General features: G+C 33.5%; 5 protein-coding genes and 1 long non-coding RNA gene across 6 annotated transcripts; all 6 read left to right on the top strand.

The window, feature by feature from the left end:
* The first annotated feature begins 13301 nt into the window (after nt 1–13301).
* Nucleotides 13302–16439, top strand: LOC123524158 (uncharacterized). Its single transcript, XM_045302128.2, has 2 exons — nt 13302–14641; nt 15860–16439. The coding sequence occupies exons 1-2, from the start codon at nt 13499–13501 to the stop codon at nt 16214–16216; spliced, it is 1500 nt and encodes a 499-aa protein (XP_045158063.2). The 5' UTR covers nt 13302–13498; the 3' UTR covers nt 16217–16439.
* Nucleotides 16440–21768: 5329 nt separating this feature from the next.
* LOC123524159 (putative ferric-chelate reductase 1) lies at nt 21769–32486 on the top strand. The gene is made up of 12 exons (XM_053539978.1): nt 21769–22039; nt 23190–23378; nt 24071–24175; nt 24649–24802; nt 25331–25450; nt 25867–25982; nt 26509–26595; nt 28021–28095; nt 28447–28546; nt 29791–29931; nt 30599–30672; nt 31304–32486. The coding sequence occupies exons 1-12, from the start codon at nt 21902–21904 to the stop codon at nt 31391–31393; spliced, it is 1389 nt and encodes a 462-aa protein (XP_053395953.1). The 5' UTR covers nt 21769–21901; the 3' UTR covers nt 31394–32486.
* Nucleotides 32487–43795: 11309 nt separating this feature from the next.
* Nucleotides 43796–67688, top strand: LOC128555959 (receptor-type tyrosine-protein phosphatase T-like). Its single transcript, XM_053539811.1, has 21 exons — nt 43796–43898; nt 44502–44750; nt 46663–47649; nt 52801–52927; nt 53514–53656; nt 53969–54228; nt 55719–55806; nt 56641–56714; nt 57345–57381; nt 57494–57591; nt 57964–58086; nt 61215–61372; nt 62031–62166; nt 62747–62896; nt 63470–63569; nt 63903–63979; nt 64168–64299; nt 64867–64995; nt 65293–65438; nt 66039–66174; nt 66846–67688. The coding sequence occupies exons 1-21, from the start codon at nt 43796–43798 to the stop codon at nt 66921–66923; spliced, it is 3531 nt and encodes a 1176-aa protein (XP_053395786.1). The 3' UTR covers nt 66924–67688.
* A 14425-nt stretch (nt 67689–82113) lies between these two features.
* Nucleotides 82114–89610, top strand: LOC123524162 (uncharacterized). The gene is made up of 3 exons (XR_008370338.1): nt 82114–82277; nt 82528–82629; nt 89471–89610. It is a non-coding gene; the product is annotated as an uncharacterized LOC123524162 (long non-coding RNA).
* Nucleotides 89611–98893: 9283 nt separating this feature from the next.
* Nucleotides 98894–100863, top strand: LOC128555958 (sushi, von Willebrand factor type A, EGF and pentraxin domain-containing protein 1-like). The gene is made up of 3 exons (XM_053539810.1): nt 98894–99476; nt 100234–100348; nt 100668–100863. Exons 1-3 carry the CDS (start codon nt 98948–98950, stop codon nt 100861–100863), a joined length of 840 nt encoding a protein of 279 aa, XP_053395785.1. The 5' UTR covers nt 98894–98947.
* Nucleotides 100864–102334: 1471 nt separating this feature from the next.
* Nucleotides 102335–110559, top strand: LOC123524160 (receptor-type tyrosine-protein phosphatase kappa-like). The gene is made up of 16 exons (XM_053539164.1): nt 102335–102594; nt 102744–102831; nt 103196–103269; nt 103794–103830; nt 103959–104056; nt 104280–104402; nt 104919–105076; nt 105438–105573; nt 105831–105980; nt 106416–106515; nt 106813–106889; nt 107081–107212; nt 107985–108113; nt 108416–108561; nt 109243–109378; nt 109632–110559. The coding sequence occupies exons 1-16, from the start codon at nt 102400–102402 to the stop codon at nt 109710–109712; spliced, it is 1860 nt and encodes a 619-aa protein (XP_053395139.1). The 5' UTR covers nt 102335–102399; the 3' UTR covers nt 109713–110559.
* The last annotated feature ends 2159 nt before the right edge of the window (nt 110560–112718 follow it).

The following is a 112718-nucleotide window of genomic DNA, read 5'->3' as shown; positions in this document are numbered from 1 at the left end:
AAATGTTTATCTACAATTTTGTGAATGGCAAATAACAATGAATGTTACAATTTTGCATAAAACTTCATACCGAATCAAATTATTTCCTCATATGAAATTAAAATACACAAATGAAACCCTTTTTCGCGACATTGTTTACAATATTATTACAAGTTCGGATAGTACGTTTTTGGATACCGTTTTAGGCCAGACACCACTATTTATTTTCCAGTCGGCATTAGGATTTTCCGTATCGTGTATCACAAGATGTCTAATGGAAAAAGTGTGCATATTTCTATGATTGGCGTATAATTGTGTCGGTGTGACGTTAAACCCAACCAGAACATATAACAAATATACTAAGAGTCACTTGAAAGGCAGTGTTTACTCCGTTCTTGGCCTCTGTAGCAGATGATGCTAAATATTTTTGTACCGCTATATATCTATCTCTGTAGGATACCTAAATGATAATTTACGGAGCTCCGTAACAGCCTATGGGACTTTTTTTCTCGAATTTCGGCTTAATTCTTAAAACATAAAGGAATGATGATAGGGAATATTTTTGAATTCTAAATCTCCCCACCATGGCCCATGTGTAAAATTTTAGTCAACGATTGTTTAAATTTGTTTAGGTAGTGGGAATGTATGTGATTTAGTACTACAGTCTTGTCTTTTAAATACGTTCAAACATGAATCCTAAAACAATTAAATGTTTTAGTTATAAATTCAGTGATCAGGTAAATATATTATATCCCATCAGATAATTTGACAATAAGAGCCCATGATATGCGAAGGTACGATTCTGTAGTATGTTATGTGTCTAGGCAAAAACAAAAAATCACAAAAACATAAAACTATCAAAAAATGTCTGTCTGGACCCAGTCGCCAAATTTAATAAGACATGCGAAAGAAAAATATTCAAAAAGCTGGAATTTACCCTTTAAAACAAATTCTAGCAACCCAAGATTCTACTGAAAATAGTTAAACTATTAGTAAAACAATTAAAGCAAATGTAACTTATTTCTCCCCTCAAAATAAGTCAACTACAGTCATACCGCTAAATAAAAGAGGTAACAGAAATGCAACCTACAGTTACATACCTAATTCTCTGACTAATTTTGTTGGGAAATACAGAATGAGATTTTTTAAACACATTTTTACTACCACACGAACTAAGTAGCTGGGTTTCTTACCAGGTCACATAAATCTACCGTGTTGCAATTATTAGATATTTACCACCAAATGTATCTTTCTGTCGTTAATGAAACACCTACAGTTATGGTTTACTGCGATATAACGTACGAAGGCATTAGGTGGAATATGGCATGAGGTTCCTATTTTTAAACTAAAATTAAACGGAATCGGCGGAAGACCAAAAGTTATCTCACTAATTTCAATAAAAATGTTTGACGAGTAGTCCTTTTTTTCTCATCCAAAATCTATATATGACGGTGCTCTCATTTATTCTTATTAATATGCGTTTATGATATTACTGAACAAACCGCCTCTTCGCTGAAATAGCTGTCCCAATTCATGCAACATGTCTGAAATACCGATCTTCGAAAATAAGTGATTGCGCGGTCTCGACAATGGCTTGTCGAAGTTAATCCTAATGAAACAGAACAGTATTTTTACATTAGGACCAGAACGTAAACTTGCACTGATAGCAAGTAATTTAAGTCCCGACTTTGTCGAAAGTCACAAAATCTTAATGGTGACATTTAGATTTGGTGGAAATGAGACGGTCATATTGATAATGATATTTCATCCTGGATCAGTAAGTCCATTTAGTTAAAGTTTAAAATCTGTCATAATTTACATACGAGTATTACACTTTACACCTTATTTCTAGAATACGAATGTGTTGTATGGGACCCATGTACCGAATACGAGAAACACAGTACGAAGCTGCACGTACTGTGACATGTCTCAATCGAACAATTTATGAAGAAAAAAGGTTGGGTTTCACTATATGACAGGCATACTATTAAAACTTGTAACCGTTTACAAAGCGAGACAAGGGAAATTGCCCGATTATCCAGCGTTTGTATTTCCTAGAACTGTTTCTGAATCTACACCAACCCTTTTTGTAATAACTATTAGCTCATACTCAGATATCTTTTATCCCATCAGTCATTTTTTTGGAATAATCTTGAAATTGACATTAGAAGCTGGGCATTGATAAATATACCTAAATCAAAATTGATAACATTATCATTGTACAGGTGAATACAATTCTTAGTATCTTATGCATGCATGCATAAGTTGCAGTAATCTAAAAGGCGATATTTTTCATAGCCATTTTCAAAACAACCCCATGTGCAAACATGTTCATTACAACGAAGTCTTTGGATATTTTTCTTTATATGTAAATATTTTTAAGCTCAGATAATTAAATTATTTTGCGAAGCGCTTATTTTTCATCCTCTTTATGTATAAATTTTGGTCAACCTTTTATACGTTCAAAAATACACTAAACAGACCGGAAGATTCAAATAATTAAGGTACGTAAAAAGTCGAGAATATAAATATGTAAAGGAACACACACACACACACACACACAAACACACACGCACACACACACACACTCTCTCTCTCCCTCTCTCTCTCTCCACTACGTATTTTTCGGCGACGCCGTCTAAATTCGTTTTCGTTACCTATGCCACGTGACTTCAGTTTGCAAATCAAACTACTTGACAACGCATTATAGATAATTTATCAAAATGGACGATTTATGCAACACTCTGCCTGATTTGACGACAGTGTCAATTTCTTTCACTCTGTTGATTGTGTTACGCTGAGTGAAATGTAGACAAAGTGTTTATCCATCCTAAACGGCGTTGTTCACAGTTTTAAAGCTAACTTTGGCTCAGTATATTTAGCAAGGATATTGATATATCTCAAAATGATAAGTAAGTTTAATAAATATGATAAAAACCTGTGCAAATACCAACATATATCAAATTAAAGAAAGAGCTGAATACGGTCTGCGTATCACATGAATAAGGGTATGTTAAGCTTTAAGAGCCTTTTATGTAGAGAAGTGCTTTTTAAAAGATTTTCCTTGCTACAATTGTCGTCTGTATATGAAAAGGTTTCTTGCTTTTGTGACTTATTCAGATTGCATACTAAAATGAGTACTTGTTTGCTTTGATATATTTGTTATAAATTATTTAACTGATTTATTATATATGAATATTTTTCTTTAGTATGGTATGCAAATATTGAACTCAGTTGAAATCTGTTTCATTATATATATGCTATATAATGACTGAATCTCATTACACTGAAATGAAGGTACGCTGCATACAGTTTATCTATGTAATATGACTACGGTCAAACTTTGCTTATGAAACAGAAATATTGAAATATTTACAATTGTATGTTTAACTTGACCTTCACTTTTTTATAGGTTTGACGTCATTGTCCAAAGATTCATAAATAGCAATGCATTTGTTAAAGCGGGATCAGTTGGCCTATTTTAGAAATAAATAAAAATAATAAATAAAAAAAATCCTTTAATTGATTTTTTCTCATGTATTCTAATCAAACTTGATTTGTAGCATCTTTATTAGGCCCGCAGTCAACTTTGTTCAGCTGGGACATTTGACCCCTTTTAGGGGCTGCTAGGGCTAAAACTAGAAATGCTTTATACAGCGTCTCGTGAACAGCTTGGTGGATCTTTGTCATACTTGGTCTGGAGCATCATTATAAGGTCCACTTCCAAATTTATTTATATAGGAACTTGGGCCCTATTAGAAACCACTATAGCTAAAAGTAGATATGCCTTTCTTCGCATTAACCACTAAAATGTAATGGATTTTTATCAAACTCGATGTGTAACAATATCGTAGGTCTCCTGCTATTTGTTACAAATGGGGATAGGGACCAATTTAGCTAAAAATATCAACACGTTTAATGACCTCTTCTCATGAACCGCTTCGTGAATCTTCATCAAACTACTGCTGTAATTATTCGTCTAAGGATAAACGAAACAAAATTGCAACCCTACGAAATCTTTGCGAAAAATTAAAAGAGAACCATTTAAATTGTTAAAGTGCGGTGTTTAGTTTTGCAATTTGAAAAATGTTAGATGAATGTTAGATGAAAAATTCATAAACTTCTTTCCTTATTACATCGCCGACCATCATTTTTAAAGATATTTCTTGTTCGTATTACACTTAGTGTAATAGGGTGTTGACGTAGACTTCGTTAGATCTTGATCGGGTTGCTTTACCTATAATGGGTTAAGAAAGAAGAAATTTTGCTGCTTCAGAACGACGTCTAAAACAACAGAAACAAGCACTCGCCCCTTAGATATAAAACTATTTGTCCCGATATTCAATAAATAAATAAATAAATAAATAAGTATGAGTCTGCAAATGGCAGACTTATTTACATCTGTTGAAATTGCATATTTTGTTTCTGCTAAGCAAAAAACATAAATGTAATGGTATACAATCAATATAACTGACATGCGCAAATAAAGGTCTTGATGATAAACGTAAGGGTTGTACGGAGATAGTCTCTTAATGTTGCTTTCGTAGCTCTTTTCCAGTAGCGCAATTTGAGACGTGTTAAATTGTTTTTGTCATACTGCAGTTTTCTCTTTTGTTTGAACATCGTGACTTGACAGTGCAAGTAAAATGCCATGTAGTAATAATTAAGCATATAACAAAAATGTACGCGCAATTCTATCACTAATACCGCAATTTAAGATGTGAGTACACTGTGATCTAGTTCAGCCATGCCTTTTCTGTATACGTAGGGGAAACGCGATATTAAGTAAGATGTTGCACAAAATGATGATTTAATTGCTATATTTTCCTTTGGAAACGAAAGGACAACAATAAAAGAATATTTATGTACAAGACTGAGATATCACTGGACATTATTGAGGCCAGTAGGCCTGCAGAATTGTCATCGCAGAGTGGAGAAATGATGTAAGTAAATTTAATACTCTTAACCTATCGGTTCCATATCAGTTATAACCTAAGTTATAACATTAACAGAGATTTCCCTTCCTTGGTTCTTCTTCTTCTTCATAATTACAATCATAGTCGCGCTATAAACTATTTAGATAGATGAAGGAAGGTCAGATTTAAATTGGTTAAACTTGCGTCCATGGTAACTAGTGAGCCCCGATGCAAGTATTAAAGCAATTAACTGACGGCGCTCAGACTTCGCAGTGGAAGAAAGGTTGAAATGAGTGTGGTAGACGTGAATAGTGATGCTTTGTAAGCATTGACAGCAGTGTACGGACAAGGACGTATTGTCAGAACATTTGATCGGACTTAACATAGCAGTTGATGTATCAGTCGGTTGATAGATGGCTATGTATATAGCATGGTGGCTTTACACTGTTTTCTGTCTACATGGAGTTCGTTCCTCACACCTTAACGGTCAAATTCTTACAGCTTCAAGTATAGCCGTAGTCAGGGTAGAATCTAGCAGATGATACTGGTCTTGGTTATCGGGTCCCAGACGGCGGCTGCATACTCCACTTGTTGTAGGAAGTTGCCTTAATATAATCATTTCGCGGGAAGACGGTTTGTGATGCTCATGTACTTACATTGTCTGAGTCGAAAGCCATTTTCAGACCCTCTCTCATTCCTATGTGTTGTCTAGGCGACAACTGAGGACATGAAGTTGACGAGAACCAGGAAAATGTCGAGTCTCTGGACCTTTATACGAATCTGTCTTGACAGACAAGGGCGTACCCAGGGCGATATGAATTATACGCACGAGAAAGGGTGTAGGAGTGGGGTGACGCCCTCCCGCCGGTGGGGGTACGAGGGACATCCCCCGGAAATGGTTTGGAATATTGACTTCATTTGGTGCAGTCTGGCTGCTTCTTAGGGTGGTACTTTGACAAAAAATTATACGCACGTGCGTATTGTGCGTAACGGTAATTAATTTAAAGGATACTGATGACATATTCCTATCATGGACAACTTCCCTCGAATTATCAAACTCCGTACTAGAGTCAAGCGAGATGACGTTATTAAAGCCTGTTGCCGGGGCATAGACTGTATCGATGAGTTTATGGCAAACGTCACTCTATATTTGGTTGCTTTTTGGGTAGCACATGATATGCACATACGAAATTTAGGGAGGCTGGGAACTTATTCCAGTCATAATTCTTGAAAAGTGGCATAACGCGTGCCATGAACTTTTCCCTGTCATTTGAAGTCCTGGGAACATGTTACTTTGTGTTTCTTGTTAAAATTCTTCACACTAACAGCTCTATAGAAAATTAATGTTTTCTAATTAGTGGAGGGAAGTTGAGGGATAAAGTCGGGGAACTATATCCGTTGTAGCTCTACCGATCACGTCACAACTGTTCCTTCTGATATTTCCCTACTTTGTTTTAGTGTACACAAGACAGCTGGTGTAAACATATATGTCAAAATTTTTACTGATGTGCATTTTGCCCTGACGTTGTTATTTATATACCCTATAACTATAAATTTTATACGATCTGGTGCAGCACCAAGAGCACGAGAAATCAATTGTTACGACTTTGTGAAAACAATGAAGATTACACGTTATTTATAAACATATTGCCTACATTCTTGTATATTACAACTGTAATATCTGTATTTGATTAACAAGGAAACACTTCCAACAACGCAGTCATCCACACAATACTCCACATGTCATGGAAACAGTGGTAAGTGTAAAGTTCGTTCCAACGTTAAAATATGCATACTAGATTTCTTGAGATACTGAAGAACGTTGACAAATACCACAAACAAATATCTTAGAAGAAGCACAATCGTCTTATATTACAATGAATTCCTGCTAAGTTTATTTCCCTTTCATACGTAGTTTTTGTTTCTTGGCTAGCTTAGTAAACAAGCAAAGAAATAAGCCTCTTTCACTTTTTATTATTACACATTGTTTTAAAGTTATGTACCCACAGTTTGGGAGATTTTTTTTTCAAAATGCTCGTTTCCACCAAGTCTGGCATAGAATGTTTATGTGACACTGAAAAATGATAAAGTTGGTGAAAATAAAAGTTAGATATTGGTAAAAATGCAAGAAATATGTAAATTTTCTGCTTTATTTCAAAAGCGTTGCAACGGATTTCTACCTTCTGCAAAATAGTTTTGGTTATTTATAAGAATATCTTGCAAAATTCATATGTCAATAAGTTAATATCACTTGTCACTTTCATAGTACTCACATTTTATGGATTTTTGAAAGAAATTATTTTCGCCTAAAATGTGTGAGTTAGTCCCTTTAAACCTAGAAAATCTAAGTCATTGATATTTAACTTCAAACTAAATGTATAAACTAAATGTGTATACTGAAGATTTAGCCGTTTGTTAACACGCTTAGCAGTATGTTTAATTCTTATTGAGTCTTAATTATATTTATTTGCAGTAGACAAGAGCAATATCAAATTGAAGGTGAAAGTATGCTGGTAAATATGTCAGTTTAAATCCATCTGACGGATTGCATCTTAAGAAAACATTTTTTTAACAAATAGATGATTTGATGATCAGACAATTACCAAAAAAAAAAAAAAAAAAAAAAACAAGAGCTGTCGGAGGACAGCAACGCTCGACTATTCAACAGCCTTGTCAATTGAATTAATACAAAAGTTGAAAAAGGGGCATAATTTTGTAAAATGCAAAGTCATATCATGACAGTGAACAAGTGTGTGAAGTTTCGATCCTTTCCAATTTGTGGATACTGAGATACCAGCTTACATACAAAACCTTAACCAAAAACTAATAAGTCAAAAAAGGGACATAATTTAAAAAAAAAAGAGTAGAGTTATGGGACTTGCTTAGTGCATGTCAGATCATGACAGTGAACAAGTATGTGAAGTTTCAATCCATTCCCATTATTAAGTACTGAGATACCAGCTTACATACAAAACCTTAACCAAAAATTTCTAAGTCGAAAAAGGGGCATAATTTTGTAAAAAAGTAAAATAGAGTTATGGAACCTGTGCAATGTAGGTCAGTTTATCACAGTGAATAAGTGTGTGAAGTTTCAATCCATTCCCACAAGTGGTTACTGAGATACCAGCTTACATACAAAACCTTAACTAAAAATTTCTAAGTCGAAAAAGGAGCATAATTTTGAAAAAAAAGAGCAGAGTTATGGGACTTGCTTAGTGCATGTCAGATCATGACAGTGAACAAGATGTGAAGTTTCAATCCATTCCCATTAGTAAGTACTGAGATACCAGCTTACATACAAAACCTTAACCAAAAATTTCTAAGACGAAAAAGGGGCATAATTTTGTAAAAAAGCAAAATAGAGTTATGGAACCTGTGCAGTGTAGGTCAGTTTATCACAGTGAATAAGTGTGTGAAGTTTCAATCCATTCCCACAAGTGGTTATTGAGATACCAGCTTATATACAAAACCTTAACCAAATCGGGACGCGGACGCCGACGCGGACGCGGACGCCGACGCATGGGCGAGTCCAATAGCTCTACTATTCTATGAATAGTCGAGCTAAAAAAAAAATACAGAAAAAAACTGTAAAATAATCAGTTGGGTTAGACAGTACACCAGCTACACACCTGTCAAGTTGATATATGATGCATGTTTGTAATTGTTTATTATATCAAACCCACACGTTTTATACGTCAAATTGTCAGACAGTACATATGTATTACGTTACAGAACGACTATATAATGATGTCTAAGATATCTCGAGGGAGAAGGGTCTAGAAGAGACCAGGTGCATGAGACCTAGGAAATGGGTCTCGTAGATATTAAGATTAAGTTAGGCTTTAGATATGACATTTGTTAAGACTTAAGAAGTTACAAAATGAATCATGAAAGTTATGTACGAAATATTCTACTGTGTAAATAAACATCAAAAATGTATAGACTCGTGTCGTGTTTGTGTTTGTGTACGCTACACAACCTCTATATAAATTTTTGGTGCCGTGACCAGGATGTCGAATTTCAAGATGGGTTGTTGCAACATTACCAAGCGAAGTACTACTGCCAACGACGACACGCTGCCAAGACGAATGAAGAGAAACTGTAAGTTACCATCTTACCTATCTTCTTGTATAATTTTGCAAGCTAGTCTTTTCTTTTATTAAATTTTTGTTTCTATTTTTGAACAAAATTTCAAGGTAAATTTATTTTGATTGATTGTTAGACACCAAAAGAAATGTAAATTTATAAAATGATAAAACCTAACTCATAATATACAAAATTCTTAAAAAAAAAGTAAAATAATAGAAAAAAAAAACAACGTAAAAACAATAAGAAACAATGCATTGAGGAAAATACTCAAGAGACTGAATTAAGAAATACAAATGTGAAAATATTTGTTTTTCGAAAATTTTACTTGTCATATTATGTTTATTTTACTGGTTCCATATGATATTCGTTTCCCTTATGGCCACATTTCAACAGTTTTGAGCATTCCTGCATTGACAAATTGTTTAAATGAAGGAAAATAGATTGTCCTATGAAACTTGCGTTATAGTCATAGATATGCGCCAAATGAGTTGTAAATAGTTTCTGTTGAGGTTATGGGTAATATTACATCACGAATATATGTGAAAATACAAGGAACGGCTGAAAACTAGTTGGATATGTGAAATTCATGTTCAAGATGATTCATGCATGAAAGTGCATGGCTGGGTTATGTTTACATTGTTATTTTTCAAAAATATGGTTACTTCGGGTCTCATTAAATTAAAGGTTGGTCTGGTCTGTTGTGCTGGAAATATTTTGAAGCCTGATATGGCACAAGAATATGTTTATAATGTAAAAATGACTTGATATTGTCGCTGGAACATGTTGATTCCATATGAATTTATATATATTGTGAGATACTAAGAGTTACTTAATATTGTCTTTGTGAGACTGGAAGTTGAGATCCCAGTTGTTTTGTAAGATGTATACTATTATACAGACACAGATTCTGTCTTCCGAAATCTTAAATCGGAGTCTTACTATCATGGCGTGAAATCGATGCATATATTGCATTATGAGGTACATGTGTGTACCGGATATTTTAAGCGCAATAGCTTTTTGTTTTATGAGACCTGATGTAGTATTTTGTCAAAGAGTTGCAAAAACAGTCGAATGTGCTGTTACTTTTAGGTTACCTTTCATGGTTTTTAAGCAGGGTATTTTGCCGGAAAATTTATATTTTTCTCGCGGACGACATAATATTTCTGTTGAATCATCTAGAAAGGTTACATTGTGTAAATATAATTATGGAAGAAATCATTATCAGTTATTCTGTTATATATTGGTGTTGGTTTTGTATGTATGTCTGTTTGTATTTGGAAATGACTAAATGCTTTATTTTGTAGAATTTTATAGCTATCTTATACATTTTTAAAAAAGTATATTTTTATGTTGAGAACATGTTTTGCTTTTTGTTAGAAACATATTTTGGCTGATATCTTTATTTTTCGAATAATGTAAAACGTAGGACATAGCTTGTAAAAAAGTACAAAGAAGTAAGGTTTTCGGTAACATAACGGTTTATTCGAAGTACAGATACCACTTATGAAAAGAAAGTACGAACGAACTGTCTTGAATAAAATACGAACTGTCCGAAATAAAATACCGACAAACTGTCAAATTAACATGGGAAAAAGTGTATTCCAAGTCAACATTATAAGTCTTGTCATATTGTGGACTGTCATTATATAATAGCCAAAGGGAGACTCATTAAATGTAACGGTTACATATTGGGAAGTACCTGTCAAAGCAAAATGATGACATTAGCATTGTGTATTATGACAATTTGTATACATGCAGTTTTGATTTTATCTGTCATTTATGACAAATGGGAACAACTTAATAACATAAAGTATTTTCGGTGGTCATCTGAAATATTGGACATTACGTTAATGAAACAGTAATATTATAACTTGGAGAACTCTAGATAATTTCAGAAGTTAGCAAATGAAATTAGATGGATGAACATCATAAACTTGGAGAGTGCGGTACAACGTTACGGCCTATGACAGGAGATTCTTAGCTACAGAGATTGATGATGCGCTACGCTGTAGAAGAATGTTGGAACCAAGGGACAAATGTGTAGAAGGATCGATTGTGACACCAAGCGACAATGGCGAAAGTGGACTGCAAGCTGTGAGCCTGTGAAGTTTGGCGAAGAAAATGGTCCAGCTGGAGAATTGCATAACACTTGAAAAACAACTAATTATTTTTTCTTTCTTTCTACTTATCAGTACATAATCCATATATTTTGGTCATTACATATCGATTTTACAATCTATTCAGATCTATAGTCAAATATCAAAATATTCAAAAGTAAGATAAATATGCTGATTAAAATCTTTGTATAAATAAGTGAAATTTAAATATCATGATAAATTTCTATACACGCGACAATAATTACAGGCAATTTATCAATGTTATTAAACGAAATTGTTATCTTTTTCCTAACTCTTATATAGCATATATTCTAAAAGATACTCACCTGTGTTTTGCTTTATTTTACAGATATTGGTTTTGTGAAATATGAATGTAACACGGGTTAAAGAAAAAGTCTTGGAGGAAGAAAGGAGAAGTGCCACTACAAAGGCCGATATAAAATATAAAGAAAGACTTTCTATGAATTGTGAAAATTGTTTAGTTTAAAATTCTATTCTCCTTTGTTCTTGTTTACATTAATTGCATAAATGACTTAAGATTTTTTCTTTAACGCTGTTTCTTTAATATCATTCTTCAGATTGTATTCTAATGTTCTTGATCATATTAAATATCATTCTACATGTCATATCGTAAGGCGAGAGATAGTACTTCAAGTCCGAAAAAATTAAATTATAGTACTTCAAGTCTAAAAATTTAAATTTGCAATTCAAATTTTTTCTTTCGGTGGGTAACGAGTGTAAAATAATCAGTTGGGTTAGACAGTACACCAGCTACACACCTGTCAAGTTGATATATGATGCATGTTTGTAATTGTTTATTATATCAAACCCACACGTTTTATACGTCAAATTGTCAGACAGTACATATGTATTACGTTACAGAACGACTATATAATGATGTCTAAGATATCTCGAGGGAGAAGGGTCTAGAAGAGACCAGGTGCATGAGACCTAGGAAATGGGTCTCGTAGATATTAAGATTAAGTTAGGCTTTAGATATGACATTTGTTAAGACTTAAGAAGTTACAAAATGAATCATGAAAGTTATGTACGAAATATTCTACTGTGTAAATAAACATCAAAAATGTATAGACTCGTGTCGTGTTTGTGTTTGTGTACGCTACAAAACATTACATTGGCATCTCACCACAAATGTGTCATGATGTACAAGTATAGACATATGCACTTTGCACAGCTAAGGAGAGCGGATTGAGATTGATTTATCTTGGACTCTTGTCAAAACTTGAAGTGGATAAAACTCCGCGTTAATGAAAACGTTTTGAAAATAGAAAAGCAAATAAAATTGTAAAAGGAAATTGTTGAATGACAAACTGCAGAAGTGTTGTAAAATCTCTGCTTACTTAATTAGTGTTATTCATATATATATTTCATACAGTTGTATGATAAGAATATTTCATACAGTTGTATGATAAGTAAAGCCAATCTAAATTTCTGACTACCCGTTTAAAATAAATTCGTCTAACTGTCAGGCGCATGGGTCAGTGACGAACTATAGTATTCAACCCTTATACTGATACACGATACTGTTTATACACAAAGTAGTTTAAATTATGTTTATGGTAATTGTTACTATTTTCAAAAATGAAATAAAATTGGACGTCATGTCTCTGAGATATACGTTACATGTTGATAACTAGTTAGTATTGTAGGTTTGGAGTTGTGTTTAGAGAACAGATTTATACCAAATTAGTTGTATAATATTACTTTGATGTCATTGCAGATTCAGCCCTTGTATGCGTATTTAGAACAGTAAAACTACAGTAAAACTGTTTGATAAACGATTATTTGTTTTGTTTTACCACAACTGAAATCTATAGCATTATTACACTAACAAATATTTTTACATTTTATAATACTATTTGTATTGACTAAATATAGCTTCAAATATATTTCATATACATCGCACATACTGTAATTAAATTGAATATTATATGACATTTCGTAATACGTACGGTGTATTGACGTGATGCACTTAATGACATACATATCATTTATTGCATTTTACTTAACTTCACGCAATTTCCAACAATATTCATTATGAATTGTATATTAAACTAGTTATTATTTATGTGCTGCCTATAAACTTCACATTCTTTACATTATGAATAAGGTCAATCGATATTCTACTATTAATCGTGTCTTATTAAAACTTGTCCATTTAGTATGCCTATCAGTTGAATTATTTTATCTCATTTCAAAGATTATGAAACGTATACCTTAACATATTTTCTCATGACTCAGTTACGTACGAAATATTGAGATCGTGGTTCGGTCTGCGTGTAATTTATTTCCTGCCTGGATGTGAAGCGTATAAATAATTCAGTTGTTTACGCTGCATACGCATTGTAATAATAAAAAGTTTAAGTGTATAGCAATATGGTGGTTAGACATAAGGATATTTTCTTCGCAAATATTGCAGGCGTTGACCACGGAGAATGTCATTTGGATTTGTATCTTCCTGATAAATTGCAGGATCGTGATATCAGATACTCAGACCAGGATTTGAATGAGGAAAAGGCAACTGAGGATGATAAATACGATAGTATTAAGGAAGTTTTAAATGCTCAAGATGACAGAAGTAATGTTTCAGTGGATAGCGAGGGGATTTACAATCAGGAAAAACTCTTGACGGGTGACGGGACAAGAGATAAAAATGTTGACACATTTTATTTAGACAGTGGGAGGAGTAAAGATACGGATTCAGGTAGCTCCGGTGTGCCTTTCGTTTTATTTATTCACGGAGGCGGCTGGCGACGCGGAGGACGTGCGGCATGGAAGCACTTCCTTTATTTCGATGTTAACTTCCTTGTTGCTTTTTTACAGTTTTTTGTAGGCACTTACGGCAACATAGGCGAGGTCCTTGCCGAGAACAACATAGCGTGTGCCGTGGTTTCTTATCCTCTTACAGAGGCGGGGCCAGTGGTATTGTTAGTAGAAATGCTCCTTTCGTACATACAGTCCGCTTTCTTTGTGTTTGTCAGTTCTTTACCAATATTTGGAATATTATTACTCTATAGAACAATATTCCACAGTAGTCACAACAACACATACGAGCTTATTTTCAAGGAAAATGACACATTCAGTGTTTTCAGGGCGTGTGTTCTTCTTGCTTCGCTTATTACGAACATCGCAACGTCACTGCTCTTTTTCTTAAGTAGGAGACAATTCAACATTTCATTTAAGCAGATAAGATGTTTAAGTGTAGCCCTGGGCGTGTCTTTAGTAATAGCTTACAACTCAAGTTCTCCAGTGCACCATCTTGTGATTTTAACATTAGTTTTGAACCAGATCATGATATTTTACCAAAGAATTAGACGACACGGATCAACGTATGAAGAACAGGTCAAGGCGGTGGCTCAAGCGGTAAAATGGGCTAAATGTTTCAGTGAAGAGACTGGAAAGACGGATGTAAATCGTTTATACTTGATGGGTCATTCTGCAGGCGGTCACTTGGTAACCCTGTCGGCTCTGGACGAGTCTATTCTGGCCTCGGTTGCATGTTCCACAAATGATTTAAAGGTGAACGCATATTTTTGGCATATTGTAGTACTTGTTTGTTTGTTTTGGGTTTAACGCCGTTTTCAACAGTATTTCAGTTATGTAACGGCGGGCAGTTAACCTAACCAGTGTTCCTGGATTCTGTACTATCACTAACCTGTTGTCCGCAAGTAACTGCCAGCTTCCCCACATGAGTCAGAGGTGGAGGACGAATGATTTCAGACACATTATATTTTATCAAATCGTCCCGGAGAAAATACGCCTTGCCCGGGGATCGAACTCGCGACCCCGCGATCCATAGATCTGCGCTCTACCTATTGAATAGTACTTTAAGTATAATAGTACTTTAAATTTAATGGTGTCCGTCAGAAAGCGAACTCCTATGTTCAAAGTCACGATTAAAGTAATTGTATGAACTCCTCTTGGGTAAAATAAATAATTCAATATTATCTAAAAAGGTGAGTAATTACGTGTTATTTAATTTTAGTAGTTTTAAGCATGTTATTAGTATTGCGTTTCTTATTTGTTTGTCTTTCTTTCATTCTGAATCATTTTCGTGTGGATCAGACACATGAAAAGTACATATTACAGGTGAAATAGCATGACCAATGTTTAGTTTCTGAAGAAAAGAGATTTCTAAGAAGAAGAATTATCAAATTCATCCATCATCAATTACTAAGAAATTACGCCGCAAAATTATGAGATGTCCGGTTTGTAGTATCACCAGACCTGACACGGAAACCTACATTCCCCCTCATGTGATGTAGATAGGTTATCATTGAGTGCACAGGAACAAAAAATGTCGGTTATTATATCAGTTTTATCAATAATTGAGGTAATGTTGAACTTGACCCAGATGCACTGAACGACTGACTAAAATGTTAGATAGACGAATACACGAAAATATACGTACCTTTATAGCAGATAGCACCAAAGATAACGATATAATTTTGTTTCGTTTTATTGTGCAACAAGTATATATAAAGTATATATAAACATTAATGATAGCACTTTATCAATTGCTTTCACAGCAGTTGAGTGCTAAAATGTGACATATACATCAAAATACATCTCAAATAGATGAAATGCGTTACCTTTCGTATATATATTCCATAGCATAATGGTTAATGATGAATTCGCAAAATATCTACAATTGCCTAGTTCTGTTACTAGCCGACATTTCCAGTACATGTTTTATTTGTTGTAAACATACTGATTTCCATATGTTATATTTTCCAGGGTGTTATTTCCATATCCGGCGTGTATGACCTTCTCTGCTTAAACAAACATTGGCTACGTCACGTATACCTGGAGCCGACATTTGGCAGGAGCCCGAACAAGTGGCTTGATGCATCACCAGCGCATTTAGCAAAGAGGACCAAAAGTTCAAATATTATGCCAAAATTTCTTTTGATGTTAGCCGAAAAGGACTTATTTTTAAAATCACAGTCTTTCAAATTCGCAAGGACATTAGACGAGCTGCAGGTTGAATGTAAGCATGTCGAAATAAGAAAATCAAACCATTTTAATATTGTAACAAACACAAGTACCAGGGAAGGGTCAACCCTGTCTCATGTTTTAGACTTTGTTAAATAGTTGGTAATTTTGAATAACAAGTTAGAATGAATTGTTTAGATAATTATTTTTATCTGTCGAACGCAACCACCAGTAAAGGGTAAAGTTATGAAAGTTTGATAGCAAACCTTTTAATTATTGTATTAAAAAAAAGAAAGAAATTAAACAAAAACGGTGAAGGAGTAGCCCTATTATATATAATAGACTTTGTTATGTTTGCAAGAATAAATACATATAAAATCTATATTTTTCTGTATGATTTTAGATATCAGTCCACATGAAGATGTAGTTTTATCTTATGATGATGTAGAAATATTGTACGAGCAATGTGTTAAAGATATTTGATGCGCATCTTTCACTGAATGAGTTTATAACACAATGTAGAAAGTCCTCGCCAAATGCAACTTCAGTAAATATATAAACTCAATTTGTTTGTAGAGCTACATTCACAATTAAAATGTCATATACATTTATAATAGCAATCTTTGTTTTAGTGGAAATGCAATTTCCTCAGCTATATACATGTATTGGGTATGCACTGTTTTAAACCAAACAGTAGCAGTACCTTTTATACACGTATTTAAATTTTATGTTTACATACATGTAGATACCATGAAGTTATTGTAACAGTTTACATTGACAAAAAAAATTAATAAGAATTTGGGTTAAATATATCTTTAAACGTATGATTTGACGGATTCAATTCAAGTTATAGATACATGTAGTAGTTAATCACGTATAACATTAGATAATTTTACTTTCCAATGATACACTACTCGAAAATGTCATACATACGTTCACTCAAAGTTGTAGCTGGCTTTTAGTAACTCAACAATTTCCTTTTTGCCTAACTGTAATTTGCATACATAGTTCAGGACATTTTTGAAACTACCATCTACTATTTAGTTATTTTCAAATATTTTGTATTTCATGTATTTGAAGCAGTTAGTATTTCATTGCGGCAGCTGAGCACACTGGAACCAGACCAAAACGAACACATGTCATACTCTACCCCTGTATACAGTATAGAGACATGATCTTGTATGGAAATACTAGCCAATTTCAATCGTTCATTTCTTATTTAAAACGTGGACTTCATCAAATGAGTGCTAGGCATATTAAATTATTTATTGCTTATTATCAGTCTTGTGCAAATCACTTTTTGACAATAGGCTTACCCAATAAGTCACAGAAATCTGAGTTTTAAGTGGGAAATGGGCTAGTAGTTTTCCCCTTCACGATCATGTCTCTGTATTATACATAGGGCTAGGGCATGACATGTACACAGAGCCATACGTGCTGATATGGTACTGATATTGTTCCTGTTCTAACAATCTTAACGTTTAAATGCGCATCATCTGATAATAAGCAACGGATACATTAATATGCTTAGCACCCATTTGACGAACTCCGCGTGTTAAATAAGAAAGGATCTATGCACTATTATGCTGAATTTTAAATCCGCTCTTCTAGTCTACCACGTAATCATGATTATGTATGAGAACTTAGAACAGATACACCCAATGAAAACTCCAGCGATTTCCCCCGTTTTCTATGGTACTAAATTCATATTGAATATGATGCATATCATTTGAGTGAACATGTATAGTCTATTGTATGTAATGTTTGAATATCACCGTTGATTTGACGTTCATTTTCTATTTTTTCATGCCAGACAGGATTTTCCACTGTTTCAGCTGGTGCTGGAAAAAATGAAATTATGAACAAATGAGTAAACTAATATGCTGCTACAAAAATAGTGCCTAACTGAAAAGACTTCAATTTATTTTATTTCTTCTTTCAAGCGTGAAAGTCGGCATGCATGAAAAGAAATCTGTCATTAGTTGAAAGCGCGGAGCCTCGTTACCGTCTAAACAGTTACCCTCGATCCAGATATTTCCATGCACACCTTCAGTCAGTGAAAGATTCTGAAATTATAACTAATCACATAAGTTTGTGAAATGGAATATAAGATGTACATTTACCACTCAATCTTTTTCTTTTAAATTATTTGATACAAACTGTTACAAATCCTAAACCGGTCTATAATACGCCCCTTTTGCATGAGGCGTCTTCGCTTTCAAAATATATTTTAAATGATTGCTCTTTACATTAAAATGAAAGGCAGAAAAGGAGTATTTTTTTTTCAAAAAGATGCCCTTAGCTTCTTCAATAACCACAAGACCCTAAATATGATGTTCTATATAATTTGAACTAAAATATGAAGATTTCTTGAAAGCAGAAAGCATAACCAAGCAAAAGTAATAGCAAAATCGGTTTTGAATGTGTCTGCTTGTGAAATGAAATGAAATCTACAACACCCCTCACACCCATTAGCATTGGTTTGGGCAGAACTCAACATCAACTGCGCGCCAATATCCCTGAATACCAGAATAATAATATCAAAGGGTTCAAGTAAAGGAAGACGGTTAACGGCCGTCACACGACACTATCATACTGAGGAAAGAGGAAATAAATTCTGTTAAAAAGTTCTTAAGAAACCAAGCAAAATGATAGCAGACTCGGTATAAATGCGCATGTTCATGAAAGGAAATTAATTGTGCAACGTCTAGCAGGCCCTATATCACACGCTTAAACGGAATTGTCTAACAAAATTAATGGATTTCATGGTCCAATACTATTAGAAATAATAAAAGACTGATGCTAAGTACGGGGCGGCTCTTTATGGCCTCCACTGGACACTAATCCCTAATATCAATTACTTTTTTTAAAGGTACAGATGACATAATATACTTAAAAAACACTTAACTTGAACATATGTACCAGTTGGAAATAGAGACACCGTAACGCTCTTTGAACGATATTGCACGTTTCGGATCAGACTTAATCAAATCGAGTCTGCTAATATTTGGCTTGGTTGCGGTTTATGCTTATATCGTATAAATTTACTATCACAACAATAAAGCGCCATCTGCCGGTGTAACATCAAATATTGAACCCGTTGAAAATTAACCCCATTGATCGAAATTTAATATTGAAATGATGGCGGGGTCAATTTTCAATGTTGAAAAAGGATATTTTGATCAAAACTTAATGTTGAAATGTTGGCAATTCTCGACGTTGAAAAAAGACCCATATGGGATCTAATTTCAACGGGGTCATGTTACACGGACAGTTCAAGTCTTCTTTGTTAAATTGTTATATTTTCTAGTCCTCAGGGGCTTACGGAGTACACTGTATATTCAATGTTTCGTATAATAGAGTTCCACTTTAAACGGTGCATTAGGCTTGAGGGGCATTTCTCAATTCATTACTCTTTTGAACAAACTCGGTCAAACAGAGCCTGTTATTATTCAGGTTGATCGCGTTCTATGTTTCAAAAACAGCATCTTAAAGATCAATTTTCATATACAAATGCGACATCACAAATGATATTCACCATTATGTTATCTAGATTGTCATAAGGTCTTGGAAACCGTATAAATGTATAAAAAGTCCTCTCAGATGGTTTTCAGTGTATTTTATTTCATGCACGCCTGGGTTCTGTATTTGCATAAAAATTGCCCAGAAAAAAAGCACCAACCGGATAATAATGTACAGATAGATGCTTCAGTTACAGTATATTGTTATTTTATTACTCAAACCAAGCTCGTATAAAAGACAAATATATTTGCCTTAAAAGAGGTGCATAGCAACCTTCCGTTTGGATGCTACTAACTTCACACCTGCTTTATTGCCAAGCAGATAAACATACTATAACAGGAAGCTGGGAACTTAGCATACCTGTTTGCAGATACATATTTACCAGTAGGAAAAATTACATGTTTTTCATTGAATTATAAAAAAATAAAAGTTACCCATTCACTGCAGCGGTATTCTCTGTTACAGTTACTAGCCTTTCTTTGATTTGATAGTGTTGCAACTTGTATACTCTGAAGTTGATAGGTAATATTATCTATCTAAACTGTGTCTCAATTTCAGTATAAAACAGTCTGTCAGCAAGCGTTATATAAATAATTTACAACTTGAGATTAACATATTAGCTGTTACACCAACATATCTAAATGCGCCATTGATATGACCGTAATCAATGGTAAATCACAACAATAAAACAATTTATGGAGTTTAGTAACGTGTGCAATAGTATGATCCAAATCAATAGATAGAAGCTTAATGGGTTTTGACAAGCTGTAACCATTTTGCAAAAGAAATATTTTCAGTATGGATAAATAGTACTTCAACAGATGTTTCCTAGACTTTCGAGTTGGAATCAATTTTATTTTAGATAAAATGTAAACAATAACGCAGACAAAATGCATATTGATTTATCTAGTTTGAGGTGACAGATTGTCACGTGTAATGTTTGGATCGAATAGTTGAGTAACCTTTCTTAGATAAGGAAATTTAAGTAGTGTTCATTGAAAAGTACTGTTTTTATTGGAAAGAATTTCAAAAAGATCCTGCACAACTCTCCATAGGGACAGAGGACATGCCTCGTCTGCCATTAACGGAAATTTGGAAATCAAAAAGCTGGCAAGCTCACTTTTTTAGGAAAAAGTATCTTATTAATAAAATATTCTACTTTAAGGTATTGGACCCCTAATAGTAATGTTTAAAAATGACTTTTGCTTGGTATATTCTTAAAGTTGACCATGTTTCGCACTGTGTTGTAAATTTTAAACAACTTTTACCGTGCCGTTTTTTGTAAATTTTGTATAATTTATGGTATTTCCTCAAGCTCAAGTAGAAATGTGATGGCCACTATCTAAAACGTTTGTAGAGAATTCATTACAGCATTAATTTTGATAAAAGAAACATCAAACTATTGGCAAACAATTATTAAACACAAAATAAAACTGTAAATATATTTTTTTCTAGAGTTCCTCAAGTAAACAGATTTAATGAGACAAAATTCTAGCTCCAACATTGAAACATTAAGGTTTAATCCAGTGGGTCCGTTTTGAATTTTGCTCACTTCATTCAAAAATAACCTTGGGGCAGAAGTAAAACCTACCTAAATTTCTTCCACAATAAGTAATCTAAAGAATGAAGGCAAAATAGAGAACTTTTACCGCATGTAACTCAGTATTTTTTAAGATGTCTAACTCTACCTCTCCTGATTCAGAGGTAAATTCACTTTGAACAGCAAGAAATCGCTCATAAAATGAAATTTTTCCACTTTTGTACAATACATCCATAATTAGTCATAAAAGAAGTAAAAACTTACTAGAAGAAAAGGAAAATATGGAAAAAAAATTGCTCCCAGTGGGGCTTGAACCTACGCCCCCTGAAAATTGCAGTCAAAGTAGGTTTATGGTAGGAATTGAATACTCGTCAAAGAGGAGGTACTCCATTACGGATCCAATACCTTAAAACACCCAATTCATTATGTCTACAAGGTAGCCAAGAGTGCATAGTTCTAAATTGGTGTTTAATGAAAGGACTGTTGCATGTACTCTATAGAAAGGGCATGACCCTGAACTGAGAGTGTCATTCACATTTTATTTCTCTCCGATGGCATGCATTCTTTAAAACAAGTATCAAGATATGTTTAACTAAGTTTCAATTAAATGTAAACTTATTGGGTTGTCTACAAAATCGCATCACAAATGTTCAGATTCCCCACCCATCTTATAATACACATGTTGCCTGGTTTCAAAGCAATATGATGATGTTTTGTAACATATGGACAATTCACTCTATATTGATTCCGTATAACAAAATCTTACACAGAAAAGTGTTGTTATGAAGTATTTGTACATCTTAGTCATTTACGGATTTATATTTCTCTTAACAGCCTTACAAATGCAGTATACTATAATAAAAGGATTATTATGGAGTTTATTTTTCTTTTGGCTAATACGACCTGTACTAACTGGTATTGTATGTATCATCATTTTTCTTATAAACCACTATATAATCTGAATTCATAATTAGGCATTCTCGTTTTAGTAATTATAATTTTCATTTCATCTTCAGAAATGCTATTGGAAGTAACTTGAATGTTTTGTTGTAATCTTTTCATGCTGTATTATATAAAGCTCATAACATTTCTTAATAAATGGTTATATAGAGAAAACCAGTAACATTTTCACCCGAGTCATGCAAAACCTTAAATAATCTTTGCTTCTCTCATGTTAACTGTATCTGAGATTGAACTTTGAAGTATAACATTGATGTTAAGTTTATCAAATGTAAAATAACCCCTTAAATATTGTACAACCAATCGAAGGGTTGGCCTGGTCTTGTAATATGATTACATAAGTAGACAAGCTGTTGTACTTTGTCCATGTTAATTGATTTCCTGAAAAAAAAAACAACAACAAATAAAGCTTGACATACAAGATCGAAATGAGTAATAGTGTTTTGTAAGAAAAGCAAATGTGTGTTAAAGGCATTGCTAAGGTCAATGTTAAAACATTTCTATTTACTTTGTTGTAAATTGCAAATAGATGAATTCAATTACATGTCCACAATAAAGGGTTAAATAGCTTGTACGAGAACACGTGTGATATATCCATGCCTTACGAACACTTGTTTTGTTTATCAAACAAACATTTGAAAAGTTAGTAATTCTTATTAATTGAACAATGAAAATTACATTTGGCAATAATTGTATATGGTCGTAATATTTCCAATTTAAAATGCTTAACAGCCTATTGGTATTGGTAATAGATATCTTTTCATATTTTCTCAGTACTGTTGAACACTGATAATAGTATGGTCATATTACTAAGCTTGACTGTAATGAAAAGCATTACTAATTTGCTACTTTTTTGTTGCTGTAGATGTTATTGTACCATGCTGAACACGATTGGTTCTGCCTTTGCTTCCAGTGTAGATCATGATCAGCCTGCACGTCCGCGCAGTCTGATCATGATCTGCACTGTTCGCTATTCAGTCAGTATCTTTTTGGTAAACACCCCTTTTAACAGTTAATGGTACTGTCCAAATTGGAAGATGGACAAGTTCATTATAGAAATTTAGCAGGGTAAGGGTTAAACATAAATATTTATGTTCAATGTTGCTTCAGACACTCGACAACTCTTGTGGTATAACTAGAGGATGTTATCATGACTGTACCTCAAGCGGTTGTAGTTTTCTCATCATGTGGTTTTACAGACCGGAAATAAAAGCCATAGAGTTTACTATGAAGAAAAGCTTCAGCGATATATATAGACAACAATGGTTTGCTATGGGTTTCTCGCATGATGAACGCATGGTAATGAGATTTATTTTCTTTCAAACAAATATAGATTTACTCAGAATTTATTTTCCACAGTCTAATTGCCAAGGGCTTAGTGCGAAACGGTTTGAACTTATATGAAGTAAAAATACACATCAGTTTCGCACTTAGCCCTAAATTATACATTCTGACAAAGGTAAATGTTTTGCAATTATAACCGGATGTTGCATGATTTGAGGAATTAGATATTTAAAGAACGGACGAATTTCCTACCGATCCTGAGTGTGGACAAAATCTCTCTTCTAAAATGTTTTATTATACAAAAACTTCATTTCGAAAATTGACATAACATTGTGTGTTCAGCGGAAACAAATATTTTTTTAATTCCTATTTTCCATTAAACAAAATTTGAGGACAATTTTGTCCATCCTGATTATATTGGAAAGTGTAGATATTGTCTGTCGAGTAATAATATTATTAATGATAGTAGTAGTAATGATGATGATGATGATGATGATGATGATGATGATGATGATGATAATAATAATAGTAACAATAAAAACAACAATACCTCATTGTAAAATTGTCCTTTCTTCGTTATCTTAAAAGAAATTATAAAAGAATGCATACAAATTGAATATTTTTATGTTTGAATGTATTGTTATTTGTGAATCTTTTAACGTCATTATATCGAGCGGCCGAATTGATTTAAACACGTTATTTTCTAGGGAGATGACAGTGTTATTGAATGTGTCAGTGATCCTGATGTACGTATTTGGGCAGATGCCAGGCACTCGTACAATGACAATCACTACAATGTGGAGATCAGTCATGTAAGTTTCTAATTCATTTTAATACTCATTTAACTGTTCTAAGCTAAATTATATTACACCTAATAAGATGCAATTAATATATAAAACAAGAAATGAAGATCTCTGAAGACATCCATATCATACATGAATAAAGGCAAGATAACATTTACCGCCTGATAAAACAGTGTGTACTAACAAAAAGATCTGATTCATTAACGAATTTTTATGTATCCCATTCAGTGTTCTAAGCAAACAAACAACATACACCATTTTTAATGAGCTTTTAGAAACATGCAAGAACCATTTTGGTCAAATTTAACTTTCTGGTCACGGTCCAATGCAGGAAAGCTTGATATATATTAGTACGAAATCTAAATGACAATTAGCTGTAAATCAACAAATATTTCGAAACCGGTATAATAAATATAACTTGTAATAAATAAGTATATGCATTATTTGATACGAAGTTTGTAGACTATTCTGGAACATTTTAGCCAAAGATCGGATTACGTGAAATGTCAGGATCTATGCGTGATGGGATAATAACCTGTAACTTTACAAGACTGGTCCGTGTGGAGGATATAGATAGCATATTTAATCTGGATAAACCTTGGTATCTACTCGTCACTAATGGATATATGGATAATGGTAACGAATATTCATTATATCAAGGCTATAACATACTGTTTCAATACTTAAGTAACTTTGAATTGAAAGTGTAACATTTTTTTCTCGTCGCTTATGACTACAGATTACAGATTGACTGTATATATTAATTATGTAGTCTTTGCAGAGAATAACAACTTTTGTAAAACGTTGCAATATTTACCTTGGTCACACCTGTATTGAATTAAATTGTTTTTGTTCTTTTCAATGTCATACAATAAAATATAAATCAAATTAAGAAAAGAAAATAGTTTGGTACAATACAAATCATCAGTTTATTTAATACAAATGAAAGGATAGAAATAAATGTATAAGACTGGTTGTATTCTTCGTTTTTTTAAGCGTCATTGTCGACTTAACTATTAAGTTTATATTTAAGATTACAAACAAATTTTTAGTAGACTTCATGTAAACAAAAGATGTGAGCAAATACAGTAACATTCTTGTTACATGAAGCAGTCTTTTATGAAAAGTTTCTATATTCATAATATTTTCAATATGTTTGTACAGGTTCGAAGTTAAAGCACGAGTTGTACCCAAATGAACCGTTTATTTCACCTTATAAAGTAGACTTTCAGAAACATGATGATGTAACAGGCCGGAAAATACACTACTTGGTCAGAGTACACGGTAACTTGACATTATTTTGTTTTATTCCACCATCATTACAATAGCTAACACCTAAGCTTTAAATATTTCCAAAGACATCGATAGATTATAAAGATCAATGATATATAGTCTCCTACTAGTAACATATTTGTGAAAATGGAGGTTTCTTGTATTAAAGCATCAGATGCATTTTGTATTTCAAAAGTGATGTGGAACCACACAAGGCTTTTTTTCCAAATTCTTGTGCACGGACAAGCAATTGTCACGTTTTTGAAATACAGTACTGTTATAAGAACTGATCTGCGGGGTCTTAAAATTGGTGAGACTTAAACGGTTTGCTCTCTTTACAGTAAATTGGTACAATTTAATAAAATTTTGCTGGATAACATGTAGTTTAAGTTAAAACTGAATTAAAGGTTCAAAATATTGTGATGTAGGTTGTTTGATGGTATTTGCCTGGATGATATTGGCAAGTGCCTCAATAATTTTGGCTCGATATTACAAACACCAATGGCCTGAAGGCCGGGCGTGTGGTCGCAGAATATGGTACCAGGTATATTTCTAACTTTACTTACCTTTTATATTCACAACTAAGTACGTATTATCATCAGCCCGCCCGCTTAGCTCAGTAGGTAAGAGCGTTGGTCTACGGATCGCGGGGGTCGCGAGTTCGATCCTCGGGCGGGGCGTATGTTCTCCATGACTATTTGATAAACGACATTGTGTCTGAAATCATTAGTCCTCCACCTCTGGTAATTCATGTGGGGAAGTTGGCAGTTACTTGCGGAGAACAGGTTTGTACTGGTACAGAACACAGGAACACTGGTTAGGTTAACTGCCCGCCGTTACATGACTGAAATACTGTTGAAAAACGGCGTTAAACCCAAAACAAACAAACAAACGTATTATCATCATATATTGTTTTACTGTAATAGGTTTAAAGTGTGCAGGTAGCGTAAAATATTGTTATATATGCTTAAAATTTCTGAATATAGTAATATCACTCTTTTCGTCACTGACTATTCTTGTACTATTCATGTTTTATGTCTGTACTGATGTTCCTTCCAATTTTGCTTTAGGTACACAAGGTTATAATGCTGTCAGTATTGATATGTGTAACTGCATCATTTATTGTTATTTGGATTCATACAAAGGGATATGCAAAGGTATATTATTAAGTCACCAATTAAGTTTCATTATTAATTAATCAAAACATTAAAAAAAACCCGACTTCATTTGATTTAAGGTATTAGGTCACTAATAGAGAACCTCCTTTTTGAAGAGTATTCAATTCCTACGATAAACCCACTTTTACTGCAATTCTTAGGGGGCGTAGGTTCGAGCCCTACTGGGACCAATTTTTTTCCCTTATTTTCCTTTTTTACTACTAAGTTTTTACTTCTTTCAAGACTTATTATTGATGTTTTGTACAAAAATGGAAAAATATGAATCTTATAAGCAATTTCTTGGTGTTCAAAGAGAATTTTCTACTAAAACAGAAGGGGTAGAGTTACAAATCTTTAAAAATATTGAGTTACGCACAGTGAAAGTTCTCTATTTTGCTTTCACTCTTAGATTATATATTGTGGAAGAAATTTAGGTAGGTTTTACATCTTTCCTAAGGTTATTTTTAAATGGAGTAAGCAAAATTCAAAACAGAAACACATCATTCGACCTTATTTTTTCAATGTTGAAGTATGAATTCTGTCTCATTAAATCCGTTTACTTGAGGCACCATAGAGAAAATGATATTGACATTTTTATATTGTGTTTAATAATTGTTTACCAATAGTTTGATGTTTCTTCTATTGAAATTAATGGTAAAATGAGTTCTCTGAAAACATTTTGGATAGTGGCTATCACTTTGAAATTTGTCTCGACTTGAGCTTGAGGAGATACCATAAGTTATTCAATTTTTTTTAAAACGGCATGGTAAAAGTTGTTTAAAATTTGCAAAATAGTGCAAAACACAGTTACCTGTCAGAATATTCCAAGCAAAGGCCATTTTGTAAACATTACTATTAGTGACCTAATACCTTAAGAGTAAACACTCCAGAAATCTAGAAAGGACTCTTGTTTGGAAGAAATTTTTAGTGAAAAGTAAAAGCAATATAGTTAAGTAAATAAAAGGATAATAGGCAGTATGTATTAATTTAAAACAGGCTGGGCATGCATAGCATGTAGAAAAATCTTCTGTTTAGGTAACACAATAAAATGTATTTAAACTGACTCCTTATATATAAAAATGTAAAAAGGCAGTTATTGAATGGCTTGCTATCAAGTAAAAAAAACATTAACTCATCGGGCGAGTTTTGACTATTGGCCGGTAAACCATTCAATAGGTGTGTTTGTTTTCTATCTGCTTTACAATTTTTGATAGTGTGATATAAATTTGAACATGTGTCTCTTCAAAAATCAACTTCATAATGAATTCATTTAAACATGATTTTTAAAAAAATAAAGACGAGACGTAACATGCGTTTATGTTAAGGAACAGTTCATACACATATATATTAATACTTTATATAATTCTATACAAAATATGTGTGATATGTACGCAGTTCTTCAACCTTAATTTGTTTTGCTTTCAGTTAAAAGGAGCCAATGTTATTCAGAAAGCACACCCAACGCTTGGTATAATAGTTATGGGACTAACAGTTATAAATGTACACATTTTAGTTAATTTGATTGGCAAAATGCTTTGAAATGTATCTTTAAATAGTCAAACTAAAGTGTAACATTTCTGTATTATCAAGTATTACATTATTTGATGTCATCTGATATCTCTGTAATAAATATAGCATAGTAAAATTGATGCAGTTTTAAACAAGCAGCTATGCCTTGTTGTACGCATTGTCAGCAGCATAAATGAAACAAGATTAAGAAACTAATTAGTTCATTAAAAATAGTGACATATCGCTTAAATGTATGTTAATTTGACACTGCGTTTTTAGTTTTATCACTGAGTGAATTATTGTTTAAATGAATTTACTTTTCTTACTTGTATTTTATTTCAGCCTTTAATGGCATTTATACGTCCAAAATCAGACACAGCTACTCGCCCAATATTCAAATATGTACATGGATTTTTAGGGACGACTGTTTACGTAATTGCAAGTATGCTTTACTTATATTCTTTGTATAATCACATTATAATATAAAAAATATTTTCGAGAACAAATAGAATTTTATTGGGGAATTAGGAGCGGAAATACACTAGTGAAAGAAAGTTTTGACTTGCCGTGTGAAAATAATTTCTTTCTTCTTACTTCTTTCTTTTCAACGATTTAGAACCATTTTGAAACCACGCAGTCCCATGACGCCACATTTCTAAATGTTGAAATAACATTTAAATAATTTGGGGCATATTTAGTAACGCCATTGCAATACATGTTGTATGGTTGAACTGTACGAAACAGAACTGTCTGTACAAAGGTGTTAGTATTCTTATACGCTTCTCATGTCTTTCAGTCAATTACTGAAATTTTAGAGTAAAATATATCTGATAAAATCACAGTGAAAATATCAAATATATATTCCGTGGATTGATCGTGAAACTATATACATAAAGAACAAGATACGATAGTTTCGCGCTCAGCCCTCGACTGGATGGGTAAAATGTTATTAAAACCATTGAGAAGAAAGGAAATAAACCAAAATAATGTTTGAAAGTATCTATCACTCGCGACAATACTTCAGCAGGTCTTCACCGAAATAAACAAATACCTTCTACGTACATTCGTATATATATATAAAAAATTCGTAGGAACAATAGTACTAAACAGGTAATCATGCAGCACTTCCGGGCTTGTCGGATAATAGCGGAAAGAAATAATTCTCATTTTTTCCCAGTTAAAGTGGCATTTTCATGTTTTATGTAATATAAGCCAGTTCCTGTTTTTATTTCATTGTGGACCTATACTTGATATTTTGGTAGCATTCTCAAGGAGATGTTTTGCATTTATAGAAATGAAAACAAACCTTGTTACTCATGTGTCCATACCCACATTTTAGCTGCCAGAAGATATTCCATAATGTTGACATATCAGACAAGAAATCTCTCTTAAAAGACACACGACCTCTACCTTTTTTTCGTGGATTATAGGTCATTTAAGAACATGAGGCTAGTAATTGTATTTTTAAATGGGCCTGGCTATGTTAAAACTCTCAGAAGATTGTTAATTATATATAGAACAGAGCAGCAAATTTATTTACTACTGTACAGCCTATAATCCAAGCATAATATTTGTTATCTTATATTATGACAAATCTATTCACAGAACATGGAGATGTAGCCGTTATAAGAAGAATGACATATGTTTCCTTAAACGAATAATTTATTTGCTCATACTGTTTTTCAGTACTGAACTGTATTCTCGGTGTTACCTTACCGAATACATTTGTTCCCTGGTATACAATGTGGATCATTATAGCATTCGCTATCTATCAACTAGTTTTTGAAATTATGATGGAATCTTATGAATGCTTTTTAATTAAAACAGGTAGGATAATTTCATGGGATTTTCCGCCAATTAAAATTAGCCGGCTAAATTCATTAACAGGATTTGATCTATCTCTTCTGTATGTATATACCTGGAAATAGTCTGCCAAATATTTTTACTTTTTAAGAAGAGTTAAAGGGTTACTCAGACGCTCGAATTAAATTTGGCTTTGGTAGTCTGGATATTACTGTATAGGAAATGGCAAAAACATATGTTAATTTGTCCAATTAATAATCTGACTATCAAAGTCTGATTATTTTATCTTGTCCGTGGTAAAATGAGTATTGAAAAAAGGAAAAAGTGACACTTTATAGCAATTGTACGCGCTATCAAAATCTGGCATACACAGGCATGAAAAATCGTGTACCCAAATAGTCAAAAGTAAGAAAATATATATCTATTTTAAGTTAGTATGTCATTAAAATGTGAGAAATATCGTTTCTGCATGTACAATGTTTTCTTTTAGGATTTTAATCTTTTGTCCACAATTTACCTTTGTATCCATTTAACTTGCATTAAGGTTGCTATATATAAAAACAAACCATTTGTAGTTGTTACAACAGTGTCAAAAATCAAGTCGTATTTTTAATGAATCTAGATTGCGTTTGTCAAACATTGAAACACTTTTTGGAAGGGTTGTTTTCTCGTTTTTATCTTTATATTGAAGGTCGAAAATCAGATTACGAGATCAGAGAAATGTCTGCCATTAGGAACTCAATCACCAAGATTCCAGCACCTCCGGTAATTATAATATTTATTATCTTTATTTTAGACGAGCATAATAAATCTTCGAGGACGTTGTAAAATTCCCTTTGCAATAGATTTAAACATGTTTAGATGATTCCACGAATGTTAGAATAGAAAGTTCCAGCACATCTCAAACGTCAAAATAGAATTCACCATATTATGTTGTTGTATTTTTGTTGTGATTCGAAGACCTCCCTCAAACAAGGATCGACATATGACAAGACCAGATGATATCTCTGATTTACATATCAACATTATTTTTTTTTCCTCTAGATTTATTTTTGGTCTTTCTTAGCAGAGATACGCAAGTGAAATGGATGTTATTGATGTAAACAGAACCACTAAAAATAAAATATAAAGTTTAAATGTCATTATGGAGCGATAATCAAAACCAACCTGCAAAATACGTTGGATTTATGTTATAATAGGTCTTTGCAAGGTCATAATTAGGGACAAGGTGCGAGTGACTTTGCTTTATTTGAACATGATTCATCATTTAGACTACAAATACATGTAAACACATAAAATTAATTCAATTAGGTATATTGTTTAAAGTCTTATACTATTATTTTTAACGGAGAATTCTGAAGAATTGAAGTATGTTAGTGAAATTATGTATTTTCAGGGATCTTTGCTGAAGAACATTTTAATCGGTTTCCATGTTTTAGTGTTATTTGGATTTGGAATAACGAGCATAGTTACGATTGCTTTGTGAAAGCATAAACACTTAAAATGTTCTACAATTGAAAAGGACAACGGGAACGGGAACGGAAGAACTGCTGGTCATTGATTTTACGTTAAAACCCTCCGCTTGAAGCGAACAGTACAGATATTCACACCGACGTTGTATGCTACTCCGAAGTGGCAAACAAACTTGAGAATACAAGTTATTATAAACCTAATGCCAAACAAATATACTATATAGATAAAGATAATGTCAGGTTCATGGACCAAATAAAATAATATGGATACTTAAATACAACATTTACAACGTTACAAACGCTTTGAAGTAAAATCATATCCATACATGCCACAGGCAATAGATGTGCTCTTCTGTGTTACACTATGATCATGCTTAGGCACTACTGACGATATGTCCAAGTTACTAAGCTCCAAGCTAATCAGTCTTTTAAGTGTTCACTCCAGCATTGAAATTAGTAAGGACGATATATCTTTTTATTTAGAAGACTTATCATATGTAATCTTCCTGACTTTATAGAGGATCCTGATCATGTGCTAATGTTATTTCTTCCTAGCTGCAGTAGGTTTGTTCTCCAAAATATCCGATCTATTTTTGTACCAGTGTTAAGTGTACATAGAGGATTTTTGTAATTTTGCGGTGGTAATTCTGCAAGATGTCATGGTACTAATACCTGCACATTTTTAGTTTATATACCAAAACATTGGGTTGAAAATTAGCCTCTGTGTTTGATTATTCTATCTGTCAACCTCAGATTAAATTTTGTTATACATGTATTTGAAATCTTGGAGGTTCTATTCTCAATAAAATTATATAGCTTTTAACGTTTTGTCTGTTAGTGTACGGGCAAAGGCGAAGATTCTGCTTTCAATTTAAAGCTCATTTGTTGCTTGCAGTAGGGTATTATATACCGTAAGTTTCAATTCTCTTTCTTTCGCTTAAAACACATTGAAGGTAATATCTACTTTTTGCTTACCTGAAAGGAATGTTAAGGGAGAGCTATAAGAATAGTTTACTCCTGAAGATCCCGCAAACGGGTGAAACCGGTCGAGTTACATTATTTTATACTACTTAATTGGATTGGAATTATTAAATATGTAAAAAATATAGGCATGACATAAAAAATAGAAAAAAAAAACCTTTACACATCTTTTTCGATAATGTCCAAAATATATACCGGTTCACATGCTTTACCTAACAGTATGTACGATGATTAAACAACACCTGTGAATCGGTAATAACACGCAAGCCTAGTCATTATATTTATATGAGCCGTAATAATAATTTTTTTTTTTTTTTTTTTTTTGTAATAATAATTTTTCAACACGTTACGTACATGAGTTTTTACTTCAATATCAGTGGTCTTTCCATACTATTGGCACTGATAAAAGAACGGGGTATACGAAGCATTGTAATCTAACATAAACCTATGATTAAATGCATATTAATTGATTATCTTCTAGTTGTTTTGCTTGCCCTTCTTAAAGAGTTTTGTCTGGCCGTGTAACATTAAAGGGCTCCATTGAAAGCCTTACAGCATTTTGATATGTTACTTCTCAGTACGCATTGTTTGGAAATAAACACAAGGTCACAAAAGTAATTCTGGTTCCATCAACTTTGCAGTTCCTATGTTACCAGGAAAGAATATTACTAGCATCCTTCTAAATTCCATCTTGATTACTTTTATCTTTCCTATTATTGTTTCTAAATGCTACTTATGTTTTGAAGTTTGCTAGTTCAAATGTATGATATAAAATACAGAGAACTATTACATGTATATTTGCAATTGATACACATGCAAATCAAAAGTCGACAAATGCAGGGAAAAAGTTCGCATATGAGTTAATGTAAAAAAATTGTAATTATCGAGTTGCAATATATAATGTTAGAAACTGGCATTTGCGTATATGCAGACTCAAAGTTCTGCAACAGTCGAGAAATGGAAGTTGGAAGTTGTATTCTGAGTGAAAAGAATTTGTAATGACCAATTATACCAATTACAATAACAATACCTATAGTCTGAAGGTTTTCCATTTTTAGCTATGACTGTCCATGTGTGTAGTCTTGGAGAATATGGAAAAAGACTGATCATAAAATATGTCTACGAATTTCCGTCAATTTCCATTAACTGGTTTCAGAAATGTCTTTTGAAGAAAATATGAACGGACTACGGACGGACAAAAAAACTTACGAAATGGGTTCTTGTGTTCCTAAGAGAACAAAACCTAATTGAAAATTTATATTTGTGACTGACAAATCAATAAGATAGTCATGTGGAACCTAATAAGTGCCTTTGGACGGACACTTGACGCCGGACGAAGAGTTGTGAAAACACCTAACTTTCTTCTATGACAAAATTCTCCGTTTTGGATCCTGATATTCTACATACAAGACACATACAAGACACCAAATGTTTTTATACGTGAAAATAACCATATAAGAATAATACTTACCTTATCATATGTTTTACTTAAGCGGAACTACTAGAAACGAATTTTTACACACAATAAGCATTTAACATTCATTGTAATCACAGTTATCACTCAGGCCATATTAACAAGATATTTAGTCAGGATTCTTTTATCTCCAACAGTGAGCAGCGCATACTTAAAACTGATATATGAGTGGCGTGTTTGATTGTTTACCCGGCCACAAAGATAACACCAGGAAGTTTAGCCCTGGCTTTTAGGGTTTCAATATTTGTCAAGATAGGAGATATGTTGAGGAATATATTATTTAAATCATTATGTGAACTGGTAAGTGTTATTCTTTGACTGATTAACATTATAAAATCCGACAATTCGATATATTACTTAATAATGTATATTGTCTACTAATGGCTTTGCAACATTTTTGAGTTTTTGAATATTTCATGTAGTTTATGTTTTCCTTTGACTGAAAGTCAATCATTAAATTCACCCCTAAGGTAGAAAAAAAACCTTTAACATTGGTAACATATGAACATGTCTGAAGTAAATCCCAAACCATGATTTTACCATAGCAGGCACATCAATTAAACCTACTGCAATGACTGACGTCCACAAAAATCACGTGCCAATGAATGTAAAATGAACGTTGCAAAAGAAATTAATATTGTTTTCTTATTTTCGATTTTTGTCTTTGATCCACATTAGCATAAAACGTCTAGTAAATTCTCAAAAGAATTTCTGTAACTAATGATGAAACAACAATCTTGATAAGAATGCTTGACCTTGTTAAGTGAAAACTGTACGGATTTGAGCGAAATCTCTTATTCTATAGCATTCAAGTAGGCTTCTTAACAGTAGTCTTTAATTGCCATACTATTTTGATGAAATACTCTTAAACTGTATGGAGATAAACACACAGAGTATAAATTACAAAATTTCGTTATCAATGAAAAAATTAAATTAGTCCAACAATAATATTTTAGCACTATATAATTAGTTTTGTTAAGTAAGGTAGTTCTGCAAAAAAAACAAAGACAAATATCAAACAGGGAATGCCACGTACCAAAAATGCAGCCTCCCCAAAATGAAACCCACAGCAAGCAGACGCGCACACCACAAACACACACATACACGCGCGCACACACACAAAGCCCACACATAAGGACAAAACGAACAAACAAAGGAACACAGTGGGGCACCGCCTTGGAACGGTCAGTGGCAAAAACACCACTGGGGAGCTTAAACCGGTTTATGGTGCGCACCCAACCTCACTCTTACCCCCACCATGTTCCAAAGACACGGGGCAGTATAAATAAAAGAAATCCCCTTCAGGTGAATCTCTAACAAACGTAATGAAAACAAAAAGGCATGGCATGTAAAACACAATAATGCTCGTGTATAAATATATAAAAAGCAAACCGTAAGAACCAAAAACGTATGTACTCAATGCCTTTTCAGAAGACAGAGCAACAAGAGAATCACCCTTAAGGGCCCGACGAAACAGGCCAGAAGACAAATATCAAAACAGTTCAGTCCTGGTAGGATTTAAAAACTGCTTATCATAGAGTCCTCCCCCTCTTCAGACACAATCAAAGAGGGAAGCGTAGTGTCCAACTGTAAACGGGTTGAACACTAAACATGCGTAGTCGTGTTCAAAATGTTTCATTTCATTAAATTCCGATTCTTCAAAATGCCACGATATTATAAAAATTTTGGTCAATAGTATCATGTTCCCGATTGACACAATGCTTCCCAGCCACCAGCCCTTTGTTGCATTAAATAGACATTTTGCTTGCGTTCAACAAACTATAAAGCTGTATTTCTGTGTTACAACGAATGTATTGGATAGATTATCCGCTAAAGTCTTTTGTCAATCTTACTTATTTAATCATGCTAAATCACTTTTGGTTGAAAACACTTCAAGTGTTCACCCTTTTTTTAGTTAGAAAAATTTTGCATGAAATTTACAGTCGAGGTTTGTGTAAAGACTACATATATTGAATGGATTGAAGCAGAAGTACTTACATAACAAACCTAGAGAAATTAGTTTTGACATATTGTCCCACGATTGAAAGGAAGCGAGTCAGACACCTCGTACCTTACACTTAGTCAACTCGCAGAGTAAGTTTTGCCAACTTGTAACCCAAAAATTCAGCTTGTATCTTTTGTTATCAAATTTTGCTATTTGATTAGTATTTTGTAATATTTAGGAACATTACAGTTAAGATAAATTATTCTTTTTATTGTTCTATTATTGAAGGTGTAAAGTTCAGGTATTTGAAAGTTGTTACTGTTTATTCTAGATTTTGTTATACTGATAAATGTCATTTCAAATTCCGGTATACCAAACACGCAGTCCCGATTTATCTTGAATAGTGTTATCATTTCATACGATTTATAACTCTTGTGTGCAGTTTAATGTTTGCTTTGGTATCAAGTTAAAGATCTTCTAACATATTTAGTGTTCATAATTACAAAGAAAATGTGACACCATTCAGCAAGGTAAAAGTATTTGATCGTAAAAATATCTGCAATGGTCCATCTGTATGCTTTCAAGCTTCTGTACAATTTCAGTTAGTGATGCCATCTTGACTTAAATATACCAGAAGCGCTAGCACTTTGTTTCCAAGTACATTGTAGTGCAAAGAACTGTGGCTGTAAAGTTATGTCATGAGTATAAATTGAACTAGATATAATTAACACGAAACGTCGTCAAAATTCAATTGTAAACTTGAATGTTTTATTCATAATTGTTCTCTAGAAGAAACTGATTTAAACATCAGTAGGGGAAACTTCCCGTTCGGGAAGTCAACCACTGTTTTTTTCCCTACTTCCTTAACGGGAAACTTGATACTAAATATAGTAATTTGCGTCTTGTTCGGGAAGTAAAATCACCCTTTTTTGACTTGTTTCATTCAAAAGGCCCGGTGCATAAGAATATAATGCCATCATTAAATTGTCTTTCATATAGTACTAAAGTTACACAAATAATACTAATAAAGCACTTTCAACATTGCCCTGCTTGATCACTGCTAAAACAAATAAAAATTTCCAAATGCTTCAACACTATCTATTTTTGTGACAGATAGGCAGTTTATACTCGTACACACGCAGTTCTTGTTTTAAATGTTATGTTGCTTAAACTTATACTGGCCCAAAATGACTTTATGCATTAGTATGCATCATTAAAAGACCCATTTGTAAAAAAACCTGAAACAAAAGATGAATTTATGACAGGATGCAATTCAATGTAAATATACATATATGTGTTTCCCGATTGGGAAGTAATGTGTCCTGTTCGGGAAACTTTGAAAAGTTAACTAAAAATTGCTAAGACATTTAAAAAAAGTCTGAACGGTAGAAATTTAGATAACGATCTAAGTTTAACTTGGCACATTTCATTTAATGACACCATGTATACTCTTATGCATCAGACCTTTTTTGCTTTCCGAACGGGGAACAAGTTACAATATTAGTAACAAGTTTCCCGTTCGGGAAGTAGGACAAAACACGAATTGATTTTCCGAACGGGAAGTTTCTCCTACTAAACATAGAAAACGAAGATAATAATATATACGTATTAAGTATTACAATTTTCAATATCATGTTCAGCAGGAAACAAAATCTGAGTAAAGACCTATTTCTTCACTTAAACTGGATTTGTGGGACACACGGACTTTTGGTCGGTATTAAGACGTCTGGCCATTTTTTGCGTTTGTAATGGTTATATCTCATTTCTAATACTAGAACAGGAGAACAGGATACACAGCAAGAAGAGAGATTCGTGAACGCAAACAGGTGGGTTTTATGGTACAGATATGGTACAGATATATTTCCGTACTTCCTAGCATTATTTTCAGTACGTACTATCTTTTACATAATTCTTAAATAATACGCCGAAAGCTTTATCTTTATTACTATGCTGGCCTTTGCAGTTAGAACTTAAACATTTCAAATAATATTTCTTGAAATAAAATTTAGTACGCGTTAAAATAGTCTTTCTATACCCATGTATCATAAATACGGAGGCACTGTTTACATATTTATATATGTATGGAAAGAGCAAGTTGGTTGACTTTGGCGGTGTTATAATTATTTTTGATATGAAATGAAAAAAAAAAACAAAAACAAAAACAAAAAAAAAAAAAAAAAAAAAACTGATTTACCTCTCGATGTTTACTCCAGCATCGATAATTGTTGAACAACCTAATAAAAACCATATGTATCTGAGAAAATGACTGTGTTTCAGTTAACTAATGTTATTCAAAGACGTGTGTCGTATATTCTGACAACAAGGACAAAGTCCAATCAGACAAAACCACGTTCAATAAACGCATTTAACTAACAGTCAATTCCTACGGCAATGTATGAATGGAATGTACACAAAACTTATTCACAAAGTAAAACAAACAACAACAGGCAAAACTAACATAGAAAACACAGCGAACAGTTAGTAGCAAAACACCACTTGGGAGGGAGTTAATAGTGATTAAATACTTAGTACCCTCAAAGCTAACCAAACTAGGCAACCTCTAAAAACAATAGTATCAGAAATAAATATGGATCACGCATCAAGTATTTAACAATTATTATTATGACTTAAGTCAGAGGAGACAGCGCGTTCACATATTTCGATGCTGGATATATTTGACAAGTATTTTGAATTTAAATAAAATTTGTTTGGTAATAATAGAGAAACGTTGAAAATACAACGTAACTTTAAACTGAAACTCTAAGTAAAGAGGGTTTCTAAACATATAAAATTGGTGACAAGTTATGGACTCTGTGTCATATGATGTGGGTGATGACGTAGAACAACTTTTTCACTATGTAAATCAATTCAGTAATAATGGAGATATTGTGAAACTGCACAAAAATTAACATGAAATGCTAAGTGAAATAGGGACATATTTCATGAAATATTGTTGCCAGAGTTATGGTGGCCCTTGTCTTATGATGTGAGTGATGATGTGAAACAACTATTTTAAGTTTAAATCAAATCATTTTAGAAATAACAGCGATAGATTGAAAGTGCATCAAAACTGTAACCGGAACTTTAACCTAAGTAAAAATCGAGTATAATTCATGAAATACTGGGGCAACAGTTATTGCGGCCCTTGTGACATATGATGTCATATGATGTGGGTGATGATGAGGAATTACTATTTTATGTTTGGAGCAAATCACAGATATAATAACTATCTGATTTTAACCCAGTGTTTGATTAAGTTTTACAATTTATGCTTATTTATTTTCACTGATCTTTTACATCATAGATTTTCACTTGCAGTATTTTAAAATCTCGTTGCTCTAATAAGAAATAGTTTGTTTAGGATAAGATCAGATTTGAAAAGCATACTTAGCTGAAGGACTGGTATGAAAAAGGAAACACCGTTTTTAAATCTTTTAAAGATTTACATTGACAATTATATATCTAGCAGACATTCATTAGAAATTACAGCATGTAAAAATATTATATTATTATCCCCCTTTTGCCCATCTTAGTTGCGTAACCAAGGTCGGTTAAAATGAAACAATTCTAAAGCTACAAGAAGTTTCAAAACTATTTATTTAATATATTGAAATATCCAAATATCAAATGCAAAGATGAAATTGGAAGCTGTATTCTAATCAAGAGAAATACCCAACATTGAAAGTAATTGCATGTATAAGGGAGATTATTACATAATTTCACACATGACAATTATATATATAAGTCTGCTGCTGTTTATTCCTTACAAATTGAACTTATATATATATATATATATATATATATATAGTAGAGAGAATTTATACGAACTAAATCACCACCACAATATACCAGAGCGCCTAGCAGTACAAACGAACTCGCACATGCCACAGCAAGTCCACTAACCCAATAAGATCAGTTTCGGTGCTGCTTTATATACGAGCCCGAATTATACTACACATTCGTACTGTTTCAATAATTGCATATATATACTCAGATCTCTGTTTTCATGTCTCACAAATCAGTAGTGACATTTTAGTCTTTTTAACTGATTGGGACCAGAGAAGCTATATTTTCTCTCTCTGAAATATATATATATATATATATATATATATATATATATATATATATATATATCTAACAGGGTTCTTACTCTATGTAATGGACCTTTTTCGTCCCTTGAATGAATCTTTATCAGAATTTACGAAAAATGAAAAATGTCAACAAACGAGATCGACAACAAGATTGACAATCTATTAGAGAGGTATGAACGTCAACACACAATATCTACAAAAATACAAAAAGTTAATTATGATATATAAAAATATGTTCTAGAAAAACCTGAAGACTGGAACTCTGACGTTATTATTAAAACAACCGCCGTTTGTACGTGACAATTATTCACTCCTATAACGTCATAATTTGGTAATGAAAATGAAACTACTATTTCGTGGATTTCGTTCCGGACGTAAATCATAATCATTGATATGATGTTAGATGTTAGAATCTAACTACTATCTCAGAGCTTTAGTGGCTGATCTGTGTAATTCCTTATTTTTCGTCCAGCGACCCCACGAACACAAGATTTAAGAAGTTTAAATGGCAGAGGCGCGAAGAGGGAACTCACTAAACAACGAGAGCTAGGGGCAAGAAGTCAATATTTTAGCAACTAAAGGGCGGAGTCTAGGGGCGAAAAGTCGACGCAAACAGTGCGCTCATTAGTGTATTTTCGTTCAGCAACCCAACCATTATGTCTCTTAAATCCCGTATTTTTGCTTCCCTTCCGCTAATTAGCGTGTTTTCGCCCCGCGCCCCCGCTTTTCTCGAGGTTTCGCCCCGAGCCATTTTATTCCATAAATCTCCACTTTCACCCCGCACACCCGCCATTCATGCATCTTAAATCTCAGTCTGCGACCCGCCGAGTGAAAACACGTCAACTGAATAGTCTAAATGGCGGAATTGCAATACTATGAAAATATAATAATTAGCGGGCCTGCGGCGAATTCTAGTTAAGATTCTTGTACAGTATTTTGAATTTCAATACCTCACCATTAGTATTCATAATAAGAACAAATCTGTTCTCCAATAATATGAGGTTATTTAACAGTGTTGAGTACACAGCAGTAATAACCTATATTTGGACGAGGCGAATGCTGCCGTGTACGAGTACAATGGAATTCAGTATTGTACTATCTCCTTATTCCACACCATAAAAGGAAGACGTAAAAAAGTCACGCATTTTAACTGCAAAGAACAACGCACATTTTAAAATGCGTTTTTCTCTGATAATATGCACATTGACTCCAAGTGCTAAAATAATCAAAATCAACTGTTCATGAAATTTTGCACCCATACTTATCAGATAGGAAATGATCTAACTCAGAAATTGAGTACTTACACTTACATGTTTTGGTCAAAATTAAGAAAGTTATCGAATTTTTTTTTATAAATATATACAATGGAAGTAATTCCAAAATGACTCTTTATAAGGAAACGGAAGAGTTTTCCCGCCCAATATGAAAAAATGTAAAACTAAAGAAAAATGTAAACGCATTTTAAATAACACAGTACAATACTGGTTTCTATTGTATTTTCACGTGATAGAAAGAAAAGCTTCCAACTGGTTGAAAATAAATAGGCGTAAAATAAACGTTGTTGCCTTATCTTAATGTAGTTAATGTAGGATTCTACTGCATATTATATTCGTTTGAATAATTTTATCTTACTGAATTAATGTTAAACTCCTTCGTTTAATAATTCATGCACCAGCAAAACTATCAAGCAATGAGCTTGACAATATATATTGTTTCGTCTGTATAAGATGTCATAAATTAAACCTTTTTCTATAGGAGATAACGCCGATTACTTTCTCCAAACGATAAAAATACTAAGCTGCATTCAGTATATTCGAAATGAAACGTCATCATCAAATAATAAAACTCATTATCTGAATAATTAACTTAGACGAAATAAAAGACGGCGAATTCGCTGTGCGAAAACTCGATAAACAGCGGGGGGCAGGGTCGCGGGGGTCGGGGACAAGACATTTAAGATGTTTGGATGGCGAGGTCGCGGGGAGAAATCAAGAATGGAATAAAACTAGCGGGGTGTGGGGGCGAAAACTCGCTAAATAGCTGGTTGCAAGACAATCTCCCTCCCGCTAAATTAGCGGCAGAGCAGGACAAAAAGACGAGATTAAGAGACATAATTGCGGCACTTGAGTTCTAAAATCTAGACTTCTTGCCCGAGCCCCGGCTGTTTAGCGGGTTTTCGTCTCGCGCCCTCGCTGTAAAGCGATTTTTCACCCGTGTCCCCGAAATTCAAACTTCTTAAATCTCGCGTTTCCGCTTGGCGGGATCAGGTGGCGAAAATTTCGAATGACATAAATCAGCCATCATACAAAGCACTGTTTTTTCTTGAATAAGACTATTGTTTGGGTTCAAAATATTAATAAGAATTATGTCATAGTGGCATAGAGATATAGTATTTCTAAAACATACAGGTGTACAAAATAAGACAATCATGAACCGAATTCTAAAATTATTGAAGGCATCAGACAACACATGATAAAATTGTAAATCAGTAATGGTTAACTTTCTTAATCCTTTTGAAATCAATACTTAAACTTGATTTAATCATTAATTCAAGCCATCACTATTTGCATCCCTGTTTTTGTTTTATTTCTAATTGAATTGTTTTAACACTTTTGGATGCAAATGATTATATGCAAATGGTAAACATGTTGATTTATAGAAATGTAAATTGTGCAGTTATCAAGGAATTTTCCAAGAATTAAGACTGTCTTACAGTTTCAAGTTAGTGTCTGATAAAACAATACTGCCTTAATGACATTGTTTTATCCTTTTCAGAACAAACAAAAATGAGCAGCTACATTACAACAGTTTTTCTACTTTCAATAGCCTTTTACCGTGATGTTACTTGCACGGATCCAGACGACTGGTATTTCAAGGGTACAGTGTTTATAAACAATGTTTTAATACAATACAGAGGCCGCATAGAGTTAAGAGGGGATGAAAATGCGCTGTACAATAAATGTTCACTTCTTTCATCATTTGAAAGTTTAAAAAAGTAAAACAATTATTTTCAAAATGTAAGCAGCAAGTATCTTTGCACAAGTTTATTAAATATAGTAATAATTTCTGTCTAACGAAATTATTTTTTTACATTGATAACACCTTAATAATCTTTTAGAAAAGTGATAAATTTGATTTCCATGCGTCAGACATTGTTATTGGAAGTTATGCTCTTCGTCAATGTAAATACATATTTCATATTTTTTTGCACAAGATTTGTTTTCTGTTCTTATAAAATTAGGTTTAAGTTGAGCTGTTTGATGACAAAGATCGAAACAAAAATTGTAAACGTACACAGTTATTATTGAAACGCACCTGTATTATGTGATCTGTTCCAGTTGACCATGCTGGCCTATGAATCAACAGCTTAGTAGTATAATCTTTTTTGCTTTAAGTATCAGTAACACACACACAAATCATCATGCTTGACTATTCATCGTAAAGCAATTAAAACAAATACGAAACATCCTGTATTTTCTGAAAAAGGTAACCAGTGAGAATTAGTCACTGGTCCATGACGGTAGTAAAACATTTGTCACAGATTCTCGTCAGATAAAGCATACTTTATGAAAACAGTGTTAAGATAAAACTTAAATTACTTGAATAATCTACATTGAAATTTGCAGGACCAAATATTGCCTTGCATAAAACCGCTAATCAGAAACCTGGTACATTGGGGGATTATTCTGCAAGTCTAGCAGTTGACGGGAACGACGATAGCGATTTTTCCAAAGGAAGCTGTAGTTATACTATCGGCAGCTCATATTATAGTGACCAACATGTCGCTCAATGGGTTGTTGATCTTAAAGGAAGTTTTCCTGTCACCGGTATCATAATTGTCAATAGAGAAGGTAAATTTTAAACTACCTTTTGTCGTTTTTGCTTAAGTGCTATGTAAAATTGTATCGTCGAACCAACACGAAAAATGCACAACGTGCTAGTGGAAAAACATGAACAATTACGGTACAGGTTTTCGGTACCATATGTCGCTCAAGTTTCTCCAAATGAGATATTCTCCAATCGTGGATGTATGTAAGTGTGCATGAACTGAGCGGTATTTTTCTAACGAAATAGTAAAAATGATCTTGGGAAATTTTTAGACGTTTTATAACAACAGGAGAAGAAAAACACGGAATTATGACATAAGAAATCATGGCTTGAGTCTGTCAAAATTAAATGAAGATTCAGATAGACTTTCTGCACTTATCTAATAACGATATAGTTAATTGAACTGTGAAAGAGGTATACAGTAAACCCTGCCTTAGTGGTCACCTGTATTGAACAGCTACATGCCTTAAGTATCTAAACACACATATATATATGATGGAATAATACAGAATAAATGAATTTAATTTTTTAAGCTCATGTTCTGCCACAACCTATGAAAACAGCATCGAAATAGGTAATAGGTAGTGTGAGCGTTTGATAAGCAATCTTGAACTGATGGTTCATTTGACGCTCTTACATGTATGTACTTTCTTTTTAAACTTTACTTGCATGTAAACGAGCTGCAGCTCATGGTCCGTTAATTGAAACTTACAGCATTGATTTGTTTGAAATAAATGATTTCGTTATGATCATTAATTGAAATAAAACCAAATTTACCAAAATTTCTATTTATGAATTTTCAGGCCGAGAGTATCGTCTACGAAATTTTCTTATATTTGGTTATAACAAAGCGTTATGCCGAAAAGCAGACGAATATTGGTGTGAGATCTACGACGACCGTGGTTTGGATGTTTATAAAAATGACGTGATAAGGATTAAAGTCGACACAAACCTAACGTATTCAAAAATAGCTGTCAATGTACCAAAACAAAGAACTGTTCAAGACAAAGAGTTTACTTATCTAACACTTTGTGAAGTAAAGATATTTGCGGGTATGTTTTTTTTTTAAAAAAAATTCTGTGAATTTCAATCGATAAACTTTTATTTAATGACTGCCCTCTTTAAAACACAAGCCTTATATTTTCCTCATTATTGCCTTTTTATTATTCAGTGGATTCTGTTAAAAGTTTAAGCCCATAGTTTAAAATGCCTGTATATCATTATTTTGAATCAAATCTACATCTCTAGTATGAAACCAAGAGCGAGTCTGTTTATAAGAGGCTATGGAAGTTGTACATCTTTAACACCGACAGCAGCGAAACTCTTTTTTGAATTAATATTTCTCGCACTCAGTTATTCAAAAGGACTAGAACTGAAGGTGTTGTTTTTTTTCAACACCACGCCCAGCTTGTGCTGAAATTTGACAAAATAAAAATTTTCAATGGTACTGGTTTAATAGTAAACGGACATTACGTGTATACAGTTTGGACATTTATTCAAGTTTCCTGCAAAGAAGGCTTCCTGATGGAAGATTCAAGTATCATTGAATGTTTACCAGGTGGACGTTTTACAACCACCCCTGATTGCAAAGGTGCTTAACCAAAAAACGTTTCGCAAAAAAATGGAATAAGTGAAGACAATGATTCGAATTTCAAAAGATCAGCGTATTCTGAATGATGTGAACATCACATCTGCAGATATGAGTTAAAACACATTATACGTGTTTGGCAAGTAGAAATTCGAATGTATTTTTATTTCTTTTTTTTTTTATACAAATGCATTTTAGGTGGATTATTTAGCAAGTTCTACAAATTATATTAATCACTCGCCTCCATCGCCACAAGGGTATGAGAGAAGAGAAGGCAGCTACTGGTACCGTTTTTCACGTCTTTGGTTTGACGCGGAAGGGGATGGAACCCAGAACCCATAAAATCCCGCTCTCGAAGCGGACGCTCTATCATTAGGCTATCGAGGCGGTTTAAATGTATTTTAAGGTGTTCTTAAGCTTCAGTAATTTTGATTTACATGAACATTAAATAAGTTTAATTCCAGTTTCAATAAACTTTATTTTTTTACATCTTTTTTCAGTTGAATATGTGTTTAATATATTTCACTGTGAAAATACCAGATTTAATTTATGCGAAGTCGCCAGAAGGAATACCGCAAATTACTCGAGAATAATAAATCCCATTATAAGCACTCACGTGTATGATTACAGTTGGTGTAACTGGGAATATCTGATTCAAATGCAACTGCTTTAGTGGTTACTAGGCTGGGCACAGTTACCGCGAAACACTTTACCGCGAAACACTACTTGATAGTCGGATATTTTAGCTCTTAGGTGACCAGCACAGCATAGACACTCTCCTGTCCGGTATTTCTTTACTATTACAACATCGATCATTGTACATACAATTGTATATACTGAATGTGTCTGCGGTATAATCTATTTTAAATGCAACTCCAAATTTGCTCTTATTTTAAGCAAATGTGTTTTCAGTATCAATTCTTAGCCTTATTTGTTCTTATGTTCTGTCTTATTTCAGAGAATAAGAGCATACTTATAAGCTCTGTCAATCAGATCCATTACAAAAATACTAAAACTCATTTGCATTTATTGTCATGTTAATTCTTTAAAAATCATCTACGGCGAATACCGTGATAAACGTCTTTCCCAGCGTTAAAATGATACAGTGAATATACATCAAACAATAATAAAAGTGTTGCTGTCGGTCGGTTCCATGTTTAAATGGATAAGAATAATGATCTGTTGTTACTCATTTGTTACGGTCTCTGTGTCATTGTGTAAACAGTTGACATTTAGTTGTTGAAATCTCAAGATAATGTAATTACTTCTGAGTGTTGCAGTCTATCGCATTTATTACTGCTTGCAATTTTGTGAAAAAAAAAATTAAAACTGTTATATAAACTTTTAAGCATCATATACATCATTTTCTGTTACAGATGCTTGTGAATATAAGAGGATTATCAACGGTTATATGAATCCCAATAAAACCGTATTTGCTGTAAACGAAAAGGCTACGATTGTTTGCATAGACGGGTTTCAACCAGATATTCAAGAGATTACCTGTATGAACAATAGATATTGGGATGGTAATGCCCAATGTAGCCAAGTTACATGTGAACACCCTGGAAATCCAAAAAATGGACTTTATATTATAGGCAAAATTTTAGAAGGCAACATATTTGCTTCATTCTCTTCATTGCCTTTTGAAAGTGTTATAACGGTAAAGTGTGATAATGGATATGACAGCAAAGGAAATGAGGTCAGACACTGCCAAAGTAACAGAGACTGGAGTGGTATCCAACCGGTATGCAGGAAAAAGCAATGTCCACATCCAGGAAATATATCCAATGGTGTATTTAAGTTTAAAAATGAAAGTGTATACAGTTTAGGCCCTTCATTTTACAACACAACCATATTTGTCGAGTGTATAAAAGGGTATAACCTTAACGGTAGCAAACAACTCACTTGCGGTGCAGACGAAACGTGGGGAGAAAACCCGTTTTGCAATATAGTTACATGTGATTTTCCAGAAAATCCTAAAAATGGTTCGTATGTGACCAAAGACCATAATGGTAAAATAACACCTTATACTAAACTAAGTGGACACTCTAACTATAACGATATAATATATATAGCTTGTTATGAAGGACATCGTTTTAATTCAACCTCTAAAATTCGAAAGTGTTTAGAAACTAAAGAATGGAGTGGAGAGTCAGGAGGATGTGTTTTAGTTACATGTAAAAAACTTGAACAGTTAGAAGGTGGGTTTTTTAATTATACAAATACTGCTTTGTCAGACAGATTTCCATACAATACAGTCGTTACAGTACACTGCTATCAACAATTTAAGCTTTCAAATGCTCAAAACAGAACCCGACGTTGCACTGAGGAAGGATACTGGGACAGTGAACCGGCTTTATGCAGTAAGTTAATGTTATGCTTAACTAGTTTTGAAAATACCAGTACTGTGAAATCATTCGGTTTCGTAAGGAGAAAATTTCGTGGTTTTAGCTTAAAAAGCCTTAAATGGTTCATTTATTTAAAGATATTAAGTGTGGGAGTCTGACGTTTGACTGTAAAATGAATAGTAGTTTTACTACTTTGTTGTGACAAAATTTCGGGAATGGACTCAAGAACGAAATCTACTAAAATTAGTTTTCTCTGAAAAATGATGATTTCACAGTGATTTAATTTGACGATGACCATTAAATTAAACGGTGTTTCCCAATCAATGATTTTAGTTTCGGTTAACATGTTTATCACCTAGCATTTAGTTGTATTTTAAGCCGTATGGTCAAAGTTATGTTGCAGTTACGAGATATAGAAGACTATATTGAAACGAAATTTTTCTAAAACATGGCTAAAATGTAAAATTGTAATTCATATAGTGCAAAAAAGATCAAGGTTGAGTCAACTCGGATAGGACAAATTTTAATTTTTGTTTTTGTTAAGCAATTTAGATGGAACTGAGCTTGGTAGGGACAGTTGAGTAAACACCAAGGTCGTAGTCACTAACTTAAGACAAATAAAATCAGTGGTAGCTTAATAACTAGTTTACACATTAGACAGTCTCCTTTCAATAGCTTGAATCAACATTTTATTACATAACTTGATTTAATGTAGGCTTATAGGAAGAATTAGCTTATGCGCGCCTTTTAGTCGCTTAGATTAATATGAATGGCGCTGTTACTAAAACTAGAAATATGATTTCAATACAAAAAGCTACTTCGGAATGATATTGTACGACAATTCTTGGTTAATGGTTGGAATGATAGGGAAAAATAGTTGTTATTGCATTTGCAACCACTATTGCCAAATCATAGCCAGGAAACTGCTATTAAACGAAGAAAAATAGTGATCATTTACGTACGAGTGGATTGACATATTGTTATAAAATGTTGTGTACAGCAAGCTCAAATAAAAATGTTTAGTTGTTGAAATCCCAGGTATTGGATAAATTTACGGTCTCTTAGAATCAGGTCGCTATAATTAAAAAATCGTCCACTAGAAATGAGATATTGAAATGAAAGATAGTACGTATGTGGCTTATATAGTGCACTGGATTGCATTTTGGGACATTTGGTTAAGGTCAAGTTCACTATGTTACTAAATTTTAAAAGTCAATACTACCCGTTAAGAAGATCTTTCCCGTTTGACAATTTTCCCGCGTTTCACTTTGAACAACTTCAAACAAAAAAATGATAGTTTGATGTCACGCAGTACATACGTCACAGTCGCCAGCTGTCGTTTACTCTCACAATGACAAGCGTGTAGGCCAATAAAAAATTAGTTGTTTGTTTTATCTATTGGTTTCTTTTGTTTGTTTGTTTTGGGGTTAACGCCGTTTTTCAACAGTATTTCAGTCATGTAACGGCGGGCAGTTAACCTAACCAGTATTCCTGGATTCTGTACCAGTACAAACCTGTTCTCCGCAAGTAACTGCCAACTTCCCCACATGAATCAGAGGTGGAGGACTAATGATTTCAGACACAATGTCGTTTATCAAATAGTCACGGAGAACATACGCCCCGCCCGAGGATCGAACTCGCGACCCCGAGGTCCGTAGACAAACGCTCCTACTATTGGTTTCTAATTTAAGGTAACTGTTCAAATGCAGTATGAAAGTTCAGCATTTCTATTTACACGAAAATGTAACGTCAACATATGCACATCATGGAAGGCACGTTCAACTGTCCCGCCAAAACACGTATAAACTAGCTCTTGTTTTACGAGACATTCAGAAAGTGTGTCGTTCTTAATAATAACAAGAGGGCCAAGATGGCCCTAGGTCGCTCACCTGAAAAACACACCATAACACACCATAACAGTGTAAACATGTTTGACCTAGTGATTTCATGGAAAAAATATTCTGACCAATTATTATTAAAATAGGAGCAAAAACCTTGAGTATAAACAAGTATTTTCTTTGATTTGACCTAGTGACGTAGTTTTTGATCCAAGATGATCCATATTCGAACTTGACATATATTTTATCAAGGCTATCATTCTGACTTAATTTCATGAAGATCAATTGAAAAATACAGTCTCTATCGCATACACAAGATTTTTCTTTGATTTGACCTAGTGACCTAGTTTTTGACCCTAGACAACCCATATTCAAACTTGACCTAGATCAAGGCAACCATTCTGACTACATTTCATGAAAATCCAGTGTAAAATGCAGCCCCTATTGCATACACAAGGTCGAATTTGACCTAGATTTTATCAAGGTTATCATTCTGACAAAATTTTATGAAGATCAGTTGAAAAATACAGCCTCTATCACACACACGAGGTTTTTCTTTGATTTAACCTAGTGACCTACTTTTTGACCCCAGATCCAGATGAAACATAATCAAACTCAACCTAGATTTCATCAAGGCAATCATTCTAACCAAATTTCATGAAGATCAATTGAAAAATACAGCCTCTATCACATACACAAAGTTTTCCTTTAATTTAACCTAGTGACCTACTTTTTGACCCCAGATCCAGATGAAACATATTCAAACTTAACCTAGATTTCATCAAGGCAATCATTCTGACTTAATTTCATGAAAATCAATTGAAAAATATAGCCTCTATCGCATACACAAAGTTTTTATTTGATTTGACCTAATGACCTATTTTTTGATCCCAGATAACCCATATTCAAATTTGGCCAAGATTTTATTAATGCAATTATTCTTACCAAATTTCATGAAGAAATATTAAAAAATACAGCTTCTATCGCATATACAAGGTTTTTCTTTGATTTGACCTAGTGACCTATTTTTTGACTCCAGATAATCCATTTTCAAACTCGACCTAGATTTCATCAAGATAATTATTCTGACCAAAATTCGTGAAGATAAATTGAAAAATACAGTCTCTATCGCATACACAAGGTTTTTCTTTGACTTGACCTAATGACCTAGTTTTTGACCCCAGATGACCCATTTTTAAACTCGGCCTGGATTTCATCAAGGTTATCATTCTGACAAAATTTCATGAAGATCAGTTAAAAATATACAGCCTCTATCGCATACACAAGCTGTTGACAGACAGACAACGGACGCCGGACATTGAGCGATCACAAAAACTCACATGAGCATTGCTCAGGTGAGCTAAAAAGCAGAATGACGTTATTGTAGATAATGTATAAGACACTGTTTCAACAAAATACAATTTTGAAAAATTATTTTCGGTCAAGGGCATCTTGACTTTAAAAAGTACATGTATGTTTGACGCCGAAAAGACTGGCGATTCTTCGAACAATAGTCCCGATTCATTCTTAAATGTCAAGCAGTTCCATAACACTAAGGATAAGGATGTCATGAGGTGCATGTCTCGGCAGAATAGGTTTTAAAAACACTTTTATTAAATATGGGTATAACGCGAAATTTACCACTGTGTGATATATGCTGGACATACGATTTTTAATATTAACGATTGTTATGAATAATAAGACAGAAACTGTTCAGAAAAAGCGTATGAAATATTAATTTTCAACGTTTAAAAAAGTCTTACTTGTTTTTTGAGTAAAGTATAAATCGAATTTTTGACAAAAGTCGCACACTGATCTTGTCAAAAGTATTTCGAATGCGGAAAAAAGGATATCACTGCAAGCATTTACCCACCATTAGCTTTAAATAAGCTCACCATTATGACATGTTTAGCAACCTAAAAAAGCTGTCTGAGATGCAAACTGGCTTTGGCGATGGGAAGATTCGACTGAAAATTAGGTACAACTCCCAGCGCACAACAGTTAATCCAATGTGTTCGTAACGTCTTTGCAGAGAAAACATGTGACGTGTAAAAATTGCAGTTAAGGGTTTTTTAACGTTGAATCACATATTTGTGAACACAGTCTTCATAAAACATGTTTCGCTATGTATGTGACACTTCCATGAATCAGACACTGATACCTTTCTCTCAATGTCGTAACAAATGACATATTACCGGTAACAAATATATGTTTAAAAACATATGTTTTCCTCGTTTATTATAGAATGCGCCACCCCTCATTTTTCAACGGTCTGTTATAAAATTTTCACAGATTAAAATTGGCGATATTTCCGACAGTGTTTTTTTTCTCCATTTCGCTGCCATGACCACTAACGTTGTCATTTCAATACAGCGCAAAATGACATACTTGATTTACATTAATTCGAATTTAGTTTTTGTTTCTGTTGCTGGATATAATGAAATAAAATCATAATAATAATAAAAGTAGATGTTATTTCACGGCATTGTGCTCTCATATACATGGTAAACGCACGTTTATTGTACACGAGTGCGCATATCCAAGTCAAATAAACGAACTTAGTCGACTATTACATTAGTGCATGACACAGTAAAACAAACCATTCACACAATTCTATTACATCTTTTATTCCAGAAATTGTATTGAGAAAACAGAAGCCACGTAAAACTTTTACCGAATAAGGGCACTCTATGAATTTTAAAGCAATAGCAAGACTACAAATTCGACAGGCTGATACAGAAATATTTTAATGAACAGAAAAAAAACCAAATAAAGCGAAAACAAACAAAATTTTGATTTGGACCTAACCGAGTGTTTGCATCGTGCCTATCGATAAACTCCGTCCATACTGAAATGTACACGCGCAACTCTCGATGACATGTCGGGTAAGCTTCAAAGACATGTACCGAGGTCAGGGAGGGCAAACAGGTGTTCGAGTGATTCACAAGTAAACGACTGCAAACTGGCAAACGGGAAACGTCTTCTTAATGGGTAGTAAGAAACTTAATGCATATCAAGCATATAAGGAGACCTAGCTGAGGGGTACTTTTGTCAATGTCAAGGTCAAGGTCGCTGTAACTGAAAAATTATTTAACCAACAACTGTAGTTTGGATTGTATTTTAGACCGGTAGTCTTTAATTATACAAAGTTTGTATAACATATAATAACAATTGGAAACATAATTCATTTTATCCTGTGTATTTTTGTTTTCTTCAATTATAAACCAAAAGTCTGTTTTCGTCACTTAACCGTTTTTACACTGACAACTGAGGAATCTTTGTTCCAATTTTTTAAAAGTGATATTAGTTTTTGTTTGTTTATTTTCAGTCTTAACAGATACTGATACTGATACTAATGTTGTTGAGAGAAGCAATGCTGCTATAATTGGTGGTGCATCTGCATCTGCAATCGTTTTAATATGTGTTGCACTGGTTATTTTCTTTTTGTATCACAGGTAAATATCAAAACTAGCTTAAGAAAAATTGAATTATATGCATAGACGACTGTTCGCTTATCCCTCAAGACCTAAGTATACAAACTATTCAAATTTGTATGTGGGAAGATTTCTTTCAGTATTTTCTTTTGCCCATTTTATCATAGATGTTAAGCCCGTCTTGTCTTAATCTATTTTTATTTCCTGAAGAAAGTGTAACGTAAGATTTTGAGTTTTATACACAGACTGTTTCATTACAATTGCAGCAGATTTAAAGTGTACTGTGTTTTCTTTTTATATTACAAGACGGCACCTTTAAATGATAAGCAACTACATGCCAATCCCTTGTATCAATAGACGAGTCTGTAACATTCCAATAAATGGCACCGGTCCTGAAAACTGACGTAAGGGCGGGTGAAAACCCGATAATTTTCATAAATCAAAATGCTTTAAGGTATTGGCTCACAGTTGGCACAGACGCAGAAAGAGGCTTAGGTTGGGTCCTGACTCCATGTGTCTATGTTTTATATAGCCAAAGCAAGATATCAATTGATTCTCGCAGGTATGAACCAACCTTCATTTCAGTTGTCTGTATCTGAATTAACAGGCGAAAGAAACATGATAACAAAGGTGATAAGCCGAGACGTTATGCAAATTTTGTAAGAAAGAACAACGCCTCAAACGAACTTGCAGACATAAGGGAAGGCGAATATGCTGAGATTCAAGAAGCAAGCTATTCCTCACCAGCTGGTATATATCGTTTATAATTTCACTTATAGATTAATATGTCGAACAATCATGATATTTTTTATTCTTGACCAATGTATGAAACACAAGATCATCAATATGGTGTCTTCTTTAAGTCACTAGTAATACATTAGAAAAAGATTTTTGAACATTGACTTGTGTTATTTGGTGAATTGACTCACAAACGAAATAAATCAACGAAAATACCCCACCCTCTCAAATATTATTAATTTATATTGACTAGTAAATAAAAATGTTTAAATCAAAAGTAGAAATAAGCAAACAATTAGTTATGTGTTTTACTTGACATATTAGATAATACGACGTCACATGTTAGCATAAAGAGTGGAAGCCAGTCTGCCGATACAATGTATAGTACGGCGTATAGTTTGTCAGAACATGAAGAGCATATGAAACCTTCTATGGCCAGTTCAGCTTCACTTCAATCTCGACAAGCTTACTACAGCTTTACAAATTTAAACAAAGTTCCAAAGTCTGCAATACCTGTTAAAGATCTTCCAGATCTAGTTCTAACTGGAGATGTTGCAAAACTCAAATTTGAAAAAGAATTTCAGGTAAATCCATTCACTTTACATTTTGTCTGTAAAGGAAAAAAGAAAGATGTGTTATTATTTATATGAAAAAGGTGTATTACATTAAAAAAAATATCCGTTTAAAAGTTTAACTACATAGCGATTTGTCTCAACTTTTCGCATACCCCTATATCTGTTAGATCAGGATCACACTGAAACGCATGTATAAGATTTTTTTGCAAAAAAAAAAAAAAAAAAAAAAAAAAAAAATAATAAACACGATTTTGGTATTAACCAAACATTCCAAAACCTTATTTCTCGTTTTTTTTTGTGTGCAAATTTAATTTTCTGATCAATATTTAAATATGTATGGAAAAAACAGATTATTGTTCTTGAAGATCAAACTAGTTTTACCTATAGTCCGTTTAATTTGACCTGGCGGGGGGAGTTAATCTCTGACATATGCAAATAATGGTAATCTCAAAAAACGAGAAAAATAGGTAGAGCAATATAATTGTTTGATTCCGTAATCTTCGATAACCAACGACTAAAATTCAACACTACATTGGTTACATGTACTACATACCCTGCACAAAAATGTAATGGACCGTCGCGAAACCACGCCCCGCTAGGTCAAATAAAATGCACTTGTTCAGTGATCAGTGCACTTGGTTTACATTAGCACTGCGTAAGTCGCAAGCAAAACGAGTTACATTATTCTTCCTGCCGTTTAAAGTTTATGTATTTTGGTTTCGAATTGAGGATCAATAAATTATGTGAAATATTGTCCATTTTTAAATGTTTTATCACTTTAACTCATCTAATGAAATCGCTTAACAAATTCATGTTTGTTTTGCAAAAATTTCATTTGCGTTTCAGCCTGATACTGATTTAACCGACAAAAATATGAAACAAATAGATATATAGTAAAAACTGGAGACGTATCTGTAAATTACTGCTTATTCTGAAATGACTTGTACAAATGTATTTCTTTAAATTAGTTTTATTTTTGTAAGGTTTAACGTCACACTGACTCAGTTATAGGTCATGTGGCGACTTTCCAGTTTTGACGGTGGAAAAGGCTCCAGGTGCCCCTCCTGGCGTTATTTCAACAAGGGTCTATGTATGTGTAAAACTAGCATCGACCTTCCGTAAGCCTGCTATATTTGATCACATGTCTATTATGAAATATTTCAACATCCGTCCCAAGCGAGGTTTCGAACCCACAGCGCCCGCCCGCCTAGAAGAATATGGAGAGCACCGATCTACGGATCGCGGGGTTGTGAGTTCGATCCCCGGGCGTGGCGTTTGTTCTACATTACAATTTGATAAAAGACATTGTGTCTGAAATTTTTTGTCCTTCATCCCTGATTCATGTGAGAAAGTTGGCAGTTTCTTGCGGAGAACAGGAACAGGAGCATTGGTTAGGTTAACCAAAAACAAACAAACTTGAACCCACAGTGGTGAGGGCGCAAGTGATTCCAATTCAGCGATCTTATAAATATATTAATAAAAAGTTATTGTTTCATTAGAATCTCCCTCAAGGCATGGTAGAAGAACACAACGAGGCACGGAAGAAACAGAATATTACAAAGAATCGATATAGGAATCTATATGCATGTAAGTATATAGTATATGTGAGAAGAATGAATGACACTTTTAAATATTACGGAAGACTTGGCTATTTGTCTTATCTGAAATATAAAAAAAGACTTTTTTCTAATGTTATATATCTAGAGCCAATAAATAATGTTTAAGCGCCACAGGGGCGAGTTTTGCAACGGCGTTATCTATCGTTTTTCTTTTCCATGTTTGTTCGTGTCATTTGTTACAATAGTACATTAATAAAGTTCGTAACACATGTGTTGTCCATATGTTTGCAAGGTGATTGGCCGTAAAATGTGTATAAAAATGCTTTTCTCTGTTAAAACACTTTTACGCTAGAATGAAGTCACGTTAACGTGCGGTGACGTCAATGTTTTTGTTGCGACCGAGAAAGAGCGCTTCTATATTTTATTTACTGTTTTAGATTAAGGGCATATTAGAATCGAAATAATTTACACAAAAACCGTATTTTAACACTGTTTATACACTCGGGCGGTAATACGTCGTACAAGTAATTTGACTCGGGCTGCGCCCTCGTGAAATTATTACGCCCGACGAATAACCGCCCATCGTGCATAAATGAGTGTTAAGACACTCTTTTGCTATAAACTATTTCTTAAATAGTCTGTTAATTAGACTAACATTTAACGTTGCAGTAACTCAGTAAAATGCATTTGAGTTGTCATGATGTTCTTTTAACTTTATGTATATAATGTAAGATGAAAACGTCTAAGAAAATCCGCTTATTCCTTTTTAAATCGTTTGCAATAGAATCAATGATGCGTTTTACGATTACAAAGTAAAATATACCATCTTAAAAAATAAATTTGCTCTTTGTCTTTAATCTAGATGATGACACTCGAGTTGTGTTGGCTACAGACGACAAATCGCAATCTGATTACATCAATGCATGTTATGTGCATGTAAGTGTATGAGAAACCAGTTCACTTATTCTCAACAGAAATATTTGCAAAGGATCATAATATTAGCAACAGTTGTGAAGACAAGCTTGACACAGTTGCAGTTAGATTATTTTTATGACTTGTCTTCCATCCTTACTTTATCTAGATATTATTTAATATGCATACTTGTATCTTTTTCCGGAAATAAATTGTTACCTTCCACTACACTTTGATTTGCAAACGGTCAAATAATGTACTTGGTTTGAAATTCTATATTATGTTTAATGATCATTGTAAAACAAGACCATTTCTAAAAGCACATGTTGGTTCAAAAGCTGTCTTTGAGTGTAGAATTCTATAACATCATATGATGAAGTCATCTAGCTGGCTTACAAAAGTTTGGTTATTCTACTCAGCTACAGCCGAAATAATAATTGTATTGCACCTTGCGTCTCCCTCCACCGTCCAAGCCTGGCTGGAAATTACACCATATGATCCGAACTTTAAAGATCACGGTGGTTCTGTAAAAATACATTCTTTCAAGCAAAAAATACTATTATGGAACAATTAAAGTATTTAATGCACAACTAGTGCTATTCTGCTCAGCAGCTGTACGTATTCACGTATAATAAATATCATTTTTTATTTCAGGGATTCAAGAAAGCTAAAGAGTACATAGCATCCCAAGGTTTGTTTTTTTATTTATAAGTAGATTAAAGATAATGAAAATATGCTTGGAATTGAATGAATATACATTTCATATACAGTTTGATTAAGATATATTCATTTTATTGTTTTAGGACCAACAAAAGAAATATTGACAGACTTTTGGAGGATGATATGGCAGACAGAGTGTAGCAAGGTTGTTATGCTGACTAATGTAATAGAGGAGGGAAAGGTATTTTTTTAATGCAGTATACAAAAAAACTGCATGTAGGATGAGTCATATTTATTTTAAATGTATTATGCTGACAGACGTTTCGAAAAGTAAATATGCTGAACTTATCCTAATTTTGTTTGCTCTGGATATCTGTCTTTGTCTTTAAAGTTTACTTTTTCTACTTACTTTATATACGACGGGAACATTAACAAAATGGTATAATAGATATGAACTTCTGACTAAAGTAACAAATAAATAATTTAAATTACATTGATATCTAAAAATGTAGCGTGTATCTACCAGTTTATGTATTTTAATAACTATGCACAGTCTGCTACATGTATTTATGAAAACAAACAAATGTATGGCGAATATTTTGTTCTATTCCAGACAAAATGTGAACAATATTGGCCGGAAGAAGGAAGTAGTAGTACATTTGGCAGCGTGACAGTTTTTACGGAGAATACTGAGAGTTTCTCACAGTTTGTGATACGAAAATTGAAAATACGAAATGTAAAAGTTCATTTATCTTTTAGTTAAGAAACTAACCGTTTTACTCAAAGCTTCTAATTTGGGTATGTAGTAAGATATTAAGTAAGTAAGTAAGTAGGAAAGTAGAAAGGTAATTAAGTGAATTAATTGTTTATTTGAGAAACAAATGTTAATGTAAATTGCAAATACATAATACATCATAAGACACCCGGCCCAATGCTCAACAAACAATGCACAGGCTCTACAATCTTGCCAAACTTTTACGCAATGTAGATTTTTTATCGTAACATTTTTGCTACTGCCTGTCGTGTACTACGGAATTATTGCAAAAATATAGTAACGGTAGTCCAATATTCACAAAAACCTATGGCTTTTTTGTATATCTCTGATAACTTGATAAGGCATGATATACTTACAAAATATCCCATTCATGATTTTCAACAGAAACAAATGACAAAATGTGTTAAATTAACATGCATCAGGTATATGTTTATTCTATATGAACATATATTGATACTCTATGAAAATTGATATTCTTTTATTCTCTTACGGCTTTTTTGTTCTTCTGTAAACACATACATGTATTTACTAATTAGATGTCACGAAGACGTGGCTGACCTTGGTCGGGATGAGTACTTTGATTAAAAAATGAACCCGTGCGTAAGAAGGAAATATAATACCATATAATTGTTTCAGATCTGATACATGTGTAGCGGATTCAATTTTATTCAAAATGATACAAATTCAATACGTATTTGTTGACTAAGTTTGAAGAAATTTTAAGAGTTCAAGTATTTTGGAATGACACTCGTATAAGAGTTCACGTATTTTGGAATATGGAATAACCATCGTGTAAGAGTTCACGTATTTTGGAATATGGAATAACCATCGTGTAAGAGTTCACGTATTTTGGAATGATCCTCGTGTAAGTGTTCAAGTATTTTGGAAATATCCCTCGTATAAGGCTCCACAGTAAAACATATCAAATAAGCCTAGTACAAGAGTGAAAATAAAAACTGAAAAGGAGATCAATCCGATGTACAGCTCTGTAGTGTACTTATGCCCACAAATGACAGTACTATTCATCCGAATCGCTTTTCGGTTGGAAAAATGACACATGCAGACGGCATATCAATAATCACACGATTTATTAACTATTGACAACTAATATTCTATTATATATCTTATTTGTCCTATATTTTTACATGAATAGTATCTTTTACCGAGAAGACATACTCTGTCTTGATGTTCCCATGAAATTTAGATCAACTAAATTCAAAACATGTACTACAATTTTACCGTCTTTTCTAATTTTATGCGTTTCATAAAGTGAGAAATGAATGTATTCATTGATTCAAGAATGCCATTTCTAAGGTCACAATTATACTTTGTTCATCTGCATACACTAATACGAGCCAGTTTAAACAGCCCAATGAACCAAGTCCATCTTTTGTATAGCTGTTTTGCTGTTGTCCTTAATGCATGATTCTCCCTTACAGTTTTGTTATGAGGTAACTTCTTCAAAATCATACAAGTTTTTCGTTACCGATATGGAGCTCTTCCATAAACATATTTATATGTAAGTCTATCCCTGTCATTCAGTTCCTAAACACAATCACTTTATCGTTAATGACACGACTGCTTATTTTGAGCAATGCAACTGGGTAATAGTTCACGTTACAACGGTAATAAATACATTTGAAGAAATGTTTTGCCTTAAAGCTAAAAGTATTTACTCTGCTATAATAATTTAATCACCTCATTCATTGTATATTACTCCACTCTCACGCCGTTGTTGATCAGTAGACACATGTTACAAATCACTCTCAGTCTGACGTTTGATAATCGTCTTTCCATTTTGGCCAATTCAAAATTGCATAGCCTGAACAGTTTTCGTCACCTGTTTAAGCCAATTGCTGTCCCGGGCGACAACCATTCACAACATGTCACTCAATACTGATAATTTCTATATATCCAGTTCAGCTTCTAGAATCAAGTCCAGCTTGGGTTTTAATTTTTCTTGTTTTAAGGATGAGAAGGAGTTAGAATCCTAGTAGTGTAATTGTAAGAAATAATAAAATCTTTAAAAAGATCCTTTGGAAGCAAAGAATGCAATCAAGAAGAATAATAGCAAAGTCGGTTTGATTTAGTCTGTTCATGAGAGGTAATGAAATGTGCAACACATCTCACGCCCCTAGCACCGGCTTAGCGGAACTCTATTATACATATTTTGAATGGACTCCTGAAAGGACCAGAAAATATAACAAATTTTGAATCCAAGTACGTGGAGACTTTTTACAGCCGCCACCTGGCACCCATAATTTGCTGTTGTGATAGTTAATAAGATCTGTAAAAAGTTCCTTTGGAAGCACAGAATTCAACCATGAAGAATGATAGTAGACTCGGTTTGATTGAGTGTGTTCATGAGATGTAATGAAAGGTGCAACACCTCTTACCCCCCTAGCACCGGCTTATTATAATAATAAGCGGAACTCTATGATACATATATAAGAAGCCATGTTTTAGTATGCGAGTCTTTAATATGTTTATTGCAAGTTATCTTGTTTTCAGTACCAATCGGACCAGGTTTGGAATCAAATGAGAGAGCATGTGCCTCGTATCATTTTCACTTATGTTCAAAGTATCTGTTTTGCCTTCTGATGAGCTTTATTTCTCTTTTCTTTTTTTAAATATTAATTATGTCTGCAGAATCGCTCGTACTATTCCTTTATGCATTTCTCTTGTCATAGTCTTATCATAGCACAGTACATAGTCATATTGCAAATAAATTTCCTACGTAAAAGGTCTTTTATATGCAAATTTGTAATTTTAAGAGCTTATCAATCACGATCACATGACGTATATATACACTTGAGTCGACTGTTGGAACAACTAATGTTCCAACATCGAGTAACAACAGCCCGTTGAACGTCCCGTAAAGTGCATATATCTCATATGATGTTAAATCGTTTGTAAACAGTTAATAGAGCGTTTAGATCTCGGATTTGATTGAATTGCTGCATAAAAATGTATCATAGGAAACGCATTCGAACCCTGATACTGATTATGACTAGCACTATCATCAGAAGGATCGTCTTTATTTTATTTGTTTGCGAACCTTATAAAAATATTTTGTTAAATCATTGCAGGAAACTTCAAAAGAGAAATCGAAAACGATTACACAGTTCCATTTCACAGCGTGGCCTGACAGGGGAGTTCCGAAATATGCTTCGTCTCTTGTTCATTTCCTAAACAAAGTTAAATATGCTCCAGTGCATGGGAAAGGGCCAATAGTAGTGCACTGCAGGTTATAATTTCAGTTGATTTTTTCGTTAGTAGACGACAAACATTTGTACTTCAAAGAATGTTTTCACAATATTCATTTATTCTTAATATTTATATTGCATATGTTAGATTGCTGGGTTTAACGTCGCACCGGCACAATTAGAGACCATATGGCGACTTTTCGACTTTGATGGGTTGGGGATGAAGACCTCAGATGCCACTCCGTGCATTATATCATCACGAGTGTGCACCTAGATAGAATCACCAACCTTCCGTAAGTCAGCTGGATGACTTCCTCACATAAAATATTCAACGCCCCGAGTGAGGATCGAACACATTGGTGAGGGGCAAATGATTTGAAGTAAGCGGTCTTAACCACTCGGCAACGGATGCCCCTATAAATCAGGCTGCTACCCTGTAATGAACACACACTGACGTGACATGTATAATAGCTTTTTAATTTGAGACTACACTGACTGTACATTTACTTTACATTTGTTCCACATTTCGTTATTATGGTCATTTTACATTTGCATAACATGAAGTACATTTTGTACATCTGTTTATTGCCATCAACATTAATTAATCTGTTAAGCGTTCTTGACTATTTTATAATTGCATTTTCTGATATATATTCATTGAATATTTAATTATTATAAAAAATTATATTTCCACGACAGTGCTGGTGTAGGAAGAACCGGTACATTTATTGCTCTAGATTATCTGACCGAGCAAGGCAAAGCGATGGGTTTTGTAGACGTTGTAGGCACATTAACATCCATGAGAAGACAAAGAGTTAGTCTAGTACAAACACTGGTAAGAAATTTGATTCTTATTTTATATCCATTATTATCACATGTTTGACGACGCAGGAGTGTAATAAAGCCATTACATAAAAATGATAATACACTAGTGTAATAAACCTTTGACGTCGACGTCGTTTAAAGTATAGGAGACGTTGGTCAAATTGACTTGTTTTAATTGCTAAAGAAAAAAGAATTTTTGATGATTCGGTAGGGAAAACTAACATGTGATAAAAAGAATATAATAATTATATTTGTGACTTTCCGCATTGAATCTATTAAACTCGTTGAATAAAATTGATAAAATGCTCGGCAGAGCCTCGCATTTTTTATTTATTTTATTCATCTTGTTTAACAAATTCAATAGGAAAAGACACTCATGTAATATTCTCTACCTATACTTCATAATAACATTAATATCGACGGCAAGTATTAGTTATAAAGCCACTACAACTAATGCGAACAGAAAATTCCTTAAAAAATGACGAAAGAAATGATCTCCTTTACATTTGATTTTAGCATTTGGATAATAAGATTAAGAATTAAGTTTTTGCTTCCAGTATATCTGCAGGTATATTTAATTTGGATTATAGGAGCAGTACATATTTGTACATCATGCATTGGTAGAATCTTTGATGTTGTCACCATCAGCACTGTCTGCCCAAGTCTTCCCAGAGGCGTACCAGGAGTTACTCCTGATGGACCCTGAGAAGAAGCAACGGAAAATATTCGTAGAATTTGAGGTACTTAACGTACATGTTATGCAGTTGTATTATTGAAACACTACTATAGTATCCAAATAATGTCATTATTATTAATATTTAACACCACAGTCATATCCTTAATATCAAACAAAAGAAATGTGCGTTCCAGATATCGTGTATATATATTTAGAATCGTTGCCAAACGTTATTTTCTTCAGATTTGCAGTATGAACACTTAACGACAATAATAATCTAAAACAGGCGCTACATGTCTGTAGAACTTAACGTCAAATCGATGTTCTAGAAAGACAAGGTCGTTCATTGTTACACGTGACCTATTATGGTCTATACATTTTCGGAAACTTCATTCATAACTAGAACATAAAGTAGTATATAGATTTGTATGTGACTGCCTATTAAACCAAAACTCAAAATCCGTTAAAAATAAAGTTCATTGCTGTTAGGTAAATCCAATTTTGGTTAGTTTGAGGAACATCTGCTATAGAGAAAGAAAGATAGTTTTATCTCTCGGACGTCGAAATGTTCATACTTATAGAAGAGAAATAATTGAATTTTTATCATATATGCAGTCTATATTTAATATCTAAACAGACGTTGAAAAGGGTGTCACCGGTGGCAGATGAAAACGAATATGTAACATCAAAGCTTGTCAGAAATAGACGAAAGAACAGATATTCCAATGTACTTCCGGGTAATATATACATATATATTTCAAAATTGTTCAAACTTTAATGTTAACCTTCTAGAATACAACGAAGGTTGTAATACGCCAGGCAAATTCATATTTGGTAATAAGACGGTAAACTTTACACCTTTAGACATTACGTGTCGCAAGTTAGATAGGAAACACTTTATTTATATTTCTTATCTTTAAACAAATATCATCAATGGTTTATGCTTAGTACATCCAGTATTTCACAATCGGTAGATTCTCAAAATAACACTGTAGATTCTCAAAATAACACGGCAATTACTTTCTTTTAAAGGTATATATCAACCAAAGAATGCTAATCTTGTATTGCAGTGGAAGAGTTTATGCCCTCATTGATGTCAAACAGTGATAATGGAGAAAGTCGTTACATCAATGCTGTCTTCCTACCGGTAAATTTAATTTTCAAATTAAATATAAAAAAAGGTCTAAACAGAAACTATATTGACATTTAACTACATCTTTTTAATTTTAAATTTATAAAAGAAATGTACATCAGTACATCAAATATTAGAAAACTATAATTGTTATGAACTGAAGAATATTGTAATATTGTACAGAATTCATTCGTTTAATTTAGAGTTATAAAAATCGGAAGGCATTCATCATAACGCAAACACCACTTGAATCAACAAAAGAGGACTTCTGGGGTCTTGTCTGGGAACATGATGTTCACACTATAGTCATGATGAACGACATTACAGAAACTACGGTACGCTATCAATTATTTATCAATATTTGATTGCTTAAATATGTTTATAAAAGCTCCAATATATATTAACGTTTATTTACGACAGTTAACCAATCCAGTGCATCTGTTCTATTGCAACATGGTGCACCTTGTGAACATGTATCATCGAAGTATATCAGGAATAGACGGAAGGACAGATATTAAAATATACTTTCGGCCACTATATATATAAAGCAGAAATGCGTTATGCACTACGACGAGTGATCTGTTTGTTGTGATTAGTCTGTAGTGTCCATACGTGTCTGGTTTATTACTCTGTTCATTCAGATTTTCTTTGTTTGTGTATTATAAATAAATAATTCGTAGATTCATGGTTTCCTTGTAAAATTTAAACCATCTCAGGTCTTGTTTTGCTTTTATTATAATTTGCGTTTTTCTTTGGGCTGGGGCTTTGTCTAATGTTCAATGGCTCCAACTTTCTTTTTTTTCATTAAAACATACAAAATGGCAGCACACATCAAAATGGAAGATTGGTATTGATGAAAAATTGTTACTGTAAAACAGAAAAAATCTATGAATACACTCCAGGAGTCTGAGAGGTACTGGCCAGAAAATGATGAAACAGCTGCATTTGCAAACATTGAAATCACCAACAATGGTAATGAGGAAATTAACCATCATCAAGTGGTATCGCTGTCAGTAAAGAAATATAAAGTGGTAAGACGATGAACTGTAAACATGGTTGCTATAGATTTCTAGTGTTTAGAATTTAAAAGTTTCGGCGATTAATAATGTGTTTGACAGGATTAAGTCAAATTGTAAGATTTTTATCAGGAGCGTTTCAAGACGGAACCAATATCAAAGAATCATGCATGATAATGTATTTCAATGGCTGAATTCAGTGTTACGTAAAACTTTGAATTAGGTGAGCAGAGCATTTTGAAATTGACATAGACAAAGGAAAATATCGTTTTATGTATATTATCATTATAAGTATTCTCTCAACTGATACAGAAAAGAAAGGTCAAACAAATCAGATGTGGAAGATGGCCGCAAAAGAATAATTTGCCAGACTCACCAGAAGTTATACTAAATCTTATGGAACTTGTTCAAGCCTCGCAACAACAGTCACAGAACCATACAGTTCTTGTACATTGCATGTAGGCTTTTATATTCCATTGTGCTTTACATGATATAATGACAAAAGTCGGTATTAAATAAAATTGCAGGCCATTTATGCGGTTTTAAAAATTCATAAACCGCTATATCGGTTGCCCCATTTCGGGTGCATATATTGTTTTTGCAAGCACATTTCATTTGAAGAATATGCACATTGGAAATGAACAAAAATAGAATTCATATTATCATAGTAATGATATTGTACCAGATTAGTTCTTGAAGATATATAAATACTTTCTTGGACGCCGTGCGTGCACGATGTTTGTGATTTTATTATCATGTCTTACATAGGTTAGGCTAGTATCTAAAGTTTTTCTTTATTTCAACTATACTTGTTTTCACCACAACAATGAAAAGTAGCTAGAGTTTGATCACCAGATTCTTGATTAAACTGTTTTTTCACATAATATTGCAACTTAAGATGAAGAGTGACGGTTATAGTTAGAATTAATTCGATTAATAGTCATTTCTTTTTCCTTAAATTGTTGACGTAGGATAGATAAGTGTAGATAAATCATGTATCTATTTCATGAAAACATATTTGAATATTCCTTCAAATACAAATGAACTTGATATTTCAGGAATGGCGCAGACAAAAGTGGACTGTATTGTGTGATTTCAGCAGTAATAGAACGCTTGAAGATTGAACAAGATGTTGCAATCGCACAGGTAATTGAGGAAATGAGGAACGCAAGGGAACAGATTATACCTTCTGTTGTAAGTATTATATGGTGTCTAAATCAAAATGAACTGCAACTGAAAGACACATGATTATTTATTATATTGAAGTATAATATAAGGAAATAATTCTACTAATACTGTTTCCAATAGTGAATCTAGAGAGACAGAAAGAGACTGTTTTATCAAATTAAATTTCGCTATGATAATTTGTGAAATAGCGTTGAACTCTCTCACTGGATAACGTCACTATAAAATTTACTTAGTGAAAATGAGTCTCATTAAAAATAAAATTAGAATATTAAGATATACCGCTTCATGTGCTTTGTTAACCTGGCATACATACTGCTGTAGTTGGGGTTAGCCACATCAGGTAAATTACACAAGCATATCGTCAAACTAAGCATATCAGTAAATTTTCCGAGGTATCGATCGTACACTAGTAGAGATGATTGAGTTTTTGTCTACTGTTTCATGAGTATACGTTCAAAGACAAAGACATATTAATATATAAGGATTAAAATAATTAAACACGAGTTCTTTTGCCAATTATTTCGAATTTTGTCCACATACTGTAACTTTTGTCTGGACAAATGTGTGTTTAGCATGTTTAGGACAAACAATAATACTTACATTAAAAATACATATATATATAGAAAACGTCTTCAATTTGATTCCTTATTTTTAAATGATCCTTTTTATATTTTTAGGATCAGTACCAATTTTGCCACGAAGCTGTCCTCGCATTTATACATCAGTACGATACGTACTCCAACTTTTCCATGTGACGGATCATCAACCGATGAAATGGAAATAGATGGGAGGAACTGTTGAAGTTTAGTTGAATGGAAATACAATTTGTTTTACTTTCGAGTCCCGTATTTCATTGCAATTATAGTCAGTTGTACATATCATGTACATATAATGTATTTCCTAGTTTTATATGATATTTCGAAAAAAGAAATTGATTCAATGTTACAATTTAGAATGTGAAAATATCATATTGTCATGAAATTTTATACTGTGTCTGCCATATGTAATTAATTACTAGTACTAAAGTGTATCTCATGTATAATAACATTACAACGATGTTTCTTGATTCTGCAGTTTTGCACTTGGTTTATGTATCATGTATAATGTTCATATCATTTGCCGATTGGATTGGGCTATTTGTATACACTCTCAATAGTCAGATATATTTCGAAAAGCTTTTTGGAATCCATTGACACTGAAAATGGTCTTATGTGTGAAACAAAATTAATGTTATTTCAAATCAACCATCTGTTGAAATGTAACAAGTGATGTTACCCAAAGGCTATGTATTTCTAATTCTAATAAGGAAGACACTACACATCGGATCAGATATTTACACGGCTTATTAGGAGAACATAACTATCAATTGTTTTCTTGCAACACTATATATTTCAACGTTATCTTAAGATCGGAAACACTCTGCTACATAGATTTAACTCAAACAGTATCATTGATAAATAGTCTGTTACCATATCATCCATATAAAACAAGTCAGTGTAATAAAATACATGTCACTCTCATTGGATTATTGTTGTTTAGTTTGAGTTGTTAGATCAACAATAAATATTAGAAAATGGCAAAAGTGTTGGAAAATGGACAAGAAGTTTCGACCAGAGATATTCCCTCAGCGGCCGTGTGATAATCTGAATCATTTAGTACTGGTTACTTGAAAATTATGTGCATGTGTGAAATGATATTGAAATCTGGCATGTTGTATCTGACAAGAATGTTTCAGTATTCATACACAAGGAAAAGTGACCACGCTAACAAGCGGCATGTTATTGTGACTTATATTTATTATATTAAAAATCTCGGAGAAAGGTCATGCAAACACTTAATTTCAGAGCTATATAGTATTTAACATGCATTATAAAAGGTTTGTATTTATTCTTATGTCAACGCATGCATAAGTGTCCGAAATAATGTCTAAAACGGTATTATGAATTTTAGCAAGGGAGATAACTTCGTAAACAATAGCTGACTTTATATTTTAACTTTCTACATGAGCGGAGAGGTTTATGTAGAGTTTCAATGCAATGTCTTCATTGGCTCCAGAAATATTCACGGAAATCTCTTGCAAGTTTATGGAAATTTTCCATTTAAATGCAGAAAGAATGGAAATAATTTTGTCAGAACAGAATTCCGAGTATAGAAAACCATCCCGTGAAGTTGTATTATGATTCTAAAAATGCATCTTGGACAAAATGCTGTACAGGCTGTTCTCCCTCCCAGTTATAGCTATTGTTGCGATATTGTACTGGAGCTTTCATATGACATAGGCGCATTTCCATTTTGACAGTCTTTAGGAGATATATCACAGGTCATATAGAGAAAACAAATTCAAACCTATCAAACGAAATGTGTAGTTATGAACAAAAACAAGTTCTCGGGATAGCGTCTGCCTATGCATATGTCTTGTTGCTAGCAGGCTAGAAAACTTTTGCATGCTGTAATCTTGATAAATATAGACAGCAAATTTGAAAACTGTGTTATGAATTGTTTCCGTGATACCAAAAACGAGACATCTTGCAATGGGGTTTGAAAGAAGTTACAGAATACATTTTCAATCAGACGTACATTTCCTGTTCGATTTTTTTACCGACGCATTTAATGTTTCAACACTTGAAAACCAAATTATATTTGAATTATCTATTTTAACTTACATTGCATTGTACATACGTACAGGAGTTTGAATATTATGCAAGCCGGACAATATCCAGCAAAAATATTTATGCATTATAGTAAAGAAAATACTGAGACAACAGGGTAGCTTGCCATATCCAGTACAAGTCAAATTTGAATTAACAAGTTTGAATTCTGAGTACAGCCTATTTTCTCTGTTATGAATTGATATGAAACAATATATCTAAAATCATTCGTCTTCCACTTCTGATACGTGGGAGGAAGTCGTCACCTTAATACTTTTGGGGAAAAATAATTATTGTTAAAAATACGGCAACACAGTGTACTGAAAAAAATGCAAATATAATAAAAATACATTAAATTAAACGGCTGACAAGAACCGATAAAGTTTAACAAAAATAATCTTTTCTTATTCATCTTTAATATTTATCTTTTCATATTCGAAATGCAAGCAAACTATTATTTCCAATCTGAATCATTACACTGAAATGCAATAGCTCTTTCGCAGGTAAAACAGTCCGATAAGCGATAATTTTCAAATGTTTTAAAATATTTTGATAATGTTTCATTCACTTAAGCAGTTTGCAAATAAAAGAACAAAACGGATCCGAAATGTTTGATTACACGGGCTTTGCAAAACTCAGTACATAATCTTAACCTAAAACAAGAGCTGTCGGAGGACAGCAACGCTCGACTATTCAACAGCCTTGTCGCTTGAATGAATACGAAAGTCGAAAAAGGGGCATAATTTAGTAAAAAAGTAAAACAGAGTTATGGAACCTGCATAGTGCTTATCAGCTCATGACAGTGGTCAAGTGTATAAAGTTTCAATCCGTTCCCATTAGTGGGTACTGAGATACCAGCTTACATATAAGAATTTAACCCCAAACTCCTAAGTTGAAAAAGGGGCATAATTTTGTAAAATGTGAAGTTGAGTTATTGACCCTTTGCACTGCATGTCATATCATGACAGTGAACTAGTGTGTGAAGTTTCAATCCTTTCCCATTAGTGGATACTGAGATACCAGCTTACATACAAAAACTTAACCAAAAATTTCTATGTTGAAAAAGGGGCATAATTTTGTAAAAAAGCAAAATAAAGTTATGGGACCTGCTTTGTGCATGTCAGATCATGACAGTGAACAAGTGTGTGAAGTTTCAATCCATTCCCATTTGTGAGTACTGAGATACCAGCTTACATACAAAACCTTAACAAAAAAATTCTAAGTCGAAAAAGGGGCAAAATTTTGTAAAAGAGCAAAATAGAGTTATGGAACCTGTGCAATGTAAGTCATTTTATCACAGTAAATAAGTGTATGAAGTTTCAATCCATTCCCACAAGTGGTTACTGAGATACCAGCTTACATACAAAACCTTAACCAAAAATTTCTAAGACAAAAAAGGGGCATAATTTTGTAAAAAAGCAAAACAGAGTTATGGAACCTGTGCATTGTAAGTCAGTTTATCACAGTGAATAAGTGTGTGAAGTTTCAATCCATTCCCACAAGTGGTTGCTGAGATACCAGCTTACATACAAAAACTTAACCAAATCGGGACGCGGACTCCGACGCGGACGCCGACGCAGACGCCGACGCGGACGCCGACGCATGGGCGAGTCAAATAGCTCTACTATTCTATAAATAGTCGAGCTAAAAATGTCAGTTTGCCTTTTACTTCTATTCTACAGTCGTATTTGATTGACTGTTATTTCTAAGTAACACCTCGAGTCAAGCAAATACAAAAAAATATCGAGCTTTACATGGCTTGAAAGATCAATTTAACTTGACATCAGGTTGAATGATAGATTCAGATGATTTCTGACTTGCAGGTAAACGCACTTTATTTTATTAATTTAAGGTAGTTGTGCACCTTGGGATTAAACTGTTTTCTACAATGTAGAATTTGGTTAAGCGCTGTAGCGTACGGATTTTACCGTATGGTCAAATAAAATGTACAAGTCTGAAATATTTGCTCCTGGGGTAATATATCCGCAAATTAAATCGGATTTGAAGACATGTTTTCGTTTTTATAATTGTACTCAGGAGATGACATTTATGCGTGGGATAATTTCCCTTCAAGATTTATTCTATGATATATAACTACATAAAGCCTAGCCTTATTTGTGAATGTTCAAACTGTCTCCTATTAATACAAGGAATTAAAGAATAAACTTTTAAGAAGCCCGATTTGTTTGCAGAAAAATACGGGAAGTTCATGCTTTGATGAAGATTAGGCCTTAGGATTTAGTTAAAATAATACATTTTCGTATTTTTCTCAGAAAAAAAAACCACAACATGGTGAAGTGTTTGATGTGATTCAGTTCCTTTACTTATGAAAGAATTGCATAAATATTGGCAGTCTGTCTTAAAGGATCTGTAAAAGTGTATCAGTTTTATTGAAATCACCCATTCTTAAATTATATCACTTTTGATTAATTTAGGAAGGAAACAAATACCCCCAAAATAATTGATTTGTCTGTAATTCTTTTTTTCTGGCAATTTAACGGAACATACTTTGGTAGTTTATGGGCCTCACATACTGCATACAAACGTTTGGCTCATTTGAAGTACTGATGAGAGTGTTGAATCGGTTTGAAGATAAGAACGCTATCTTTAAAGAATCATCATACAAAAAAAATGTTATTAAAGTTATAACATGGTATAAATCAATCTTTCACCTTTATTTTGGTATGCTACACATTATGTTTGTTTTCCTTCAGAAATATGGAGAAACATCATGTTAAAGCAGGACACCCCTCCACCCCTTAGAGTGTCCTTACAAGTTATTTTTTTTTCTTTTACTGTTTAGTGGATCAGTTTGTGTTGCATATACATATATTAAAGAGTCAGCACCAAAACCAGTAAATGAAGAAAGACTTCATTTTTAGAAAATGTTATTTTTTGAAATTAGTGCATTAGAATACACTGTGTTACTTAAACCAGTTATCTGACATTAATCAAACATAAGCGGTTTTAACAATATTTAAGCACAACACTATTTCATATGGCTGACAATTCTTAAGTTAAATTTCTTACTATCCATGATTTGTTACATTGTTTTATTTAAGGGTCACTCTTTTCTTTTTATAAACTTTACAAACACAGTATAGTCAGTACTCTTTATCAGTTAAACAATTTATCATCTTATATTTGTAGTGGTTTATTTCATATCGGTTCAAACCTGTAAATTACATGTTTCAGTCTGTATTTGATGTTTAGGTGTTTCTCGTAAATCAGTTCAATAACTATATACATGTATACAAAGACATCTTAAGCATCGTACACTAGTAACCCATCAGTGGATTGTAGATACCCTCTTCAATAATGTGACACTAGACCCACATTTATATCAAAAACACAGCATGTCTATTCCGATTTTAATTGTAAGGGCCACTGATAAAACCAGTATGATTTAATGACTACAATAAGAATTTTTGTATCAGCTGAACTTTAAAAGCAGTGTCTTATTCAAGGCCATAGCTTCCAAACGTATAAGTTTTCTAACTGCAAAATGTTTTGCTTTATCTAATATTATGTTACTTAGAATTCATAAATATACTAGAGTATAAGTGTCAGAAGTCTCACATTTTGATCTATATTAGAGAGTTTGAGATTTCAACCTTCGCCTTCCCCTTCAACTTCTCTTGCGAAGTTAACGTATGAAGTTGAAGTTCGATTAAAATTCCTTGAGATTTCAAACTTTAGAATGAACCTTACTTCTTTTAATCCGCCCATTCAATTTATCCGTAATTTTGATCGTTTTTTTTCGTGCATTTTGATACCAATTGTCCGAAAGGGCAGGAACTTTACCAGAGGTTTTAAAAATGAAAAAGAATGAAAATTAAATAAAAAAAAAAACATTTCAATTAATATAATCATAGAGGGATTACCAAAAAAAAAAAATAATAATAAAACGATAAAACAATGTGAACAATGTAAAAACTCGTTAGTGTTGCTCCAAACATTTAGGTTTTATATAAAATTATGTCAGTATAGTCAGTATACAATGCACGATTGTAAATCATACATGAGAGGAAATAAAAATGATTATTACATACCTAAAGGGGGGGTCCCAGTTAGGTGTCTGCACAAAATGTTTTTTGATTTTATTTATACTTTGTGGTAACATACCTAAATGTATTAAGTTTCATTAACAAGTATTATTGTTACTAGTTTTGACTTACTTTTATAGATATTCACATTTAAAGTGGGTGGGGTAATCTGACATGTGACCAGCCAGGAACACAATTTTTGTTATTTTTTTAAAAATGGTTCTAACTTTTTACCTGAAACTTTCATGATAAAATAACTATGCAATGGACATTCACACAACATGTTGCATTTTAAATTGTACTGAATACTTTTTTCTTTACAGAGCCACAAAGTGATCTAATCAAATTTACTGATTTTCAATGGACGAACTTTACCAAAAAGCTAAAACATTTTTCATTAGTTATGATATTAAGGTGTTATTTTCAGCAGATATTGTAAACTAAATAAACATTAAAATGACAGTATATCAGTATACTCTGATTAATATTGGAAGAGTGGTACACTCTAAAACTGGGAAAAAGTGGGTGGGGTAAATAAATATTCGAAGCAACACTACAAAAATTGTGCAGTTGTTAAGAAATGGCCTCAGATTGTCCATTACTATCTTAATTTTATTAAATACAGCATTGATTGATAAATTATAACAACAAAAAAATTCCATTTTATACATGTGTGTCATGGAAAAAGCATGGACCTTGAACATGACATGTAGACAAACCAAATTAACCATGAAAGCTCAAAGTATTTAACAAAATGTTTTGCCTGAGGCAGTATATTTTGAGGAAAGCTATTGTTCAAATTAACATTCTGCATTGATTTTTCCATGGCACACATGTATAAAGTCTTATTAAAGTGAAAAAAAAATTGTTAAAATTTATCAACCAAGTCTGTATTTAATAAAACTAGAATGTGTCTGTAGGACACAGGGTGTGTCCCCCTCCCCACCCCGCTACCCCTCGCATGGTACATTTGTCACAAATAAGGGGAAATAATTCAAATGTTTGCAGTCTTAATGGGGTATAGCCTCAAAAAACTATGAAAAGGATTCATTATTCTATACCATATACTTTATGAGCATCACAAACAAAAAATCCACTATTTTAGCTATTTCAAGGGCCATAACTCTATAATAAATGCTAAAATTCTCAAGAAGTGCCATGTGTGCAAAGGTCACATTATGATAAAGATTTAAGCAAGGTTTCATGAATTTACATTTAAATACTTCTGAGTAAGGCACCGAGAATACTTCTGAGTAAGGCACATAATTAGGTAAAAATTTGCATTTATCAGTTACTATTTCAGGGGCCATAACTCTGGAAATAGGGGGCAAACCCAGATAAAAATAGTATATGCGCAAGTTCATATCATGATAAACACTCATCAATTTATATCAAATACTTTTTGAGCTAGGCATGTCACAAGGTGAAAATGTGCATTTTTGACTATTTCAGGGACCATAACTCTAGAAATAGGGCGCGGACCCAATTTAAAAATAAGAGATGCGCAAGTTCATATCATGATTAAGACTAATGCAAGGTTTCATGAATCTATATCAAATACTTTTTGAGCTAGGCATGTCACTAGGTGAAAATGTGCAATTTTTACTATTTCAGGGGCCATAACTCTAGAAATAGTGGCGGGGCCAGACGAAAAATAGAAAATGTGCAAGTTCATATCATTATAAAGACTCATGCAAGATTTCATCAATTTATATCAAATACTTTTGAAGCCAGGCGTGTCACAAGGTGAAAATGTGCGTTTTTTACTATTCCAGGGGCAGTAACTCTAAAATTAGGGGGCGGAGCCAGATGAAAAATAGAAAGTGTGCAAGTTTAAATCATGATAAAGACTCTTGCAAGGTTTCATCAATTTATATCAAATACTTATTGATCTAAGCGCGTCATGAACTTCGGACGGACGCACAGACGGATTGACGGACGGACGCACGGACAAATGCAAATCTATATGCCCCCACCACTCTTGGTGGCACAATTAAGATAGTAATAGACAATCTGAGGCCATTTCGTAACAACTGCACAATTTTTGTAGTGTTGCTTCGAATATTTATTTACCCCACCCACTTTTTCCCAGTTTGAGAGTGTACCACTCAACCAATACTAATCAGAATATACTGATATACTGTCATTTTAATGTTTATTTAGTTTACAATATCTGCTGAAAATAACACCTTAATATCATAACTAATGAAAAATGTTTTAGCTTTTTGGTAAAGTTCGTCCATTGAAAATCAGTAAATTTGATTAGACCACTTTGTGGCTCTGTGATTAAAAAAGCATTCAGTACAATTTAAAATGCAACATGTTGCATGAATCTCCATTGCATAGTTATTTTATCATGAAAGTTTCAGGTAAAAAGTTAGAACCATTTTTAAAAGAATAACAGAAATTGTGTTCCTGGCTGGTCACATGTCAGATTACCCCACCCACTTTAAATGTGAATATCTATAGAAGTAAGTAAAAACTGGTAACAATAACAATTGTTAATGAAACTTAATACATGTAGGTATATTACCATAAAATATTAATAAAATCAAAAAACATTTTGCGCAGACACCTAACTGGGACCCCCCCTTTATTTTCCATAAACCACAACCACTCAGTTTGAAGCAACTCTGCAAAAAAGTTACTACAAACACTTCAGCACCCAACATGCCCATGATCTCCGTTACAGAAGAGGGTGTTGATAAACTCCTGCAGGGGCTCTCTCCAAACAAAGCCTCTGGCCCAGATGAACTCTCACCAAGAGTTCTAAAAGAGCTACACCACGAGATAGCGCCCATCCTTACAATTATATTTAGGTCATCCCTGGAAACTGGCTGTGTCCCGCCAGATTGGAGAAGTGCAGTTGTCGCCCCTGTTTATAAGAAAGGCCCGAAATCCAAGGCCAGTAACTACAGGCCAATATCTCTCACCTGCATAGCTTCCAAATTATTGGAACACATTCTAGTCTCTAACATCATGACACATTTTGACAATAATGACCTCTTAAGCCAGTACCAGCATGGCTTCAGATCTAAGCATAGCTGTGAATCACAACTGATCAGCTTTACACAAGAAGTTTACGACAACCTTGAGCAAGGTCAACAAACAGATGTAATAGTAATGGATTTTAGTAAAGCATTCGACAAGGTTGATCACAATAAATTGATATTTAAACTTAATGAGCTGGGTGTCCACCCTCTGGTATCACAGTGGATAAAGTCATTTCTGAAGGGTTCGAACCCAAAGAGTAGTTGTAGACGGCTGCACTTCTGACACCCTGCCTGTCCTGTCCGGTGTCCCTCAGGGATCCGTCCTAGGGCCCTGTCTCTTTCTGGCTTACATTAATGACCTACCAGATTCTATTAGAAGTAAGGCAAGACTGTTTGCAGATGATACCATAGTATACCTTACAGTCAAATCCTCATCTGATGCCCAAACACTACAAAAAGATTTGTACGCCCTTGAAAAGTGGGAACAGGACTGGTCAATGGAATTCAATCCAGACAAGTGTGAGGTGCTGAGAATTACTCGCAAACGAAACCCTGTCATGTTTCCTTACACCCTGCATGACAAGGAACTGAAATCTACCGATACCGCTAAATACTTAGGTGTTACACTAACTAAAGACTTAAACTGGTCTGAACATATTAATACTATTTCCTCTAAAGCAAACAACTCTCTTAAATTCATCAAAAGAAATGTTCAGACAACAAACAAAAAGGTCAAAGAGAAAGCCTATAACACCTATGTCCGTCCACAACTTGAGTATTGCTCATCCATCTGGCACCCCTGGCAAAAGTCCCTCTCATACAAAGTCGAAAAAGTGCAAAGATCAGCTGCACGGTTTATCTTTAACGACTATAACTATACAAGCAGTGTAACCCAGATGATTAACACCCTAAACTGGCAAACTTTAGAACAACGGCGCATACAATCTTCTCTCATCTATTTTTACAAAATCCGAACAAATTATGTATGCGTCGACCATAACCATCTAACTCCGACCAGAAACCTGAACTACCTAATTCCACAGTCCCGTACTCAATACCACATGAATTCCTTCTTCCCCCGTACAATCAGACTATGGAATGGCCTTCCCCAATATGTACAGTCCAGCCCCAGCCTCAACATATTTGCTGAGCGGCTGGTCACTGTACATCTGCAGTAACTTCCTTCACTATGTTTTTTTAACTTAGCACCTGTAGTAATTTTTATTCTTTGCACCTAATGAGTTTTCTCATTTTCAACACTGCCCAGACAAGCGCCTTCCAGTCATAATCGTTAATGATTGTTGGAAGTATCATGTAGATGTAGATGTAGATTGGGTTTCAATGGACCGCGATCGTGCAATATTTTTCCATATCATGACGTTGAACGCTTACATATCGGACTAGTCCCAATCCGTGACTCTAGTTACCTCCCCTGACGGTCTGTCCATTGCGGATCTCGTTTCTTCAGATTTTTGTTTCTATTGTGTGTTTGTTTAATTTGTAATTTATGCAACATTTTGTTTACTTTTACACTTTGATTAATCTGACCTATTAGATACTGGCACGTAGTAATTTATCAGACTGAAATGAAATGAAAGTTATAATTACGTCATGAGTTGGACTAATATAGGACGTGGAATGTTTTCTTAACGTTGTAATGGAAAGAATCGCGTGACGTCCATGGCGTCCACGCGCACGTTGCGACAACAAGTTGACGTCATTTTCGCGGAAGATATTAATGCGCGTCAGTTTGATTCGTTTATTGCGTTTTCGGAAAATTTTTCTAGTATAGTTTTTGAACCGTCTGTCCGTCTGTCGGTCTGTCCGCAATTTTCGTGTCCGGTCCATATCTTTGTCATCCATGGATGGATTTTCAAATAACTTGGCATGAATGTGTACCACAGTAAGACGACGTGTCGCGCGCAAGACAAAGGTCCGTAGCTCATAGGGCAAGGTCACACTTAGACGTTAAAAGGTCATTTTTCATGATAGTGCATTGATGGGCGTGTCCGGTCCATATCTTTGTCATCCATGGATGGATTTTCAAGTAACTACGCATAAATGTGTGGCACAGTAAGACGACGTGTCGCGCGTAAGACCCAGGTCTGTAGCTCAAAGGTCAAGGTCACACTTAGACGTTAAGGGTCATATTTCATGATAGTGCATTTATGGGTGTGTCCGGTCCATATCTTTGTCATTCATGCATGGATTATAAAATTATTGGGCATGAATGTGTACCACAGTAAGACGACGTGTCGCGCGCGAGACCCAGGTCCGTAGCTCAAAAGTCAAGGTCACATTTCATGAAAGTGCAATGATGGGCATGTCCGGTTCATATCTTTGTCATTCATGCATGGATTTTAAAATAACTACGCATGAATGTGTGACACAGTAAGACGACGTGTCGCGCACAAGACCCAGGTCCGTAGGTCAAAGGTCCTAAACTCCAACATCAGCCATAACTATTCATTCAAAGTGCCATCGGGGGCATGTGTCATCCTATGGAGACAGCTCTTGTTCCGTATTTTTTCCTCTCTTTCGAGACAGAACGATAATTTAGATATAAATTAATCATTTGATAGTGGATATGTAATAAAAAGGTTATCAACTTGGTATGTGGATATATGCACTCGTTCTTTCGCGGACAATATTGCGCTCCTAAATACCGCTGCAGAACTCGTGCATATATCCACATACAAAGTTAATAACCTATAATGATCATATCAACGTGATAATGACACTCTGTATGACTCTGTTTAATGCCAAACTCTCAGACAGCACACTATGATTTTATATACTAAAGTCGCGCAATATTACCGCTGCAGAACTCGTGCATATATCCACATACAAAGTTAATAATCTATAATGATCATACCAACGTGATAATGACACTCTGTATGACTCTGTTTAATGCCAAACTCTCAAACAGCACACTATGATTTTAATATACTATTTTATAAGTAAAGCATCTGCGGATCCAGGAATTTTGGTTAGAGGGACACCCAACATTAAAGAGGGGGTCACCCATTTCAGGGGGGTGGGGGGGGGGGGAGGGGGGTAGGGGTAGGGTAGGGTCACGCCGAGTTTCAAGACTGACTTTCTTTGTAAAATGTAAGAATCAAAGGGCTAATTAACCCACAATGTCCCTCTGCCAGGCTCTGGTTCCGTGCATTTAAAGAATGGAGTTATCCCATACGGCTAACAGGAAACGTCTCTCATCATGATATCATAGATCTGAAATTGTCTGATACTTCAGAAGAATTTTCCGTCTTACTAGTACCATTTTATGTTTATAATTAAAACGCAATTGTCGTATTAAGTGACCGACAGAAACAGATTGATTTTATTTTGATGTGAAAATATAATGTTCCACAAAATGATAATCGCGCGTAATTATTTATTTTTCAAGTAAAATGACTGTCATGCCATGTGCCTCCATCCAGATTTCAGTCTTTGATGCCGAGTATGTGGACAGAGTAGATGTAAAAAGAATGAAGTTTCGACTTTCGTGATATCACATCTTCGGACGTTCAAAACTTCACTTCATACGACAAAAAGGCCCATCTGGTATAATTGATACCGCCTGGGGACACAAATATGCCGTAGAAGTTAAAGTTTGAACAAAATCTCAAAGTTTCTCAAAATCAGTTGATAACTTCATACTTCCAGGTTCAATTCAATGTATTTAGTTAAAATCATTAGCCATACAAAACTTCATTATTCTTATACCTATTGATAGTGTTTCGCATCAAATTTAGTCTAATTATATATGTGGATAATCAAATAAATTAATAAGCAGAAATCCTGGAAACTAAGCTTTTTATTTCGCATAGTAATAAAGAGAAGTTTTAGGCTTACGTGATATTACATGGAAAACTTTAGTAGCAACGTGTGATATAAATAAAATACACGCACATCGGTGACGTTTTACCCAAAATATATATGAGAGACGTTGAAGGGGAAGGCGAAGTTTGAAATCTCAAACTCTCTATTATCTAAATTGCAACATACGTTACTTCCAATCGTAAATTACGACTAATTAATTTTTTAGTTTATTAGTCAAATTATTGACACAGCATTTTGCCTCCTTAGTCGTAAAATATGAACGTCTGTCCATTTGACAAATGTAAAAAAGTTATTGAATGAGTTATTCATGGCTATGTGTCCCAAACATCTGCTCTTACAAGTCATTTTTGAGATAATGAAATGTAAAGTAGATACATCGAAATTACGAGTTACGTTAGTGGGAAGTTCGAGTAATGTTAGTCAAAGTTTCGAAATACTTAGGCGAGTTTTCGAATTATTATGTCAAAATTTCGTATCTGGCACTAATGCCTGCTGTTACGTTTGGTAACGAAACAAATCGAGACTGTCATACAAAATTGAAATCATTTCTTAGACTAGCTGTTTTAGTACATATATTGAAGACGTTATTAAATAAAAGTTAGTGAAATCGCATCCCTCATTTGTTCAATTTTTTAATATACGCGGTTTGCACCTACCGGAAACAATGCGAGTTGTAACGGATTTACATCAATTTGTGCCCATTAACATTTTCTATAGATAAGCAATTAGCGGTTTTAACTACATGGTACACTGTACTCACCTTAGTGATGTACAATTTCGGCACGCAAATATACAAAATGACACGTCTGACACTTCGTGCGTATTTATGGGTTTTGGCAAATAAAATAAACAAACACTTTGGTTCTTTCATTTTGTTTTCATTTTTTTTTCATGGCCGTCTAGTTTTTCCGAATATTTCAACAGTGAAACAGTATATGAATATTCGTGTAATGACCGAATATTCGAATATTCGTTGCTGTCCCTAAAATGCAGCCGAAATGAAAACTATATATTACATATTTTGTCCACATCTTGATAGTGCTATTTTTTATTCATGGTAACAATGAAATTAAGAAACAGTCACTGACAGGTAAATATGGTTATAGGCGGAAGATAGACAGATGTAAAATTAAATCCAGTAGAATGTCACTGCTTTATTTTAATAAAGCGGATAATATGCATTTTAATGTGTATTTTATTTCCCCCTTTTTTGCGTGGTTATTTTGGAAATACATTTGCATTATACTTAAAGAAACAATCTAAATCATCCACACTTAAGCACATCACATTCGATATAAAGAATCAGCTTTGAATGTGGTCCATCATAACAATGAATGAAAATAACATAACATATTTCAGTATGAAAGTCAAACATGCACTGTTAAGAGTTTGATATGATATACAGGTATGTCATTAATCAGTTTACGTTGTTACCAAAGAATATGTTTAAACACATATCTAGTGAACGTCAAAATCAATTTCTATAAAGCCATCTTATATTTTCTCTCATGTTAAGACCACAACTTATTTTTATTACGGTAGATTTCCCGGAAGCATGGAGCACCCCAAACACAGCCTGAGAGCCATCCATCGCAAAAAGGCCCGTAACAAAAAGAAACTATAGAGGAAAGATGCAGCAGGTGGGTTGCTTCAAAATCAAACAACAAGTACATTTATTCTTTTATATGCAAGATACAAAAATCGGTAAAGGAAAGAGAAAGGGGTTCGGGCATGGGTTTAAATATAAAACAACAACATATACACATATTGACTTTTAATAGAAGTTAATTTGAGTTTAACGAAGCAATGAAATCATAACAGTTTAATAACACCATTATTTTGATCTACACCAAAGAGTCCGTTAAATAAAGGATCGCCCATTTCAAACTACACGCACACACTTTTAGTTACTATCTTGAACATCTTCATATAAAAGTCTGGCGTAGAAGGTATCTATTACAAAACAACATGAAAACTTAAAAATGTTGATTCTATTTTTTCCTATTAAATGTGTTCCGGATGGGTTACCTTACCATATCCTTTGTTTTTGGCGTGTTTTCGGGAGAATAAGTATATAGTACGGCAATGTCTGAGATAATTCCAACTTACCATAAATTGTGAGCAAGCTACTTAATGCATATTTTAAACGTTTGTCTTTCGCCTTTAGTTTGATATCCTATTAACAACAAATTATTCTAAATGTGTGAATAAATTTCCTAGTCTTGAAGGTAGTTAAAATATGCAGAAACATGTGTTGCATTAGATAGTTTGTTACGTGAATTGACACAGTACTACCAACTGCTCAGATTGAACAAATTTAAAACTACCACTATGATCGACATGGTATAACACTTCCTTAAATTTGCATCCATTTTTTGGTCGGAAATCAAGTGTCATGTCGGTAGCTCTAACTTTATAACCAAGTACTTCAAATATTTACAAGTATTGAGAGTTTTAGATAACATAAGGAAGTTAAACCTGCTGCTAAAGGAGGTTTTGATCAATACTGTGCAAAATCTGTTATAACTGGAATGCATAGTATCGGGACATTCGTTTAAAATAGTATTTAGCAAATGGTAAGCATTCATATAAACACTTTTGAACAATACAATCTGACTTTAAAAAAGTACTATTATCCAGTAAAATACATGAAACGACTGTTAATATCCATTTGAAAAGATTGTGTTATTGTAAGTTTTGTTATTGTGATAATGGAATATATTGAGATGTCACATTCAACTGATTGCGTGAAACGATTGTGAATATCCATTTAAGAAAATAAGACTTAATCATATGTTAATTTTTTAGATTTCCTTTTAATTTTAGATCCAGTATTCATGGGGTTTCGTATATTAACAGTGTTACTAACTGCGTTTGCAGAATATAGTATGGTGACATGCTTACCTAGCAACGACTGGCATTTCCAAGGTAAATACATGCTAACATGTTTTATGTTTCATTTGACTGTTTGAATTTATTAAATGTATCAACCAATTCAAGTTGGTGCCCATCTTTTCAATTTGCTTTTTGTCCGTTTCATTTAATATGTTATGTTTATTGTCTTGTATGACGCTTGTGATAATTCCCTTCAACTCGTCTCAACCCGCCCACCCCTCTTTGTTTGCCTCCCTGCTTCTCCACCACTTTTTATGCCTTTCCCTTTTTACTGCCCTTCCCTCCCATCTACTCCCTTTTTAATTGAAATGTACTTGTTGATTGGTATCTAAAGCAATAGTCTGTGCCAAATAGCATAAAATATGAGTTTTTGTTTGTGTTTTATTTTGCTATATTATATGAAGTTGTATTTTTTAAACTTTAAATACCCAGCCTCTCATTATCTATTAGTAACATTTTATATCATCATTATTTTGGCGGTCATCTTGATTTCAAAATGGCCGCCTGAAATTATGCTATTTTCCATTTCCATGCCGATTAAATTTCTTTAAAATGTAATGTTTGCATGTTGTATGTTGCATGGATGCTATAGTGAACTAAACAAGTTTAAATGTGTTTTTAAAATGGAGTTATTTGTGCGTAAAGGGAGATAAATGGCTTATCATTTTATAAATTTTTATAACTTGCAATTTCTTCAAAATACAGATATGACATGAACAAAATACATTCCTTTATACAAAACATGTTTAAATCAACATTACTGTTTACCTTTGGTTTAAACAATATTTTATTCAACAAATAGCATGCGATAACAATACATTTTACAATAGCAAGGGATCGAGTAGTAAGATAATAAGCTTTTTTTGAAACGTTTTAAGTTAATCTTTATATGTTAAAGCATGTCGATAACATGGTAAAGAAAAAATAAAGGGAGGTGAAAAGCAAAAATGTGCATTTGCTTCTTGGCATCCAATATTAATTAAATTATTCAGTTATCAGCGAAGCGATTGCATTTATTACATTAAATTAGTCAAGGTAAACTGTGTGTGTTATTATCAGTTTTTATCATTTTGGTTTGATAAAAGGAAGAAAATTACAAAATGTGAGATATATTAATAGTTTCACTTGTTGGAGAGCGAAGCCCGAACCGCCTGCTATGGATTTTCGAGACAGCGTATATCCCGTATCCTGTCTAACGATTTTATCTTGTAGACTATCTTTTACTTACATGCTATAATCGCTACATTTTAAATTAACAGTAACAGTACACACTGGAATCCTTCTATCATTTGTTTGGTCATTGTGTTTTGTTTAAAGTTGATTAACACCTGCCATAAAATGCACAATGACCTGTATTTTGATTAAATCACAAAACGCAAAAGCTCATTTGCACAGGTTATGAACTAGTTTAGATCAGAAACACAAATAAAGCTTTCTGTTCCATCCTTTCAAAAATCACCAGATTTCATGATGTCACAAATGTCTTGAAATTTCGGCTTTCATCCCGTTTCCTGTTAAATCCTTTATTTAGTACGTAGATTAAATGATACTACAACCAACTGCTGAGTAACAATTATGTCATTTCCTTCGCATTACGATGGTATAACTTAAAACAAGATTTTAACATCCGTGTCTCCCATACAGAGTTATTCCGCTTTTTACGGCTAACTTTTGTCAAACTTCACGAGCCTAATATAAGTAGGAAAATAAAAAGGGCAAGAAAACACTTAATTTACTCTCGGAAACGATGTCTATCGCTGGAGCTAATTGATAATCTGACTTGATTCAATTACGCCAGCGATGTGGCAGCCATTTTGATTTAGTCAAAATTCATATCTGAAATGTACTTGCAGGATATGGAATATATCCTGTCTCAACGTGACGTCTATCGACCAATAGAAATGCAAGAAACTTGTAGGAGGCAAGATAAATCAAGATATTTTAGAATGAACGTTCACACTGTACGTATTTCCCTCCATTTTGGGGATAAATAAATCAGCTGCAGTTATGATATACAAGGCTTTATTCTAACTTTTATCTTGAATAAAATAGATAGGAAATACTGGGAAGTAATTTCAAGATACATTGTTGTTATCCTTCTCAAATATTCATTTTGTGGTGTTATACTTTTATTAAATTGCGGAAATCTTAGAGCAATGCAAGTCTGATTGTCTTTAACTTCCTTAACCATTTAAAACTGGACGTTGACTTTGAAATCACTTAGCCATCACCTATGTGAGATTAAAACCCATCAAGTGACGTAAAATTCTTTCAGGCGAGTTAGCAATACAACTGGTTTACCGAAGATTGTTGGTTCTACCCAGACCTCAGCCAATATCCTTCACTATTCAAAGCTAAAAAAACGACATATTCCTAAATTGTTTTGCTGGGACATAAACCCTAGAACAAAACAACTTCATGGTCCAGTTCTTGAAGACAATGTCATGTTGTACATATATGTTTGAAGTTTTACAGCACATTGACACAGTGCGGGATATCTGACAACTTTCTATCTGTAATTATTCACGATGACTCATGTCCTCGTCTGCGCATTATTTCGGGCATAGGTGGGCTCCTCGTAGAACCGCTGACCTTCCACAAGCAGGCTGGATGACTCACATAATGACCAAAGCTCGAAACCTCAGAGACAAGTGATATTATACCAACACCATTCGCCACTTGGCCAAGGCGGTACTTTGTTAACTGAACTAGGTGACCAGTTAGGTTGTCAAATAAAACATTACTGAATATAACTTTATAGTTCTATGCAATGTAATGTACGTTTTTTTCAATTAGTTTATCATATTTGTTTTACAAAAGTAGAAAGAAATTCATTGGGTGATTGTGATACTTAAGTTCCCTTTTGAGTTCGTCATATTTCATACACGTATTCTTACTCATATCAAAATTTAGATGAACACATATTACACCAACAAATCCATATTCTGAAATTTGGATATTAACAATGCTTGTTTTGTAAGGCTGCAGACAGTTGTATCAAAGTCATATCTTACTATAATAATAATTATACTTACAGTTATTCGAAACTACTAATGCTAATTCATGTTGCCGTCTAAAACAGTATCCCATTTTATGACACTATCATATTTTATTTGCAGCAGGCTTACTGTATTAATTTTTGGAAAAGCTGCACTCTTACATGTTAATAGTATTCTACTTGAAGTGACGATGTTTAAATGAAAGGAAAATCAGATAAAAATTCTAATTTCATCATCACATTTGTGTATTCTTACAATAAAATAGGTATCCATTTCAACAGGGACCTTTGCTACACCATGTCAATTTTGATTGATAAAAACAGTGTCTTTAAATAATTGATAATATGAAATTAGGCGCTGCCTATCTGACGGGAAAACCTAATCATACAGAATCTTATTTCTGCATTCATTTTTCTTCTTTGATATTTTCAGTTTTGACAGTAAGCCTGACGGTTTTGCTCTTCAGCCTTTTGTTATGAAAATTATGAACAAAGGCAAATGTTTTTAAATGTTTGGTTTAAAAGAACAAGATCAAATCATTTCTTCAAATGTGTCAAGACTAGACTGGCCGCGGAAAAATCATTGGGTTCACAGAATCTAGTCCCAAAATGCAGCAGAGGCCACTAGTCCAGTATATACAGTCGGAGCTATGGGCCCCAATGATCATGCTGTCAATTCGTTTCTCTAATACAATTTTCTGAATCCGGGAATGAAAAGTTTCTTTTCAGTTCGTGTACACGTAAACAAATAATTTTAAAAATACACATTAATCCTGTGTAATGTCACATTCAACCTCATGGTATCAGCGCATTTAGATTATGTGGGTGCAACATCAAGTCAGACGTGACAGTATTTATACTTAATAGCAAACTTAGAAAAATTCTTTTAAAACTTATCTTTGTAAAGAGAAAATGGACATCACAATTAATAAAAAACCAGTGTGAATTTAGTTCTCTTGATAAACCAGCAATGCCTCATAAAAATAAAAGAAGTTATGTTATCATAAATTAATGGCAATACCTGGTATTACAGATTCTTTTTATGAAGTTTGATGTTCTATTAAGTTATTAACATAATGTCAATTGTTTGCATTAATGATAATCCATAATTCCTGAATGTAATATCAGTTTGTTATGATTCTTAGACTACAATAAGATTAAAACTCATTTTACCATTTTTTTTATTCTATTAAAGAATATAAGATTCTTTCACTGGTTGTAGGTGCAGATGGGAATATCCGGCCTCGAGGGAAACTGTTTAGGCGGTAACGAGGCTTCTGCCGAGTTACCGCCTAAACCGTTACCCGATAGCCGGATATTTCCATCTGCACCTATAACCAGTGACAGAATCTTTTTCTTGCATACCAATTTCAAGAAATAATAATAAATATAAATTCAACCGAACGGCTTTCTTTTTAGAACTCTTTCTTATAGCAGCGTATTTATACAAAGCGCGGGAAACCAACGTCCGTAAACAGGAAAGACGACATGACGTTTCAAAGACAATAAACAATGTTTAGTTCCGGTTTTGTTTTATCAGTTGCAGCGTAACGTTATGAATTTTTGATAAAATAACATTATTTGAATCGAAAAATATACTATCAGGAACAAAGAGGAACTGTCTAGGTATTGGCTTTTTATTCCATATTATGAAATAAAATATAAATTACTACGAAAATCTTCTACATACATGTAGCTCGTAATACGTCATTTAAACGAGAGTCATTTTACAACCCGGGGTGTAAGATGGAATTTTCCAGCACTTGTAAAAATACCGGAAATCCCCGTCTGGTATGCAAGAAAAAGAAACACGTCTTCTACAGCACAAGATAAGGAGAATTAATTATAACTAAACTATTTCTGTTATACGGTTAATCCAGGAAGGTCTAATACGACGTATCAGTTGTTCCAGGGTTAATCATATTAGTTATGATCATAACCAGTTAGATAAAAATTTGTCTCTTTTCGGCCCGATATTAGAAAACAGTGATATAAATTTTTAATGTATATATCTAATGTTCTTCCAACAAATAAACTTTTGAACATAAACCTGTTATCATAAACACAGACTATTGCGGTTCTTTTAAATGTCATTTATATTGTCAAATGACATCTTTTAGAACAAATTTATCCCACTAATTAGCTAAGGTAAACCTCTTGTGTGGGAGAATGACAAACAACCATTGACATGATAAATTCTTATTTCAAATTCATTCTATGAAGTTCTTGACCAGAATTTTATCAAGAACACAAACTCTTTTGGTCAAAACCCAATTTAGTTTACCAAACTCATAAAAGTGTAGGGCTGTGAAAGGGAGATAAGCAACACATGCTCTTCCATGCCTTTGAATCTCAAGTTTTGTTCAAAATTTACATTAGTAAACAATATACATTTAATGAATTTGCGACAATTCAAACTCTGGACCTCGCGCATGCAAAGCATGTGTGCTAACCACTTGACCACGGAGGACTATGACACCAAGTACGTAAAATTGTGTATATAAATAAATTTTGTTACGCCAGTGTGTCTGGATTTGTTTTACATTGGCATTTTTTTTTGTAATTACTGGCTCTTCTACTTTAAAAATTAAACTGGCGATGATTTTGTTCTTCAAACACTACTATATAATGCACACTTTTATTCAATATTGGAAACTATAAGCGGGACGCTTGAATCATCAAAAAAAAAAAAAAAATAAAAACGTTACACAAAGAGACCCGAAAAAGACCGATTCCATCTAATACCGCGAATTTTCAACTCGTTAGAATACGACAGAATATAAATAATATGTCTGCTGATGATTGTTCGTAAGAAACTTTATTTTGTCGAATGTCATCCTGAAAATTATTCACCGCGGCCCAGCAGTTTCGGAAATTATGGGATAGAAAGGACAACTGGTGAAGGTATAGAACATATTCCAAAGTTAAACGGTATATAGGTTTACTTTGACATATATACACGTACACATTATCTATAGACGGAAAAACCTTCGGTTTTCCCGTACTATGTTGAAGTTGGATGTCTTAATGTATTTCGATAAATACACTATTTCTTTAAAAGAATGACTGCATTTTACCATTAAAGAATTAAATGTATAAAAAGGACGATTTATTTCCTATAATTACATTAGAAAATTATGTTTTTCATGTATAAAAATCAATACTTGATTATAACTTTACTAAAATCTTATAAATACATGCAAATCTTTACTATTTCGAAATATAAATGTTTATGTCTCATTCAGAAAAAAAGGTTTATTTGAAGGCTAGATTGAATATATAGGGGTATACTTACTAAAATATAATAGCCATTTTGAAATTCAAGATGGCTGCCACAATGATGGCCGAAAAAACTGTTACCAATAGAAATTCAATTCTCAATAGGCATCACATATTAAGCTTTCATAAAAACATAACTTTTCAAAATATAGGATAAAAATCCACAGAATTAAAATTCAACACAGACTTCATACAATTTACCATATGCTTCCACTGGAAAAAAATCTATTTGTCGTTGACCCATTTTTGTGATGTGTTGTTCTGGCTGTGATTTGCTGTGCTCAATGCTTCCTAAGAGTCTACTCTTACCTTTCATTCTTTAAGCAGAAAGAGGCAATATTCATTCATTGTTATGTTATATTCTTTACATTCTACAAATTAAATTACTGCAAAAATATTGAACATTTGAAAGAGTCACAAGTTCAATCTGAAATGGTACTCATTGTTACAATTTAAAAACATATAACACATATAACACTTTGTCATGTGTATTCAGAAATACTATTGTATTGTATAACGCTCATTACATGAACGTAAATGACTCAATATTTTTCTTAAAGAGATAGTGATTAAGTTTGCCTTCTACTGTATTTTCAGGACAAAATGTGGCATTGGGAAAAACAGCATCTCAAAAACCTGCTACATTCAGGGAATCTTATCCGTCTTACTTTAGCTATAATGCGAGTCTAGCTGTTGACGGAAATGATGACAACGACTTTTCTGAAAGGAGTTGTAGCCGAACTACATATTCATATACAGAAAAACATATTGCACAGTGGAGTGTGGATCTTGGAGGAACGTATGATGTAACAGGCATTATCATCGTCAACAGAAAAGGTGATTATATTGTATAAGATATATATCTTATCGTTCCTGTAACTATCGGAACATATTCTGTAATTTATATAGAACTGAATAAGCACTACTCGGCATAATTCAGCGAGATATATAGTTACATTAAAATCGGTTTCTACAAAGATTTAAAACAATTGGCAGTTTAAACTGCATACAGTCGTGCACATACTAAGGCATTCACCATACGAAGAGCTATGAAACTGAACGTCATTCCCGGTCCTTCATATCTTCCACGACCTCGATGATGTCACCTCCACTTATACTCGGTTAAGGATATGCAAATCTGCCTCGCACTCGTATAAGTAATTTCCGGTCACCCTCTAGTAAATATGGAACATGGATTTTAAACGAAAAACACAACAACATTTAAACAACAGTTATTATACCAATCCATGACATGTACCCGTTAATTGTTCATCAGTTGACAAAAACATGTAACCAGTCGAATTCTGTACGCCGCTTTCCTGCGTATTGCGATTTGGGAGACACAACATGCTGAAGAATAATTGAATTTCAAACAAAAACTATCGTTGCCCTAGCCAAATTTCAAATGATCCGGTTAACATAGATATGTTCATTGACATTGTCAAGACTTTAAACTCATTTTCCATCAATAAGAAAAAAAAGTGTCTTTCTATGAAAATCTTTAGTTTGAAACTTGTCCGAAACATTGTAATCATATTGAAATGTTACGACTTTTAGTGATGATCAATTGTTTAATAATGTTGAAACAAAGAATAAAATAGGAGCGCTACGAAATATAATTGCATCAAAATGACGTTATAGATGTCGTCATGACACCACGTGCCAGTAACCCAGGACAATTTATAGCTATTATCTTGAACATTTGTGTTTTTTTTTGTTTTAACGTTTTGGTGACCTCAGCTTAATTATGATATGATAATATTTAACAAAATGTTACCATGAACACGAACCAAAAGACCTATCTAACATCAAAATTCAAAGGCTGTCCCTTTTAAGAAAATCAGTTTAAGCTTTTTAACTGTACCTAAAAACATTTCAAAATAACAATAATTGCAAGCATATATGTTTCAATATATTTAGAAAATTACTGACAAAAGCATATATATAATTCATTTAAACATCCCTATTGCCAAGGTTACTTACAACTTTGAGATAAGATATAGTATCCAGTTAAGTGTTATATATTCTACTCATGAAGTTACTCCGAAATTTCATTTCGATAATAAAAAAAGACAATTAAGCTGTCGAAAAACTCGTTATCATCTAGAACTGCTTACAATGAGAGAAAATGCGTTACTATGAAAATATAGGTCACGCGACATACATTTTAAAGCATATATTAGATTATGCAGACCTCTAGATATAAGAGTTAAACTGAAATACTAGTAAGCAGAAAAATTATTATTATTATACCAGATTTGTTTAGCGCCCTTTTCATATGTAATATACGTTCAAAGGCGCTTTACAATTAAACATGTGACACATCGCAGATATGTAGGAAAATAACAAAACATGACAAATGCAATCACAAAACTGAAACTGAACAATTTGATTAAACGCCTTTTTTATAAATGATATTTTCAATGGCGTTGTACATAATAATAAAAAATAACAGTTATTACAACAATATCATAAATGAACAATGATAATATTTACAGCCTTATTGAAACAAATAGCCATGACCGCACCCCCCACCCCTGAGGTCATTTTACCCCTATTGCAATGAGAATAGTTGCAAACAAAAATGTTAAACATCCATATTTTACCTCATCAATAGAGTGTCATGTACTTCAAAAATCGTGATCTTGTGTCTTTTTACACTTTGCGAGAAATTTCTAATTTTAGCGGAAATGTTGACTGACGGGTGTAATTTGAAGGGGTGTGACCACAATAGAAGAGTGTGACCAAATTTAGAACGGTGCGGCAAGAGCCATAAGGGTTTGTGCTAAAATGTTGATTGATGGTTGGGGGTTGAATAGAAGTTGTGTAATATAAAGTGATTTGGTCGAAAACTTATTGATAAATATCAAAGGGTTAAAGCAAACAATAAAACGAACGGAAATAAACGAAGGGTTGAATTTGAAAATGAGGGGACGAAGACAAATAAATGTAGCTAGCCACATGGCGTACACGGCCACACAATTCAAAGATGTTGCAAACCGGCGAACGGACGTGACGTCTACTGTAGATGACCAAAAGTAACGTCATTGGAGTGTTGCCAAGGTTATGCCACTTGGGTGGCAGCAAATGGGTGTGGCTTGAAGTAAAAACAACTTTTCCATTTCAACATTTCCCGTCCCACTCTAGATAAAACGTACTGCTAGTATTATACTGCTATAATGTCTTAAATATATTAGGCAATAAACCGTTTCAGTTTTAAATAAAACATGTTTGATGACATTATTTTTAATTCCAGTATCTATAATGTCTTAGATGATACATTAAAAACTATAAGAATGATTCAGTGGTTGAAGATACAGATCAATTTATCTCGATCGACAGTAACTGTTAAAGCGGCAACTTACCGCAAAACAGTTATCAGTAGAGTCAGATATATCCGTCCGAACCTTTCAGCTAGTGATAGAATCTTTTCCTTACACACTGTATTCTTCGCTTAGTAGAAGAAATAAAACAAAAGAAATGCTTTTCTTTTAGCACTATTCTGTTTCAGTATCGTTTGAATTTACGCATTCATTGATAAATATCAGCAGGTAAGTAATCTAATTTGTAAACTGAGTCTTTCCAGCTCCTGCATAATAATGCTGTTACTTGCGATTGTGCTGAAAATTGAATATAATGAGTATGAAATTTCAATGTACTTTGCATCTTTTTCTGCTTCTATGTTGCTGTATCTTCAGTGATTGGGTGGCTTGCATCCAGTGAAATGTTTGATTATTTTCTTCATGAATTTACATCAGACATTACCTGTCGTTCACCTGTAAAGTTTACCTACACTGGAGATCAATCATTGGATATAGGATATATACTGTATCGAAAAATAGAGGATTAGGGAAACTAGACCATGCGGCATGTAGAATTATAAACTTACACAATGTAGACACACAGAAGTAAACGAAGTGGTAAAAGTAAAGTAAATCCTAAACAAAATGGTGTGAAAATATACCCTAAGAAATGCAATCGGTGCATATATATAAGCGAACATGTATCCTGCATTACTCTGAACTGTAGATCTGTTGTGAACAAAGATGACTTTGTGGATCAATGCCTCAGAAATGAGAAAATATATTACGCTCTTTTGACTGAATCTGGGTACTTGTTCGAGAAACAACATCAGTGGACATAAATTGTCACACAAAAAAAACCCTCAAAAAGGTGATGGTGTTGGGACCGCTTGTAGAAACACGATCTATATGCGAAAGGGTAACTCACGGTACTGTTCGAAGCTTTGCATATGGTATTTGGAAACTCATTTTCAAAAATTTGACCATACACGTAGTGGGTGTGTATAGACCCGGTAACCAGTTCGTTGCGGAATTCTTTGACTGCACCTAAAACAGCTCACCACATTATGAAAATTTAATTACAATGGTACATTTCAATTTGCATATTAACAGTGACAATTAATTACTAGCTATTACTAACTTTAAGGACTCCCTAGTAGTAAAGGGCCTAGAACAACATGTTGATTTCAGTTCTCGTACAGGAGAACATAACTTGGATCTAGTCATAACTGAGTCACTTAATGGTTTTTATGTGAAGAAATTTGAGCCCAGACCATTTTTATCTTATCAAAGTGTTGTTTAGGTTCTCCTAGATGTTAAAAAATATACTATTATTATGTTATGTTGTAGGAGCGTATCGTTTAGAAACTTAAAAAAAATCAGAATCAGACTCAGAATCTTCCAGTGATTTAAGTGCAATACACTTTGCTTCACAGAATATCCAAAAGTTTGTAAATGAGTTTGAAGCGGCATTTGACACTATTCTGCTAGATGTCCTAAAATTACTGTATGGTTTCTGTGAAACACTTCTACTTAAGGTCTCGTAATTGTAAGGTTAATATCAGCAATGCATATGCGGTGTTCCCCAAGGCAGTATGCTGGAACTCTTTTTGCTGTCATTCCCAACTCAATATCAGTCTTCGGTTTTTCTGATGATCATTATAGCAAGTAAAAGCTTTCATCCCGCATCTGCTTCCATAGAATCACAAGCGGTCAGAGACCTCGAACGGTGCGAAGTTACAATCAATGACTAGAATTATAGAAACAAATTGAAAATGAAGACTTCGTAAACTGAATTTATTATGTTTGGAAGCAGACCTCAATACAAATTCGATTAAACTGATGAGGATGATATCAAACGTGAAAGCACAATTAGGTACATTAGTGCATTTCTTGGTGGGACCTTGAACTTTAAAGATAATGTAAATCGCAAATGTCGTCTGGCATGTTGAATTACCTACGAATTAAGAACATCCGGACATATTTAACCAAAGCAGCCGCTGAAATGTTAGTTTTATCTCTATTTATTTCACATCTGGATTACTGCAATGTCGTACTGTATGGTGATGCTGCCGGTGAGGTGCAAAATTTGACTTTTCCAAACAAGCATTGTATGACTTACATTGGTTGCCCGTGAAAGCAAGATTTAAGATACTTTCTTTCATGTGTAGCTGTCACATTGCCAGAGCACCTATGTATTTAACAGGACTGGTTATAGAATATGTTCCTAGTAGACAAGGTTTGAGATCGTCAGAATTCTGATTATCGTTATGTTTTTCCAAATGACAGACGTTTCTGTACTATTGATGGAATGAACTGCCGTTAGCATTACGCAAAATTAAATCACTTGATACATTAAAGATCCTTAAGACAACGTAATTTAGAGACTTCATGGCATTGTTTTAAGTTTTTTGATAATTCTTTTATAGTGCTAGTTTTTAATATTATGTGCGATTTTATTTTAATTTTGGTTATTTCTAAAAGTACGGAAAAATCTTGTTGTTGCTTGTAATAACTGAACCTTTAAACCTGTCCAGGGTTCGTATTCATAAAGCATCTTAAGTATAAGTATAAGAAATTGATTATTTACTTAAGTATTACTTAGGTAAGAAATTTATTTTACTTAAGTATATTTGTTATTCATAAAACAGCTTAATAAGTAATTCTCGGCTTTTATTGTGGACGAAAACATTAAACAAACAACATTAATTTCAGACAGATACAACATGCACAATCATGTTTAAAGTGTTTTATCTGAAAAACAACACTTTTATCGTACTCACGACGCCATTTTGTTTTCTGACTTAAGTCATTTCTTACGTATCTTAAGTTTAAGCTGTTTTATTAATAGGACTTAAGTTTTTACTTAGACTTAAGCTGAAATCACCACAAACTTAAGTAAAATCTTAAACTTAAGTCAAGACTTATACTTAAGATGCTTTATGAATACGGCCCCAGGTGTATATGTGATTTAACATAATAAAGTTAGTGCTTCTAATTGTACTGATTATTTTATAGACATTTAAGTAAAATTCCTAATTTTCTGGATTTGTTGTGTACCTCGGGCATATATTTTCGGTATTTGTTTTCTTAAACTTTGCGTTTTCACTAAAACGAATTAGTTACTTCAGGTAGTAACATACGCAAACTTAAACGTTATGTACTTTTCACTTTTTTCACTTTTTATATTCAGAAACCAAATTATGTACTCACCAATATTCATACGTAGGTGTTGCACTTTTAAAGTCAGACTATTCCAAAAGTATTCATGTATAAAGTAGAAGGTCAGATTGCTTGTTAAATAATTGACTTCCTTTTCTTTCTGCCATGAATTTATATATCCCAGAGGTTTGTTCTTATATCAACATATTCATTGGAAATGCGAAAACATATATGTTTAATACCAAATTATACTAAGATATTAGTGAAAGATGTTTCCCAAGCCTATGTAGGAGGAGAATGTTAAAAATTCACAAAGGAAATTCTTGACTTTCGTCTGTTTAGATTTACGCGAATGATATAAAATATCATTGTTTTTCATATTTCATATTCTATAGAATATCGTATTAAGTCTACGCATTCACGATTTGTGTGTGCTATTTAAATTCTTAGAATAGAATTGGAGATAATATGTGTCTGACAATAAGAAGAAACATGAAATACTGTGTTGAAATATATTGTGAAACATATATGTGTTAAATGTTGATTTTGTTCATAATTCCGATGTTTTATTCCGTTTGAAAACATTAGATTATTATAATAAAAACAGAACACGTTATATATTATACACTAAAGCAGAAAAAAAAAAAGCATTAAAGTTGTCCATTTCAAATGTACATTGTATATCATCTCTAAATCTGTTTGTTTTGTAATACAAATGAAGAGGTACAAGTTTACATAAAAGTGTGTTTGTAAATTATACCTTTATATCATTCCAGATTACAGGGATCGTCTCAAATATTTTATCATTTATGGCCAGAACAACAATGATTGCTTAAAGTGGTGCGAAGTTTACAACGATCGTTACATATCTGCTTACGAAAATGCTACTATTAGCATAGCGATAAACAACCGACAATCATATCATACAGTAGCCATTAACTTGCCAAAGATTGATGGTGTCCCCGACAGTGGAGGTTTTAGCTTGACACTGTGTGAAGTAAAGATTTTTGAAGGTACTATTTGTTCATATCTTATTTTGTTTTGTAGCAAATGTATTTTATGCCTCTTCCACAAATATCATTCCAACTTCATTATGATCATATCTGCAAACTTGTAGAACAATCAAAAACAAGTTAAAAAGGCGCGAAAACTTTTTTCAGATCAATTTTCATCTACAGTATTTTTACCCGTTTAGCAATATCATTACATTTACTTTCCTCAGATTTTGAATATCTGAAGATTTCGTGTTAAACAGTATTTGAATAACTTCGACTATTAAAGAATTTAAACATATATCTATACTTCTATAAACAAGCAGTTAGACAAACAAGAGAATTAGTAACATTTAATAGAACAGTTCGAACCCTTTTATTTAAAGTAAATTTATCATTGATTTTTTCCCTTCTAGCTCCACGGCCTGTCTGTAAAGTACCCGAGCCATCTGATAAAAGACATGTGGTTATTTACGAAACGACTGGTCTTTTAGTAAATGGAATGTATACTGCCGGAACAATTCTTCAATTTTCTTGTGACGACGGCTTCCTAATTAATGGATCAAACTTTGTCAAATGTTTAAGCGGAGGTGAATTTAATCAAACGCTTCCAGTATGTACAGGTAAAAGTTTAATGCTACTTTCACCTTATTCGGAACTCATACCGACACAGCTCCTACAGTATTTCCCGTGCATATTATTTGATAAGCCCATGTTTTTGTCTGCGAAACCAGCCACATGTAAACTAAACAAAACCGGTTCAAAACGACACAGGAATATATATGGGACCGTACAGTTTATTACCTCATTGGACACACGTGCGTATAAAAAAGTTTTTTTTCCGTATTTGGACGGTTCAAAAATGTCCCATGTTAATCATACGATAAGCCCGAAACGCGTGAAAATGTTCCGAATGTAAATCAGGTGAAGTAGGCGCTCTATGGACAGAGTTTGATTATGCGTCTTGAAATCAGGAATAGAAATATAATAGTCAGTGAATCATTTTAAAATAGATATAGAATAAAAACGTTATTTAACATTGAACTGCACAATACGAGATATATTAGGACTCGTACCCAGCCTAGCGGCTTGTCCAATATGTTTTTTTTTTCAGCTGGGTACTCGTCCAGTTATATCTCCGTATTGTACAGAACAATGTTGAATAACATAATAATGTTACATTTAACAGTGATCAGGATAAAGGAGTGACATACGTTTGATCTATTACAGTGCCATCACAGTTCAATAATTTACACCACATACATCTGCATTCGACGATGTTTCAACATCTGGCATCGAAATGAATATCTTTACAGGACAAAACAGTCCTTGGCATAGGCACTGACAAGTTGTATAGTCATGTTAAGATAATTATCTTGAAAACCTCTAACTGAACGTTTAACATTTTTTCCATTTATGGTTGACATGAATATGCCACATTTCCAACATACATTTTATAATAATCATGTACACATGTACAAATAAATATTTGCTTCAATTCAACAGATGACTTTTAAATAATGCACAATTAAATAGTTTGGTCAGCCGTGTGCCGAACCTTACAACTTGCAAATTGCTTATAGATATGTTGTTTTAAAATTATTTATTACGTCATTTTTTACAGATGCATGTAAAAATATAACGATTGATAACGGGCGTATGTATCCACAACAAACATTATACAGTTTAAATTCACATGCCATAATTGAATGCAGTGAAGGTTTTCTACCACAAATATAACATATTACATGTATGCATGGAGGGCACTGGAATCGCTATAAGCAATGCATACAAGCCCGAAACGCGTGAAAATGTTCCGAATGTAAATCGGGTGAAGTAGGCGCTCTATGGACAGAGTTTAATTATGCGTCTTGAAATCAGGAAGAGAAATATAATAGTCAGTGAATCATTTTAAAATAGATATAGAATAAAAACGTTATTTAACATTATACTGCACAATACGAGATATATTAGGACTCGTACCCAGCCTAGCGGCTCGTCCAATATGTTTTTTTCAGCTGGGTACTCGTCCAGTTATATTTCCGTATTGTACAGAACAATGTTGAATAACATAATAATGTTACATTTAACAGTGATCAGGATAAAGGAGTGACATACGTTTGATCTATTACAGTGCCATCACAGTTCAATAATTTACACCACATACATCTGCATTCGACGATGTTTCAACATCTGGCATCGAAATGAATATCTTTACAGGACAAAACAGTCCTTGGCATAGGCACTAACAAGTTGTATAGTCATGTTAAGATAATTATCTTGAAAACCTCTAACTGAACGTTTAACATTTTTTCCATTTATGGTTGACATGAATATGCCACATTTCCAACATACATTTTATAATAACCATGTACACATGTACAAATAAATATTTGCTTCAATTCAACAGATGACTTTTAAATAATGCGCAATTAAATAGTTTGGTCAGCCGTGTGCCGAACCTTACAACTTGTAAATTGCTTTTAGATGTGTTGTTTTAAAATTATTTATTACGTCATTTTTTACAGCTGCATGTAAACATATAACGATTGATAATGGGCGTATGTATCCGCAACACACATTATACAGTTTAAATTCACATGCCATAATTGAATGCAATGAAGGTTTTCTACCACAAATACAACATATTACATGTATGCATGGAGGGCACTGGAATCGCTATGAGCAATGCATACAAGTGTTATGTGATTATCCAGGACGACCAAACAATGGATATTACATTTCAAATTCAACTGGCAGTATACTTGAATTCTGCATCTCTACCGTTTGGTAGTACAATAACAGGAAGGTGTTACGAGGGATATGAAGGCAATGATAATGATAAAAGAGTTTGTCAAAGTAACAAGACATGGAGTGGGATACCATTAACATGCACGAAAAAAGGATGCCCTTTCCCAGGAGATCTCACAGACGGTTTATATCTTTTTAATAATGGAAGCCTGTATATGTCCGGTAATTCATTTTATAACACAACAATAGAAGTGAAGTGTAATAAAGGATATGTAGTACATGGAAGTAAAATTCTTAGATGTAGTTCAAACAAAACATGGAGCAAAGTATCTACATGCCAGAATGTGACATGCAATCTTCCCGAAAGACCTGTAAACAAAAGATTAGCTGTATGCAGTAAGTTTATAACGTTTGTTTATTTATATTCTGATGAATCGTTAAACCGCTTGTCACAAGTAAGATATAATAAAATGCACATTATCTAGATCAACCTGAAAGGCATTTGGCAAGCTTATATAGGTGGGCCGGTTGTCTAGTGGTAACACGCCTGACTGTCAATGCAGAGGTCCAGGGTTCGAATCCCGGTCCAGGCACTGAAAATTTCTGAGATGCTCTTAAGTGTCTCCCACCTAACTGTATTGTACTGGTTCTTCCCAGGAAATACGGCTTCGCGTGTATCGGTGCTATACATCGGGCACGTTAAAGAACCAGCCTGTCTATTCGCAAAGAGCTAGGCTAAGTTAGCCGGACAGACCTGTATCTAAAATGATTTATCTTTATCTCTTCTGGGGACTTTATCTCACTCTATCCCCTCTGGTCAGATCACTCTCTGTGTCTGTACTAGCAGACTGAGGATGAATTTCGCACCCACTGTGGCTGCGTTTGCTATATGTAAAGCGCCTTTGAACGTGTTTTATCATGAAAATGGCGCTATATAAATCTGGTTTAATAATAATTTTTCTTACAGGGTTCAAAATATGAAATTGTGGCGAGTGTTACCTTGACATTATCATACAAATACTGCACGTGACCCTGAGACTTAAGGGAAACATTTTTACTTAGGTCAGTGAGTTTGTTAAGTCATGAACGCAAGTCCATTAAACTTACCTTACACAGTTGCATTAATTATGATTATGTGTTTTGACACTTTCAGTTTCAAGAGAAGCAACAGCTGAAGCAAGCCAAGCGGGTCTTATCGGTGGTATAACTGCCCCTCTTGTGTGCCTACTCTTGGTTTCTTTAGTGGTTGTTTTCTTTATCCGTCGCAGGTAAAGCCATGAACTGCCATAAAAATAGTGCATATATATTAAGTATTGCGTATTTTTGTTTTACGCTTAATGAATTATTTCAAGAATTTTAGATTCTACAGCTAAATTTTTCATACCGTGTTAGTCTGTTTTCTCAGCTTCTTCAACTATATGTACTTAGAATCAAATAAGCTCTTCATAAATATAGTACACATTGTATGGGGAAAATGAAACCTTTAAACCTTAGTACAGTTTCTGCTTAAACACATATCGCTTTTACTGTAAACCTTTACACAAATGTTTTCAAAATTAATTTCACTATAAATAATGTATTTCAAAGGCGGCAGAGTCGTCAGAACAAAGGAGAAAAACATAAACGGCAGGCAAACTTAACGAAACGTGACAACGATTCAAACAGAATTATGAGAGGCCAGAGTGATGGAGATTATGCTGAGATTACGGAGGCACGTCCGCCATATTCATCCGGTATAAAACTTCTAATAAGTCTTCGGAGGCCTTCCTGGCCGTATGGTTAAGATCGCTGAATGAAATATTATTGCGTATGGAATGCCGGCGGTTCTATTCTTGTAGCCACTTGTGCTCGAAAAAATGACTAGAGACGCACGTTTGGTTTTCCCCTTCAAAGATATAAAGTGGTCATAAAGTTACTTAAAACTCAACCAATCAAACACAACTAAGACATGTATTGTTTTGTCTTATATTTCACTTTTTACAACGTATCAGCACTACTTTGATGACTTTGAAACACTTTGATATCTGATTTGAATAAAGCACATTCTATTTCTTAAACTGATATTATACTTTCAATATTATTTATAATTATATAATAAGAAGCAATCAATATGCAAAATAAAAAATAACATTTACAATGAATATATGAATGAAACTTACGCCTTACCAAATGCGACCGATGAAAAATGTTATGTTAACTTAAGTTCGACTGTACGAAGATTAGGTAAAGTCGTTTTGCACTCGCCCATTAACCCGATTTATTTACTGTGATGAATTAACTTGCAATACATAGGTTTCATAATTCTATTTGCATTCTTTTACAAAAATATGCCCCTATTTCGACTTTGCAAGTTTTGGTTAAGGTTTTGAATGTAAGCATTATCTGCGTACACACTAATTGGAATGGATTGATACTTCACATACCTGTTCACTGTGATGATCTGACACGAAGTGCACATGTTTCATAACTCTACTTTGCATTGTTACAAAATTATGCACGTGTACACTGTGATGACCTGAAATGCATGACATAGTTTCTTTACCTTTATTTAACATTAAAAAATATGCCTTTTATTCGACTAAGCAAGTTTTGGTACATTTTTTGTATGTAAGCCGGTACATGTATTAATGGGAATTGACTGACGTTTCATACACTTGTTCACTGGGATGATCGGACCTTCACTGCACAGGTCCCAAAACTCTGTATTGCATCAGCAAAAACTCTTGCTCCATTTTCGACTCTAGTGTTCATTCAGTTAATTTTCTTTAGTGACAAGGCTATTAAATAGTTGAGCATTCCTGTCCACTAACAGCTCCTGTCATCTGAGGTATTGGTGTTAACAAAAAGAAGCTGAAAGTAAAGAATATATTTCAATGTTAATACGTATCGAAACAATGACATGCTGTATCTAAAACTTAAATGTCTAAATGTCTTATTCAATGTTTACTTTTCTTTCAAATAACAGTGTGTTTTATTACTTTCTACATTTCCGTATGTTATACAATTGGCCTGATCCATTTTACAAGGTATGGGGATTGATGAGCTTGACAAGTATATTAGAAGACCTAATAAGGCATAGATAGTGAAATTATTAATCTTTCCTCACGACTCTGCTTTCTTCTGTTATCAGATATACACCACAATTGAATTTAGTAATTCAGTGTTCTTGTATCTAGTGTTCAGTAACATCTTAATGACTGAAACAATTCTTGAAGGGGAAATATATTTGTAACCACACTGATACTTTATTTTTGTCTTATTTTAAGGAAATACATCGTCACATATAGGCATAAAGAAAGAAAGCCAGTCTGCAGATACTATGTACAGTTTGGCAAAAGATGACGAGACAGAGAAACCTTCCTTTTCAAGTTCTATTTCACTGCAATCTCAAAATGCTTACTACAGTTTTACAAATGTAGACAAAGTTCCAAAGACTGCAATTCCAGTGAAAGATCTTCCAGATCTAGTTCTAACGGGAGATGTCGCCAAAAACAAATTTGAAAAAGAATTTCAGGTATTATTATTGCATTCAACATTTGTCTGAAATAAAATTGCAAGACGGCTGTAATTCTATTATGTACGACATATATAGTATTGGTAACTGCCAATGATTTAGAAATTTATTAAAGATGCTATTAACTACTTGAATTAATACTGTTATAGAATCTCCCACAAGGCATGGTAGAAGAACACAAAGAGGCACGGAGAAGACATAACATTGAAAAGAACCGATACAGGAACCTATACGCTTGTAAGTGTGCAAGAGATGATATTTGTGAGTTGAATCATTATAAAGAGTGAAACTTATGCCAGATCTTATGACAAACACTGAACATAACCAGAGTACCTTATGTATTATTTATTACATAAGGATATAAGAAGTAGATAATTTGTCAATTAGCTAGACATTTTAGCAGGTGGTAAGGCAATACCATGTTTAAGTAATTATGATCGTCTGTCAAATATTTTCTTAATATAGCATTTCCATGTGAGATACAAAAACTGTCAGAAATATCTTCCGTTTACCTTTATATTTTTGTTGCTACAGAGTAAATGATGAATGTAACTATTACAAAGTAAACTTTTAGAAATGATATGTTTTGTATTTGATTTAGATGACAACACGCGGGTTGTTTTGGACACTGACGACAATTCGCAGTCCGATTACATCAACGCCTGTTATGTGCATGTAAGCTTTTGTTAAATTGCAGCATATATATTGCTGAATAGTATTACAAAAAGTAAGAAATAAAATTTATAAAATGATAAGCGATTACCTCTGTAATGTGAAGAATACTTGCTTTCCGTCATTGATACAATTTATGTCTTACGTGTATACCTAATGTTGCAAATAATTATGCATACAATAAAAAACGTATTTGTGTATTTGCACTTACAATTTAAATATGTAGCAAACTCATTAACTTTATTTCATGAAATAAAACCAGAAGTATATGCCAGCTACAGTGGGTACGCACGTTGTTATTAAATTACTAAATTTCTTTATGTAGGTAAAAACGTTATATCCTGATATGTCATTCTGACTTTTTTTAGCGTAACAGTTAACACGTCAGGCTTCATTACAATGTTTCATTACTGTCAGAGTTTACAAAAAACGTGGGTTAGACCTCAAAATTCTTCTTTGAGTGTTAAAAACTGTTATACAATATATATCATATTATATTTCATATCAAAATAATTATATTATTTCAGGGATTCAAGAAACCCAAACAATACGTTGCATCCCAAGGTTTGTTTCACAATAAATACAATTATTCCTCTTTATAGATTTAAAGAAAGTAGAGATGCATTTGAAATTAATGAATATACGTTTCTTTAAAATTTATGTAAAGATACATTTATTTTGTTCTGTTTTAGGACCAACAAAAGACATATTGACAGATTTTTGGAGAATGATATGGCAAATAGAGTGTAGCAAAGTTGTTATGCTTACAAATACCGTAGAGGAAGGAAAAGTACGTTGTTAAGATCCAATCTACATACAGTTAAATTTAGCAACTGTTATTTATGGACTGTGATGCTTAAACGATATGAATATCTTATAAATATTAGATAGTTCAACACATATATTTTGAAGCTTAATTACATGAATAATATTTTTACAAACAGTTTGTTCATAAATATTTGTCATTTGAAGCAAGTAGATACATGTATGATAAAACGTTTGTTTTATTCCAGACCAAGTGTGAGCAGTACTGGCCGGTAGAAGGAAGCACAACCTCGTATGGTGGAATAACAGTGGACACAGAGAACACTGAGAATTTCTCACAGTTTGTGATACGAACATTTAAAATACGAAACGTACAACTTTATTCATTTAATCTTGCTTTAGATATGACTTTTTAAACTGAGTTGTTTTCATTTGGGTATGAAATGAATAGATTTGTTACAAATGTGAACGGATACATACACGGTTATTCTAAACATATCAAACTGAGCTAAATTCTCAATTCCTACACATTTTCGTTTCTTTACTTTATCATGCACATTGCCATAATTGTTACAGTTTTGCCTACGTTTAAATCCCACCAAGGACTACAATTGGCATCAGCAGCTAATATTTAAACATGTAGTTTCAAATCACGCTATTTAACGTCCGATTAAATACACGTTTTCTGTATAGCGGCGTGACGTATTTTACCACGTATAGTCATTTAAGACTTGGAGTGCAGTTGCAGTTGTATGAAAATCAGTATTAATAATATAAAGGAGATGCTTAAAATTATTTTCTTAATGAAGTTTATTTCCATGTAGTTTATGTATGTAGCTGCAGATCATATACAATGCAGAGAATTTCCAAATATGTATAATTTTAAGGAAACTTCAACCCGGAAGTCAAAGACAATAACCCAGTTTCATTTCACGGCGTGGCCAGACAGAGGAGTTCCGAAATATACTTCGTCGCTTGTGCAGTTCCTTAACAAAGTAAAATATGCTCCAGTTCATGGGAAAGGACCAATCGTAGTACATTGCAGGTTACAATTATAGTTGATTTTAGATGAAGTAGACAACAGCGTATTTCATTTCAAAAAATACAAATTAGAGTGTTTTTGTGTTTTTTTCATATTGTTTTGTTTGCAAAAGTCGGATTTAATGTTTCACCGTAATGAACGCATAATAATATGACATGTATAATAATCGCTTTTGAATCTCGAACCTATGCTAGCACTGAACGTTTACATTACATTGTTTCTTTTTTATATTTCGGAATCTTAATCATTGCAATTTTGTACCATTTAGCAAAGTATGCAGTTAATTTTGTACGTTTATTCTATTGTCATAAACGCGATACTATTTATAACATTGCCGTTATTTTTAATTGTATTATAATGACAGTGCCGGTGTAGGAAGGACTGGCACATTTATAGCACTAGATTATCTGACTGAACAAGGCAAAACAATGGGTTTCGTTGATGTTTTTGGCACTTTGACATCCATGAGAACACAAAGAGTTAGTCTAGTACAAACGCTGGTAAGAACTGTTCTGTTGAATATGACAGTTTTGAGTCTATTACAAACACTGTTATACTTTTATTACACTATTTCTTATGTGCTATTGTATATATCAAATAAAAATAAAAACATTATACATGAAAAGTTAACAGTAAAACGTAATTAACAGAAAAGATCTACATCGAAGAAAATCTTTTAAATTTCTAAATAATGATCATTAAGAAACAAGTTTTGTGTTTTCTTCAAAGAGAATAAAATGTTTAATGATGATTGCAGGAGCAGTACATATTTGTGCATCAATCACTGATCGAATCTTTGATGTTACCAACATCTGCACTACCTGCAGCACAGTTTCCGAAAGCATACCAGGAGTTGCTTCACATGGACAGGAAAAAGAAAAAACGGAAAATATATGTTGAATTTGAGGTTAATATTTACTTATAGGCAACCGAAACATGGGTATATTTGGATAACGTTGATTGTAGGTGCCAGATGTTTCTTTCGGGGCAATCTGGATCTGAATATTTAATATGAACATTTGTCAGAATTAATAAACTTAACTCGTGTATAATATTTCTATATTTAATCATCACATTCCTATACACAATCAAAATCGTACATGCGACCATTTGTATTAAGCGACTTTTCTATTAAATACCCATTTCAAATCCCTTCAGAACGTTTTCACTATATAGATAAATGCTGCTAAACACCCTTTCAGTATGCGACCAGCGGCCACCAAAAGTATGTCTCGATCTGCAAAGATATATCTATTAAGAATTCGCGTTTTCATTGAAAAAGAGTTAAATGCTAATCAGTTGTCCATTTGTGTTTAATATATTAAAAAAAACTATTTTTCAGACATTGAAAAAGGTGTCTCCAGTGGCAGATGAATGTGAATATGTGTCAGCAAAGCTTGTTAGAAATAGACAGAAGAATAGATATTCTAACGTACTTCCAGGTATATGTTCTTTTTTCGAAATGCGAAAAAGTCTTAACATGCTACCAAATAAAATGAAGGCTAAACTGCGTCATGCAAAGCATATTTTATTTTACTTAACATCCTGAAGTATTGAAAAACAAAATGTTAAATGATAAGAACAAGTTTCCGAATTACTTTATTATCTTTTAACAAATAGCATTAATGAATTCAGTTTAATACATCTGGAATTTTCCAACCGGTCTATGCCCAAAGAAGATGATAACTACTTCCTTTTTAAAGGCATAGCAACTAAAGAACGACAATCTCTTATTACAGTTGAAGAGTTCATGCCCTCATTGATGTCAAACAGTTATGACGGAGCCAGTCGTTACATCAATGCTGTCTTCCTATCGGTAACTCTTTTTTTAAGTATCTAAAGTGACCTAAACAGAAATTAACTTGACATGCGACGTAACTTCATCTTTATTCTTATATTTTTATTTGTAAGTATAATTCGTTAATTAGAAATGAACATATACACTAACCATTATGTTATGAACTAGTAGAATACTTGTTGTAAAGAGTTCATCAATGTATTATTTAGAGTTATAAAGAACGAAAGGCATTCATCATAACTCAGGCACCTCTTGAATCAACGAGAGATGACTTTTGGGGTCTTGTGTGGGAACATGATGTTCATACTATAGTCATGATGAACAACATTTCAGAAACTACGGTAAGCTACTAGTATGGCCTGAGCTATCAACACTTGATTCTTTAAATCTGTTGAAAGTGCACATGTACATGAATAATATATTTATTCCCAGTAATTAGCCAATATTCCCAATAACAAGCCGTTCCTATGTATAATTTCGATTGCAACATAGTGTCTGTTAGTAATGTGCTGAGTTCTGCCATTTCACGTTTTCGCCCCGCGACCCGTCGAGCGAAAACACGAGAATTAACAAGTTAAAATGAAGTGAGCGCGGGTCGAAAACTCGCTAATTATCGTGTTTTCGCCCCGCGCTCCTGCTAAATAGCGAGTATCCGCCATTTTAACTAGTTAATTCTCGTGTTTTCACTCGATGGAGTCGCGGGGCGAAAACGCGAAATGACAGAAATTAGCCACCACAGTGTTTTGTTTTATTGATATGGAGGCCTTTTTTGTATGGTTTATAATGCGTTGGTCGCTTAGATGTGCAATGTTGATATATTATGAAAACACCATGCATTGATTCGTGGTTTCGTTTTTGCATTATAATCAGTTTTGGCCATTTAGATGTGCTATGTTAATGTATGTTTTTTTTTCAGCCAATTTCAGATCTTGGTTTATGGTTTTGAATGGATGTGGTGGACTTTGTCTATAAGGCTCCGTGGCGTCAAATTTGTCCTTCTAAATACAGCACGCTTTGTGGCCAAACATATGTACTTGGAAGAATTATACTTTTATACTAAGCTCTGTTATGCTGTTACTAGAAAAGCAGAATAAAACTAAAATTACATTCCAGGATTCTGAGAGGTACTGGCCAGATAATGATGAAACAACTGCATTTGAAAACATTGAAATAACCAACGATGGAAGTGAAGAAATAAACGACCATCAAGTGGTATCTTTGTCAGTAAAGAAATATAAAATGGTAAGACAATGTAATGGTAAGACAACGAAATAGCAAGACAATGGGCTATAAGCTAGTTTTCTATTAATTTCTAGTGTTTTGAGTTTTAAAGTTTTCGGACAGACAGAATGGCAAGACAACATTTTATCAGCAACGATTCAAGGCGGTACAATATTTAACAGTATGCATCGTGTAATTTAAATGCAGAAATGGTGTTTGAACTGGATAGATAAGCAAATATTTTTAAAACTGACACTAACAACGGAAAATTATTATAATGATTTAATATGTATTTTATAATTATATCCTCTGAACTGATACAGACAAGAAAGGTCAAGCAAATCAGATGTGGAAGATGGTCGCCAAAGCATAACTTGCCAGACTCGCCTGAAGTTATACTAGATCTTATGGAACTTGTTCAAGCATCGCAACAACAGTCAGGGAACCATACAATTCTTGTACATTGCATGTACGCTTACATGTTTCTTTATATTTTACGTGATGAAATGAACGCACTCGGTACAAAGTTTAATTGTTGGAAATGCATATTTACAAATTGAACAGTTTGTAAAAATAAATAAAGCAATATATCTGTACTATATTGAAAATGGTATAAGATACTTGAAAGTATGAAATCAGAACCATTTGTAAAACACAAAAACATCACTTCAGAGTTTTCTTGTGTTATATCAAGAATAGAATAGTTCAAAATTATGAACACACAGATAATTTGACGGTATTGAATTTTACAAGATCGCAAAATTCCACAGATATCAGGAGTGTGATTTCACTGAAACGAAACTTTTGCAAACGTATTTCTTATTCAAGGGCTAGGGAGTAATAAACGAACTTTTAAAATCCTTATTATAGTAATGACATTTCTTACATTTTGTTGACATACGTAGTTCATGAAATAGTTCCCGAAGATAGATAAGTTCTTGCCTTCACGCCATGTGTGCACAATTTTCGTAATTTTGTTAACCTGACCTACACACGCCATGTTAGGGTAATACATGGTAACTATTACAAAGTATCACATTTCAGTTTTTTTTCAACTTTACTTATAAGAGTAATTAGAGCGATATCATTGATTAGTACTGATTATAGCAAGAATATCGGTTTTAGATTACACAGTTTCTTGCTATTACAGGAATGGGGCAGACAAAAGTGGACTGTATTGTGTGATATCAGCAGTAATAGAACGCTTGAAGATTGAGCAAGATGTTGCAATCTCGCAGGTAATTGAAGAAATGAGGAACGCTAGGGAACAGATTATACCTTCTGTTGTAAGTAATATATATGGTGTTTATATGAATTTTTAATAACTAATTACACGTTGTTAGGAAAAGTAATATATGTACACAACTAGAAACAGTAAAATTTCATCAACTCAATCATGGTGTCTTTTGTAAATGAATTCGTTTTTTCTTCTTACAGTAAATACAAACTGAATATTTTCATACATGAAAATACAATACATGGGAAACAACTTCAGTTTGATTTCTGATTTGAATCAATAAGAAATGTTTGTTTTTGTAGGAGCAGTACCAGTTTTGCCATAAAGCTGTCCTTGCTTTTATACAGCAGTACGATACGTACTCAAACTTTACCGTGTGTTAGGTCATCAGCTGATGAAAAATAATGACTGGAGGAACTTCTGAAGTATTTGTAGTGAATAGAAATACAGTTTGTCATTCACTTTATGCCTGTGCTGTTTTATACAAAGAAACAATTAATGTACATATCATATATTTCCTACTTTTTATAATCATCTTTGTGTGAAATCGATTTAATGTATAATCTGACTGTCGTATTCTTATATGATATTATCAGACATTTAATGCCTTTAAATGTGTGTCATGACTGTGTAATGATATAACCACAGTTTTACGTTTGCAATTTTGCCTTGGTGTTTTACCATATGTTCCGTTCATATGCTGATTTTTGGAAATTATAAGATGCAAAATTGTCTGCTACGTACATATAACTCTAACTCGTTGATTTTTAAATGAATACGTTCTGTTCATTGTAGTAAAATACATGTCACTGACGTTATCATGACGTAGAATTATTGCTGTTAGTGCAGTTTTAAGTCAATCAAGTTCCGGGACTTAAATGTGCGTCATAGCTATCAAACTGTAAGATTTTATAATAATGAAACTTAGTGATCCTACGAAAATTGCCGAATTTTCGACAGTATTTCAACAAGAGCAATTTGACAACTTAACTATGTGTATTCCCTGTTTGTTTAGTTTTTGTATTTTGTAATTTATATGTTACAAAAATAATATACGCGGAAAAAAGACTTTAACTTTGTACTAAAAAAGGTGTTTAATTTATTTCGTAACATGTAAATAATCTTTCATGATATCATACAATGTAAATTTTCTCATTTTAGATATTGCTTTTTGTTATTGCAAAATATACATTATTTCTTACCTTCCAAATAAATGCTATTTCTTAGTAACTAGTTGTTCCGTCTCCAATTAATAAATCCTCCCTTGCTCCAAACTTTCCTTTGCGTCCTGTACTGCAGAGATATTTTGCTAGCACTAGAAGTGGTAAGGGGCCTCCGTGGCCAAGTAGTTAAGGTCGCTGACTTCAAATCTCAAATCACTTGCCTCTCGCCGGTGTGGGTTCGAGCCTCACTCGGGGCGTTGAATTCTTCATGTGAGGAAGCAATCCAGCTGGCTTACGGAAGGTCGGTGGTTCTACCCAGGTGCCCCTGGGATCTTCCTCCACCATCAAAGCTGAAAAGATGACCTAAAATTGTGTCGGTGTGACGTTAAACACAACAAAAATGATAAAGTCTTATTAGAAACTAAAACAGACAGCATATATTTGAACACAAAAATGATTAAAATACCACTTGCACGTCCATGTCTGGAATAAAATGCCACCAAATGTAAAGCAAAATGGACATTGTACTGACGTTAAAATATTCCAAACAGATTTGCCAGGCTAGAATCACCTGCGATTCTAATAGAAAAGTATTGGGATTCAGCATTGTATTGGTTTTAAGTTTATCTGAGCGTAAGGTTCTCAGGATGTTTGTTGCTCGTTCTTTTGTCCGTATATTCCTCTAATGACATCTCCTGTGTTGAGTTGATGGATTTGGCATGGGGGTTTTTTAGATCGTTTTCTTCTGAAGTTGTTCATAGGATCCTCATTGGTTTGCAAATACGGGTACTTTGAGAAAAATGGGAAAAGTCCTTGTTTTATCCTTGTTTGTAATGACATCTGCTTCTTCAAATCTTTCTAATATTTAATAATAGTTTAACAGGACACACCAAATTGTTTACATATTTCATATTACATGTACCCGAAAAAACAGGGCCGAGTGACAGCGTAGTCACTTTTCTCTGTATATGTATTATAATAGAAAAAATTGCCAAATTTCAAAATAATTTCACATACACGTTTCTAATGTAACTAATACTAATAAATTTAAATAATTTCAGTTCGTCCAAATCATGACCACTAGAGGTAAAGTGGAAATTTCAACATCTTCTCGAACTGCTGGGAAATAATTTCAACAATTTCAACTTACTTGATATTCATTGGGTGACGCTTTTTTTAAAATTGTATAAATAATTTCAATACGTCATAAAGATGGCTATAAGAGAGCAGCTCTCATAAACGCATATGATGGAAACTTAAATTATAATTAACAGTCCACATAGATCATGCAGCTTAAAAGGTCCACATAGATCATGCAGCTTTAACTGTCCACATAGATCGTGCAGCTTTAACGGTCAGTTTAACGGTCCACATAGATCATGCAGCTTCAGAGGTCCACATAGATCATGCAGCTTTAACGGTCTACATAGATCATGCAGCTTTAACTGTCCACATAGATCATGCAGCTTTAACGGTCAGTTTTAACGGTCCACATAGATCATGCAGCTTCAGAGGCCCACATAGATCATGCAGCTGTAATGATCCTCATAGATCATGCAGCTACAAAGGTCCTCAACTATCATGCAGGTTTAACGGTCCATATAGATCATGCAAATTTAAAGGTCCACATAGATCATGCAGCTTCAAAGGTTTAAACAGATCATGCAGCTTCAAAGGTCCATATAGATCATGAAGCTTTAACGGTCTGCATAGATCATGCAGCTTCAACGATCCACAAAGATCTCGCAGTTTTAACGGTCCAAATAGATCATGCAGCTTTAACGGTTCGCACAGAAAATGCAGCTTTAACAGTTCACAAAGATCATGCAGTTTTAATAATTCACAAAGATCATGCAGCTTTAACGGTCCACATAGATCATGCAACTTTAACGGTCCACATAGATCATGCAGTTTTAACGGTTCATAAAGATCATGCAAATTTAAAAGTTCACAAAGATCTAGCAGCTTTAACGGTTCACATAGATCATGCAGCTTTAATGATCCACTAAGATTGCAGCTTCAAAGGTCCAAATATCATCCACCTTCGAAGGTCCACAGATCACGCAGCTTTAACGGTCTACATAGATCATGCAGTTTTAACAGTCAGTTTTAACGGTCCACATAGATCACGCAGCTTCAAAGGCCCACAAAGATTATGCAGCTTTAACGGCCCACAAAGATCATGCAGCTTCAAAGGTCTACATAGATCATGTAGCTTCCAATGTC

This window comes from Mercenaria mercenaria, chromosome 3 (assembly GCF_021730395.1).
Source record: "Mercenaria mercenaria strain notata chromosome 3, MADL_Memer_1, whole genome shotgun sequence".
Classification (NCBI taxonomy): domain Eukaryota; kingdom Metazoa; phylum Mollusca; class Bivalvia; order Venerida; family Veneridae; genus Mercenaria; species Mercenaria mercenaria.
Note: the sequence above shows the minus strand (reverse complement) of the source record. Positions and strands in the feature narration are given on the sequence as shown.

Coding starts and splice junctions, on each gene's coding strand:
- LOC123524160 (XM_053539164.1), top strand. CDS start 102,400: ATGTACAGTTTGGCAAAAGATGACGAGACAGAGAAACCTTCCTTTTCA. Junction 103,831..103,958: donor ACAATACGTTGCATCCCAAG/GTTTGTTTCACA, acceptor GTTCTGTTTTAG/GACCAACAAAAGACATATTG. Junction 106,516..106,812: donor ATATTCTAACGTACTTCCAG/GTATATGTTCTT, acceptor CTCTTATTACAG/TTGAAGAGTTCATGCCCTCA.
- LOC128555958 (XM_053539810.1), top strand. CDS start 98,948: ATGAAGGTTTTCTACCACAAATACAACATATTACATGTATGCATGGAG. Junction 99,477..100,233: donor CAAAAGATTAGCTGTATGCA/GTAAGTTTATAA, acceptor TGACACTTTCAG/TTTCAAGAGAAGCAACAGCT. Junction 100,349..100,667: donor GTTTTCTTTATCCGTCGCAG/GTAAAGCCATGA, acceptor TGTATTTCAAAG/GCGGCAGAGTCGTCAGAACA.
- LOC123524159 (XM_053539978.1), top strand. CDS start 21,902: ATGAAGTATTTGTACATCTTAGTCATTTACGGATTTATATTTCTCTTA. Junction 22,040..23,189: donor GACCTGTACTAACTGGTATT/GTATGTATCATC, acceptor ATGTTGCTTCAG/ACACTCGACAACTCTTGTGG. Junction 29,932..30,598: donor ATGCTTTTTAATTAAAACAG/GTAGGATAATTT, acceptor TTTATATTGAAG/GTCGAAAATCAGATTACGAG.
- LOC123524158 (XM_045302128.2), top strand. CDS start 13,499: ATGGTGGTTAGACATAAGGATATTTTCTTCGCAAATATTGCAGGCGTT. Junction 14,642..15,859: donor GTTCCACAAATGATTTAAAG/GTGAACGCATAT, acceptor TATATTTTCCAG/GGTGTTATTTCCATATCCGG.
- LOC128555959 (XM_053539811.1), top strand. CDS start 43,796: ATGCACAACGTGCTAGTGGAAAAACATGAACAATTACGGTACAGGTTT. Junction 54,229..55,718: donor AATTTGAAAAAGAATTTCAG/GTAAATCCATTC, acceptor TTGTTTCATTAG/AATCTCCCTCAAGGCATGGT. Junction 64,300..64,866: donor ACGACATTACAGAAACTACG/GTACGCTATCAA, acceptor AATACACTCCAG/GAGTCTGAGAGGTACTGGCC.